At 45.1% G+C, this 121896-nt stretch overlaps 1 protein-coding gene across 2 annotated transcripts; it reads right to left on the minus strand.

The window, feature by feature from the left end:
* Positions 1-809: 809 nt before the first annotated feature.
* SFMBT2 (Scm like with four mbt domains 2) lies at positions 810-118798 on the minus strand. 2 transcript variants are annotated; one of them, XM_075143107.1, is made up of 21 exons: positions 118637-118798; positions 104815-104984; positions 97809-97903; positions 94249-94489; positions 65617-65705; positions 62223-62469; positions 56456-56553; positions 44759-44860; positions 44014-44161; positions 38218-38300; positions 34537-34663; positions 28090-28203; positions 26757-26799; positions 26023-26093; positions 24352-24491; positions 16733-16842; positions 8705-8880; positions 6233-6405; positions 4174-4422; positions 3891-4019; positions 810-1799 (listed from the first exon to the last, which is right to left on the minus strand). In XM_075143107.1, exons 2-21 carry the CDS (start codon positions 104918-104920, stop codon positions 1659-1661), a joined length of 2682 nt encoding a protein of 893 aa, XP_074999208.1. In that variant the 5' UTR covers positions 104921-104984; positions 118637-118798; the 3' UTR covers positions 810-1658. The 2 variants fall into 2 exon arrangements, with proteins under 2 accessions (XP_074999208.1, XP_074999216.1); XM_075143115.1 differs by lacking the exon at positions 118637-118798 and having other exon boundaries at positions 104815-105052.
* Between the last annotated feature and the right edge of the window lie 3098 nt (positions 118799-121896).

A 121896-nucleotide genomic window follows, 5' to 3' on the forward strand; every position in this document is an offset into this window, starting at 1 on the left:
CAGCAGGATTATCTGATCCAAGTTTGCTGTCACCATACGGTAAGTGCTTGAGGTGGGGGTTATCTGGCCATAAGCACTGCCTTCAGATTTAGGGCTAGAAATGGCATTTCTTTTTGAAGAGGTCTTCACTGAGTGGGCTTTGGCATCACAGCATTGTAACGGAGCTGTGTACAATTTCCACGGTGGGTTCCCTGAGGCCAGGGAACAGGAGTCTGTTTATGGTTTGAGAACAAAAGTCTGCTGAAGTCAGTGGTTTTCTACGAAATCAGGCTAAATCTCAGCACGAACCATCCAATTCACTTTTTGCAGGAGGGATTCACTTGCACCTTAAAGTCAGAGCAAAACTCAGACTTGGTCCCAGTTTGGTTCTTGGTTCTGGGAGAATTTTACACCAATGCGATGCTGCCAATCTCTGCTGAGTTACAGCAAATTCTGGCTCAACCTGTGGGACTAGTGGGGGGTCATATATCCCAGCAAAGTAAATGGGAAATACTTCTGCTATAAATACAGCTGAGGCAAACCCAAGGTGTCCAACCCATTTCTGCACCCTCCCTGGTGCTTACTCTGCTTGGCATGAAGCAAGCCCCTAGTTTCAGTGGCCAGGGTGGCACTGGGACAATCTGGGGGCTTTATATAGACTGCGTTGGACCAGATCCTCAGCTGGTCTAAAGCACCGTGGCGTACGCAGCCTGAAAACATTGATGCTTTTTATTCCCACCTAACAACCAGATTCATGAAGGTGCAAGCGAAACCAGCGTTCACTCAACAGTCTCACCATGAAATCTGAATAGCCTTTTTTTTTTTTCCCCCACCCCATGGGGCTCAAAGTCAGGCCTTTAAAGTGACTCGGATTTAAGAGGATGGGCTTGACTATGAAAGCTCTCATGCATGTTCCTTTACAAGAATGCAGTACTGTACATTCCCCACCACAGAGACATTCAGCCTATCGCGCACAGCCAGCGCAGCTCAGGACGCGTTACTGCGCACGAGGTCTTGCTGTACCCATCAGTTCGCTGCAGCTTTGTCTGATACCGTTCGGAGACCATGGGTCGAGTCCTCTTTCATAAATCGCTCAGGAATAACAAACAGCGTATGACTGGTATAACACTTTTTCCTTTTGTAAGACTGGAGAAGCGGAGAAAAAATGCCCATGGATCACTAAGATCAAATTTGCAGTAAATCCCAGCTAATGATGATGCTACAAATGATCACTTACATTTCAACGTGAAAGAAGTGTCTGAGAGTCGGCTAAAAGAAATGTTCATGTCCAGAAATCAGCCTAGACAAACCGTCATCGTCCAGAAATGTCCGATCCTTTTGCTTGGCAATGCGTCTGCCATCGGTACCTTTGTTTTAACGAATGACAAACCATCTGATCCGTGCTGGCCTTGCACCACTGCGTAACGGGTTAGCGAGGCTCAGGAGGAGAGACGCTAGCAGTCTTTTGGTGTGCTTTACAAGTACAGAAAAATTAGTTCCATTTGTTGCTAGGTTTTTGTTGTGGTTTTTTTTTTTTTTTCTTCCCTACAGATTAATTCCCAGTGCTTCCCATGTGTTCTTGGAAAAGAAAACGGATAGGGGGAAAAAAACCCTTGAAGAAGTTGAAATGTTAAAAAAGAGAGGGAACAAGGAGAACAGAAAGAAATGGAGAAGTGCAGTCAGTTGGCGTATTGTGCATAGAAAGCAACTTTTACTCGCTCGATCTGGTGACAGAGTTTGATGGCTGGACCAAGCTTCAGCTCCATGCATTCTTGCACCGTGGGCAGTGTCAGCAACAGAAGGGCCTGGCCATCGATGTCCTGGGGAAGAAAAAAACAGGGAAAATGGTTTTGTTTGTGGACTCTGGAGGGCATAACCAGGTCTAGAGAAGCAAGAAGGGAAGTGTGTCCTAAAAATTAAAGGTGGGTTTGTCCTCTGCCCTTTTCTCCCACTTCGACGCTGCCCACCTCCTTGCTCTGGGATAGCTGATGCTTTTTTCAGAAGTTGTCTAGTGTGTCTTTGTAGGCTCTCACCTTGCCCCCAGTTTGGGAAAAGCCTTCCAGCTGCTGAAATGTTGGATCACCTTCTACAGAAACTCTGCAGGGTCCACGGAGATGTGATTAGTCCCATTTTATGACTAAGGAACTGAGGCAAGGGGGAGGCTGCAGAGAGCACACCAGGAGACACAGGAGGGAGCTGAATGGAGAAACTGAAGCCGGTCCCACTGCCAAGTCAGACCCTTCCCCTATCTCTTTTGGCCCAGGATTTGCTCAGCACAGGTTTCTGTCTGCCTTGCTCCATGCCATGACCCCTGGTCCACCCAGGACCTGCCTTGTTGCACTTCAGCTGCTGAACAACCAAGACAGAGGGGCCTGGACCACCAGGAGCCCTTGCAATCTCTAATGTCCCAAAGTCACAGAATGGTGTAGACTGGAAGGGACCTCTGGAGATCACATCCATTCTCTGAGGAATATTTAAGCACCAAACCCCATGAACTAGCATCCCAGACAAAAATCATTTTATTAGGGATTTCTGTTGGCTTTATGATCCTGTTGCTAATTAAGAGCTCAGGTCCTCTTTACTCTTTAATGGACTGAGAAGCGGACGAGCAGGCTACAAAACTGCTTTTCACCCCTCAGGGAGGATCAGAGCCTAAGTGCAGAAAAAGCACTGCAACTCACAGGCAACGTAAACTCTCCAGGACCACTCTAGTTGGGTAGCATTAAACACAAGGAGGATCTGGACACCTTAAGCACTGCTTTGACCACGATTGTCCATGGCTCAAGTTCTTCCTCCACTGAAGCTTGATGGCATGGCCCATTGCATCAGAGCTTCCTTGCAAATCGCAAGGAAAAGCTCCAGTCATCTGCGTTTGATTAAAGTCCCCATAAAACTCTTTGCCAAAGAAGAGACGGGGTTGGCTTTCAAGACCTGGCGTTATTCCAGGCTGATTAACAAATGGTCGGAGCACACTGCAACGCAGCAACTACAGCATCTTGCTATGGAGTGTTTCAGCCTTGCTCTACACTTGCACTTCAACTTCTCCCAGTCAAAGCAGCCGTACTCGGGTACAGAGTTATTCACGGTGAAGAATCAGAGATAGTTCAATGTGCAGTTGGCCATACCACTGACTGGCCACTGGCTATGGCTTAATTAACCACCTTTAATTCTTTCTAACTGTGATTTCTTAGCACTGCCCTTTACTTTCAGCAGTGGCTGTTACTCATTAGCCAAGGAATGGCTGTTTCTATATAAATTTTACACGTTCACACTGACTTGAGATGAAGAGCATTGGCTTCTGCTCCTGCAAACCTACCTGCTTAATGGGGAGATGCTTGGCATCTCCTAAAATTAGGTCATCCAAGGGCCTGACTGCCAAATCTTCAGAGGGATGAAGATGGGAAGTAGGTGTCTACATACTTGCAGCATCTAGGTGTTGGTGCCAAAATTCAGGCAGCCAGTTTTGGGTTCGAGCAGCAGTTTTCTGCTTCCCAGGCCGACATTTTAAAACAGGGTGGAACCCACGTGGCCAGGAAAGACAGCTTGCTAGGTACTGAATAACCACTACCTGTTGGTACACTGAGGTGCCTGTGTGACACCAGAATGGTGGTGCAGACCTTGGCATGAACAAGAAAGGTCTAAACCTCCTGCTTTTCACAAGCACTCAGGTTGGGGTGTTTCTGGTCTTTCTGAGGATCTGGCAAGGCTCTGACTCAAGTTTCCAAAGGTTTCCATGCCTTGTCAAAATTTGTTGCTATAGCTTGGCTGAAGTCTTGGGATCTAAAGTCTGATCATAATCTCTTTGTCAAAGCCCAGGGTCCAGCTAGCAAGGTGGTATGTGCTGCTCTTTTTTTTTGTGATGTGAATAAGCACCACAGACACAAAGAGAAGAGTTACATGAAGACCTCTACCTGCTCCTGAAATATTTTGGCAAGGGGTGCACAGTCGGTCAGTTTAATAAACCTCACGACATCAGTCACGGTCCACTCCAACGGATTACTGTCCAGGATGAGCTTCTCTTCCTCTTCTTGCTTCATTTCCTACAAAAAACCAAAAGCTCTCATAAAGAAAACTAGCTTGTGTGGAGAACCAGGGCAGGGATGCCCTCCTCAGATGAGGGAGGCTTGGCACTGAAGGTTAACTTAGGAAGAATATTGCTATTAATTGGGAGTGAAAGCCTACGGGCATACTCACTTCCTTGACTTGCGTGCACTTCTCCGCCTCGCCGTAGGAGTGGGGCTGCGGTCTCCGGCTCCGTCGAGCTCTCTCCGTGGGAGGAGGTCTGTCCGACTCGGTACTGCTCCGCAAGGTGACCGCTCGCCGGGGCCTGGCGGAGGGGACCTCGGCGGAGGAGGTATCCGTCTGGTCATCGCGGAGCTCTGAGCTGGTTTCCTCACTTCCCGTCTCGTCCTCCATCGCGTCCGGCTCGTCTTCTTCGCTCTCCTGCACAAGGACCATCAGAGAAAGAGCATCCAGGCTCAGAGATTAATACAGCAGCAAATCGAAAGGCACTGGGTCAAACTGCATGCCCGTGCCCATGCCGGTCCAGGGTAACATTTATTTTAACCAAATTATTTCATTTTCATTACAGTGCTAAGTAGATTAGCCCTCAATTTAGATTTGTTACAAAATGTAGAAGACAAAAATACACGGTGGACAAATCCTTTTTCTGTTTCTTACAAAAGGTCAATGGCAATAACTCATCTGGCATGAAACGTTCCTCTGTTGGGCTTGCATCTCCAACCTTGTGGCACTGCAGATGTGCATGAGAAGGGGAAAGGGAAAATACTAAAAGGATAAAATGAAACTCAGGTTGCTTGAGATGAAATAAAATCAGAAATAGCTTTGAATTTAAACCTTCACCTTGCTTCGAATTGTCATGGGTGTCACTGCTATTGAAAGGAAGGAAATTTTGGTGCCTTTTAAAAATATCTAGATGTACAAGTGCATACTTGCACTTGATTTCTTAGCTGCCATTTCTGTAAAACCGAGGACAGACAATTTCACCCAGATTTCCCTGCTTTCAGCCGAACACCTAACTGCTGAAGGTGAAGCACAAATTTCCATTTAAAGGATATTATACCAGATTCTTGTTACTTCTGTCACACAGAGCTTGCAAGCACACACCAACTGATAGAAACTGTGTATTTTGAACTTTATACATACATAAGTGGCCCAAATGGCTTCGACAGCTTAGCTCTGATCAAAGTCTTAGCATGCATCCAAGCCATATGCTCAGGTCTTAAGTGAAAGAGCAATTTTAGATGAAGTTAGTTATATCGGCTGAAAGGTCAAAAAACTTGGCTAATGGTTGATTTAGGCTTAACATGAGTTTATTTCAGTTTAAATTCCTTTGAAGCGGGTATAATCTAAGCAAATGAAGCAGAACTACACCTAAATGAGGACCAAGTCATGAAGATGCAAGCAATCAACTGAAAGCTGCTTGAAATATCCCCCTCCAGCTGAAGTAGAGGGAATTTAAGTAAATCAGTTTTATTTCACATTGCACAAAGCAGCAATCACTGGCACTCAGCTGAGGAAGGGAAACCACACATGAACTTTGTCATTACCATCACAGGAAAACCAGCCAGGAACAGTCCACACAGAACTAAGTCTGTTCCAGGTTGTACTTGGACACAAATCATTGCTGAAGCTGGGATCCCGTCATATCACACAGCATACTGGAAAGATGGAGGCCTCAAATACCATATATTTGGGGCACACCCCATTTGCTTGTTTTCTAAAGCTTCTAGCACTTCTGTTATTTGATGTTGTGAACCAAAAATACTACAAATGGTTACTGAAAAAATAAAAGCCTTTGAAACCATAACGGCCTGAGAGTTATTATTATTTATTATAGTACTTAGAGATCTTAGACATGGATCACAGTCCTCCTTCACTCTGCTAGATGCTGCAAAAAGCATCTAACAGGCTTCAGCTGCCTACCTACAGTCTTATAAGGAAACTAAAGTAAACAAAGATATAATATTAAGACAGCATGTTAGTTAGTGAGCATTACGAAGGTGGAAGCAAAAACTCTATTTGCTAAGTCTAGAATGGACAAGGGTAAAAGTCCCCAAAGTATCCCAATAAAACTAGTCTGATCTTAGAAGAACAGAGTAGCAAGGATAGATTCAAAATGGAAGATGGAAGTGTTGGGGTTTGCTGAGAAGTCCCTCAAAAGGAAGATGCAGATGGGGGGATAAAAAAGCACGAGGGGGCTTTTGCTGATTTATCTCAGTGAAACACACACCTCTGCAGAGCCTGCAGCATTCAAATCGACAGCTGACGACCTCCTTTTCTTCTGCACAAATATGGATTTCCGCCTTTTTCTGCGTCTGGCTGGCTTGACATGTCCACTTTTCATGTTGTTATTTTCCCCAATTGGCGGCTTAATTATTTTTTTCCTTTTCCCGTAATAGTAAGCTGGAGGAATGAAGCAAAATACCCATTAAAAACTTTAACCACCGAGAGAAGGAAACTTTGGCTTATTTCTTGCTACTGATTCAGTACTGCACTCTAGGAGCACTTTGACAAGAAACTTTAAAATACCTTGATTTGGAAAAAATGTCCAATGTAAATATAAGATGTCATCTTGAACCAGTGCAGAGTGTTACAGCTCTTATGTATACACATTTATTGGTGATGAGTGAGGAGTTCAGAATTTAACCCTACGATAGGTACTTAGGCAAAGCTTCCACTACGCCGAGCAGTGACTTGGAAGGAGAGAGGCCAGCATGTTTCAGATTTATCATAGAATCATAGAACAGTTTGGGTTGGAAGGGACCTTTAAAGGTCATCTAGTCCAACCCTCCTGTCATGGGCAGGGACATCTTCAACTAGATCAGGTTGCTTAGAGCCCCGTCCAACCTGACCTTTAATGTTTCCAGGGATGGGGCATCTACCACCTCTCTGGGCAACCTGTGCCAGGGTTTCACCAGCCTCAGTGTAAAAAATTTCTTCCTTATAGCTAGTCTAAACCTACCCTCTTTTAGTTTAAAACCATTCCCCCTTCTCCTGTCGTAACAGGCCCTGCTAAAAAGTTTGTCCCCACCTTTCTTATAAGCCCCCTTTAAGTACTGAAAGGCCGCAATAAGGTCTCCCCGAAGCCTTCTCTTCTCCAGGCTGAACAACCCCAACTCTCTCAGCCTTTCCTCATAGGAGAGGTGTTCCATCCCCCTGATCATTTTCGTGGCCTCCTCTGGACCCGCTCCAACAGGTCCATGTCTCTCCTGTGCAGGGGACCCCAGAGCTGGACGCAGCACTGCAGGGGGGGTCTCACCAGAGCAGAGCAGAGGGGCAGAATCCCCTCCCTCGACCTGCCGGCCACGCTGCTGGTGATGCAGCCCAGGATACGGTTGGCCTTCTGGGCTGCGAGCGCACATTGCCAGCTCATGTCCAGCTTTTTGTCCACCAGTATCCCCAAGTCCTTCTCAGCAGGGCTGCTCTCCATCCCTTCATCCCCCAGCCTGTATCGATACATTTGATCTAATGCCTTTCTTGCAGGAGTTAATAGCCTTAGATACACTTCCAGTTGCTGATGTTTTCAGCAGAGAGTGGGGCGGGCCAGCTATCCTGAATTGTGTATGTTTGTTCAATGCACGAAGGAATGGGTTTTCATTACCTTTGAATATTTTTTGGCCCAAGCTGAAATTAAGGATGTGAGAGTCCTCTCACCTTACATTAGGGGCTTGGGTCAGGTGCCCTTTGACATGCTCTACAGCATCCTCTGGGGCTGGCAGATACTCTGCCCTTCACCAGGTAGGGTATCCCGGGACATCTAAAATGGCACTTGGCACCCATGTCAAAGTTTGTAACTGAACTGAGCTTTTCATCAAATCAATGGAGTTTTGAGGAACAATTCATCCAGCCACATACAACCATCAACTCTGAGATGAAACAATCTCAGCTGGAGCTCCCCTAACGGTAGTCCTCCAGCTCTCCATTTGTTACCAGTGGGAGCTAGGAGTCTAACTCAGGTGTAGACTTCTACAGAAACCCATATTCACTGATCTGAGTACCTCCCTGAGCCCATTTCTCCTTCTACTCCGGCACCAAACAGAAGCTAATTAGTTTAAATCAATCATATGGTTTCTTGCAACCTTTGTGGAAGAAGGACAACACTCACTTCCACTTTCCTGACCTGTTTAAGAGCCAATAATATCAGTAACACTGACAACAAAAAGTGTTGAACACATGCCTAACTTAGCCTTCCTGAATAGGTAGGAACATGTTTAAATATTAAACACCCTGAGCAGAGAGAGTCAATGCTACCAAACTCCTTCCAGCACCTTGATACTGGCCTGTGCTGGTGCGTATGCCAGAAACTCTTCACTGAGTAGGACAGCATTCATCTCATCTAATGAAGGTGTCTCAGATATAGTAGTTTAAATCTCAGCTGGCCACTGCAGGTTCCTTTTATGTGCTCCTTGCATTAACTTTCCATATGAAGAAAAGTCAAGACTTCCAAAGAGTAATGACTTTCAAACAGATATATTAGGATGGAGTGAGATGGACAGTTTCTGGAGATGCCTATTTCTCTGTATAGAATACTAAGGGAGCCTATGGTGGCCTGGTCAGGATTAAATAACTGCTCTTAGATGAGATGAATCCAACTCAGTATTATTAAATTACGCAACTCCTGTTCTTCATCATTGGCTCATGCACAGTCTCCCACTGCTCTCATTCCCAGCTAGCAACAAGAAGCATTTTGGCCAATACTCACTGTACTTGGTTTTAGTATGAATGGAGCAGTTCTCCGGGCAGACTTCGGCCACCAGAACAGGACTGAACAAGTTGGGGCAGCACTCCAACTTTGCACAGACTCTTCTGCAGAAATCCGCTACCTGATCCGATGTTCGCACAATCTTAACAGTCGCCCTGTATGTCTTCCCTCTGTATCTAGAAAAGAGTACAACAAGACCCCATGTCACCAATCAAGCGACGTCCTTCGATGCTACAGACCAGACTCTCCCCTGTTGGGGAGATATCTTCCCTAATGACTTTTGGAAGAGTGTCTCTCTTGGGAAGACAGGCAGAATAGGTCTACTTGTTTTAGTGGCTCCATTTCAGATGGACTAGAGGAAGGAAAGGCAGAGTGAAATGATCCTGGAAGCTGAGGTGTGGACATCATTTGGGGAGGAATGCACGTGCAGACTGGATATACCTGTAGATATGGCAAGAGACGGAAAAAAATCACAGTAGGCTTGGTGAGGATACTACACAGGACAGCACGCCCATACTATGAACCGATGCAAAGTTTTGGGGAGAGGGATGTAGTCTCTCCTCATATATTGATCTGTGATGAGAAGCTTAAATGTCTTGCAGAGTTTTCTGGTCACCACCCTGTATGTGGGCTGCATGGAGACTGTCTCTATAAGCCCCCAGTACACCTCTGGTCTTCTCCATTGCCACCTTTCTGGAGGCAGCTCTCACATCACGTTCCAGCTCACAAGAAGCCCACAGTCTCATTGTGCCAACTGTGGCTGTATGTGGGTGAAACTGGATTGTCTGCCATACAGAGACCAGATGACTGCACCGCTATGAGATGTGGGCAGTACAAGACCCGAGGAACTAATCAGAAGTCTCTTGAGTCATTTAACGGGGCTCCGGGAACAGGCCCTAAAAACCGTGATTCCTACAGGGAATGCTTAAAGCAGATGCAATGAAAGGTTTGTCTTAAATTTGTTATCCATGTGCTACTAAAACATTTATTTCAGCATTTTATATGAAATGTTTCTGAGCGATAAATAGCTAAGAAAGATACAGTTACATCCCTGCTGTAATACATTGTAGATGTGAACTCTGAAAAACCAATTATCCCCATAATTTATTAAACAGCAGCACCAAGCTATTGTGAACGGTGAGATAAGGTTTTTAAAACATCTCTTACGCCTCCTGAGGAATGCAACACAAGAGAGAATCACGCGAGCGCCTGGTGCTAAGGCATTATAAATGTGCTTAGAGGAGAGAAAAGTAACACACACAAAAGAAAAAGAGGGAGAGACAGTGAAAGAAAGATTACTGGATGGCAGGCAATGAAAGACAAAGATACAGTCACCAGGAGAAATGACACAAAGCATTTGTGAGTGCATTAAGACCCACAGTTCCCTAGCACGGAATCAGCTGCTGATAATCAGATATGGAAGAGGAAGAGGAGGAGAAGGTGAAACAAAGGAGATTTGGCCGGAGAGTTAAAATACGCAGCACGCGCCCAGACCCTATTCCCTCTCTGAAGGTTTTACTGAGTTGCACAAAGCAACTGAGAAACCACCTTTTGCTGCTCTCCCTCTCAAAAGCTCTTCCTGGAAACACTGGGATATAGGAAAGGGTTTGAAACTGTGGTACGTGACGTGTTATAGAGGGGTACCCAAATGACACTTGGGTCTGAGAACAGCCCAGTCCAACCACCCTCATGTCGCAGAAGACTTGATCCAAACTATCACCTCAACACAAAACTCTTCCAGAACCTAAATGAGCAAGGCACCATGCTTTGATACTCCATTCGGTGCGTGACCAAGGACCCCAAGTCACGGAGACAATCCTGGATTCATTCATCCTCCTGAATGAATGAATGAATGAATGACATAATTAGCCAACTCCTCATGCACCCCGACAGACCTGGACAGATGACGTAAAATGGAAAAAGTGTTCCTTCCAGACACAGAGCTCTGTTATCCCAGCTTCCCTATGGAAGAGCTGCACAGGCAGGCTGGCTAAAGGGGGTTTGGCAATACCTAATATCAAAAGCACAAATTCCACCGGCATTTGAATATATCTACTTACAAACGTTTTATATTTCTTTTCAATGTGTTTGAAAAGATTCCTGCCCTTATTACTTCTCCAGGAGCCATTAAGTTTAACGACGGCCTCGATCATTAGGTCAGTAAGTCTGACTCCTGTGACAGGCTGCAGAATTTGTGTTACCTTCACCTGAACCCCAACAACTTTGGTTGGACTAAAGCATCACTTCCAGAAAAGCACCAGCCTCCCCTCGAGGGTCTCCACACTGGAAGAATCCTGGCAGCAGGAGCACCTGTACCTACACCTCATGAGCCTATGCCCCATTTTATTTAAGTTACATTTATTTGTCCTTGTTCTGACTTTCACCGCTAGGATGAAAAGACTGCATCTGGTTTTGTTTCCCTGCAAAAGCACTGTAATCAAATTGCCTCTTGATCTTCTTTCTTATAAGCTAAGAAAGCTGCCTGATGGGTATTATTCAAGGATGGCTGAATTCTTCTAACTGTGTGCTTCCTATTGTGTTTGGCTGCCCAGAAAGGACCCATTGTACTAAAGTGCCCGGTGAAAGAAAAAAGATGAAACCAGGAAAATGAAAAACTGACTGATTTCACAGTCTGGTTTGAATGCAATACACATGGTAATTAACAGAACGGATGGCAAAATGGAGATCAACATGACTGCAGCAATCAGTCCTAATAACCCGAGGTGTTAGTACTGGCTGCAGTAATATTTTTTACATGATTTTGGCCTTGGCAGCACCTCTTTCAACTATAAACCAGATTCTACTAATATTTTCCATATTCCTCACACACTAAAGATTTTTAACACAAACACCACCAAATGTAATCTGAGCTGTTCTAGGACAGCCATGTGGAAAGAGCTCCTTTGGATATAATCAGAAAACCCTTTTCCATTAGCATCACTCAAAAAATTACCAACTACTGATATTCCTGTTGATGTTTTCATACTAGGACTCCCATCCTCCCAACCACTTTTAAGCAGTAAGTAACCTGCATGCACAGCATGGCAGCACTGGAGACTTAGAAAACAGCTGTGTCAAGCAAAACATTTTCAGTTTTCTTAGAAATCACTGTTCTTTTAAAAAAGATTTTTCAGCTAAAGCCAAAGAAATCTTCCTCTCTCCCTTTCTCTGCCCTCAGATCCCAAAAACTGGAGAAACCCTTAAGGCTGAAACTATTTCCATGAAAAATATACTCAGGATCTTTGCAGATCCACGAGCAACAATATTAAGCTCATAGCACTTTGCTGGCAATATCATTCTTCTGTTGAAGCTTCCTTTGGTGATAAAATAGATCAGAGGTTCATGAGAACAAAATGTCTTCTAGGAGCTCCAGCTGGGGACCATTGTTTGATGACGTGAAAAGCCTTGTGCTGAAGACACTTCAAACAGCAAGAGCATTAAGACTACCCTCATTTTCAAAAGTCTCATCATAAGGATACAGCCCACAGTTCTGACAACCCTTGAGACTATTTTGAACAACTCAGTGGCTAAAAGCCTCAATTTCCTTCTGGGGGACCAAAAACTCCTACCTATTCTTTTGCAAGAAATTTCCAATTTGTCTTACTAGCTTCAAGTCATGCCAAACATGAGAAATCTCCAGGAAACCCTAGCTACTCACAGCACACAACCAAAGCCTCTCTGCATTGGATCTACCAGAAGCAACTTACCAGTACAGCAGCAGAAATTCTCTAACATCCACTTCATCGTGTTTGAATCAGACTCTGCCTGTATGAGCCATTCCGACTGCCAATGACAGAAAACCCGAAAGTTTTCATCAAAACCCTGATACCCTTGAAGCTACTCAGTGTATCTTGAATACCAAGGATTTTGCAAATAATCCCAGTCTAGGTAAAATCAATAAAAATGTAGTATTTATTTTCCTCCAAAGCTGTTTAATCATCCAGTGATATTTTGTACTCTTGAAGACAGGATTCAGAAAAGGCCCTGGAATTGTTCTGGTTGTAAGGACATGTTTTCTTAATTCTCCTCCTGCTTATGGAAAGAAAGAGTTTAAGTCATTCCACTGGTGCTAGTGACTTCTATCTCCAGTATTTGGCACAGAAGGCCACCTGATCACACTAATTCACCCTTGCAGTGCCTCAAGAAGTATGTGGAAGATGAACCAGATCATACGAGCCGTAGCTTTGTACTGACCTTCGAGGAGCACCGTTAATAACTGGCTGCCAGTTGGACTTCGTATCTCTGATCGCAACCCTTTGGGTTCAGTTGTCCAGCCAACTTTCCACTCATCACAAGTCCAATCCACATCTCCACTGCTCGGCTATATGGTCGCTATGGAAGACTGTGTTGAATGCCTTGCTAAAATCAACGTAAATAACTTCCACTGCTTTTCCCTCAACCACCAAACCAGTTATCGTATCAGGCACAACTCATCCTTTGTAAATCCATGCTGGTGCTTGTCACCTATTGGTCCTGCATGTTCTTGGAAATGGCTTCCAGAAGGATTTGCCCAATAACCTTCCCACAAACGTTAGGCTGACAGCCTGTAGTTTCTTGGATTCTCCTTCTTGCCCTTCTTGAGGAGGGCTGTGACATTTGTCTTCTTCCAGACATCAGGAAACTTCCCTGACCATCATCAACTTTCAAACATGACAGAGAGTGGCGTTGCAATGACATTGGTCAGTTCTGGATTTGGGCAGATCTCAAAATTTCATTTAATGAAGGAGTCCAGGAAAACTCATCTTTCTTATTTTGTTTAACTGGGCTTCATACAAGACCCAGGAGATAACTTTCTGCACACACTGGTACTGTTTAAGTCCAAAGTCCTGCAAAAATGGGTAAGTCCAAACAGCCCCACTTAGAGCCTTTAGGAATGAAAGCCCTTAACCAAGCATAAAGTCCCTCAAGCATTTTATGTAAAATTGGGAAGCCAAATTAGATGTAGGCACTGAACTTAAAGCATCTATAAGAGTTGGATGCCCACAGCTTCGGCTGGCCCTCACGGGAATTCAGAAGATCGGGTCTGACATTTGTAACTCATCACCACCAATAAATCAGGTTTGACTATTTTCACAGAGAGCCAGCCACGCTGATGGGAAGCGACTGCCATCACGCATTGCAGACACATCTCTTCGGACAATCTAAATTGTTTATCTTCTTTGCAAGGCTGGTGTAATTGATTCTGCGCTGGTCACTCATGACAGCAGAGTAAACTAAACACAGGTTGCCCCCAGACTGAGATAATGCATTCCTGGCAGTGCATGATTTGGCATTTGGGCCAGTGGGAAAAACAGCCTTCTCCTCATCTTCCTCCTCCCTCCCCTTTGCTCTACCCTACTGCAGCCGTTGCCGCAAACAAACAACAACATTGTCAAGATCCAAGGAGTTGTCAGTTTACATCAGAAGGCAGGCGGTGACACGACATGTCACATTACAGCACAGACGCTCCAGCTGGCTGTAGAGCTGTCATCACCAGCAGCAAGGGAGCCGGTGTAGCTGGAAGTCGGTGTAGACAGGCGTTTGCTTGTTACGGGTCTCTGTTTAAGATTCTGGAGCACAACTGACTGTCATACCTGATGTAACGTGTCATGTGCCGTTCGCGCATCCCAGGGTATCTGATTTCATGACCATGTTTTCTTTTCTGCTTCTGCACAACCAAATGCAATTAAGACCTACATGGGCTTCTTGATGAACCAAACTCAGGAAGGAAAAAGGAAGGAAGTCCTAGGGTAGCCAGACAGTCTTAGGGCATGTCTACCCTCTGTCACCCACTCTTAGAAGTACTCAAACCACCTGCAGGCAAGCTGGTATGACCAGCCAGCTCTGTGACAGAGCTCCAGCCCCAGAAGCCAGATAGCTACAGCAACAAGGTGCTGTCCAGCCCCATGAGCTCTGTCTCCTCAGGAGCCAGAGGACAATGCCACACTGAGTGAGAATACATTTCTGTGCTTAGAAGTCACTCCAAAACATGCTATCCCAGCTCTGAGCCTGTAATGATCCATTCTGTGACTTGATAAAGTTGAAAGATGCTGCTTGACTCGCTGAAGAGCAGAGATTGCTGCCTCCTGGGGTAGCCATCATACAGGAACACGTACACAGCCTGTCACTGGCTGGCCAACATAAAATACAAAATCTCCTTGCTGGAAAGCATTGGTATACTTTTATCTGGCAGGTTATGTAGATATAAGGTATATCCCAGCAGGCTGCTGCCCTGCTAAATAGATGGGAAGAGAAAACAGGCACAGGAACGAATGGGTAGAAGCGTCATGGGGGAAAGTAACGAGACGGAGGTGCTCATTACAGTATGATTAGCACACCAGGTAACAGTGAGGGAGGATAATGGGTTGATGTGATACGGATAAGTGACAATCTCTAGCGGCTCATGTACTCGTAACTGAGTTGGTCTTCCTGGTATAAGCATACCTGGAGTCAGCAAGCTGCTGGGCATCAGTGGATTGGGCTGTAGACATAGATGACTATCAAGGAAAAGACATCCCTGCACTTGATGGTCAGTTAAATGTTTTCCAGGCTGTCTCCCATTAGAAATAAGGATTGCAGCAGCCTTAAGAACCAGATACTGCTGCTTTTGCACAAGGCGGATCCCCACACTCAAATGAGAAATCCCAATGAAGTCCTATTTTGGATACTGCTAATAAGAAAGCTGCCTGTAAGCTCAAGTCTTTGCAGGTCAGGCCATTAAGATGGGGCATTACAACTTGATTTCATAACTGCTAATTACCTGTAGGAGTGCATTATCTGATAATTGCTAGTATAAGGTGTGGGAGCCTGGAATCAACGAAAACCAGGTCACGGACGATGACTTGTTTTTAATGAAAATCTGCATGCGTAAGGATGACTTTTAGATTTCCACCCACAAAATTTCAATTGACAAACACAAACACATGACTTTCCACATAGGTGAAAGAAGCAAATTAAAAATAGGATTTCCTAGTAGCTTTTCATTTCTAATTGCAATCCTCCTTTAGAAAGGCAGTTTCCGAGTATGCAGAACAAAAGGTTCTCAATTCTCTCCCTCAACCTGAGCACACATGAGCTTTCTGCAATATCTGCTCGGCCAAAGATCAAATACAATAGAAATCAATAGTGCCATATTTGACAGCCAATCATTTCAAATAACCAAGAGAAAATTGCTTTTATTTGAAAAGGAGTAACAGAGCTCAGTACAAAGAGTGAGATTCACTGCATTTAACTTCAGTACTCAAAAAGTCAAGGTGACCAAGTAAGTCAATGGAGACAGTTGTCTTCAAAGAACTATTTGTTGACATCTGTCCTGAAATGGGAAGAATTGCTCTTTGGAGGGACTCTGGAGAGAGTTTAGGTGAGACTCACCTCTTTCAGAGAGACAATGGTTGTTGAAATACATCCTAAGTGTAGTGTCCATTACATAAAGAAGAAATAAATGGGTAAATTTCAAAGTTGGAAAGGGAAATTGAGTATTTCCTAGATACACAGTTTTCTTAAGTGTTGTTGAGAATTGAAGCATATATTCTAGAAAGGCCTCAAATCTTGATCTTAATCCCATCTCTGTTAGTATTTTGTCCTAATCACTCTTCTGCTTAAAACTGTGTCCCTGCTATTTTGTCTGCACTTTTTTTGTGCCATTCATTCTTGTCAGGTTTTTCTGCATTAGAATGACAGGCTCCATATTAAAAGCAGTAATACTCCTACATTTAGAAAGCCAGGAATTGAGTTAATTCAATAATAGCCAAGCTTATAGGAATAGCTTATCACAAAACTCAGGACTTCACTGAATAAACATGGCATTTTTAATCAAAATCTGGATGGCTGCTTAGAGAAAGACAATAGAAATGAACCGTTCAGGTGAATATTTCACTTCTTAAGTTGCTATAGAACGAGTCAAATAATTCAATGACGCAAAATGATAATTAGAAAAGCAAAACTCTTACAATAGAAAAAATCTTTTATTCTCTTCCTCCCCCCGCCCCCCCTCAAGTCAGTTCCATTTTTGAAGCCTCCCAAATAAAAGAGCACACACTGAAGACTTACTTTGCTTTAAGTGTTTCCTCTTGGAAATTCCATTGAGGGTCTTCCACTAGCTGCAGTTCTCGTAAAACACTCCCTGGCTTGTAAGCTGCATTGATCACCATGCTGAGAACCTAAGGAGAGACAAAACCAACAACACTGATGGGTTTAAGAGTAGTCCTTGACCACACTGAATGTGATCCCAGGTGCTGCATAGGCAGGAGCAGCTTACAGGTGCCAGCTTAGGTTCAAGGCTGCACAGGGTAAGTCCTAGATGCAATGAGAAGAGGTCCCAGATTGGATCAACGTGCCAAACATATTGTAGATGACACATCGATCTGATACGGTGACTGCATTAAATGCTGCTAGCTAACCCCAAAGATCTCCTGTTAATCAGTATTTTTCTTTGAGACAGACCCTCTCAACCAAAGCAGATTCCATTCCCTGCATTCATACTGGCTCAATTTAATAAAAAATGAAAATACTTCTGATGGCTCAACCAGGTACAAAGTCATGTGTACCGTTACACGCTGAACACTAAAGGGGAAATTCACATACTTGAGGTCAGCAATATGCTTAAGTGTCTGAGTGCTGCGTGCCTTGACTGTAGTAACAGAATATTAATGAAGTCTACACAAAAAGAGTTTGCAGGAGGTGTGCTTGAAACCCAGCATGTGTCCACTCTGTACAACAAAACACATGTGCCAATCCATTTAATCCAAAGTCTCTGAGAATAAAAATGATTCCTACTATTGGCTCAAGGAATCCAAGCTTTAATAGTCTACACTCGGCCTAAGGAGATAAATACAAGAAAAACAAATCTCTTAACAGCACCAGACCATGTGTTTGAACACTCTGCATTGTATGTACATGAATGACCCCATAGTGAGTCTGGATTGTTTTTGATATAATTTAGCTCTTTTCCTAATGCCTGTTCTCAATTCTTTGGGGGCCTGCAAATGATTTCAGTAACATGAGCTTTAAGCTTCCCCAGCACCCATGAATGTGGTTCATCAGAAATGAAAAACTAAGTCATATTGCAAAAAGCAATGTGTTTATGTTTTGGGGTTTTTTTCCTGTTTTTTTAATCCAGCAACCTGAGGATTTTCTAGTATTTTGAAAACCTCATAGGATGAATTATTTTCAGGCAAGGGCTTCACTTAATGCTGTATAGGACCATGTAAAATGGCAGTGGTTTGAGTTGCCTGGCTAGGTTATTTACTAGAAGTAAAATCTGATTTATCATTGGGCCCTTGGAAACATTACTCAAGCCACTCTTCAAAAAAGTGCCATTAGAGACACCTAAAGCAATGCCTAATAACTGCACTAAGGTCTTATGCAGCTCTGATCATCTGTACATCTCAAATAAGGAAGGGCAGGAGCACACTCCCTATCTCACACGAGGGGAAATTACAACACAGATTTACCCACAGCTCTCTAGCTGATTCCCATCTCATCACACAACCCGCTATACTAGTTACTAAGCCATATCGATTCCCCAGAGAACAAAAGAAAGCTGCTGAGTGAGTCCATCCAGTTGCTCATCCACACCTTTTCTTGCCTGCTACTCACCGTACAAACTTATGGGGCACTGGTCTCTGACACAGAGACACTGAGATACGATGCAGGGAAGCCAAAGGTGGGTTTTCAAAAAACATTAAGTGCCTGGGTAGCTGCCACGCTCATTCACAACTCATAGATGTGCTCCCCTTCTGAACAGCACATCCAGGGAGTTATTTAAAGCCTATGCAGCAGCTTGTTGGGAAAGCTCTCCTTCAGCACCCTTCTACACCCACCCTGCTCGCCGGTGGGAAAGCCGGGAGCAGAAAGCAAGCGTCTCTTGCTGACCAATTCCCACAAACAGTGCTGCCCCGCTCCTTTATAGGATGATGGTGTTTGCATGAGTTCTCAGAACAGTGAGGAAACGAGCAAGAAAAGACAACCCGACCCTGCAAATAACAGTGTGGCCCTGCCTGGGCATCATCCCAGACACCTAATCAACTCCAGCTCTGCAAAGACACCCACAATACCAGGACTTTTCTCAAAGCTGGCTTGTCATCAGCAGGACTCTGTAAACTTCTAAATTCAGTTTAAAAAAAGAGTGTTTTGTAAGAACAATCATTTCCCTTTAAGGGAATAAAAAAATGTTTTTTTAAAAAGCTTTGGCTTTTACTCTTCTTGTATCCCAAATAAGTCACTGAGTTTGGCATTATACCCTACAGCAGGAGTCCACCACCATGTTAAGAGTGTTATCTTCTAACATTATCGCTTCATATTACACACTATTAAACACTAAGGAGAAAAAAGAACACTTTGTTTCTTGTGGAAAAATTAACTGTGATTAAAGCAAACACAGTGAGGAAACCTAGACCAGTTTCCAACTTTCCAATTTCCAACTTTCTCTGGAGATGGAAAGTCACTTCACCCGTAACAGACTGGTCAAATTTTGATCTGATTCACTAAATTCCCTTTGGCTGGAGTGTGACCAGTCTAAGATTTTGGTAGTTTATTTTCAACCCTCTCCCTCAGGAATGGTTTCGGCGCAGCCAGCGGTGCCTTGGAGCAGAGGAGTGGAGTAGACACCACCAGCCTTTGCTGCTATGCATCTATGAGGTTTTATTTTGATACTGCTGAACTGTGGATTTTCAGAGTCAAGTAGGTTGGAGTCACATCAGTGAGTGTGAGCACACAGCACCATCACAAGACTCTACCCAACCTTATAAGCACCTGACATCTTAGCTATAAAGTTTTCCATGTCATAGATTTTCAGGCGCACAGGGGCCCTTTTCTGAGCATGTCTAAGAGGGCAGTTCAGCACCTTTCTTCCCATTCTAGTTTTCTGGTATTCACACATTTCCCATCCCTCCACCCCTCTTCATTAATGGTCCCAACCCTGGATGAAGCTTTCTCAGGAGGTATCAGTGACGAGGTACAGTTCAAAATACCATTACACCTCTTCTGCTGTTCAAGATCAACATCCTTGTGAGGAGAAACTAAATTTCTCTCCTCTATCTGAGATGTGAGCCCACATCTACCTAACAGGAGAGACCCTAACTCCCAGGCTAGCCTCAGGTAGGACAATAACAAGTTATTTTATTTTCCTTGGAATAATGATGTGTCTGTGGGACAGAGAGAGAAGGGAAAGAAGAGTTCTTTGGGATTCTTTCATTAGATGATCAAGCACCTAAAAGTGAGCTTTTGTCATAGTCAGGGTTGTAGCACATAAGTGTTGACATGCTTATGACAGTCCATGACATTTCAAAAATACAGATGGCCAGATCCTAAGTTGGAGGAACCATCACAGATGAGCTGAAGTCCACAGAGCAGTCTGGAAGAGGATGTTAGTGAACCCTTTTGCAGAAATGCATTTGTATCTTTCCAGACTACAGAAGGTTTCTGCCATTCCAACACCATATCTGATCACTAACGATAACGCTATCAGCCTGGTTCAATCATACACCTAAGGCTCAGTACAAGCTACTTAATTTTCTGAGCACGATGATTTAATTATGCAAATTTCTCCTAAGAAGTCATGCTGTGCTCCAAAAAATTCAAGTTGCAGAGCACAATAGCCTTCCTTCACAAATGCTGGCTGATTTCTCCTGCTTGCATCAGTTGGACAGTCACATTACCTTTAAGTCCATTTTCTTTTTAAATAGAGAAAGAGCAAAGTGTGTCTTAAAAAAAGTAAGAGCAGTAAGCAATGAGGCTAATTAATCTTTACAGCATATTTCCCTAAGATATGGTGGATTATAGATCATCTGAAGTCTTAAAAAGACATCTCATTTTGTTTTACAATGCTGCCGTGGTAAGTTGTTGGCATAGATGGAAGAACTGTTCTGAAATATTTTTTAGATATTCTGACCCGAGAACTAAATCTAAAGCTGACAATGTGTTTATTTTAATTTAACTTAAAGTTAGCGTTTATTACTTCTCTTAGCTACTATACAGTCACTATTTTTCAGCCCAGATGCAGTTGTTGGATGGCAATAGTTGATGTCTCCACCGTATTTGGCTCCAAGTTTCAACTTCTTTTCCAAACAAGTATCTCAGGAACGAGATAAGCTTTGGAGCTGATGTTAAACAACAGGCATTACCATCTCACTGGCCTCTTGGGGTGAAAGAAACCACAATAAACCACTGGTCTCAGCAGAGACTTGTGCTGGCATCAGGAATAATGAACAGCCAGGCTTTAAAAATAAGTTTGGCACTAGAGAGCACGAGAGTTACTTGTCACTCACCTGAGGCTTTGCATGGATGCAAGGATACACACACACAAACACACACAGAATTAAAATCAGTATGTTTGATCATACGACCAAATAAGTTGCAATTGCTCTCAAAATTTTGCTGGGAAAACTTGCTCAAGGGCTGCCATTCTGGAAGGCACCTTAGCAGTTTCCTCCCTGCAGAGCTCACAACCCCCCGAATCCAACACTAGGACAAAGCAATTGGGCAGAAATCAGGGGGATGCAGTAACAACGCAGAGCTCAGCTGAAATGCCTGTTCTGCTGGAAAAGAGCTGCTGCACAAAACCAAACCTATCCATGCTGCTTCTCTCCTGACACCTCAGGTGGGAACAGCCCAGACTAATCAAATGGAAGGAGATGTTCCTACTCCACACTATAAGGGTATCTCCCTACCTTGTTTAATCCAGAGCCAAGCATTACTGACCCACAGCTATCTCACTATTAGCGTGCAGGCTGGTAGCACCAGATTGTTTGGAGCTGGATCCTAGATGATGCTTCACTGCATCAGTGATGGAGGTAAGGAAGGACAAGACCTTGGGGGAAAAGAGGGCTGAGGAGCATCATGAACTACATGTTGTGGAAACTACATGTTGTGCTGCATTTTTTGTTACATCCCTCATGATTGAGTGTGGAGGAAGGTAGAGGATGGGGAGCTACTCTCTTGGCACCCAGCCAGGACCAAGGTGTCCCATCACCTGGTGATAGCGGGGAGAGGACATCTGCTCTCTTCTTGCTTTAGAGGTAATCCAGGCCAGAGAATGGGGCAGGAGTTGGTTGTTCAGCTGTTTTTAGTCTGGGGTTTCCATCAGTGCCAAACACAGCAGCATCTCCGTCACAGAGACTGCTGCCCACTGTGAACTGGCTGGCAACCGGCACAGAGTTTTTAACTAGAGCGTCTCTAAAGGCAGTGAGTTATGGCTGGAGACCAGGGTGATTTAAAAAGCTCTCATCAGACTGCTACTGACTCCGTTTTTCCTTCGTAGCTGTTGTTTTGAGTTGTCTTTCCCACCCTCCCCTGTGTGTTGCCAAAGTAAAACCCATGTATAATTTATCTATTCCAGACAAGTTATGCTGATGCATAATTTACAATGGCCTGCAATTTTCCTATATAGTGAGAGATAATTATAATGCATTTGCATTCTCGGGGCCACATCATCAGTGGGTGTAAAGCGAGACAAAGGCATCAAGCTCAGCACCGAGACTGGGTTCGGAGGGATGGGGACCCTTGTGAGCTCTTCAGCTGTGCAAAGCCTTGTGGCTGTGGTCTTGGGCTGGAGGAGCTATCTCCTGCACTGTTCTCACCACTCAGCTCTGCAGTCCTTTTGGGTGCTCTGGCAGCTGCTACAGATCTTCATCTTGATGCAGGGATGTCTTCCTTGCTACTTCTTGTCTCCTCCACATGTTGGGTACCCCTATCCTCCCCCCCGTCCATGGTACTCTGAGCTGCTGATAGCTGTCTCGTCTCGGCAGCAGCTGTTAGGAACCAGGTATATCTCCCCTACAGCAACATCCTGAATGTCTTCTTTTCACCCTTTCCAGAATTTGGACCTGATCCCCGTGGCTAGAATGAGCTTGAATTTATCCGCAAAATAACACTGACTAATGCTGGGCCATTGCCATTGTCCTGCTCCTTGGGAAGTCATTCATGTCTCCAAAAGCAAGATGCCCATGTCTCACTGTCATTGCTATTTGCTCCTTCAGAACGTAATTCTGTAAGGAGGCAGAGCAAGAGAAAATAGCCTTTCTGTAGGAAACTCAGGTTGCTTTCCACAATTGGTAACTGGTCCCATTTTTGAGGAATTTGGAGAAGCTGATGTTAGTCTATGCAGCTAGGACACTAGGGGAGGACCTTCACCCTGCTTATGTTTTCAAAATCCAAATTCCGTGAGGAAAGGAGGAAGAGATATTAGCATAAGTATTGACTGTGCATGTCTCATGTTTCCCCCATGTTGCTTTTTCATTGCCTGTTTTTCAAGTAGCAGCAGATTGCTAATGCTCCTCATCAGCAAGCCGCTGTGGACTTGGTTTCAAATTTGGCAGCTGTCAACCTTTGCTGAGCAACCACTCTATCCTGCTTTCTGCTGAGGGCTATTTTTGACTTGCTTCTTTGACACCCAAGTGTCCCACCTACACATGCAGCTGGTTTACTGGGCTGTCTTCACGGCCCAGCGTTCAACCATGTGAGACAACCAGCAGTGCTGTTGTGTATAAAGCAGTGAACGTAGGTGATGAGAAACCGACTGCGGACACAGGAGTCACTCTACAGTACAGCAGAGCACAGAGGTCCTCTTTGGGGACGGCTCTGGTCATTAATTCTCTTGCACACAGATGAAACTTGGTCCCAACCAATGGAACGTTTCAAAAGTGGTGGGTGATTTGGGAGGAATATCACCTTTCAGGTGTTTCTCTTAAGGGCTGGGATTCATCTCATTTCAGACAACAGCAAACATCCTGAGCTGGGCACTGAGGGTCTTGCAAATACATCAGACAAATGAAGACCTAGAAGTTCCCGTGCTTTTCCACCAAGGGCAGAGGGAGCTCAGATATGCCCCTGCATTCACATCAAGTGGGGTTCCTATAGGTACAAATCAGAAAGCTGAAAGATCTGGATTTCTTGAAGACCCGGGTCAAACTGAAATGGTGTCCAAGGCACCAATGGCACCCTACTTATCCAACAGTACCATCTTGCTGTCCTCTCCCACCTGCAGTCATCTTGCTTCTCATCTGTATATGGACTGTAATGTGTGGAAAATATGTATGCATTGTTTTCGGACAAGCTAGCTTTTCTCTGAGGTCAACAGCAAGAGCTCAACACTCTGGATTTGGCCCAAAGTGAGCCCTGATTCGGTCAGGACGATGTGAAGAGATGGTGGTGCCCTGCCAATCCTGCTGCATGGGATTAACCCATCCGCATTCAGCAAGAGCTGGGTACACTCAGCACATCGCACACACCCCTTCTTGGTCTTCTGTCCTGTTCACTTTGGATCCTGATGGTTTGGGTCCCATCGGACCATGGTCACACATACAAAGGCGTCACCCACACTGAATCTGCTGGCCCAACAGCATCGGGGATGCTGAGAAACAGGTTGATGGCAACAAGCACAGAGGTCCTCTTTGGGGACGGCTCTGGTCAGAACATTAATTCTCTTGCACACAGTTAGATGAAACTTGGTCCCAACCAATGGAACTCCCCATGTTTCAAAAATGTCACCTCACCCATCAAAACCCGCAATGCATATACCTACCCTCTCTTCCCAGCTTGCAGTTTTGACTTATGGAAACCACTACAGAACTCCAGGATAGTTTTAGGTGCCTTCTTTTTAAATTCTGGGCCTGGCAACCCATGACCCATGCTTTCCCCTGAAATCCCCCCAAAAGATAGCTGAGCCGTACCTCTTTGAGGACCAGCACACACTTGCCAGGCCCGACAGACTGAGGTAGCTCTGCTATTCTGCCTTTGTTTAAATATGGACCTGAGAAGCAGCGATGGTTGATGTAGAGCTGGGGGCAGCAGTATCTCCCATTGACGGTGCCTGCAAGGAGAAAGCAGTATTGATGTGCGTGTAGCACTTTTGTACAATAAATCAAGGGCCCTTCTTCTTCCTCCTGGATGTGGGAAGGAGGGGAGAAGAATAAATGAGGCACAAAGTCATCTCCCCTGGGATAGGAGGTAGAGAAGCCTCTGCTACTCAAATCCGTCCGACACAGGAAAAGCAACTGCTTTTAACAGCAACTGATTCGGCTGCACACCCTACCAAAAGGAGAATCGGGAGAGGATTTCAGTGACCCGAGGCTCTTTCATAACTCACATCGCAGATGGACGTGAGCGACTGAGTTGCATCTTGCCAGAAAGGGATCGTATTAGCTGCCTCTCACAGATTCGGAATTGGCTCAGGGAGAAAATTCTGGTGGAGGGCTCCACAAACCCCTGTTCATCCACTGTCCAACCCAGTAAGCACCGAGGTGCCATTCCCCTGACCCAATGTGGGTCTACACAGTAGTTTTCTTTGTCTGGGCTAATTACTCTGGGCTCCTTTATAGCCCATGGAGAGAAGTGGGTACTTCTAGATGCAGTTCATGTGCTATCCAAGTGGTTATCCACTTTTTGGTTATCATACCCAAAAAGAGCCTGTTTCTCCCCATTTGATTGTAACAGGGCCCTGGGATGGTGGCTCAGATGCCAACGCGTGCCCTGCAGTCTGCTGAAATAAAGTGAGTTAAATCTTGCCCCTCCTGCTGAGTCTATGCAATTAACTGGATGAACATTGCACTCTCAGAGCCTCCTGCCATTGCTAAAGGGGAAAAAAGGGGAGACCTTATCACTCTCTACAACTACCTGAAAAGAGGTTGTAGCGAAGCGGGGGTCGGTCTCTTCTCCCAAGTAACAAGCGATAGGACAAGAAGAAACGGCTTCAAGTTGCACCAGGGAAGGTTTAGATTGGATGTTAGGAAAAATGTCTTCACCAAAAGGGTTGTCAAGCATTGGCATAGGCTGCCCAGGGAAGTGGTGGAGTCACCATCCCTGGAAGTATTTAAAAGACGTGTAGATGTGGTGCTCAGGGACATGGTTTGGTGGTGGGCTTGGCCGTGCTAGGTTAACGGTTGGACTTGATGATCTTAAAGGTCTTTTCCAACCTAAACAATTCTATGATTCTATGAAAATTTGCCTTTAGCAGAAGTAGCAGCCATGCCACACAATCATGACGCTAACACAGGGACGCATTAAGTCCTGGTGTAAGGCATTTCATTGATGCCAATTAAAAAGTCGCATCCATCTCCACCAGGGCTTCATTAGCCTAGCCCTAACATCGTTAGCTGAAACGGGCAAGCTGCAGGGGAACTCCAGCAAGACACGATGTCCACACATGGAGGACCAGACTCTCACATGCTGTACATCAGAGACTCCTCGCACTAGTGGTGGGTCCACACCACCTCACACCCCCTGAGGATGAGGTTCCATCTCCCCACCCGTATGACACACTCACTCCCTTTTTGGGATCATCCCCCTCCATACAGGCAACGGGTCCTTGAGATAAGGATCCTGCTGGTGCCGAGCAGCCTTACCTGTTGTGTCTGGCTGAGGAACCGGGCAGAGGTCATGAGGTATTTTCTCAACAGGCACTGTGGATGGTAACCTGTTAAACAGCAATTCAGTGTATTTAATAGCGTCAGATGGGGCAAAGGGGCAGAACCAGCCTTCAGGCTGGACTGTGAGATACACCAGGACCTGCCCGGACCGAGGAATGGAGATACCTCAAATGCAATCCTGCTTCCACACAGTTTATCATAGCCCAGGGCCTGCATATTGCACCAGGACCTGCCCGGACCGAGGAATGGAGATACCTCAAATGCAATCCTGCTTCCACACAGTTTATCATAGCCCAGGGCCTGCATATTGCAGAAGAAGGAGCCAGATCCACCACTCCTCCAAAAATACACTCTGGTCAGTGACCTTTAGCCCTTCAGGCTGCAAATATTCACGCTTAGCTCCCTTAAAGTCTAGTTCTAGAAACTGCTAGACTAGATAGGGAAAAGCCCTCCTGGTACATGCCATCTTCCATAAGCGTCCCTTACTGGCCATCAGACACTGGCTGCACAGTCCCAGCTAGTAACATATTTCTACTGCAAAGACTTTCTTATATGTCCACAAACATTTTAGATTTAAAGGAACCCCCTTGCTGACTCTGCTGCAGTATCTGGACAGTAGTTAGCAAAGTCACTCAGCTGCTGTGTATTATCTCCCCTGGAAGACCTGATGCATCCCTATAAAAACATCACCTTAAATAAGAAAAACTTACTGCTTTTCTGGTTGCACAACTGCAATTCTTCTCTTCCTTCGCACTGCAAAAATGAAGCAAGGAAGAAAAAAATAGTTTTGTACCCTTCTGTCCTATAAAGTATACCCATAACGCATAAAAAGCTGTATAAATGCACTGACTATAAAATGACTTCCAACACAATGAAATGGTACTTAATTACTGTCGCCATCTTTTCTTGGTATTTTTTAAGTAAGTCACTACATCATTAAAACCTACTTTAAAGATGTAATAATACATTTAATCTTTCCTCTGGAATGCTAATATCGTGTTTTATGGGATCAGTATAAAAAATTAAAATAAAAACACAAATATTTTTCCATACAGAAACACATATGGATAAGATTACATTTTACAAGCATGATTACCTCCAGCATAATTTATCCCTAGCTATAAATTGCGATAAGGCTGCATAATGTTGCCATAGCAGTATTCTCCCAAATTAGGCCCCAGCTGCCTGATTTTTAACTTAAGCATATTTAACTCTTCAAAAGGGTTGACACATTTTAAAATTTGCCTTTCAGATGTTAATTATTATAAACAGCGAGGTTAATTTTTCATCTGGTGGCTTGAGATCGGGGTTGGATAGTTTCTGCGAGGAACAGGAGAACACCACCAAGCCACTGAGCACCCATGAACTGCCTTCAAATGCAAATGGAAGGGAAAGAAATTGGTCTTAATATGCACTGGAGGCAGAACAAAACACTACGGGCTTAATGGTACTGGGAGAGATTTAAATTAAACGCTAGGGAAATCTCTGAGCTGGTAAGGTCAATGAAATAACGGGGCAGATACCCTTGGGAGGGGCAGAAACTCCATCACAGGAGGCCAGCAAACATTTCTCAATTTAGGTGGATCAGATCCCGTTTTGAAGAGGGAGCACTTGGACGGCCTCTTTACATCCATTCTGCCCTATATTTTATGGGGTTTTTTTCCTGATTTGAGATCCCATGTCCCTAATTCCCTCAGCTGCCCGAGTGAACTTGGCTCAGCGCAACGAAACCTGGTTTCACTCCGACAACCCCATCGCAAACCCACAAACCACACTGTGCAATCCCAAACCACGTAACAACCTTTCCCAGTCCAAACAATCCCATTTTTAGAGGGACTGATCACACAGATAACTACAAACTGCATCATACCAGTGCTGCGGAGTCTGGCCACTAATTGGATTTATTACAGTACACTTACAGCCTGGTTACTAGTCTGCTAGTTAGGTTGGTAGTTTTAAGAATTGGATTATAGACATAGGACAAACTCCCTGATAAATCTGTTGATGTAATATCTATGCTGCTTGAGGTTTCCATGTACTTACAAACAGCTTTGTGTGGTGGAGTTAGGTTATAAGCATTCGCTTCACACCAGCCAACGGGGAAAATGTCCATAGACTCTACATCAACTATGTACTCTGGAGAGGGCATCTGTAAACCTATAAACACAAATTTATAATGTAATTTAGACATAGGAATACCGAGCTCAGAGCCATTTGAGCATTCATCATGAACCAAGGGAAGCAAATGATGGAACACGTAAAAATAAATCTGCTTCCCTGCATCAAAATCAGGCATCATTTCATCTTCAATTTTGCACAGGCAGCAATGATAAGGCTGTTGCATTTATAGTGCAATGTGATTCCAGAGAAAACCCCCGTTAAGAGAACTCTAAGGGTGTGCAGTGAAGCAGCCAAAAGCCAGTAAGGTTAAACATGCATGACTTTCCCCAACAAGATGCCCTGATTAACCCCTTGGGGGTTTTTTTGTAGAGTTGCACAAGCAAGTTAGCAGAAGGCCAGTGGGGTGCTTGCTTTTACTGGTAAGAGAGTGTATATGGGCTTTAATAGGATGGTAGCTAATTTGATGGGCCTTTACGCCCCAATGCCCCCCTGGCGCTTTTCTGTGTAGTTCTGCCCTTGAGTCACTGTTTTCAAGGGTGAGAGATGACCATTCTTCTAGAAGTGCCACGAATTCTCCTAGGGCTCCTCACTGCACATGAACCATGAGCTGATCACCCAACAGGGGAGAGGCAGTATAAAAACCCCAAGTGGGACAGATGCGCTAAGATCTCTGGCATAATACTGACTCCAAAACCCCACTGAAAATCTCTGCTTAAAGCAAATCTCTTCCAGTTTGGTTATTACGTCTCCTTTAGAAGACACTCTCCTGTCTTGCTTTATATGGGTGGCACTCAAAGCCCATTGCAGCAAACAGAAATATTCCCACTAGCTTTGAGTTCTTTTGAAAACAACTCTGGGTCCTGAGTCAAGACACCATTTAATTACTCCAACTCAAGTCCGCCTGCGCCGGCACAGCCTGGCCAGCAAGTTCACCCTCCTCTGCCATTTCCAACCTAGGACATAGAGCTCCAGCACCAGCATGAGATGATCTCCTAATAAAAGGGACCAAAGGATCAGCAGTTTCCCCTGCAGCATCCTCGCCTTTGCATCTGTTACAGCATCTTTGCCTCCTGCTTAAGGCAGCAGTGTTTGACTGTGCACAGCTAGATGACTACGGGGAACTTCCCACTAATGAATGTTCATCAAGGGCTTGCGGTGTAATTGAAACAGTAATTGAACTTTGTGATGGGAATGGCATCGAGGCTGAGACGCAGCACTTGTATCAATCTTGTCTCTAGCAATAAACTTGCTGCACTTTGAGAGCGTGTGGTTGTATGAAAACCCAAAGGCCGCAGGAAAATAGGTGCTGGTGCTCACGCTGCTGGAGGAAATAATTAAAAAAATGAAATCATGATGTCTGCATAGATTCATGGATGTCTTCATGGTATTCCTCGGAGCCCTGCATTGTGTTCACGCATGATACATTGAAGATACAATCTCTATTTCACCGGGATATGGCGAAGGGAAGAGGATGGGACGAAGGCACGTGATACAGGACACAACCTGCTCCCATGAGCAGCTGAGCTTCAATGCGAGGTCTCGGCAGCTGGCATTCCCTGCAAAACCATTTCCCTCCACGAGAAAATACCAAGAAGTCACTGCTCAGTTTGAACCTGATGAAAGCTGCACTCTCCAGTGGGCAAATCATTTTTGCCTAACGCCACAAATCCCGCCAAGAAACTGATGTGAGAACTGCTGAAATCCGTGGCAAGACATGCACGAAGCGAGCAAGCCATGGATCGAGCCCTAAACAGAGCAAGAGATCAACACAGTCCCCACTGAAATTTCACCAGATCTGGGAAAATCCATTATTTTCATTACTGTAACTGTTCTACGGTGTTATTCTGACCCAATAAACAGATCAAACGTCCTTTCCTGCTTGCAAACAACAACAGATGTGACAGGAAAATTTTGTTTTTAAAGTTTACAGCTGCAGCTGCCCTGATGAGCAAGGAAGCACCATGATGTCTGTTCTCCTGCAACGCCGCTATTCCTCTTGTAAGACATATTCACAGCTACTCTGTCCTCCCTGGCACCGCTTCTTCCCTCCGGCAATTGATGACCCTGCTTTCCACCTCCGACATCGCACTGCTTCCTTTGGCCTCACTCATACAAGTGGAAAACAGCTTGTTTGAGACTCATTAGTTTCATTTGCTGCATTTTATGCTGCCATCTTCCCAGACTAAGAAATGTCCATAAGATTTGAGAGATTAAATGGAAAAGAACAGGGAAATTGGAAATGGGGTGAAGAAACCTTGCATATCCTGCTACAAATCTTGGGCAGAATAGAGCGGCAACTGTGGAAAACTCTCAAAGGGAAAATTATGGAAAACCTCCCCGGAGAAGTGATTAACGAAAGGGTTTTCCTCAAATTCCTAGGCTGTGCAGAGAGTGTACATTATTATTTGTAAAAATTCACACTAGAAAGCTTCAGCTTTAAAATCTAAAATGAACCAGTAAAAATTAACAATGCAGATGATGAGTAATAAAGTAGCAGAAAGCGATGGGATGCGCACAGCCATCGGATCAGTCCTACGCTGCTTTTCCACCACGGGGGAACTATACTGCTGCTCATTAAATGCTCACCCTGAAGTTTACAGAGTTTTGCTACTGTACAAAGTGTGATTTATTAAGCTATGTTCCCTCACGTCTAACTCGACGCTGCTTAACTACTGCGTCCTGTTTTATGGCTGCAGTTTGGGCTGTCAAACAGGGAAACTGGGAGGGCAACAATGAAAGCTTCAGACGCGCCCATGATAAATGGTGGGACCCGAGGTCTTCAGCGATGGGCTCCCATGGTAGCTGGGGAGTCTTGCTGCTACCAGAATATAAATAATCACTTAGAAACAATAGTGTATTAATGGAGTCAAAAAAACATGCCACAGTTCAAGCCACATTTATTTTACAACTCCGCAAGCAGGGTTTTGGGGTTTTTTTTTATGCCTAGTTTTAGCGTAACGCTCTGCATACTGTAGTCATGTATTTCAAAAGCAGCAAAGACTTCTTTTTATTTTTGCAGTCTTTTGCATCTTTTCCTTTTACTACAGATCATTCTATTCCTGGTATTGAGATACAAAAACAAGCGTAAAGCATTTATATATCAGAACTCAAAAGACAAGGAGATGCACACAAGTTTTTTTTATGACACGTTGTAAAAAAACACCCTTTAAGAAATTGAAAGAGTAAAAGGCAGGGAGAAAGAGATGAGGGAGGGGAGCAAGGTGGGAGCATGTAGCCCTCTCCCTGCCTCTATCCAGGGTCTTGGAGGACTGGTTGATTTAAAGTCCCAAGAAACAGCACTTCCTATTCACTGTGACGGGCAAAGGTTTAGTGAACACCAAGCCCCTTTGAAAGTATTACAGCTTGGGGGGGAAAAAAAAAGGGAAGAAGGATTCCCAAACCCCATAAAATCTGCACATAAAAGTGAAGGCACCTGGCCATTTAAGAAGGGGAGTTGCCAAAATGGGTCAGATTCCTTGACCAGATGGGTGTAAATTCGACAGCAGCCTTAGTGAGAACTGAATTTCAAACAAGCGTTGATTCCAGCTCTTTAACAAAAATATTTGCCCCATGTCCAGACCAGGCTGCAGATGAGCTTTAGCTACCTCCAGTCAGATGGCAACCAGTTGTCTCAGATGAAAAAACCAAACCTCGCCATTGCCCGCAGCTCTACCGAAAGCGAAGACGCAAAGTCGTATCTGCTCTGCACACCGGAGATAACCACAGAGGAGACAAACTGCCTGGGGTGACAGCTGTATGTCAGGGATGGAGAAGGATGACCACCCAGCTCTCCTGCATCTCCCACCTCTGCTGCATTTGGGCACACGCCTGCAGCTCTGCTCTCCCCAGATCTTAGCTGGTCCAAACCACGAGGCTTAGCAGCAAAGACACCAGCAGCGTGAATGATCTGGCTTGCCAAGCTTTAGGTCAGGAGGAATCTCTCTTTAGGTAGCAATTGAGTTAGAAATCTCTGAGAACAGGATTTATCTCGGAGGCGTCAGGAAAGCCTTGTCTACCATGTAATGTTATTTTTGTAGAGCTAAACACCACAGAACATCCGCCTTTCTGATATTTTAGAGCAAGCTGCTAGCACAGATGAGGTACTTTGGGTTACCCAACAATGTTTTTACTAACTTTAAAGGCTTTGATTAGAGACCTTTCCCCTTGTACAAACTGCACTGCACATTTTCAGATGCTGAAATACTTCTTGGGTTATTATAATCAACGCAGCACGATGCTGAAGGTGATGTGCCAGGTGATGATGAAGCAATACCGTCAGTATCAATCTGGCTTCCACTGTCTTCCAGCCCCAAAACTGAGAGCCGAGCATCTTGCAGAGGAGGGAAGGTGACTTTTTGTGCAGATCAGGCTTGAGACTTCATCTCACATGGGATCTCTGCAAGAACCCCTTGTCGCGACCCCTGTTCCTCTGTCCTTTCCGGAAATCATGTACTTGACTATGGTTTGTTCTCCCATTAACCCTTTCCTAGCTGTTTCACCCTGGAAGGGCCAAAATAAACTTGCATTAATCTCTGAGAACGAGGGTTCACACTGCTTTTGCAAAAACAATCTTGACAGCAGCCTGGATTTAATGGACTCCAGAATTACTCATGAGCCATTCTGACCCCACAGGCCATCAGAGAAGACATGGGTGACTCCTTTCCTCCCTCCCACCTCCTGCTACAGAGCTCCCATGGAGCAAGCAGGTGTCACTGACTTTGGCAAAGGAAAGACTTGCTCTGTTTCCTTCCGATTCTGCTCTCCGCAGGACAACTCTGCGACCTGCAGCCCAGCACAACCTTCGTTTCTCCCCATCCTTTTTTCCTGTTAGGAGATTGGGATACCAACAACTACTCCCTGAGCTGCAGAATATGCCTGCGCCTTGCTTTCCTTCCAGCTCACGGAGACAACGTGCCATTGTATTTCCTGGGGTTGTACGTAGCAAGTGTTTAAGAGCTGCTGCTCTTTCATCAGCCCAATCTCTCAGAGATGCCTTGAAACATCTGGAGGCACCTATCAGAAACGCATGAGCAGAGCTGCACGGTATCTACTATCAGCATGTGATTGCAGGCAAAGGGGTGGAGGTATTTCAACATCACGTCTCCCTGAACCATCATGGTAGCGTAACCAAATGCATTTTATTTTGCAAATGAGAGGGTTCCAGCAAGATGTTGATTTTTGACTGTGTCAGGGCTGGCAGCACAAGGGACGGCACGTCTGCCTTATGCATTCATCAAGAGGCAGAAGCACAGATCTTACAGAGGTTGGCGATGAGCAGGACTATGGGCCACCAGAAGCTCCTTTGGTATTTTCATGGTTCTCCAGAAGAAAGCAAAGAAGCATATGACATTTGCAGTTGATGCTGACCCAATTTCAGAGGGAAACAGAAGCTCTTCTATTCATTATAGATGAAGCCAGTAGCTTCAAACAACAGTGTGCTACCTTGATGGGTAAAAATTAAACTATGTTGTAACAACGACGCATGCTACAACAACTTTATGGTTTATCACAGTGCCCATCAAAACATTTAAATGAGCATGGCTTTCTGCTCTCGGTGCCTTACAAATAATACTGTTTTTAAAGCAATAATAATAAGAATCCCTAAATGTTGTTCTAAATTACACTTACTTAAGAAGTCCTTGCCCAGACAAATTCAGAAAGTAAGTCCCAAGAGCAAAACCACATTAAAAATGAGCTCATCTGTACCTCATTTCAAGAAAGGTAGAAATGGAAGTTTTGATACGGTATTACGCTCTGCTAGTTTTTCAGCACTCTCCTAATACTGCTTGTACAATGGTGATGTTCTCCACCAGATGATGGCTTTTTAAAATCTGTATTATAGAGTTACTGCCTGCAAGAGCTCTCTTAGATCAACCAAAGAAATTATACAATCACAGAGCGGAGGGATGTGAGCATGCGATGGCCATAGTGAGGAGCAGCATATATCGCAGAAGTGTTATGGACCTAGGTGAAAAAAAAGGAGTGAAAGGAAGAGGCAGGAAGAAGGAATGAGGTTGCTGGGGGACAGGAGATCCCATGAGAACCTGTTGGAAATCACAGTGGAAGTCTCAGCTGCACAAGTGAGGCAAACATCCATTCCCAGGATGGAGGTCTATCACGATGGCAGTGAGGAGGTTTCGATCACCAATGGAGATCATGCTGATAGAATCCACATGGATGGGAGGGTGGAAGGTCTTGTGGCCCTCTCGTGGAGAGAGCAGGGGAAGATAATTCTTAATAACGTATTATTGGTCAATGTGTATAAAAAGGAAAGGCTGGAGAAAGCAGTATTGTGCAGAGGATGAAGGACAAAATTAAGAGAGCGTTTGAGTGAACCACACAAACCCAAGAAGCCTTTACAGCACATACCTTCAAGGTGAAGCCACATTAACCGTCCTTTAACTGAGGTGATAGAAGCGACACATATCTCTGCAGGGTTCCTGGGGTTCACTGCCTCCAGCTTCATGTTCTTAGTAAAGCCACGGCTGAAGGATGTCTGAAAGAGTCAAGGACCAACACTGAAGCATGGCACTGCAGCACTGCATGACTTTAATTAGGCTGCCCACTGGGAAGCATAAATTTAGCATGGTTTGCTTTTCACTGGAAGTGCAGGATACACTGAAGAACACAAAGGCATCCAGATTCAAAATGGAGCTGCCCTGGACACCCACATGAAAAAACAATGATGGCAACAAACCAGAAAGCAATGTATTTCATGATTTACTCCAATCCCTAACTCTCAGAGACTGGGAGGAGGTTACTCCACACTAGCTCCAAGTATATTTGAATGCTTGCTAGTGATGCATTTGCTGGCCACGGTTGGTGACCAGATACTACACAGAGGGTTCCCAGACCTGCTGCGCTTGAGCATCTCTCACCTTGCTAGGAGAAATCTTGTAAAGCAAATAACCCATCTTGCCTGAGACCTGAGAAACTTCTTCACACATTTAGTTGCCCAGGCTGACTGAGGCTGGAGAAATTTGCGTAACCTATTCAAGTATGTTTTTCTTCATGGAGTATTGTAAGCTCAATGTACAAGGTCCTTCTCTGTAGACTTCAGGTACATAAGGTCATTGGTTGCAGGTGGGTGTAGATGGAGCCAGTTGTGTTTTCTGCTACAGCAGTATCTCCGTACACTTAAATACAGCACCAAAGAAACAGATCTTTCACAGGTCATCTGAGGCCCCCACTGCCCTCCCACTCTTCTCCAGAGAAGGCAAAGCCAGGCCAGATATTACAGCAATGACGCCCAAAAGAGTGGTCACCACCCCAAATAGGAAACACAGGACCAAAAACGTGGGGTCATGAGCTTGCAAGAATGCAGCATCCCCCACCGTACTAAGAGTTTGGGAGCCTGAGAGAAGCTGCAGTTCAAATCATTTAGGTACCACCACTACACGCCTTGGCAAACTGCTTCAGCCTGAGGTTGGCCTGGCGATGTGATAGCAGCAGGCTGCGGACCAGTCCCTCCTGCTCCTGCCAGAGCCAGGACGGCTCAGCCCTAACGTAACAAACCACAGCTCCTGTTTGAGGCCGCTGCAGGTGATCCCAAGTGCAGAGGGATCTCAAGACCCTACAACCCTCTCCAAAACAAGCCTCCCCCCAAGCCGAGCCTCAAGCTACTCTTCACTTATTTTCATCCTTACCCTCTGTCCCTTCCAGCGTCCCCTCTCCCTTCACTTAAGGTCAGTCCTTCCCCAATATCCCCACCACCACTATCCCTGAAAACACACTAATGCGATACCTGCGGCCGTGCCACGGCTTCCTGCCCTTGCATTTTCCTCCCCTCTGTCCCACCCATTCTGCAACACATCAGCTCTGAGCGCCTGCATCTCTCTGTTTGCACACAGTAGCACGAAAAGGTTCCCCCTCTTGGCTGAGATTTTGGCTAATAATAATTAGGATGAGTAATAATTGTCACTGACTCAAAACTACACCAATCTCTCATCCAGCAACCCCAAGTGAGCAACTGGAAGCCAGACTCAAATTCAACCTTTCTGCTATTTGTACAGCACCTAGGAGCACGGGCATTTCACCCTGAACAATAACTGGGAGCTCTTTGTGAGACTAAAAACTTCTGGATTTGGTCTTTTTTTATCAAGAAGCCTTCCAAGAATGTGCTGCTAGTCTGAAACGCAGTTTGGACTGTTGCAAGCCTCGCTCAGCACTCAGATCAGCTTCACCCTGTAAAAGCTGCCAATGGCCAGGACTGCCGAAAAGCAGGGTGAGTTTATTTAAATGCCTTTTATGTTGCCTAACAAGAAAATGTCATTTATCATCACACCGGCTCCTTTCATTGCAATTCGGTGCTGGAGGCTAATTTATACAGAATCAATAGCAAAACAGTTAGCTGGGAGTTTATTTTACTAAGCATTTGGTCATGTCAATCCATTTCATAACTGCCTTTCCTTGTTAAATATCCCCCCAGGGAAACAGTTACAGCATATCCACTTCCAGCACCGTGTCTGGCTGCACGAGGTGGAAGATGTGCTTGCAATACGGCTTCTATCAAAGAGCCGCTCGCAGCCACGAAACAAATGGACCGACCTGGCAGGGAGGTTGCACAAGCGACAACAGCGAGATTACATCTCTCTGCAGAGAACTGTGTTATCGAGAATGAAAGAATAACAGACACATGTTCATCTGATGAATGTTTCCTTAAAAAAAAAGAAAAAAAAAAAGTGCTTAGACCTGATTTAATCTTCGGAGGATATTACGCAGAGACTATTCTCAAGGCTGTCAGTGCTGAGAGCGTAGATCCATTACTTGATAAAATGAAAAGAGATATAAAGAGAAGGGAGGGGTGCTTGCAGAAGAGAAGAAATGCTCACCAATTGTCCCACTCTATTGGTGCGATGCAGCATCGTCCAGCTTCCCTCAGCGCTTAATCTTCGCTTAAAGTCCCTTGAGGCAGCGGGTTTTGCATAGGATGGCACAATAAATGGGGCAAAGAAATCCTAACTCGCATTTGACTCCCAAGTCAAACTCTGTTGGTGATACAGGTCTTCTAATTCATCAACAAAAAGTGTGCAAATTCATCAATTCACCATCAAAGGTCTGTTCCAAGCCAGGCTGCCCTTGGGCCACCACAAACGAGGAAGGCCATGCAAAACCACGGCTGGTGTCTCGTGAGACTGTCTCCGTTCTGCTTTTCATAAACACCCTGTCCCCCAGTCTCGTGACTTCTGAGCACAGTGAAAGGCTATGTAACTCCCAGAGGAACCTGCCTGTCCACCATTCACAACACCGCTTTATTTTGCAAACCCTTCTGTGCTCATTTTAGGTACCGCCACATATTCAGTTATTGCTGGGATCTCAATTTCCATCAGTTGATGGGAGCATGAAGAAGAGCACCAGGTTATTGGAAAAGGCAGAAGGCTACATCTGCCTTTCACCAAGTGATGAATACCTGTCGGATCAAGCCAGACCAGACTGTCATTGCCAGAACACAGCTTGCGAAAGACTATTTCCAAAGCTCTGAATCTTGATGGCCTCCAGCGGAATGATGTGCTGCTCACTCTCACATCACTGTTGCTGTATCACGGAACCACGTGAACTGTCCCAAGGACCAGAGCATCCATGCACGTTACTCACTCTTCTCACACTTTGAGCTCAACAGCATCAACCTTAGCTTTTAAACGCATTTGGTTAGGTTAAATGTATCCCCCCCGGAACCAGAAAAAAAAACCCAAAATGTGAAAAGGGCCAGATGATATCACGCAATTTTTTTTACCTACTTTATTTTTTTTTTAATAGCACTTGAATTATTTGTAATGGTCAGTTGAGATCCTTCTTGTGCTGGGTGCTGTACAAAAGCAGAGAGGAGATGAAAAGCAGGAAATCTAAATGAGCCAAATAAAGTCAAGAGTAAGATAACATTTTGTCTCTTTTAGGGATGGAGACCTGAAACACTTCTCCAGCCTCCTTCCTAAGACAGACTCATGGTGGTCTGGGGGAACCTCCCAAAGCCTTGCTGCAGCTTTTCTGTGCAAGCTATTTTGTTTCACGTGGATCGACAGGAGCGATGCAAAGGCAAAAAAGAGAACTTACGTTTCTGAAGCACAGGTGAGGCGCTGCCTCCGCTCCACACTGCTTCTGGTAGTCTGCCCAGTCAAAGTCCTGGCCAGAGTAACCTACAAGATGACAAAACAGAAAGTGCCATCAGCCACCACTTCACACCAGAGAGCGAGAACGAAATGGGCGCCAAGCAGATGACCATTTGTGTTTCAGCATCCCATCCCACCTCAGGGAACTGTGCGGTATCAGCAGGCAAGTTCTCGGGATGCCTGTTTATACACCAGGAGAACCAATGCCAACATTTCTCCAGCACCCACTCACACACCTTCTGCACTTCGCTTTGAAAACTCAAGGTTTTCGTTAAAAAGTAATAAAACATTTATTTTCCTTATTTTCCCTTTTCTGTGAGCATCTCCCAGGCTTTAATAAACCCATAACTACCGAGAAGTGCTACTGTCCCTAATTTCCAGGTGGGGCTAGTCATGGACTTCTTTCTCTTTCCTTTAGCTATCTAAAAGATGGGGTTATGGAGCTGGACATCAAGGGTCCCTCAGCAGTGGACAGGGAGAGGACCAGCACAATCAGAAGCTGATCCATCCTCTCTTTTGAAGCACGAGATAAATTCTCTTCTCTCTTCATCGATATGGATGTACCCTACATGACTGACTTTCCAGCAGCTCAGCGTACATGAGCTGCATCCCATCACAGTAAGCATGTCATCCAAGGTTGTATAGAAATCTGGAGCAGAGCAGGAAAACGAACACAGATTTTCCAGCTCTCAGACTAAAATCTCAGCAACTAGATGATCCCTTCAGCCTCTGCTTCTAGGGAAAAAAGGGAAGCAACACTGATTTATATGAGCATCTCTCGAACAGTCCTACCACAGAGAGACAAAACAGACCTCTGCTCATCCATTCTTCTTACCTGGCTATTTAGGCAACAAACTCTTGGGACAGAGAGGCGTTTTTTTTAATTTGCTTTTTGAGGTTTCTTTTTCTGCCTCTTAGTCCGTATTTTTACAGTGCTTGAAACCAGTGAGTGCTAATCCTGTCCAGGGCCCTATGACGATACTGTCGATACTCTAATAACATTATGGCAGAACTACTCTCACTGGAAAGTTTCAGGAGTCACCTAAAAGCCAAATTCTCCCCTCAATCTCCCTGCCTGGCATCTCAGCCTGGCCTCATTTCACAGAACATCCCTTAATGCCTTTTTCATTGATAGTCAAAAAGGGACACTCAAGATTACATAGGAATGAATCATTTATGACAATGAAAATTGTGAAGTTTTTTGTAGGCAAGACAGGACTCGAATACTGAGTGGAGTCACCTATCAGTCACCCACATCCAAAAAGGAGGTAAAAGTTTTAAAAATAAAGTCCCAAACATCCTGCTAAGATGCAAGTATCTGGGATATGATGAACTTCTAATCCTAACGATTGCATACATGACAAGCAAATTAATGAGATAAAGCCTTGAGCAGAGAGGGCCCTATAAGATGCCTGTCTCTGTGGGGCATCAAAGTGCATAATAATTGGAAAGCTAGAAATAAACACGAACAGAGAAGTAAAAAAGGGCAATTACTTATAGAGAATGTTCATTTTTCATACAAAAAAAAAAAATCCTTGCACTGTTTTTTCTGCAACAGTATTTTCTTTCTGCTTCTTCTCCATCTCCTTTTTGCTCTCCACTTATTTGTTTGCCCGATACTTTTCAGCTTCATAAAATTACATGGAAAACAGGAGGAGAAGTGCACATCACGTCACTGATCGCATAAGTACTTTTTCAGTGGAGACGCCTATAGCTGTGCCTGTCACCCTGGGTTCCCTAAAGACTCAGTGGAGAAACAGGAAGATCTAGAGGTGATCTGTCTGTCCTCCTGCAGAGGGAGCAGAATTGCCCTGTGAAAGACCTTCTCGCTCTCCATTGACTCCAGAAGCAGCTAGGGTGATGGGCTCAGGTGGGGACAGCCACAGCAGAGTTGTCTACATTACATCACCTGGGGTCCACCCCAGCTGCCAGAGCACCTTGCCTTCACCTCCTCACACCATGCACATTCTCTCATCTTCGATTTAAACGCCTCATAGACAGGTTTTGAATCTTAATTGCGAGCTACACAGAATCTTGGCAGAGTGGACGGAAAAGGCATACGGACAAGGTTTCAGTGAGATATAAAAACTTGACTGTGCAGTCACCGCACAACCACCTGTTGGCTTGGCCACGCACCACTGAAATCGCTGGAAGACCTTTTGCTGTAGACTTCAGCAGGAACAAAATCTGGGAGGGCGGTTAGGGAGCTTGCCATAACTCACTTCAGCAGCGCAATGAGGATCACTCCAAGGGGAGCATACTCAGGAATTGGCTTCAAACAAGCCCGGACCTGTATATGGCCTTTCCGTGGTGCATCATGATATAAGCTAAATGTGTACCCCCATTAGCACATGGCATTCACATACTGTTATCCTTTAAGGCTCAGCCTAAGTAACAACGTTCAAAGCTTTGCTTGCATGATTCAACTGCTGCTCCTCAAACATGTAAAACCTCATTGTGTTTGCTATCTCAACTCTCAGCATGGAAGAGCTCAGCAGTCTAATCAGAAGCAAATATAACAATACAAATGTACTGGAGGTTTTGGAAGTGGCATTTCTTTATGCACGTCTTACAACTAGGAGCGCTACTGAAATGTTTTTCCCCCTCTTAATAGCTCATAAAAAGGAACAGTGGTTGTTACTCTAAAGGGAAGTGGTCTATAAATCCAGCTCTAATAAATATAAACAGTGCTTGTTCAATGTTTATACAGCAGCAGTAAATGGGTATTCATTTTTGGCACTGTACAGGAAAATACTGTGCTCTATTTCTCGTAGCAAATGTTTGCACCTCCTGTTCATGACTCATCTCCTGTATGTTTGGCTTGTCCTGGTTTCGGCTGGGATAGAGTTACTTTTCCTCCTAATAGCTGGTATAGTGCTGTGATTTGGATTTAGTATGAAAAGAATGTTGATAAGACACTGATGTTTTAGTTGTTGCTAAGTAGCGCTTACAGTAGTCAAGGACTTTTCAGTTTCCCATGCTCTGCCAGGTGCACAAGAAGCTGGGAGGGAGCATAGCCAGGACAGCTGACCCAGCTGGCCAATGGGGTATTCCATACCATATGACGTCATGCTCAGCATATAAAGCTGGAGGAAGAAGAAGGAAGGGGTGACGTTTGGAGTGATGGCGTTTGTCTTCCCAAGTCACCGTTAGGTGTGATGGAGCCCTGCTTTCCTGGAGATGGCTGAACACCTGCCTGCCGATGGGAAGCAGTGAATGGATTCCTTGGTTTGCTTTGCTTGCGCGCGCGGCTTTTGCTTTACCTGTTAAACTGTCTTTATCTCAACCCACGAGTTTTCTCACTTTTACCCTTCTGATTCTCTCCCCCATCCCACCGGGGGGGAGTGAGCGAGCGGCTGGGTGGGGCTGAGTTGCTGGCTGGGGTTAAACCATGACAGGCTTCAACAAAGGCCTGACAGGCAAAAAGGCAAGAGAATGGATATCAGACAAATAAAGGACTCTGAACCCAAATACCCCAACCTGGCACACTGTTCTGATGAAATAAAATCAGTTCATTTTAAAATCAGAAAACCTCCTTGTCAACAACAAATCAACCAAAAAACCCAAGCAAAGAAATACAATACAGCAAAGAAACTCTTTTGACAAAAAGAAAAAGGACTTCTTCCATTGCTATCTTTTGCTCCATGGGAACTTCTTGCCTTTCAACAGGGAGAGCCATTTGGGCAACACTAAATATTGTCAACATATTCTCTGTTAAGGGTGATGTTGGTTGGGAAGGCGTGAGTGCTGGGGAAGCAGAAGGCTGGTCAAATCTGGTGTGATAAGGGGCAATTCTAGATACCCCAGGGCAGGTAGAGCTGTCCAGTGATTTGGGTGGAAATGGTGGGATTTCCTCCTCCTTCTGCAGACCTGCTCATCAGCAGCCAGCTCACACCACAGCCTTCCTCACTTTTGCAGGGCTGCAGCCCTCTCGTATCAGTCCTGGTTATTTCTTTATCCAAAGCTGGTATTATTCTGCTCAGAGAAGACTGGCTCCCTCAGCGGGGGTTTGGATGCTTTTCGCTTTCCCTCTGCTGTCTTTTTTGGTGGTTTGCGTTGTTTTGTTGTTGTTTTTTTTTTTAAAAGAAATCGTTCCAATGTCTGATTATATTTTAGTGACTCAAATAGTGTGTCTGCCGATGGAAGAGGTTTTTGACACCAAAGATGCCAAGATGCAATTTGGGCATGCGGCCCTCATACGCAGTATAAGAAATAGGGCAATATATAGCATGCATATATCTGCCACTTGCTTTATGCCTTTTTTTAATAGCTTCCCTCCAGGATTTCTGATCTGACAGCAGAAAGCAAACTTTTTTTTCACCAGGGGAATGACGGGAGACTTCCTACACTTTCTCAGGAGCCCAGGTAGACCCCAATCACCAGCCATCCCACCAGATACCTACTTGCCCCTTAGACTTTACTGGCCAAGTTCAGAAATACCTGTACAACAGATGCTATGGACACTTCTAAAAATGTTGGCATCTAAAAGAGAGTTCGCATGCACTTGACCAACACCATCTCAGACAGGCTTTGGACCGCACGGATTGGAAATTACTAGGCCATGACCCTGTAAAGAGAAATGCCTGGCCTATGGTCTACTTCAGTTAATTAGCTGGCCTGGGGGAAGCTGCATGTGAATTTGGGGTGGAAAAACCAAAACATTCCATTTACTTTCATTTTTAGCGACTCTTATGCCAATATCAGTGAGCATACACATAGGCATTATCATTACACCTGGATTTAAGCAGGAGGGAGCTAAAGCATCCGGACAGCCCATTTATTTCACTAAAGGCAACAGAGCAATCATGGATGTACCGCACACAGCCGCAGGCACACGACTCCAGGACTTTGGTGGGAATTTCAAATTACATGGGCTGAAGAGACACTCTGGATATACATAAGAGGACTCTGAATCTGGTAGAGAATAATCCTTCGCTTCCCTGGGTTTAGCAGCAGCATACTTTTTCCAAAATTAAGATAAATCCGCATGCGCAAAACTTAGCGGGATTTTTTTTTTTTTTTTGAGGCATTTCTTTTTCTCCCAAGCAATACCAATTTTTGGCAAAGGCTCAACATCCCAGCCAGCTTCAAAAATCTAAAATTCCAGAGAGCCAACACATTTTGGAAGCGAAGAAATATTGTTAGGGCACCGCAGGTGGTTGTCTGAAATTGCAAGTAATTAACTGCACCGCTACAAGCTGGGAAAGGGCACTGTTGGAGACTGTTTCTCCTGGCTCTGACCTGAACACTACTCACAATTTGCCCTCGCCTGGGATTTTCTGAGACACTAAGGAAATGCCTTGGGCATTTCTTGGGCAAGCAGCTGTGAGTTTAGTTTAGACATTTAGATTTAGGAGCTTTGCTTGGCCTCAGCATTGTACCAAGGTGGATGCTATAGGGAGATGCCTGGTTTGCCTCTAGTATGATATGACTTTTAATGCTCCTTTTGCTCTCTACGCACACAAAGCATCGCTAAGATGCATTTTACAGGAATTCATTAGGCTTTGGTGCAGGCTGCTTCAGACTACAAAGCACACGGACATCAATCCGCCAGCGAGATGCATTTGCAGAGACGTTTGCGGGGTGGTATGAGCCAGAACCAGTGACTCAAGAGAACTACTCTGGCTCGAGATACTTAGGGTGATGCTCTGCGGCAAACAGCATCATGGTTTTAAAGGCAATAAGAAGAGGCAAATTTCCGTCAGAGGAAACCTGCAAATCACCGAGAAGGAATACAAACCCTTGGGAGGTGTGAGATTGACTCCGTTTTTAAGGCACCACTGTATTGGCAAGATCCCTAAGGAATCCGCATGGCAAAGCATTGAGATTTTGCTGGGTTCAGGTCTCAAGTCATCAATGGTCACTTGCAAATAATGATTGTTAAAAACCTAAGGGGTGAAAAAGAAGAAAACAAAATCAGAAGTTAAATTTGCTGTAACGTTAGGAAATCTGGAAAGCTGAAACAGCCAGGCCCTGGAATCAAATGACTCCTGAAAATAACCCACTGTCACCTAACACTTTTCATCAAAATGTTTCTACCAAAAAGATCAAAGCTTAAGTTTTAGAAATGGGTAAACCGAGGCAAGGGAAAGCGCTGGGGTTCAGCGTCACTCAGTGCCCACAGCTCAGCAGGGACTGGAGGAGATCCTAGAGACCCCACAGTCTTCCTCTCTCTTGCCTTTGAGAGTGTGGATTAAATATCCAGGTACCCTCTCCATCCAGCTGTTTTGTTTCAAAAGGTTTCCCAGATGTGCAGGGAAATATATATACATGGAGAGGAGACAGGGGTAAAAGAGGGATCCCCTTTTTCTGCATGGAAGTGGTGTGAGACAGAAACAATTCATTAATTAGGAACATCCATGGGTTTTAAACCTAATGTGTTCTCCAGCCAATTAAGTACCACCCTTGAGTTTTCTTAAACATGGTGGAAATCAGTAAAAGGTTCCTAAGCAGGCTCTTTTCAGCCCTACTTTCTGGGAGCTCACCTTGGTCACTGATGCAGGACAGATATGAAACGGCTCCCTCATATTCACCGCCTCCAGCTTCATCCCCACAGTGAAGAAGTGGTTTCGCAAATCAGCATGGTCCTGCAGGAAGAGATGGCGAAGAAGAACACGCAGTCTGTCAGTGCCGTCCATCAAGGAGGGGTCGATACATTTGAAAATGTATTTGAAATGTGTCCATGTGGTTTTTGTCACTTAGCTGATTATCAGATTGACCTCCAGCTCCAACCGGGTGCTCCTGGTCCTATGTCCTTTTCATGCCAACCCAGCCACAGAAAGAGAGGGGACAGCCTGTCTTCCAGAGGACAGATCTGTAGGACCAAGCCCACCATATCTCAAGCGCTATGTGCATCCATCTCATCGGTAGCATCTAAGTCAACAACCAGACCACGCTCACCAAAATGAGGACCTGTCTGAGAAATGGCTACTTGAAAATCTCCCCTGGATAGAGCCTCTTCACCTCTGATAGCCACTACCATCTGAGAGCAACCAGAGGTCCAGAGGTGTCAGGATTCAACCTGAGGTCCCGCAGGGTAATGCACAGCATGGGTGTAAACAGCTCAGGATGGCCCTGATTTACCCTGATGGATGCCCAGCTCCTGCAGGGCACCAAAATAAGGACCTGGGCTGGTTTCCAGGTACTGCAAGATGGAAAGGTCTTTTCTCCAGCCAGGAGACTACGGGTGGACTAAGGCCCAGACAATGAACTCAGACCCAAAATGTGGGCAACACGAGAACATGTTGGTGCGAAAACATGCAACCGTGTTCAAGTGCATGCCCACTGCAACACTTTCACCCGGGACCAAACCTGGCTGCACCCAGAGGGTTGCACCCAGCAGCTTGGGGGATGGCAGCAGGATGCAGTCCCGAAACTCAGAAACAACCCGGGTTCAACTCCCTGATTTGCCACCAGTTTAGTGTTTAACATCTATCAAATTACTCCATCTCTCATGACCCCTGTCTAATAGGTGTACAAACTGGCATTCTAATTCCAGAGTAATGATCAGATTTTGTGTTCATTCAATAAAAATGTCCTACAGTATTTCTAAACCATCTGCGCATTAGCCAATACAAGCATAAAAAGAGATGATGTTATATTTAACACACACATACAGACGTCTCCAAAATACATGCAGAAAGCTTGCTATCTAATAAGTGGTTAGCAATGTCATTCCCATCTACATTCATTGCTACACGTTGTATTCTTGTTCTAAAATGATTTTCTATTGATCCAAAGTTGTATGTCATTGTGCTTTCTTTTCCCAAGAACTGTCTTCACTTGTAGACTTAACAACTTCTATTTTGGGATCTTACATTCCTGCTGCCATTAGAGATAAGGATTTTTACAAGCTCCAACTACGGCTAAATGAATTGTTGTTTCCATCTTACCAATCTGCAATGTTATGGAGCCTTTTCCGTGAGAGCCAAAAAGCAGTCAAAAAACCAAAAATCATAATGCATTTAGTCTCACAGCAGGGGAAGTATATACTGATGGGGAAACTGAGGAAGATTTACCAATAACGGCCCAAAGCCCACTGAACTAATGGCTGAAGAAGGAGCAGACATTCAGGAGTTTGGGCGTACCGCAGTGTAGCACAACCACCAGCCATACCTGCGCTTGCTGGCAGTTGCTTCCTTATCACCAAAGCCCCAGAGAAACAGGAGACCCATTTCTAGAGCTCTACACAGAAGATGTTTCATTGAATAAAAGTCTGAACCAGGGAAGGGAATCTGGCTCCTTGTACATAGAGGTTGCATGGTACCAGGGATGCATCAAACAGACAGGTTATCAAAATTGCCTTTTTTACTACTGAAAAGTCTGGGAAAAGATGATGGCTGCAAAAATCAGACCTCGCCAGCACTGAACTTCAAATCTCCAAAGGCAAAAAGCATCTGGACTGGAGGGCTGCCTCCTCCTGCATGAGGATCCATACGCGGCGTCTCTTAATCCTTAGGGTGAGGTTGTAAAGAAAAGGCGACTCTGCAAAATGTACATCTGGAAGTAAGCTTACACTGCAGCATCTTCCCATCACAAGTTCCAGCATTCAATTCACGCTCGTATCCAGCTTCAATACCTAATAAGCCAAGATCCACCAAAGTACTTAATCATGTTTATCTTTAAACATGCAAGTAGTTTCATCAACTTTAAGTGATTTGTTGATTGAGACCAAAAATATATCGAGACCAAACCATATTGCTTCTCATTTTTTTATTTGAATCCGTTTCTTTGGCTCTTCTCCTTCTATTTGTTTTGGCCTTTTTCAAAGGGAAAAAATAATCAGGTAGGGGAAAAAAAAAGCTAATAACATTTAAAGCTATTTTACTTCAAAAGCATATCCCCTTTTCTCCACACGCTATGTGCCTTAGAATCAAATCTCCCTTCTCATTCAGCGTAGCATGTAAATATCTTCCCCATTAAATTAACGGCAAGAGTGAACTCACAAGGGGAGTCCATGGGATCTCAGGTCCGTCTCCCTTTTGAGGGTCAAAATCCTCTTTGAAGCAAGAACGTACATTTGTTTGGAGAATGGCTGCGGAAGCAAAAAGCTTGTCTGTGTTAAATGTCATTTTTGAGATGGAAAAGCTTTCATGGAGAAAAAGCCTTTGTATTGTATCTTTCTGGTAAATGGTCAGGGTCTGGATATTTGATCTCTCTCATATATTTGCTAAAGAGAGGCATCAAAATTTACCGAAGCAGCCGTAGATTTTTGCAGCCACAAAAGGAAAAAAAGATCCTGATGCCGTTCTCTACTTCCAGTGCTGGAGTTGCCTCAGCCAGCAGGGAATTACTTAGGATTTGGCATATGCTCCTCTTCAAAACTCCAATTAATTTACATAATTTCTAAGAATAGGTTTCACAGAAGTGAAGGCAAAGCTTTTAATTAGTATTAGACTCGAAGTGATACACTGGATAATGAACTGCTCTGTCCTCCCTTTATTCATGTTGACAGGAAAGACGCCTGTTTAATAAAAGCAGCTACAAGAAGAGGAACTGGAGGGGTGAGACTTTCCCCTGGTCCCCGCCAGGCTCTGCAGCAGAGCAAAAGAAACGCCTGAAATGATTATGGGTGGCAGAATCCGACCCTTTACCGCTATTCCGCGCTTCAAAGCCACCTACGACGATGTCACCAGCCATTATTTTCTATCAACTTCTCCAAGTGAGTTTCAATTTTCTTTGAAATACAGATGAATAGGCAGAATATTTTTGACCAGTTGGAGCATTTTATAGCCTCATGCATGGTGAGCCTTTACTCCTACTGGCAGGCAGTGCTTCCCAGGAGCAGCCCCACCGACCACACGGATTTACACCAGCAGATTGCCTGTCCCGGGGTTCATCAGCCCCGAATGGGTGATAGAAATACCCTCTGACTGCTGGAGAGCAGTCAAGTAAGCTGGATCGACAATCCACAAGGATGCAGAAGAGTCCCTTACAGCAAAGTGAAAAATCACACCACGGAAAGTACAATGAATTAAGGTGGTACAAGCACCACCGTCGCTCATGCAAAGGGTCACAATCTCGAACATGATGGATTACAGCCTGCGACGGCACTCACGGGTAATGAATGGAAAATTGCATAACCCGCCGCGGAATGAACGTCTGTCACTTACAGCCCAAACCCACCGGCAAAAGCCAAGGCTGTCACAGCTCTCGCTACAACCCCCAAGAAGCAATTAAAGTCAGCCCCACACTCATAGTTTGAGAGCAGTATGCATTTGCAAATTTGCCAGCGTGCACAGGCTGTGACCCTCCGGGCCACCTGAAAGACAGCCCCGCTTTGATATGCATCTGCATCACGATCTCCATCTTCGTACGGCATGTGTTTCTGCAACCCTTCTGCAAAAATACTGGTGGGCTTTGCAACAGCTCGCTGCAACCAGCATCACCTGCAGGGCTGAAAGCTGGAACGTCTGAAGGTCAAATAAGAAGTCAGCAACGGTGCTGGGAGGAGAACCAAGCTCCTAATTCCCAACCCTCTTCTTTAGGTACTGAGATGGCCGCATAATTTTCTCCTTCATAGCTAACGAGCCACTAGCAGTGCAGGTTTCAAGAATGTCAGGTGACTTGGGAGCCTAAACGTCATTCCAAAAGAGACCCACAAACAAATTTACAACAGCATTCAGACTCTTAAGGATGCAGATGGCTTTAGGGAAGTACCTGTGCGGGTGACGTGCTTAAGTCCTAATAATAAAGTCAGTAACCTTTGGCTTTAGGTCTTGAACTCAAAAAGCTATACTTCAAAATCACCATAGTCATCTGCCCTTTCTGGTGCCTAAAAACCTTGCTAAATCTGGCTTCTGAGTATTTCTACTCAACAAATGTCATTTAAGTGTAAATAAACTCAAATCTCTCCATGTCACAGCAGCGTTCTGGCCACCGAAGGCTGGAGCTTGGGTAATTTTACAGCGCACTGGGTAATGCAGACAGAGCAGGGGGACTTGGCTAAGCTGCTTTTGCCCGAGACATTCAGGGAAGCCGTACTATGGGCTGGTTGCTTTAGCTGTGTCCACCAACCCAAGGAAGGGCATCGCCTTCTGATTGCGAAATGCTCATTTTTAGCCCATTCTGCTCAAGATACAATGCTGGAGTCATCTCATTTTAAACCCAGCAGCTTACACAGCGTATAGGTAAGAGGAAAAGGCTCTAATTTGAACTCTAGTTTTCAAATACCCTAAAAGTCAGGGCTCTTTTGGTCCAGGATAGTCAGATTCATCCCAATTACAAGACCGCAACTTTGTGCAAAATTCAGAACTAAGTCCGAATGCTGAAAAGTTGCAAAGTTGAGAGGCTGATGAGAAACACTGAGCACTTAATAAATGATTAACCTGAGCCTCTTTTAATTGTCACCAACTGAAACAGTGTGAAACGCTATTGCCTTCAGTCACATCTCTCCTGGTTTACCCTACAAAAAGACACAGAAGAAGTGGGCCCCATCTGGTATGATTGGAAACATATTATTTGATTCAGTTTTTGTTTTCAAATAAATCGCTTCCCCCAGTGTTTTCTCTAATTCTCCAAGAAACTGGCTGCTTCTAATAGCCTAATTTTAATCACAAAGCTCGTGTGTGGTAACTAGTCACAAACACAGTAATAGCAGTGGTTAAACTGCCTCTACAGGAATCTGGCATTTGTTTTTTAATTGAGCAAAGAAAATAAAGACAGAAACCCTCCCAAATACAATCCTCTGCATTATTTGCGGATGAATCAGTCTTATTTGCGATTCATCAACTTCCTTTGCTAAACATGGAGCAATTTCCCCTAAAGATACACTCTCTGCAGGGAGACCAAAATCCCCCGGTAAGACACAACATGAGCAAATTGTCCCTCGGTTTGACAAGTGCAGTCACAGGAAGACCAAAATGTAGAGATGTGGGGTGGGATGAAGAGGAAAGGGTGGCGGGAAGGAGACTTTAGAGATACCGTGACCCTGAAGTAATGAGCACGAGAGCCAGCTACACACTGCACCTACTGAAGAGCCCCTTAAAAACTGCAGATGCTTCTGCCTAGGATCAAATTTAGCCCTACAGATTTTAAGCTCCTCTTGTTGAATAAAAAATAGTTACCATAGAAACAGCAACATTGCAGAATAGCCAGTCTAAATCCAAATACACCTTCTCCGTATGGCTCGGCCCGCCGCAGATGGCATTAGGGCAAAGATCCCCTCCCACGCAGCGCCTGCTTTGATTTGCCTGGGCGGTGGAAGCACGGGTGGCAGAGGTAAAAGAGACAGATATGCATCCACTTGGGGTTTTTTGTGTTTGTTTGTTGGGGTTTTTTTAACGTCTTACAGCATTCAGGACTGCCACATCACTCCACAAATGTTCGCTGACGAACCCTTGTTGCATGGGTCACATGCATGGGTCCCATTTCACAGGTGGGAAAGTCAAATGGAAAAGAAAACACACGTGGAAACACCAACTTGAGTGCTCAAAATAAAACCATCAGTGTCTCTTTTCACACCCGTAAATAACTATCTCAGCTGCAAAGAGGGACCGAGTCCTCATAGACGCTTGTTTGGACATAGTCTGCCTTCAGTAATGTCATGGCAGTAATCGCTATTGAGAAATCAACGGGAATTCGTTACAGGATCAGAACAAACTCAGTGTACGCTGTGGGCTGTAACCACTCTGCAAAACAGCTATGGAACAGAGCTGGCTTTTGCTTTCTTTTAGAAAAATCATCCTTTAGATGGATGACTTTTAGGTATCACCCACCCCCTACATGGGAGCAGACTCTGCCTGTAGGTGCACATCAGCCCCTCTCAGTGGAAAACGTTGCCATGCCCAAGAATGCAAGAGGCAAGAGCTCAGGTTGTCATGCACAAATTCCTCCACACCGAGCCTGGATGCAGTAAGTAAACTGGATCAGGCCCTTTTGCTAACCTCTTACCATCCTGAGAGATACCGGCTTGTCACAGAGAAAGAAAACCACACGTGCTGAACGTACAGCCAGAGGGATGAGGAAGGCTGAGGGACCCGGTTCCCACTCAGCCCGTCTGCTTTGCTTGAACCGTCTCCGGCATTTCTCTTCCAACCCTGATTTCACGCAGTGCTGACAGACGCTGGGGGCATCTCAGACGGGGCTTGGCTTCATTCACCTCCTTGGATTGTTCTTCTCACCCGCTTCCTTGCAAAGCCCACGGTCAGGAGGGAGCTGCTGTCAGAGGTTAGAACTTCTCCCTGGTCCACAGAGGTACCACCAGACCCCATCTCACCTGAGTGGCACCTTTGATATCGGAGATATCCTTGCTCCCAAGAGCCGTGAAGGCAGCGACGTTTGTAAGGACCTTAGTGGTATACTCCTAACGATGGTTATTAGGTCTTACAAAGATAGATGGCTTTAACGAGCTGAGACAGGAGTGGGTCAAAAGGCAGCCGAACAACGAAGGGATCGGGACGCCGCGCACGTCTCCCAGCCAGGCAAATAGCAGTCAGGGAGAAGGGCTGGCGAGTGCTACGGATGGGGAAGAACAGATGGAGTATAAATAATCTGGCAGCCTGCAAACAACATGGCGACTCGCGGGTTATTAAAGCACAGCGTGCGCAGCGAGGGCCAGCCAAGCCATCAGTGCATGAAGGGGCTGGGGATTGCTTATGTTGGGATTTGGCTTCCAAGTGAAACCAAAAGCATGTCTGTTTTAAGCTACTGCATCAGCATGTGCTCATCTATTAGGGGGGCTGAAGACAGAAAAACCCTGTTGAACTTCAAGTGTGTTCATCCAGCCAGGTCAGGATCATCTCTGAGCAGAAAGTAACCCTTGGGTTTCTCTGTCTTATGCTTAAATTTCTCCAGAACACCAAATAATGGAAGAAAAGACCCTAAAACATCCAAAGGGTTTATTAACTTTTGGGAGACGTTGTCCTCCTTTTTAAAAAAAAAAATCAAAGTCTTGAAGAAATAGTCCATCTTACTCTTATAATTCAAATTTACGGCTCATCTGATGGAAAAATTATATTGAGGGGGCGGGGAAGGAGTCCTGTTTAATATTTGTCTTCATACTTTTGAGTGTAGAACTAGAACCACCACTCCGTCCTAAATTTCAGGGGACAGCTCTTGCCTGGGTGATGGGTGGTCCCTCCATCACTGTCCTCAGGAGAGATTTGTCCCAACTGATTCCTTCCATGTCACCCGTCTTAGCATTAATTAATACTATTACTGCTTACAGGAAATATCCAAAAGCTCCAGTTCGAAATAGGGGCACACTGGGCTGGGCAAAGCGTAGAGCTTTTTTTGCCAGAGGGAGAACAATTTCAAGCTGGAAAAAAACAACGACAACTTTAGGAAAGGAGGACCAGAAGGGTGCAGACAAAAGGAATGGGACCAAAGGCTATAAATTAGGAATTGCCACCTGTCTTAGATAACACCTCTCCCCCGTAAGCTTCTATGCTCTTCAAGCAGTTTAACAGAGCTTGGGTTAGGGATGTGGCTGGCGATACCTCTATCCAAGCCAGTCATCAGGACCCACTTTATAGCAATCGGAGGGAATTGGGAATAGGATGCCCATATGCAACATCTATGGAAAGATGATGAGCACCCCAAACCCTGGGTAAGATTTAGTTGCCCAAAGAGAAGTGTCTAGGGTGAGCTGAAGACACCCAAGGATCCATGACATCTGCACGGGACCCACAGATACAGCACAGGAGACCAGGGAAAGAGTAGTGGGATGTCAGAGAAGATCCCCCAGGATGCTATTTGCCTCCCTCTAGGAAACTAAATCCCATGATCCGTGTCCAGCGTTCATCTTGCCCAAGCTACAGGGCTTTAACTCTAAAAAATGCATCGATTCATAAATATTAGGGCTAGAAGGTGCTGTGTTTGGAGTCTGGCTTTCTGAAGCAAGGCTCTCTCTTAGAGAGCACCAGCAACGCTATCCCTGAAGCAAACCACTGGTATTGTCACACTTGAAATCAGGCCCCAGTAACAGTTCGACCACCCTTATTCATACCCAAAGCCCTGGCCATTTTCTCAGGTGACCTCTGAATCCTAAGCCATGGTTTATGACCAGTACCTAGCCAAGCATGGGGGATCCCTACAGCATCTGAAATCAGAGCAGAAACAGCAAAGGACACATCTCCTTGGGTTGTGGCCTTTCGGAAGGATTTGTGCTCCTAAACCATTCAAATACCCTTGAAAATCCTGTCTGTATTTAGTTTTCTTTAAGGATCAACATGTTTTCTGAAAAGAACAGAACAACAAAATAGCGGGTGTGTTGCAAAAAGCTTTTGTGAAGAAAAAACTTATTCCAGGATGTGCAGTTTGCAAAACACTATGTTTAGTAGCTATATAATAGCAGCATTTTCTGGCAGTTGAACATCACGTTCCTTCTCAAAGGATCCTAAAAACATTTTACAAACACTTTCAACATATGGCCAAGTGTAAAATAGCACCATAAAAAAAGAAGATCGTGTTTGCAGTCTTCCCCCTGCTTTTTTGCAACCAGCTCATGTGATCTGGTGGCTGGTGCCCTCTCCTTGGATGCCAAGAGGGGATCAGGGCTGCGCTTTTGCAAAGGATTTTTGGACCTGCTGCCGAAGACCACCACACGCAAGTTCAGCTCTGCCACACTGCTGAGCGTTGATCATTCAGGCTCAAATCCATGGCTTGTGAGGTCCCAGGCAGAACCCAACCCTATTACACCAAAACCAAAGAGCATCGCCACCGACAGCAACAACGGGCTGATAGACCCGTAAGAGGAGCCACTTCTGGCACTACAAATGCGGATCTGCTTTCCCGGCACCACCATCGGGGACCAGTCTGATGGCACGTTAGTGACACTGCCCACAGTCGTGCAAGTGACACTGCCCGCAGTCGTGCACAGCGCAAAGGATACCAGTAATTTAAGTCGTAATCCAGCCAAATGTGCATGTGCTCGCCCTAGGGACCGCTCATGTCTGTAGAGCAAGCACACAGACTTACGTTCTCCTCAGTGATGGATTTCTGCAGGGAAACGTGGAAAATGTGGAATATAATTGCTCGGTGTGCAGTTTACCATGTCCGCCAAAGTAAACATTTCCAGCTTTCCAGAAGATCTTTAACAGTTGCCAGCTGTCAAACCCTGTGTTTTATATCTCATCTAACACATGACAGTTACAGTAGCACGGAGCCCCAGGCACCATGTAGAGACATTACTTCTGTCCTGGGTTTGCAAAAAATTTTTTAAAAAATTGAAAGAAAAATTTTAAAAGAGAAGACACCTTTGGATTCGACACTTTTTGCTGGGATCTGGGATTCTCCTTGAAGGTCCCACATATAAATACTGGCTTATCTTGTAAGATCAGACAAGTGTACTCTCATATAGTCTCCTAAAGCCTTTCCTTAACTCATGTTTAAGTCATTACTAGAGGAAGACAAACTCTTGGATTTTCCTCCTTAATTAAGAGGCACAAGATGGAGTTGATTCACCCTAAATGGGCAGAATAAAGTGATATCTACACACAAATAATTTATTCGGCCTCCTGCCTTCCCAGCACCAGAAACAGGGGCTTAGATGACACCAGACACCAAATTCAGTTCACCGTGTGCTCAGTTTTCACATTACAAATAAAGAAGCCTTATTGACCTAATCCTGCCTTTTTGTCACATTTGGCCCCGAAGTAACTCTCCTCTTGGGCCATTCAAGCATTCCAATATTTTGCATTGTCTTCTAAGAGGAACATCTTTGCAAGCTCCAACCGCATGGCACGGCAACTGGGATTTGCTGAATTTAAATTTATGACCCTCATGCAATAATTAAAATAAACGGGTATAAGTCTGGCATGCTGAGAAGATGCAGCAAAACAGCTGTTAGTTATAAACTTTAAAAAAAAAAAAAAAAAGGATGTTTTATGAGCCTCATCAGAAACATTCTTCACTCTTTCATATAGACAGGAATAAAATTTACACATTAGGCATTCCCTATTGTGATTTAATCTCTGCCCCACACAATGCATTTTTGATCTTGAAACTGCAAATGCAAACTTTAATAGAGTTGGCGGATTGAAACGTCGTATGAAATAAATGGCAGAGAATGAAGACTCTCCGCACACCACTCCCATAAAAACACGGGGCTTCTCAAACCCACGTTCGTGCTGAAGGCCAACGCACAAATCTTCCCATTTCTCCCAGCCTAGCACAGCTTTCACACTGCCAGCAAATGAGCCACTGCCTGGGCCATTAGCAAAACGTTCCCAAATTAATGTTGCTAACTCAAGTGCATCTCAGCTGGGCGAGGAGCCTGGATTCCTCATGGGAAGCTGCTGCCACGTCCCTGCAGAAAGGGTGAAGGTGGCCCCGGAGTTTCGTGGCATGTCAGCCAGGATGGGGCACAGTGGGTGCCTTCTTCCAATTGCATGGGTGTTTTGGGGTGTCCCAGTGCAATGTTGCTTATGGGCAGGGAAGGAACCCAGAGGGTCCCCAGGCTGGATGAGCCAGGAACAGTGGTGAGGAGGACACCACGGTCCACCAGGTCCCCAAGCAGGAGGTGACACTGGAGACAGCGCCGGAGACAGGGCAGACACCTCCCTGAGCATCCTCTCGCGCCCATGGCCACGCTGCCCATCGCACCGCAGCGAGGATGTAACTGTTAGAAACCAGACGGGCACAGCTAGAAATCGGGATTATCTGGAGCCGTCATGATTAATAGCAGTGCAGATTTGGACGGGAAATTAAAGCTGGTGCCTCAGGGCTGAAGCACAGCTCTAACTATTAAAAACCAGAGTGAGGGGAAGAAAAAAAAAAAAAAGATGTGGGAGTAAAATTATCTCCCACTTCCACTGCAGGTCCCTGAAGGAGATTTCTTTGCCTTGTGGCTTGTGATCAGATGAAAATTTTTGTGCAAGGCTCACAGAAATCTGTCCAGCTTATGTCAACTTTCATATTCGTAGCCTTGCATTCTCACGGTTGTTTACAATGCCTTTGCACAGGTCTAACAGAATAAGACACTTTTAAAATAACGTTGGAAAAATCAGTGCTGATCACGCCCAGTCCCTGTAAAACACTGACTGCAAGAAATCAGTTGTCAGAACGCAAAGTCCACGTAAGAGCAAAACCGCATTTTATAGAAACATCTCATTTGTGACCTCTCACGGTGATGTATTAGAGCAACGGTCTTTCCTGCACAAGTTTAACATAAGCCGCTAAACATCGCATGATATTTATTCATTGTGAGTTCTGTAAGTGAAGGAAAAATGTGCATCTTTTACCTTGAACACTTCCATTGGAAGAGGAAAATTTGCTGCATCATTAAGGGATTTTTCCAGAGCGCATTTCCACTCAGATATAGTCTTCAGAGAATAGATATCTAAAACGATGACAACAGAAAAAAACAACAAAACCAAGAGGTGACTGTTTGGGGATCAAACATTTTTGAAAGACTTAAGTTCCTATGTCATAAAAATGGATAGTACAAGTGAAATGAACAGTGTGTATATTCCAAGCTGTACAGAGTGGATAAATTCAACACAAAAGCAACTAGCAGGGGCACATTTGAAGAAGATTGTGTTTTATATCCTGGAGTAAAACCCATTTTCTGCTGAAGAAACAAGAATCGTACTATCTTGTTACTTGAAAATAACAAAACCTCTCCTTTGATTTTCAGTTCTCAAAATACCTGATGTTTTCCAGTTTGAGGAGCCTCAGATCTTCAGCCAGCATTAGTTACGTTTGAACAAAGGCAGAAATAACTTTACTAAGGCTTCTGTTCATTGGAAAGTCTTTTTTTTATTATTATTTTTTATTGCAGGGCTGGGGTTTTATTCCGGTGGCTGGGGGTAGGTATGGGAAGGAACATTTCAGCTAGATCTCTACCCAGACTGGTTTATCGGTACCACACTCAAACCAGACTATCGCACCAATTCAGACGTACACTTATGAATTTTCATCATTATACTTTTAGGCAACATCTTTGTGCAGATTCACATTGCTTTCATAGAGTTTCTTCAAACAGGTTTAATATTATTAAATCATTAGATTAACAAGCCCTTTATGGTTCAGTGCAGTGAAATGCCTATGAATCATCAACGGAAACAATGTAGGAAACAATACTATGATGAAGAACATTATATTGGATTTACTTCTGCCCTAGAAAACATATTGTTATCCTGCACATAACAAGTTATTGCAGCACATTCATATCAAGGTCTTAAAGAGACAAGATAGGTAGATAGATTGCAACAATTATTAAAATGGAAATGAACATTTACTCAATAATAAACTTGAACCTTGATAGGGAGTGAACAGTGTGAAGCTCTTCTTTTGTCAGTTTGGCTTCACAGACTTGCATCACAGTTCAATTTGGCCCAATTTGCATTTAAATTCTGTACATTTAATAACCATACATATTTACTAGCTAGCAAAGATTTACTGCTGTATCTTACAATTCTGAAGGAGGAAATAAAAAATATGTATAAAAAAAGGAATTGGCAAGCACTGTTTTCACCTAGCACTGACGGTACAAGAGAATTTTATGCTCTGATCTCAACAGATTTAAGACCTTATCAAAATAGGATTTGCAGAATCACTCACTGGAAGTGGATGTATTTATACTTCCACTATATCAAACCTCGCTACTTCAGAACAGACATCAAGGATATGCATATGAATTTAAACACACTTAAAGGGAAATGTTAACCTTTCAAGGGCTGTATTTTGAATTCCTCAACCCTCTGGTTATTAATGGGAATACACATTTCAAGCCTTTGTTTACCGCACGTGCAGCAGTCACAAGTGTTAAGTACATTCCTTATCTAATTGTTCATTATTTTATAGCCCTGTCGCTCCAGTTCTCCCTTACTCGCAGAAGCTCTGATCGGTTCAAAGCGCAGGGAGGGAAACAACTCACCTTGTTTCTTCCTTTTTGGCTTAAAGATGCCAAACAGGGAAATACTCAATAAAACATGATTTTGCCCAAAGCTGCAGCCAGCCTGTTGTTTCAACTTACAAAAAGTCTGAGTTTTGGAAAACCCTGCTGGATGCTCCCCTGCTCACCAGACAGAGCAAGCTGAAAACAGACCCTCGTTTTCTACCGTGATGGCAGTGAAGCATAGGAAAGAAGGAGAAAGTGGCATTTTGGGCGACTTTGCCCAAAATCAGTGAAAACAAGCAACAACTTCTTTGGGCAGTGTCAACAAACTTCGAGAGATAAAGACAATTCCAATCGTTTCAGTAACCAGCACGCAGTATCATATGCACATTTAATCAGTGGCAGCTAGCTTACGCTGGCAAGTATATGGGCACTAAATCGCACGGTTAAAAGAGCATAAAGCATTTTGTTTAAGTGATAGGGTTGCAGGTAATTGAACAAAGTGTACTGTGTCAATTTGTATTTAGGTTAACAAGGAGTCAGCAATTAAAATGACTGCCAATTTGTCTTTAAATAGAAAGTAACATAAAACGAGACGATCTCTTCAGTCGAGGCAAGACCATCAGTGGCTCTGTGTCAAGCAGCCTGCGCCGATTTGCACTAGCAAGGAGGTTTATTTTGGATTCAGATATACATCTGAGGGGGAAACACGCTACGACCCCTTTGCTTCAGTTAAAAGGGCTCGCGAGACATACAAGTTGCCATTTGGAGAAGACAGCCAGGATGCTATTTCCTAAGGACCCTCTTGCACATTCTTGTACATTAAGTGGGTGCTAGGATGTGGATGGCTTCAGAAAAGAGACCCAAAATACTGTAGACGTTTGGATTCATGGGATCTCCTTTATATGAGATGCTCTGCATCTTGAACAACTGACCTCAAACTGCTCTGCAAGGTGAAACCCAACTTGGCAGGTCCCAGAGGTGGATCAACACAGAAAAATCACAGCCCAGACACAAAGGGAAATAAAGCTGAAGGTGCATACGCAACATCCAAGTCAAGGGTCGGCAAAGCACTATCACAGCCTGCAGAACTGAACATCCTCATTTGATAGCAATTGAATACGCAGCCTGATTTGGGAGGAGCTGCATGTCCTCAGCATCTCTTCAGAGGAGATTCATAACAGCTTTGATATACAGTCTAAGGCTGTTCCTGTTATCCATCAAGGAGTCACCTCAACTGGCTTCAGATGTTCAAGTTAGACAACCAGGTCTGTGTGTGTTGCTTTCAACCACCCTGAGTGGAAAAAATAGGCTTATGAAAATGTCATTTCATTTGACCTATGTTAGACATGTCTTAGGCATCCCCTTTTCTCCACCGATCATAAAGAGAAAGCAATAGCTCATGCTGAACTGTCTTTTTGATGCCTAGACTACGGCAGTGCAGAGCCTGACAACCGGGTAGACCAGAAGGGGGGATCAAAGAGAGTTCCTTGGGGGCAGTGTTCAGGAGAGGACTTGTGAGAAAGTGGAAGAGTTCAGACCCAAAGGGTCTTTTCTCAGCAAGCTCCTATGAGACACAACTTTAGGAGATGTAAAGTAACGACCACCTATTTAAGTCAATGGCAGTCAGGAAGAAGATCTGGGGCACTGAATTCATTAATAACAATGTTCACTAAAAAGTGAATGACCAGAGACATGCCAAGGAGACAAAACAGGTATCGGATGAAGACAGATGAGAACAAGAGAAAGAAATTTTAAAAGCAGTTAAATCAAGGAGAGGGGAGAAGAAACATAAACAACTTCAGCCAATAAGGAATCCAATAACAAGTTTAGAAACAAAACAACTGAAAAAATGAAAAGGGAAAAAAAAGGCGCAGGGGGGAATCCATCGAGAAGGAAGCACAACTGGATAAAAGGAGGAAAGAATAAAAAGAGAACGGAATAAACAAAGAGGAAGCACAAATCTCGTTTGGGCCATTTCTGTATTGATTCACCAAACCTATACAGGCCAAGAGGGTTCAAAGACAGTCAATGAAAAAGTGTTTCTCTGTAACACAAATACTCTGTAAAATAACAGAGTGAGTAATAGTCATGCTCTCCAGCATTCACATCTAATTTAGAAGTGATGAGGAATATCGATTCCTACCTATCAGTGAAGAAAAACACACGCTTCCAAAAAGCATTCAAGACGTCAAGTTAGACCCAAGACTCAGACTTGTGAACACAACAACTGCACGTATCGAGGTAACGTCTCCGAATCAGGTGCGATGGACAGAAGCCACATCAGAAATACCTACCCAAAGGAGGGCTACCTTTCTGCTTTCATCTGACACTCGTGGAAAAACTTCACCCACAGCACAAGGAAAATGAGGCACAGACCTGGACAAGTCATCCCCCTACATAGGAAAAGGTGGAATGGGTCTGCTGGGCCAAACCCTATGCATTAACCAAGAAAGCACCTCATCTCTCAAACGGAACAGTGGTCCTCCGGCATCCAGCTTGGAGGTGTAAACAGCTAGCAAATATGGGCTATGCTCCACAGGACTTGGCAAACAGCTTTGTGGCCCCAAGTATTTATGAAAAATACACACTTTCTGCCCCAAAGCAGACCATGCATGCAACAGTCTAAGCTGTCATGTTTAACCAGATCCCTAACTCCAAGACAAGTCAAGTCAACCAACTTGACTCAACCAACTTGGCCAACTCAAGTCAGACCAACGCAGAGCCAAACATTCTGAGTAGAGAGAAACCCAATTGCCCAGAAACTTTCACAAAGTTTTGACTAATATTATTGGTGTGGTGGAGAAAATTCACCCTCCCAGTCATCCCCGCTGTAATGGAGTATAGCATGGATGGAAGCGCATCTCCAAAGCCAGCCCCAGAACCTGCCAGTGAATGCCTCTACAAGTGTTTCTCCAGGAGGCTTCAAGTAGCCCTGAGCCTCTGCTGTGTGCTGTGGTCCCCAGCCCATATCCTGCTTGCTAAACCTTAGTAATCCTTAGTTTTCCCCTACACTCAGCCTTGCGCTCCTTCTTGCTCTGCTGGTTTGATCCTGCTCCTTTGCTGGATTCTGATTCCAGCTAACCCCTAAACTCTACTCTTGCCCAGCCTCCTGGCCCAGCCTGCTTGTGCCTGACTCTTCTGTCCCTTGAACTTCTCCCGCCCCTGGATTGTGACTTCCAGTTTCTGACCTCAAACTGGCTTAACTGCAGTCCCTGTCTCCCTCCTTCCAAGCTGGTTTGAACACTAAACTCAACTCTAGAGAGCTTCTTCTCCAAGTCACAATCTCCTGATGTTGAATCTGGTCTGACATACTTGCAAAGACTTCATGTCCTTGGAGAAAATGCAGGACAAAATCTGTGGTCTTTTAAATCTGAAAGACCCATCTACCCTTACTCAAAGGAGTATTTTCTTAGCTTCTAGCAACAGACACCCCATAACTCCTCGATGGGCAGGTTGACATGGACAGGCCAACAAACCCAGCACCCTCAATATACTTTGTGACTGATTATATGCAAGGCAGGTCTCACTTGGCAGATGTACAGCAATGTTACAGCAGAATATGAAAGACCTGTGTTAGAGGGATCATGAGGGTCCCAAAACACTTTTTCCAGCCCCGGGAAATGTCATGGAGGTCTACTGCTACCCAAGAGAAATGTGCGTGGCCATGGAAAGACAATCGGGAAAGAGGCATTTGGTTGAGGGGAAAGCAAATGGAGCCTAGTATTCGCTGAGAGGTGTCACCTAGGACTTGATTTGGACAGCAGAAGACTGGCTCCCAGTAAGGCCTACAGTATGGCCAGGAAGACCTGGCCACTAAAGCGCCACTGAAAAAGGAACACCTGGCCACTGGGCACGCAGGCACATCCCTGGACCATCCCCATCAGCTCTGCCTTTTGGTGGAACAATGCACAAAGCTGCTTTTATTGGACACTGCTTCCTTCCAGGAGTGAGCTAAGCTAAACTGAATTTATTAAATAAATTTAATACAGTTTACCCTGACCCACTTTGAACCCAAATTAGATGGCTTTCACATGCCATCTGTGTTACAGCTAGAAACGACTGTAAAAGCAATGTGAATGCTAGGTAAGAAGAAATGGGCTGCATGAGTATCTCAAAACATCAGTAAACACCACAAAGGGAGATAGTATTTTTAGGAGGCTCTTTACCTGCAGGTGGGTCCATTCTGTATTTATTCTCTTGACACCAACCGACTGGTCGAAGTCTGCAATCCAAGTAAAACAACCACTGGTCATAGGATTCAGTCTCCTCCAATCCCACATAGCGAAGGCGTAATCTTCCTCCAACATTTTCAACCACACTAACTATCCAGTACTGAAAGGGATTCTGGGAATCCTGCAGCTCTATTAAGGAATCAACTGTAATGAGGTCTACAGGGTTTTTTCCTCGCAGAGGCTGTTTGAATAGAAGCAAAACTCCTTATTTTAAACTTTATTTGAAGACTTCTCAAGGAAACAGATGACAGCAGAAGATTATTTTTGTTTTTCACACCATCATCCAAGCGATCAGCAAACAGTCTGTTCTTCTTCTATTTTACCCAATGTCTTCCAAGTGCAAATTCAGAAGTAAAACAGAAAACAACAGTTGTGCTAATTTCTCAACTGACATCATCAACAACAACAAAAAAAGAATAATAAAAGGTGGAACAGCTCATAAGGCACATCCACTTAGGATGTTCCTGAATAACTCAAAGCCCAGTTACATGGGAGGATTTCAAACCAAATTCTCATTGATTGCAGCTGCTAAGAACCAATCACAGGACTGGACACTGGCATTCGCCTAAAAGGCAACTACTTTGGGCATGACCCTAAAATTGCCCTCTGTGCACTGATCTTTCCCACCGAAAGTTTTATCCCACTCCTACTGGCATGTAGAGCAAATTATTCCCCCCTGCCATGGATGCAAGAGTCTATGGTGGTTACTCCAAAGCCCAAAGCCAATGGCAGGCTCCCATCAGCTTAAGCGGCCTTGGGATCAAAGCCCAAGGCACGCAGGATTTGCTGGATCAAGCTACCATGCCCAAGAAACCCCAGTAAATGAGGTTATTTGCTCACATACAGTATTTTCTGTGATCCCAGTTTTGCAACCATTTACACATGTGCTTAACTTTACATCTGCAAAGCTGCCAACCGCAGGCATTAAAAAACCATGAGATGCTTTGCAGAACGATACCTTAGGGGCTCAGTGTTTTTGTTTTGTGATTGTGAGCATCTCTGTATTGTCAAGCTTTTCTCCCTAACGTAACGATTAGATTTCTTCTTTTTTTTTTTAAAATGCAAGTTCCAATTCTTATGAAATTTCTCGATTCCAGGGCTTTAAGAGCAGCACTAAGAAACACCCCAAGAGTTGGGAGTATTGGTCCCCAAAGGAGATGCTAAGCACAGGCAAATTATATCAAAAACAAGGACTTTTTTTTTCCTGTGCGTTTGTCCCACTTCTACTTAATTAAACAATATAAACCTTTCATAGTATTTTTAAAAATATTAATTCTGTAAATCTGAGTAAGTCCAGGATGGTTCTTTCTAGGGGTGGCTAGGAAAAAAAAGAGAGGAAGAAGTTCTCTTTCATATTGAATTTTGAAAATATTCAAAATTTTGAAATGCAACCCATTTTGACTACATCTCTCTTAAGCCAAAAATGCAGGCAACAGAATGAGAATTTGGTAAAAAATGTAATTAAAATTAACTATAACCTTATCACATGTACAGTTTTAACCAGCTCTACTATTAATAGATATTTCTCAGAGCAATATATTTGCCATGATAAGCCACTCCTCTATTGTATAAGCTACAAGCACCTGTATAATCTCTTCAAATATTATTTCATGGCAAAATGCAGTGTCAGAATTTAATAATACAATAGAAATTGGCTTTAATGTTTTTTTCCCTCTCATACAACTGCTTCATTGCAACAAAACATTCTTTAATACGAAACGATGGTGTAATGATTTAACTTATTATAATAAATCCCTGGCTGTACACAAGCGAATATTGCTTCTCTGATTTGTGTGCTAAATTTTAAGCCAATGGGTTGTCACTTACCCCTGACAACTGAATGGCTAAGATTCATAATTGGCTTGCATGAAATATTAACATTTACCATAATGCAAGAACTCTTTATATGCATAGCTAGCATGTTAAAAAAAAAAAAAAAAACAAAAACACCAGTATCACTGCATATTGATTTAACAGTGTAACAACAATCTGCAGCACTCACAAACAGCAAATCTGTCGACAGGGTGTTACATACATTGCACGACACGGACAGCACTAAGCACATATATTGCATAAAACACCAGGAACGGGTCAGAAACTGTTTCAAGCCAATGCACTGTTTTCTCTCTCTGCATTTCTGCCTGGGGCTGCCTCTTTTCTCTGCCTGCGGAAAGGGAAGGGAGAGGTTCGCGATGGCACTGGCATACACCAGAGGTGGGTGTTGGACACCACCGGTTTTTCGCATATGCCACCTGGAGTGGTCCAGGAACAGGGATGCAGCAGACCTGAGGATGTGCGTTATTTCGGGCGTGCAAGGGATGTTCGGCCAACAGACTTGGGGGGGGTGGGGAATCCCTGATGGTATGCTATTAATTCTCCCTGTCAGGCAGCTCGTACTGCACAGGCACGTGGAAAAAGGATGCAGCTGTGGGAGTGACCAGGGACAAAATGATCAAAAACGGTGCCTGGATGCACAGCTGCTTCCAAAAAGCCAACATGAGCGCCTACACAAAGGTAAACCGCCTGTATGCCTTTACTCCCAGCCTAAATACAGAGGGGCAGAGAATGATCTCCTGCAGGACGGGCTGTCTCCTCTCCAAACGCCCACGCAGCATCCACAGGAGAGCGGGACAGGTCTCAATGGAGAAGGTGCCCTGCTCCCACAGTTTCAAGGTGAATCTGCGGGATTTTTGTCCAAGATCTCAAGGCAAGCTGAGGCTGCCCCAGGTGCAAGTCACCCTGTGAGTATGCTGCACGGACTGGGCTCTTGGCCATACGGGTCTAAAAAACCAGACCCTTCTTCTCTCCTGACTACCAACGACTGAGGCCACCTCATCCAACTTCCCTGCTAAATCTGACTGCTATGTTTAGGTGGAGGGAATGTCCTTGGGGCAGCTACTTCCATATATACATAAATCTGACAGTGGTCCCCATCAACCTGCTAAACCCCCTCTCCAACCTGCGTCCTGACCTGAAAGCTCAGGTGATCAGTTTGGTGGATCTAATGGGACACTGAAGGGCTGCGTCCTCCTTCCCACGGACTCCCTCCACGCTCTCCTTCACCACCCAGCCTTTTTTGAGCACCCAACTTTCTAAGTGTCACCCTCCAGCCTAAAGGCCAACCAAACTACCCATCACTGGGGTCAGAAGCAGAGCCAGCAGAGTCAAGGCAACGTTGCCACCGACTTTCGGCCAGCGCTGGATCAGACCCCGCTGCCGGCACACAGACGCTGCAAGCACACAAGCCCTATACGTCGGGAGCGCAAACACTGCTGCAGCATGCACACCGCGACACCGTATCGGATAGAAACTGCAATCTAATACATACGCCTTCCAGTAAATTTGCAGGTGCAGTCCGGGCGCCGGTCAAATCGTGTATGAGAAATTCCGTCCAGTCCATGTATTTCTCTTTGATTGCTGGGGAGGGGGAAGAAGGAAAAGAAATGCTTAGCACAGCAAACTGCAATGGACTTGCCATATGTATTTTAGAAACATTTCCTCGGGGTTTACCAGCTCTGAAGTTTTGAATACAACTGCAATCCAAACCAGGAGAAAACCTGGTTTGTTGTCCAGTTCCTTGGGCAACCCGCACACACGGTTACATCCCAAAATAAGGGAGGGTGTTGCTCCACTGTAGCCATTGACAGTGATTTACAACAGCGTGGCTTATCACCTCCATCTCTCCCATACAAAACTGGCCACCGCTTGTGTAACCACTCGTTTCCTGCTTACCACGTAGGCTCGGATATGATTTACAGAGTTTCTTTGTATGTTCACTAATGACCTCAAAGAAAAAAAAGCTGTGCAAACTTTCAGTTCCTTGACAGGACAACAAAAACTCCAGGTGCTTTCCCTCACAAAGCAGAAAATCAACCCTGAGAACATCGTATGTCCGCTGCCGAGTCAATACACTTGCAAGAAGAAAGACTTAATAAATTTATCAGGAACGTCTACTTAATTTCAAAAAAATGTTTGAATAATTTCCGAGCTAAACACTGTAAGCCTGTGTTACTTTAGGGATCCGTATCCACATAGTTTCATAAGATTTCAACTGAAATGTATAAACGTTGCCTCTGGGATATGAATTCTGGTTCAATTCTTGTTGAAATCAGTAAAAGTTGGGCACCAAAAGGCCGTTCAGCAAATCTCAGCTTCAGAGATTCAGATGCCTCTTCAAGCCCATTGTGCATTTGCAGTCAGAAACCCAGAAACCAGACTTTAATTCCACCTGCCTGTAAATGGGAATTAAATTACATCAGAAACATTTTTCTCTCCCCAAAAAAAAAATCTTACTTATATGTTAGACAACCACAGTAATATAGTTATGTTGCTAACACAGCAACACCTATAGAAGAGAAAAATTACAAGCGTTTGAAAATTAAAACATTTCCTCCGAACAAACAACTGGATACATGGTTTAAAGACCATTACCCCACAGGGGAGGCCAGGAAGGGCTGTAATTAACCAGCATAGGTCCAAAACAATTAACTAATAGCAGCCCTTGTGCTTTGCTCAAAGGAATCGGGAGTCCTTTGCTCTACACTTGAGCAAAATACGTTACTCAGCCAAGAGCAATCCAAGCTGAAGCACTTTGCGCTTTCACACCAATCAGGGTGGGATTTCTAAATGATTTAAAAGCTCGGTGACTGTGACTTCTCAGCCCTTCCCAGAGATAGGTGTCAGGTACCGCAATGCCTTGACAATGCAGAACGTGAGCTGTGGGACCTCTGAGAAGGTGGTTAGAGCAGGAGGACTTCAGACTGCAAATGCAAACAGCAACATGAGTGCAAATATCGCCACCGTTACTTCCAGACCTTCTCAAAACGCATCCTCGAGCCATCTGCTGCCAAACACTGAATTAAAGAAATGCAAAGAGGGAGCACTGGGTTTGCGCAAGGACAGTTATATGACATTGCCACAAAACACGCTCGTGGTTGGGCTTGCTTCCCGCGTGGGTGCCTGGCACACTTGGACTCTGGCCCATACTCAGTTTGTAACCTAAATACTTTATGCAATCCATACAGTTGGCCACAGACAAAGACAGAAGCCATGCCCAGCAGACCATACATCAGACCTCATTTCTGAGTTGTGCTCCTTCCCCAAAAGCCAGTTCTCCCAATGTCACTTGAACACACACTCAGTGTACAGACCTAAATTACTTTGAAAGTGCATTTACATGTATTTAAAATTAGCGAACTTTAAAGTGCTGGACTTGAGCCTCTATAAAATAAAACCTAAGCTAGCCTGGAACTGCTCGAAGTCTTTTGCAGCACTGATTTTCCAGGAGATTTATGACCTTTATATTATTTAAGACGAAGGAATAGCCTGAGAAGAAATGGTTTATACATTGCACTTCCTCTCTCAACATTCCTGTTGCGTATACCTCATCAGTTCCTGTCCATCTACATTAGGATAAAGAAAACAAGCTTAATTTTGGCATCAGCGAGAAGATAGTAATTGCCGTAATGAATGAGACTGGAGTCCCTCTAGTTCAGACTTCTCGCTGCGAACAGCACTGGGTGCATCAGAGGAAGGTGCAAGTTGAACTTCATTTTGGCTCATACCCACAAAGTTGTCAGCCAAATTTTGGATGCCAGAGCTTCATTACTAAGGAATGACAAATGTGATAAAAGGAACATGGTTCGAACTTTGAAAGCTGGCAGGAGGGCGGGAGGGGGAACAGGATTTTCAAAGTTGACAGCAGATTTCAGGGGCCTCCATTTCCAGATGCCCGATTTGAGATGTCTTAACGGTGCTCGATTCACAGATCTTGCTGTCTGTCAGTCTGTCCCCCTTCTAACGTCTCTCAAAAAAAATCTCTTGTCCTTTTTAAAAGACTTGCGCCTCACAACTTTTTGACACCTAAATAAGATGGGGTCCCTCTCCACATTCAAATCAAGATTACAGGCTTCCGAAGTCCAAAAGTGCCAAGGTGACCTTTGTTTTCAGACTTAAACAGACTCAGCTGAAAAAACAAGCTACTCCCAGCTTCTGAGTGGTTTCAGAGCCATCCTCCCCAAACGAATGTGTATCTGGTGGTTTGCTTTATCTTATTCTTCTTTTGCGTTGTAGATAAAGGGACTCTGAAAACCTCTGAGAGAGAACAGATTGCACTGCAAGTTTTAGGAACAGGGAGTTGCACTTTCTTCTGTGCCTACTGAGCGCAATCAGCCTTCTCAGTACTACAGTTCAAGTCATTACAATGCAAATATTAATTTTTAGTAGTAATGATGTGAATCTGAATCATCACGATATTTGCAAAAGCCTTCGAGGACCAAGCAAAATGTTAAACAAGAATATTCAAACAAAGGAAAATCCTCTGGGTAAATGAGAATAGCTGGCAGTGTAATGCATGGGTGCCCAACCTGAGCATCCATCTCAAGAAATGCTGGTGCTTCTCTGGTGTATCAGACTCAGCACCTGTGAATTGAAGCACCGATTTTCAGCCACTAATTCACATTTTCGCTTGTTAGCTACAGGAAAAGATCCAACTGAACTTCTCCTACTGCAGACAGGCTGGAAGAAGTCTGCTTTTAGAGCCCATCTGCAGCTGGCTGGCCAAACGGTGGGATGGGAAGGTGGACAGGACAAAGGATCCTGTTCGACAGGGACCTAGGCTCCACTAGTATTGCTACTTTCAAAACAATTTTCCTTCCTTAAATAACTTCAGCAAGTCAGGAGTGGTCCATGGGGCTCAGACATCTATGTTTTCTCTGTCTTTCAATGGATCCATCTTCCCAAAAGACCTCTGTGAACTTCTCCCACCTAGAACCTGTCAAGCTGAATGCACCTCTGGGATCTCAGCTAAAGTCTGTGGTGCCATGGGAGGCAGGGGAAACACACAAGAAATAAAGCAAAAGAAACTTCCTCACCAAATCCTTTCAGAGAGAACCATTTCCTGCAGGGAGGTAGGTCCTCCTACAAAAGCCAAAAGCCACAGAGGACAAAATGTGTCCTTCAAACCTTCAAACGGCAATACTCTGACGAGCTCCCTCCATCACACCACAAAGTGTGATGAGCACAAGCAGTAATTTACAAGCGCACGATTAATGTCACCTTAATTCATGCCACTCTAGCTCTTACTGAGCTGCATAGACTCAAAAAGGTGGGTGTTGATCTCTTCTCCCAAGTAACAAGCGATAGGACGAGAGGAAACTGCCTCAAGTTGCACCAAGGGAGGTTTACACTGGACATTAGGAGAAATTTCTTTCCTGAAAGAGTGGTCAGGCCTTGGAACAGGCTGCCCAGGGAAGTGGTGGAGTCACCATCCCTGGAAGTATTTAAAAGAGGTGTAGATGAGGTGCTTAGGGACATGGTTTAGTGGGCATGGTGGTGTTGGGTTGACGGTTGGACTCAATGATCTTAGAGGTCTTTTCCAACCTTAATGATTCTATGAAAAGCTGATAAGAAATCTTCATAGTAAGAAAGTCCCTGGTACTTCTGCCTGGATGGCGTAGGAGGAAACATCCCTCGTTCTTTGCAATTCAGGGAGCTGAGAAAACTGGGAGGAAGACCTTTATCAATGCATAAAATCCTCTCCAAGCAGGGGTAAGTACTGAAAGCTACCTGTCCCTTTGCACACCCACCCTTCCCTCACCAGGTACAGCTCACCTGTGAAGATGGCACCTTGGAAAGGGACTGTCACCCACACCACAACAGGGCTCCAAATAGGCCCAATGACAAGAAAGCATTTGAGATATTCTAACATTGAGCCTACGTTGGAAATTATATCCTAAGCAGTTACGGCCTTCTTGACCAAAAAAACAGTAACATAATCACACTGACTGGTCCTCTAGAGGCTTTGATGCTCTACGAGGACATAGCTTGGCCAAGAGTCCCACTAATGCTATGAGTAACAGACCCACCTTAGTGCCAGTCCCGTGGTCCTGCACAGGGTCACTGTGCAGAGAATTGATCAATATGAGATTGTCCGAGACCCTGGGGACCAACTGCCATCAAATCTATCATACTGAGGGGATATGATTCAGGAGAAGCACAGCCATGGTAGCAGAAAAAAAGACTCAGTTTAGTGATCCCACCGATGCAAAAGCCACGGTGTGAGCTGAACTGAACGATTAAACACCAGATAATGCAGAGGAGAGATGGGCATTAGCAACGCTCTCACCATGGAAAAAGCATCGGTCAGAGCTTGCACCATATTAGACACAGTGCAGCCCAAACACAAGGCGTGCATCGCACAAAGAGATGCTCCTGAAATGCCCATGCTCTTGTAACTACTTTTCTTTCCAGGTTTAGCGACACCACAGCCCCGTTCGGAGCTGCAGCTTGTGTACGCAGATGTGCCTGTTTCCTTTGGATCGGGTTCAGTTCATCTTGGAGCCGGCGTGGGTGACTGTTTTCACACCTCTGCAGCTCCAAGGGCAGGGGCTTTAAAGCATCCTCCTGCCGTACAAATGCCACAGAACCACCTGCCTTAGAGCAACAACCACCCCATGCAACGCTACAGCCTTGGGGAAGAGTGGCTGGAAAGCTGCCCAGAGGAAAAGGACCTGGGGGTGCTGGTCGACAGACGGCTGAACATGAGCCGGCAGTGTGCCCAGGTGGCCAAGAAGGCCAACGGCATCCTGGCCTGTATCAGAACTAGTGTGGCCAGCAGGAGCAGGGAGGTGATCGTGCCCCTGTACTCGGCACTGGTGAGGCCGCACCTCGAATCCTGTGTTCAGTTCTGGGCCCCTCACCACAAGAAGGACATGGAGGTGCTGGAGCGTGTCCAGAGAAGGGCAACGAAGCTGGGGAAGGGCCTGGAGCACAAGTCTGATGGGAAGTGGCTGAGGGAACTGGGGGTGTTCAGCCTGGAGAAGAGGAGGCTGAGGGGAGACCTCATCACGCTCTACAACTACCTGAAAGGAGGTTGTAGCGAGGTGGGGGTCGGTCTCTTCTGCCAAGTAACAAGCGATAGGACAAGAGGAAATGGCCTCAAGTTGCGCCAAGGGAGGTTTAGATTGGACATTAGCAGAAATTTCTTTACTGAAAGAGTGGTCAGGCCTTGGAACAGGCTGCCCAGGGGAGTGGTTGAGTCACCATCCCTGGAGGTATTTAAAAGAGGTGTAGATGAGGCGCTTAGGGACGTGGTTTAGTGGGCATGGTGGTGTTGAGTTGACGGCTGGACTCGATGATCTTAGAGGTCTTTTCCAACCTTAATGATTCTATGATTCTATGAAAGCAGCCCGAAACAGAGGCCAGATCTGCACGTTGCTGGGCCAAGGCGTATCCATAGCAGAGCCAATAGCTCTGCTCCAGATTGCATTCATGCAGGACTAAATGCAAAGAGAGGAAAATCCATCTGGATCTAGATCACCACAAAAAGACCTGCGAAAGATCCCACGTTTCTCTCCCCAATTCCTGAGTAGCAGTTGCAGTGCTGCACCAACTCCCAGACTCAGCACCGGGCTGGGCCGGTTGAGGCTGAGCCACGGCTTTGCCTCTTCCTTGTAGACCTCGGTGAAATATATCCCTCAAATAATTCTTCCCACTTCTTTCTCGACTCGATTCACCCTGCCCCCAACCTCTCTGACTCCCCATTCCTCTCTCCCCTTTCGACTCCCTGCCTTTTTCTCACTTTTACTCATTCGTCTCATTTTCCCAAGCAAACGACTCCGGGTTGTGGCTGGACCTGACTGGGTGCTGGGCACCGCCGCAGCAGCTGAGGACCAGGGGCTGCCGCAACCCCTGGTCGATGTGCAAAGTACCACTGGCACCGGGTTTTCCCTGCTTTTCACCAGGAGCTGCTCAAAAACAGCCCTTTCCCTTTGCACCGTGCGTGCTGACCGTGAAAGCCATGCAAACAGCAGTCGGAAAAGGCCAGGGCGCTGCAACCCCCGCATCACCGCATCCCCCGTAATCCCGCTAACCACGTGCTGGAGAGCTGGGACAGCGGCTTCATTCCCGGTGCACAACCGGCTGCCCCTGCGATCCTGTAAATCTCTGCGCCCTGCCTCAGCCACAGCGTATAATGGGTTCAGATTTATCTGTCTCTCTAGAGAAATGAGGGATTAAAAGAACATTTACAGTCCATGAAAGCACTGAGTCATAAGCGCTCCGTTCAACGAATATGAGATACTATTATCACATTACCAACTCTTGGGATCTTATCTAGTCTCCTAGTAGTTGTTGCTGTTTTTCTTAAAGCCACTTCTCCCAAGTTCTCTCTCCTGTGTTTATATGAAAATCCTCATTTTCTACTTTTTTTTTTTTGGTTTTGCAAGAACAGTGCACTGCAAAGCGCAGGAAAAATCTGAAAGACGGAGAAGACAATGGAAAGAACATTAGGGGGTTTTTTGCCTTTTTGTGATTCTTTTTTTTTTTTTAACCCCCAAACCACTCCCCCAGCTGACAAGAGCAAGACTCAGGAATTTCAACTGCTGCATTCAGTAAAAGAAATTAATAGTGGCACAAATACCTTATGGGGTTACAGCACCTAAATAAGCTACTCCTTGGAAACACCTTTACGTACCCCATGGATACCCCTCCCCTTCCCAGCCACAAGCGAAGGCATAAGAAGCACAGCCGACACCGTGCTTCCAGGGACCATCGAGAAAGTAGTGTGCCATTACTTCAAAATAATGCATGATAATACAAAATAATACCTAATGCATGATTGAATACCTATGCCCATTTATCTACCTACCGTTTGAGCACATTGAGTACAAATTTGCAGGCACAAGGACAACCTAACACTAGCCCATCCGAGAGGACCTGAGCTGCTGCCGCCAGTAATGGGGCCCAAGACAAACAATAATAACAAATTATGCTCATTTTTGTCTATACTTTAAAATAAAAAATCATTAGAAAAAGATGTTTTTTCATGTTCTGTTTTTTTGTCGTTTGTTTTTTTTTTTTTTTTTTAATAACCCAGGATCACCAGCAACCTGTCGACACCTCTACTGGAGAATCCCCACTGGACCCCATCAACCTCTAAACAACAGAGTTTCAATTTTCTCCTATGTGAAGTGAAGAACAGCATCTTAAACAGCTTTATAAAATGGTTTAAAATCTTTGGGATAAATCTGCTAAGTGTCAACACTCTCATTGTGGCAACTATTCTTATTATTAAAAATTTAACTCCTTCCTAGGACTGGAATGAACAAAAATGGTTAACAAAAAGGAATTACAGCTGGACAGGACCTGGGCAATTCTTGTCACTCCATTATGAAATAAATTAAAATATCAGGACCTCATAAAAAAATAAATTTCCTAAACAAGTAATTCAGAATGTTCAAAACTTTATATACAGATATTATATATATATATTTTTAAGATATGCAGTTTTTTAAAAGGTAAATAACATTGCAAAAATACAGAAACCTTATAATATTAATATTTTCTTTTATTTTTAAAGTTGTCACACATCTGATGCAATATTTATATGTAATAAAAGCCTTAACATATAAATATTATAACTATGTTATAAAGGTCTAAATGATAGAGTCAAAATGAGATGTCTTTATATCAAAATAACATAGAACGCTAAAACAATTTGTTTAGACTTCACCCATCAAAACAATTTGTCAAAACTGACATGTTCTCACAAAATATTTCCATTTTGATAAAACAGCATTTTGACAGAAAACGGTTGAATCCAAACATTTTCATTTGGCTTGCTGAACTATATACGTCCTTGTGAACCAGATGGATGTGAAAACAGGATGGGGGTGTGAGTGCTGTCCCTGCTCCTGTGCCCCCAGGCAAAGGGCTCAGGCTGTGTCTACGCTGCTTTTGAACCCTCCCCAAGTCCTTCAGGGCAGGGAACATCCTCTGCCGCTTACCCTACAAAGTCAGATCCCCCATTAGGCATTTCCAAAATAAAATAAATAAAAAATAAATTTTAAAAAAGCTACTTAGTGATTTAATGGCATTTTCTATAAAAATGACTGTTCATTTTGGATTCTTTTGTGGGTTCCCTGGAAAAAGCCAAGTGGGGCTGGAGACATCTTCAAAGAACTTTCTTACTTAAAACTTCAAACAATCTTCTGTTCTCACACCAGCAGAGTTCTGCGGTTTGAATCGGATCACAAAATAATGAAAATGCAGTCCGAAAAAGAAAAAAACATGTGCATCAAAAGCTGTTTTTCTAATGATGCAGCCATAAATATCAAGAGATATCAACTTCAGAGCTCAGGCATCACCTTCTATACACCTGCCTTAAATATGGAAATCCTTCAAAGAAAATATACATCAGGGATTTTCATGGAAACCAGAAGTTATAAGCAACTGTCCATCAAAGAATACATATGCTCAAAATACATTCCTGGAGTCAGCAGTACAGTGTGGTCCCATTCATGTGAATTTACAACAGGCTAAGAAAGATGTTAGAAGGAAGTGTGATATCTACAGGAGAATGAGTAGCTCTTGTACACTGTTAGAAGACGCTGCTTTAAGCTACCGATTTATCTACTAGCTCTTATAACTGTTAATTATCCCACTTTTTTTTATAAATAAAACTGACAATGTGTGAACTTCAAATTAATGTTAATTGTTTAGCCCACATGGTCTACTTCATATAATAAGAATATTCTGCATGATTTTTTAACTGTCTTCAAAATTCTGGATGCGCTCTGGTTCTTCACGCTACCTCAACACCCTGATCCCATTCCTAAGAGAAGACTACCCATGCTGTGCTTTTTATGGTCATGACGCAAGAAAGGGCCAATGCAAAGACTTTAATCCTTGCATTTCTGCATGCAAGAGCACCCCTTGATTACAAAAAGTAAAAAGAAGTAAAAATCAGGAAAGGCACGAACACATGCTTTAGGTTTGTACCTGAAGAATTCCCTTACAGTTTTTTCTATGCAATCACCCTGAATTTCAGTATAATGTGACTGTTATCCTCCCTGCTGCCATCCAAGGTGTCCAGAAATGATCCACTTACATTCTCTCGGTCAAAAAAAACAAGTTCACGTGCAAAAAATTGTCTCACTGTCTACAGGAGACTTTATTTCCTAACATCCTTTGAGTCCTTCACGGACATACACACTATTCCCCTCAGGTTTCTCTAGTCCTTAATTAACTGTTATCTTTTTAACAATAAAAAAGCAGCGGGTGGTTTGGGAGTTGCTTTTCATTTCTTGAAGCTTGCTGCGGCCTGTCCTACGTCTCCAACCCAGCTGTGGGAACTACAGGTGGAAGAAGGAAAGGACACGGATGTGGGATGCTGTGGGAGAAAAGCGTGTGTGTGCGTGCAGCCAGGTTGAGTAGATGCCATTACAACAAAGTTATTTTTTTGAATGATGCCAAGAACCTGCAGCAATCCTCTCCCTTAACTCACTGCAGCTCAAGAAGCCTAGCAAGAACTTTGCCAACCAAGAAATAACTGGCAGGAGGATCACCACCAGCAACTGCTGAGGCACCTCCATGCAGTAGGTTCAGCTGTCTTCACCCCAAAGACAACATTATGGAACACTCTCCTCGAGAGCCCGCTGCTATGGCTTTCTGCTTACAAGTTAAACTGCCCAAGATCAGAAGAGAAATTTGCCTAATACATCCCAGCAGCATGGTGACCCATGTGCCATTAACCCGTATCAGCCTGCCTTGATTGACTGAGTACAACGGCCTCAGGTACCCATCCTGCATGCAAGCTGCAGTGAACGATCTGCTCATAAGTAGCGTGATTAATTACTTCCCTTCAGTTAAAGTCAATACTCTACTTGCACTGGATTATTTAAAAATAAAAAAAGGGATAAAAAGGAGAGGTGTGTTGATAACGGGAAGCAGCTCTGCTCTATCTTGGTGGCATTATCTATCAATTGCAATCAGATTATGTAGATAAAGAACAGCAGCAAATTTATCAGCTCTATTTGCACTTGTCGTGTCCCTTTGCTGTAAGACTTCATGCAAGCACAGCCAGGGACCACCGAGATGCGGTACTGCTCTCCCTTGGGAGTACGGGAACTGGGGAGGAGGAAGAGCAAGACACAGGTGGGAGACGGCAAGGGACGAGGGAAAGTCATCTCTTCCCACCCTCGGCCGTGCAGGGTGGCAACCAATTCATTCACCTGGTCCCTCAACATAACTGCAAGTCCCCTGCGGCCATCCAGCCTCAACAGGTATTCAAGGACGAAGGACGAAGTGCCGGGTCCTGCACTTCGGCCACAACAACCCCAGGCAACGCTACAGGCTTGGGGAAGAGTGGCTCGAAAGCTGCCCAGAGGAAAAGGACCTGGGGGTGCTGGTCGACAGCCGGCTGAACATGAGCCGGCAGTGTGCCCAGGTGGCCAAGAAGGCCAACGGCATCCTGGCCTGTATCAGAACTAGTGTGGCCAGCAGGACTAGGGAGGTGATCGTGCCCCTGTACTCGGCACTGGTGAGCCCACACCTCGAATCCTGTGTTCAGTTTTGGGCCCCTCACTACAAGAAGGACATGGAGGTGCTGGAGCGTGTCCAGAGGAGGGCAACGAAGCTGGTGAAGGGCCTGGAGCACAAGTTTGATGGGGAGCGGCTGAGGGAACTGGGACTGTTTAGTCTGGAGAAGAGGAGGCTGGGGGAGACCTCATCGTGCTCTACAGCTACCTGAAAGGAGGTTGTAGCAAGGTGGGGGTTGGTCTCTTCTGCCAAGTAACAAGCGATACGACAAGAGGAAATGGCCTCAAGGGAGGTTTAGATTGGACATTAGGAGAAATTTCTTTCCTGAAAGAGTGGTCAGGCCTTGGAACAGGCTGCCCAGGGAAGTGGTTGAGTCCCCATCCCTGGCGGTATTTAAAAGACGTGTAGATGAGGCGCTTAGGGACATGGTGTAGTGGGCATGGTAGTGTTGGGTTGACGGTTGGACACGATGATCTTAGAGGTCTTTTCCAACCTGAATGATTCTATGATTCAACTTTGCAGAGCATTTACCATGCGTAACCCTTTTTAAAAAGTTTTTTTACATTCATTTCACCTGGAACACAATTCTGAAAGCTTGCCATCCAGACCAGGTACCAAACAACAGAAACACCCCCATTACACCGCCAGGAACTGGGAAGAACAGCTGCCTGGCAACTTACTCGGGAAGGCAAAAGATCCTCCAGACACAAACATTTTTACTTGGGTCAGTTGTCTGTTGTCTTGTATAAATGCATAAATGAAGGCTGATTATTCTAATTTTGCTATAGCATCCAATGGGGTAAAAAAGGGCTGATTTTAGTCTCCGTTACCTATGCAATAAATTAGGAGGAAACCTGATGCATAACTACAAAGGTCACAATGTTTCACTCCAAGCAAGCAGTTTCTATTTCTCTAAAATTTTTCACCTTCACTCTTACCTAAACAGAGATTGTACACTCTTCACGCGTAGCGATAACATTGCTCCCTGCCCAATTCAATTCTAGGTACAAGGTAACTAAATTTCATTGTTATCAACAACAGTATTCGAAATTAAGCAGGAATGGATGAGTTAAATGGTCTCAGACGTGTACACACACAGAGTTCCTGGAAGGTATTTCTGAAAGCCAGGCAATGCCCAGCGTTTGAAAGCTCTGAACAAACCATATAACCATAGGGGTTCCTCCATCATTAGTATCAATGTCCATTAGGGTGACGGCTCACTGTGAAAATGAGCATCCAAGCTCCACGGCTCTCGCCACTTAACCCCAAGCCTCCACATACATTCCTTGATTATTTTTTCCTCCGCTTGCGTTAAGCGCCATGCTTAATGTGCAGAAGAGATGCATCACGTGCGATGAGAGCTCAAACTCCCAATCTTCAGACGCAGGAGTCTTAACGAACACCTTGTCAAATCAGCAGTTTAGGAGCGTTCAGGGAGGGGGGAGAACCTGGTATTTTGATTCTAATTTCTAAATCCATTTTTATCCCATAGAGATGAAAAAAAAAGTAATAAAATTGTAAGAGCTCTGTTTTCCAGGCAAAATCAGCACCTTAACCAAAGGGCCCAGAAGCAGCCCAGGTCACAGCCCTCGGAGTGTGACTGCAGGAGATGGGCTATGCATGTGCCTATATGAGACGCAGGTACGTACACCAGATTCCCTGCACAAAACTGCACTCACCAGGTAGTTGCACAGCTCTTTGTTCCAAGCCATAGCCCCTCTGCGTGAAAACCAAGGCAGCATTTAGTCATCTTTGCAGGCACAGAGATTTGCTGTTGCAGGTAGACAGAGATGCACAGACACGTTGTAAAATCCTGATCTAAAAGTTTCGAAAGCCATGCGTGCTGCTTGCCCATCATCACCCTCGTAAAGTCTACATATAGCACTTCACAGGCTGGATCGATGGGCTGAGGCCAACTCTATGAGGTTCAACAAGGCCAAGTGCCGGGTCCTGCACTTGGGCCACAACAACCCCAGGCAACGCTACAGGCTTGGGGAAGAGTGGCTGGAAAGCTGCCCAGAGGAAAAGGACCTGGGGGTGCTGGTCGACAGCCGGCTGAACATGAGCCGGCAGTGTGCTCAGGTGGCCAAGAAGGCCAACGGCATCCTGGCCTGTATCAGAAATAGTGTGGCCAGCAGGAGCAGGGAGGTGATCGTGCCCCTGTACTCGGCACTGGTGAGCCCACACCTCGAATCCTGTGTTCAGTTCTGGGCCCCTCACGACAAGAAGGACATGGAGGTGCTGGAGCGTGTCCAGAGGAGGGCAACGAAGCTGGTGAAGGGCCTGGAGCACAAGTCTGATGAGGAGCGGCTGAGGGAACTGGGGGTGTTTAGTCTGGAGAAGAGGAGGCTGAGGGGAGACCTCATCGCACTCTACAACTAGGAGGTTGTAGCAAGGTGGGGGTTGGTCCCTTCTCCCAAGTAACAAACGATAGGACAAGAGGAAATGGCCTCAAGTTGCGCCAAGGGAGGTTTAGATTGGACATTAGGAGAAATTTCTTTCCTGAAAGAGTGGTCAGGCCTTGGAACAGGCTGCCCAGGGAAGTGGTGGAGTCCCCATCCCTGGAAGTATTTAAAAGACGTGTAGATGAGGCCCTTAGGGACAATGGTGTACTGCGCATGGTGGTGTTGAGTTGACGGTTGGACTCGATGATCTTAGAGGTCTTTTCCAACCTTAATGATTCTATGATTCATATGCTCCCTATGTGCTAGTTCCAGAAGAAATGCAGGAAGAGGAAAAAGGTATGTCTGTAAAGCAAAACGCAGTAATTCCTGGATAAATCCCCATCCAAATTAGCATTCATAACCATAGCCAGAACTATTGCAATATAGCCATCAGCTTGGTTCATACCCTGAAGTAGTATCTCTGACCACCGTTGGGCACACACTGGACGATGCCAATAGCCGTTATGAATTAGTATGGGGGTCTTTCACATAGTACTGCATTGCACCAGATCTCTCTGATGCTAGAAAGTGGAGCTAGGGGAGGAAAGGAGGTCTGGAGGTTACCTGATCCTGATCCAAATGCCAAACGCTCTCCCCTTGGCTCGCCTTTGCAAATGGACACGAGAGGTACTTTTATGCCCTATCTCTTTGGGATCTCATAGGCCAGCCCCAAATGGATTCTATGGCATAACAACATCTAAAAGTTATGGGCCATTCTGTAAGGGGACGTCATTGCAGTATAAATATTGTGCCCAAGGCTCTGACCTCACGCCTCCAAACTCCATCCAATTATCTCACATACTAAGTGCCTTTTCTCACTTCTAAATCCCGCGCTCGCTTTCTGAAGGCTATTCTTTGGAGACAGCGCTGTAAAATGCAACAAATTTGCAGCAGCACAATGTTCTTACATAAAGCATAAACCAGTTCACTGCACAATTACCTTTTTTTCCTGGCAATGCCAACAGTCTACAGCAAATACCCAGTATGAACAAAAGCACTAAAACATAGAAGACATATAGAGGAACCTAGTGTCCAAGAAATCCATTCTGGGTTTTTTTTTTTTTTTCATTTTCCATCTTCTACAGAAAGATGAGAATTAGTGGGGATGATGCTTGCAGTTTATTCTATGTATTGTATTGTTTAATACACTGCAGAAGAATAATTAAGACAACTCTTTCTTAGCTCTGGTGAGAAACATCAATTAAAAATAAACAAAAAGGATGTGAGTTTTGGTTAATGGTTAAAGATTTTTTTTTTTAATTACCATATTCACCAGATATGCATGAGACCCAGCGAAACGCCAAAAGCACATTTTTTACTTTTTCTGCCTTTAAACAGACACTACAAGTCTAGATTCACCTCACCCTACGCAACCTATCTAAAATTTAAGTATATAGTCTCACATTATCTGAGATTATTAGGTGTTATGGCTACAGGCAGGTGAAACGTCCCTGGCTGGATGGCCACAGACCAGCAGTATCAAACCGTGTCTTCTTTTGAAGACATGAACACTGATTTGAAAGAAAAAGTAAGCCATTACTAGTTTCTGCCTGGACCCCCAACCCAAGGGCAAAGATGCATCTCAAGAGACGAGAGGCAGAGGGTTACCTTGTGGGAAAACCCTGGCAGGACTCAGGCAGGAGGCTGGTGCCACAGTGCTCGAGTTGGTGAGGAACAGTGCTGCGAGGTACAAGCAGCAAAGTAGGATGCACTAGGTCTAATTTAAGGATTTGCCCATGGTTCTCCCCGAATCTCACTGCTCGTGCCCAGAGCATGGGACAATACTGGAAATCTAACCATCCCCATGACCCAAGAGTGAGCCAGCACGCTCCCAAATTATCACAGAAATAGTCAACAAGCCTCATTCACCAGGACTTCACCTTCTGACACCCCACGAAGCAGAAACATATGTTCTAAAAAAAAAAAACAAACTCATTTCGCACTTTCCAACGCGTTCTGTAATTAATGAGAATTGTATTGCCAGCTTCTAATGATCGAATCCCATTTAATCATTTTGGAGCCTCTCGGCTGCGTGACTTCAGCGCCACAAATCAGAACCAAGGGGAGCCTTCTGAGCATTCATCATGCATCCTTCCCGAAATTAATGGTACACTCTAAGCACAGCCAGGCCCCATGAGGTGCTTAACATCCTACACACAAGATGTAAATTCATAATCATCATCGCAACACCATCAAAGAAATACTCCATCAAGGCTCATTTTGCGCTTGCTAAACATGTGTTTTCCTCACTTGAAACTAGAAAAGGGCTTGAACTATAAATCCCAGGATCAAAAACATCCCCCAAACTTTGAAGAGTTTAGATCTGAATCAGAGATCAACGTGCAACATTATGCAAGGCATCATCTGAAACAAGAATAACGATGTGTTGCAGGATTTGAAATGCCAGCAGCTTTTCCACAGTGCTCTGAACCTCCTTTGAATTCTAAAACTTTAGCTTCTCCATCACTCTGGGACACATTGACTGGAGATGACGATGCTCTGATGCACCCAAATGCCTTCCCTGCTAAATCGAGGGCTCCCAAATCTTAGTGTAGAGCCATGGTTCATTCAGCTGATTTGTGAGCTCTTAATCCCATCTTCCGCACACAATGATTCCTCCGAGGTTTTTTTGGCTTCCTTGTTTCTAAATAAATTTTGCAGATGTTCTACAGGAAAGAGGGTTTCCAAATGGAGCCACCTCTTGATGTCCAGGCTGACAAGTTCAAGGACAACAGCAGAATGGCTCAAAGCAAAGCAAGACCCTATGGAAAAGGTAGCTTCAGTAGTCAAATGCCCAGGGTGTGGGTGCCTCACATGGCCAGGGACTCCTCAGTGACCTTCCCAGGGTTACTTAGCATGGGAGAATTACAGGATTTCCTTCTTGCCTGTTTAGGCATGGCACAGCCTTTTCAACTTGTACAATACATAGCAGGATGATTTCCTGAGTTTGGCGAAGTTTTTCCTGGATACATTTTCTAGATCAACTCCAGCACTTTAGGAAGTGGCTGCATTTTTATACCACGACCTGAAAATGCTGACTTTCCCCTCGTTTCTTCATCCTTTCCCAACAGTGACAGTGTGGGAAAAACACATTTTTGCTACAAACGCAGAAGGTAGATGCTCTGCCTCACAACACAAAATAAACCATCGATCAGGAAGGGTTTCAGCACATCCTTAAGATTATTTGCTTGTGGTTTTTTTTTCTTTTGTGACCAAAATCAAATAGGAATGAAAGCACGCACACAGAGACATAGAAACAAACCTTTTGGGAATTCAGAGCAAAAGCTTTCCAAGGTCATGCAAAAGGGTCAGAACTGACCCAGAACTTGGAATCTGGGTTAGAGGAATTGATTTTTAAATGTCATCAGGAAAATGCTTTGTAGGACATCACTTAAATCTCTGCACTGGATAACAGCTACCTCCACGGGCTCCAGGAGCATATGGTCTGCTTCAGGAAGCAAGTCCCTTCGATGGTGACTGGGAGCCCACATTATCATGCGTAATGAGGGAAAAATCAAGTGCAAGCTGGCTTGGGATCATGCTGGCACTTGCATCTGCCACTAGCAGCCTCCCAAGCTCCCTATATGCATGCTCCTCACGAGCAAAATCTGAGGTGCCTCTAGGTGCATCTGAAGGAACGTTCTGCTGAAAACATGAGACTAGACACGTTGGCTTGTCCTTGGCTTAAAAGAGCACAGAAAATCCTCTCATGTCTGCTCAGCTCTAATAGACATCATTTAATCTTCAACCTGATCAAAAAAGGTCCACTGAAGAAACACATTCGCCAACCTCAGCATGCTCTGGATCAAGTCCCTTGTGCTATTGGCCCTTCCCAGCTCCCACAGCAATGCACAAAAAGTCACCTCCTCCTCTGATATAAAGACCCAAAACAGTGCCTACCTTAGAATATGAATGATAGGAGTTTGTTTTAAGTCTCCACAGATACCTCCAATGGCGACTACTTAAGTCTGTCGATGTTTTACTTATTATGTCACCACGTTAACTACCTAGGCCTAGTTTTACAGTTGAGATGGCATTTCCATTCCAAAAGTCCTCTGGGGGAAATTACGGGAGACTGAGGAAGGGAAATTTTATGCAATTACCAAGAAAGGCTACTTACAATCTTCTCAATTATTATTTTTAAAGAACATTTTATAAAAAATGCACTTAGCTGGACATTAGTTAAGTAAACCATGAGCGGTTTGCATCCACTGCTATACTTTCAGGGTCAATCTTCCCATTTTTCTATGGTTTCTGGGCTTTCTAGCTCCACAGCATCACAGCATATGCCCCAGAAGATGTGTGAGTGTGGAAGAACAACTCAAAACAGGCACTGCTGGATATTCAAGGTGTGGAGATCTCCACAGTCATGACTGAGGCACACAGCTCAGGAGTCTTTGCTTGAATAAGGACATTGCTCCTCAGTGACAACCCACCAAGTCACAGATATCAACTGTTATACTTTTTGTTCTGTATTCACATGGTTTGCACCAAATAGTTAGATGATGTCTCAACACAGAGCCCCAGAGTCATTACTTCTAAAACTTACTGTCTTCTCAACCAAATTTATATTAGGAGTCTCATCAGGTCTTTAACGGTAAAATAATTTATATCCTTCCACCCCTTGGCACTTAAACGCCTTGAGAGGAGGATTTTGCTGGTTTGTGCAATGGATGGAAGGGGTTTTTGCAACAATCGTCACAGGGAGATTTTACCTGAAATGGTCTCAAAGGCGCTTTCCAAAAATCTACCCCATTTCACCTGCTGCTAAAGAACAAGGAAATTTCAGGAAATCTCTACTCACAGAAAAGCCTGATGTCTGCTCACAACCTTCTCCTGCAATATTTCCTTGGAAATACAGCTTCTCATTCACAGTCCCTGCCTCGTGCTGCAATTACTCCTTTCCTCCCGTATCTTTGTTCCTCCAGCACAACTTGTACTAAATGTCAGCTCCAAAACCAATGGTTTAGTCACAGCAGTGGCTGCAGTGTTATCCTGCGGACTGTGACCAGAATTGTGAGCAGCAGAAGGCAAAGCCGTGGGGTCTCAACTGCTCATCCTAAGCCCTTCGAGCACCCTGAATGGAGCTTGAGTCCCATCAAAACGTGCTTTCCTTGCAGGAGGTCGGGAGCCGCAGCAGAAATTGGTTCTGCCAACATTTTGGGTCGGATCGGGCAATTATCACAGCTCAGCACTACTGCAAGGAGTTTTGCTCCATCAGTCTTTGCAAAAGATGAACTCTTTTGCTGTGCAAAGGGCTTGGGTTTTGATCTGCATAGACATAATCTCACATATTGCCTAACGCTAAAAAAAAAAAAAAAAACAGGTCAACATGGGTTTGGACGATCAAAGCTTCCTCAGTTTCTTTTTTGTCTTTCCCTCTTTTTTGTCACTGGCCATAGTGTGGCACAAACCTCATGGGGACGTACTCCATCCAGCCCAGAGGGATAAATTTCAGTTCCCAAAGCTGCCTCGTACAGAAATAAATGGTTCCCAATCAGTGGATGTGGAAAAAAGAAAAAGAAAAAAAATAAGAACATATACTCCTTTGTATGGAAAAAGAAGCTGAGAAATGCCCCTCTCCATGCGCCTGTGTCCGACCCCACCACCCCATGAAAAGGTGCATCAGTGTCCACGTTGGAGCAGATCCTCAGCTCATTTAGCAGCCCTACCCACAGATGCCTTCCCAAAGTTAGCTCTACCCCTCCGATCACCCTTGCTTTTACTTCCCCACTGTGTCTCACTTGCTCCCCTCTTGCATGGTCCAGCTACGGAAGAATCAATTGGCTACAGTCCTGCTGTTCCCGAGGAAAAATCAGGTCTCTGAGGATTTTTTTTTAAAGTATTGCAAAGACATGGAGCACAGAGCTAATATATACCCTGGTCTCCTCCTGGCCATTTGTTGTGACAGTAAACCATAAAGCAATGATACTAGTGCACCCGAGCCCCAGCTTTGCCAGTAGCCTGAGCTGAGGAGCATTTCAACCTCCCCTCATAAATTTGTGCAGCAAACCAGTGCAGAATATGCAAGCCCCGCTGCCCACGGGGGCCAGACTCCAGAGCACTGTTGGCTAGTTCTGGTCCTTCAAGCAGTAGCAAAGTGGGTGCTGAAGGCTTCCAAAATTCAAAAGATGCCTGCTTGCTTACATTCAGAAATGACCATCATGGTCAGGTGACCTCCCTTTTTCAGGGGGTTGGGGTCCCGTAAAACCTCAGCTGGGGTCCCATAACACCTACAGCTGTGATGGTAGAGGCTGGCTGGGCTCCTCAAGCTGTAGGATAAGGAGAAAGTCAGACTGTGCTCTCTGCCTTGAAAACCCAGACACGCACCATAGGGGCAGAATGAAACGAATCATTCTTTGATATTCAAGCATCTTCCAAACAGGAGAACAGGTATCAGGAGAAAACAAACAGATCCGAGTACAGTGCTGTGTACAGAAATGAACTAATATCAAGCTTGACTGAAAAAGTTGATTAAATTAGTTTAATTTAAAAGCCCAAACAAACCCTGAAGGAGGTTCTTTGTTTATTGCTTTTTACCGACAGCACGCGTTACTGAAGAAGCACCATGTGGGCATGAAATATTTATTCATTAAATCTTTCATAAAGCTTCACACTATTGGTTTCACTCAGGATATATTTATAACTTGTCAAAGTCCACAAAAATCACTGCTTTTCTTTCCCTCCACCTCCGTCCCCCTCCAGACTGTTTATAAAAGGATTAGGCTTTCAGTTTTCATTGCAATAAGCCCGATCCTCAGCTCCGCTGTTGCTTGTATACAAGGTGCTGCTTCTTTCATCCTAACAGGACAGTTGTAGTTAAAATAGTTCAGCCTTCCCTGTACCACCCAAACGAGACCGTTACAGTGCTGCAAACCGCACTGTGTTCCTGCCATGGGAACGGCAACATCATTCGTTTACGGAGGAAGGGACCATGCAGCGGTAGCAGTACACGGAAATAAAAGTCAGGACAGACAGTCCACCCAAGCAAGAGAAAAGCAGTCAGAAAAGTGCATTCATTTCAGTATCGGTATGTCTGAGTCATTTGTTATCAAACCTTCGGTGAAAGGTTTCTTCATCGGTGAAACCCCTTCTTGAACCCTTCCTTGGCTGTCAGCCAACCTACATATGAAACCCATGCTCCAAGTTGGGTTAATAACAGACTAGCGTAAACCGTGCTCTATTATCCTCAGTGTTAGCCGTAAAATTATGTAGTATTGTTTTACTATAGTTTTACTGACTACATTGCTCAGTCCAGTAGAGGATTGGGGATAGCTTATATTTATAAATGAAAGTACTTTCCACCCATAAGTGTGCAAAAATCCAGAATTTGCATTAGAACTGTGCGGGGACAACTGCATCAGTGAAACTGTCACCTCTCTAAGAAATTGCACTGATACCTAATCTGCGTGCAGGCCAAATTTAATTTCTCCAAATAATCCTAAGCAATAAAAAAAGCACCCCAAAACAGATGCTGAGCAGGCCCTTGAGGTGCACTGCAGGGTCCCACGCGGTTTTGGTGGCTGCAGTCGCTGCGTGCATCCCTGCCTCGCTGGACCACGGGCTGTCTGGTCAGGTCTGCTCCTGTTTCCCTTACTCCATTTGTTTGTGAGAATAAATAAATATAAACACAGCATAAACAGATGTCATTGTCCCTGGAAACTAGGCTTGCTGGGTATGCTTCTGCTGAAACGGCTTCTTACTGGAAAATTAGGTTTTGATTAAAGTGTGTTCTTTCCTTGCTTTTAATAAACACAGCCTACCTCATGTGCAAGCTTTGGGCTTTTTTTTTTACTGGAAACCTAAACCATCTTGCATGGCTTTGGTTTTTCAAGTGCCTGATCCTCAGCAAGGGCTGGGTTCCCCAGTTACAAGAGCAGCTCATGGGACATCAAGGAGAAGACATCTCAGGATGACTCCACAAGGAAAGTCTAACCCAGGCAAAAGGGCAAGGAGGGACCAGCACCCACGTATGAATCCCACAAGGCACTGGGGCAACTCAAGACAACGTTTTGGGTATTTAATCCCAGAAACAACTGTCCTGACATTTTTGAGGGGAAAAACGACAACTTTTTTCCAAAGGAAAATATTGATGAGAACAAAGCAAGAGGCTTCACAATTATGGTTTTTGTGAAGGGGGAAAAACACCTTTTCTAAGTCAGTTCCACCAAAAACTCAGTAGAGAAGCACAAAGGGTGACCCCAGCTAACGAGGCTTCACCCCAGGGGAAATCTTGCCCTTAGCAGAGAGCCCAACAGCACCCCATGGCCATGTACCTAAACCCCGGGGTCACTGCAGAGCCAAGGCAGGGAGCCTCATGGGAGGGATGTTCCCTAAGGACCACCTCCACCGCACTCCCAAAAAATTTGAAGCAAAAGGACCTATGCTTAACCAAACATTGATTTTTTCCCCTCGATAGTGTCCATCACTCACGGCGGTCCCAGCTAAGCACACACCTCGCATTTCCCACTCACACAGCGTTTCTTTGTTTCACAACAGAAACACCAAGATAAATCATTTACTGCCGAGTCCATCTTACAAACCTGCCAGCGTCTCATTCCTGCAAGGTTCTCTGCAACTGCGCCTCTAGACCTGAAAAATTATATTAAAAGGAAAATCAAAGCAGAAAAGATTGACCTCAAGCCCAGCAGACCGGGAGACACTCAAAAACTCTGCATTGGATAAAGTCTACAACTCAAACTTTTTGCAAAGCCTGTCCCATCTGCACAGTAGCTCAACAATTACTTACATTCCCAAAAGACAAATGGGGACCTGTTACACTCAGTTTACCCCAAAAGGGCCTCACTTGGCAATATTAAGTCTTTTGAAAGTAACTAAAGCCAGCAGCACATACAAAAGATCTGCAGTTTCACACAATAGTGAAAAGACCATTTTCGTTATCAAGACAACGCTATCTTGATGCCACACGAGCAATGGGCTAACTTGAATTTTCACATCTCAGACTGAGCGATCCGAGTCATGTCAAGGAAGGGGAGGAAAAATTGCTGTGGGTGCTGTAACGAAAATATGTTCTTCTCGGGAGCGAGTCTGCAAGGGGCTACATAAGGCTGGCGGGGAGATGCCGAGCCACGATATGCTCCAGCAATTTCCAGCTGCTGCAAGCTCCCAAGAGACATCAGAGTCAACTGAGATGGCTCCTACTAGGGCAAATTTCAACCCAGACACCCCCGGGTCTTCAGCCAAAGCTGGCATTATTTTTACCTCCCCTCCTCTCATCCCCTCTGCCATCATTAGGAGAGCAAAGAAAAAAAATGCTATTTTTTATATGCTCGTTACGTATAATCTCCTAATGTTCTATGCCAATGCATAAAGCTGCCTACTATGCTAATAGAATATTTAATTGACATTTATTTGCTGACTAGTTATTTATGCTAACGTCACCCCTGCATAATTAATAGTCTGCTAAAGTCGACTTGAAAAGCACACATAAAACACTGTACTAGGAGTCATTTGCAGTATTTAAAATAAAGAAATCCTGCAATCTATTTACATTAGGTTAGTCTAAACTTTGTTTTGATGGAATAAGAGGATAAGGATTGGGCAAAGAAGATACAAAATTAAAAAAAAAAAAAATCTATCTACTTCAAAAATATCCACGGTCTTTGACAGCACAATCTGCCAAAGAAGATTCCCCGAGTTTCATTTTACTTGGCTCGAGGGCCCAGTTTTTAGCTGATGTAAAACAGCATCAGCTCAGTGAATGCCTACTGATTTTCTCCAGCCTCAAGCTCTTAGGAAGTAATATTTCAGGTGAGCCTTCAGTGAAAGAGCTAAACCGGGGCCAGATCTGCTCTCAATTACACCAGTAGAAAAGCAAACTCATCTCAGATATGTCAGTGGAGGCGAGCCAGCTCCTCACAAAGATAAAAGGAGAAGTCCACCCTGCCCATCTGATCCCTCTACCTATTATCATGGACCTGCAGGCATAGTTTACGTTTTATTTCCTCTGGGATGAGATTACCAGGGGAAAGTTGGCTTCGGTTAAAAGAAAAAAAAAACAACCATCCGTGATCGCATTTTCTAAGAGAGAAGCTCTGGAGGCCTTCATCTATTTTCAGAACCATTCTCTCTATGACACTCCCTGAAGAACCTGTGGACAAGCTTTGCGGATACAAGTGACCTCCAAGAACGATGCTGAAAGGCAAGTGTACGGGCCACATCTCCACCACCACCCCCAGCTGTGCCCCTCAAAAAAGCCTCCTGTGCACCTAGGGAGTCTTAAATGACACCAAATCCACACCCCGAGCAGAAAGTGACTGCTCAAGGCTTGTTCTTCTCTTTGCTCCTGTCTCACCATCTCCCCTTACTGCTCCTGTTCCCATCCCCTGCGCCCCATTTTCTCTCAATCCCACTACTTTCTGCTATAGTCCAGCCCCAGCGTCTGTTCTAACCACTACATCCATCGATGATTTCACCTGAGCACTAACAAAATGGAAAAACTGGCTCAAATTTAACTTATTTCTTCCACCTATCTATTTATCTATCTGACGTCTTGCAACACAGCCAACCACCTTTTGACTATGCACAATCCGATGAGTCCTCATGCCGTAAGTTTTGACATGGCCAACCAGATCCTTACACCGGTGATCTCAAACAGCGGGATTTGGCTCTGTGATAGATTCAGGTAATGGTAAAAAAAAAAAAAAAAATAAAAAAAAAATTGTCATTTGAAGACAACCCAGTTTGCTGTGGCTCAAATCTTATCTCCTTTTTCATCCATACCCTGTCCAGAGTCACATCCAGCACTTTCAGTGAAATTCCCCTCCTTTGGCCTAGATCTAGGATTTCACTCTGACCTGAGTGAAACACAAAAACCTATTTCAAATAGTGACCAAATGATGATGTTTGCCTTCACAGAAAGTCTGGGCAGACAAAATGCTTTATGTCCACCACTCTTAATGGCATATTTCACTGGATGAAACTCAGCACCATTCAGGAGGGACTCACTTTACCCAGGATCAGGCTTTTCAGCTTGATTCCTCCTTATATTGATGTAACAGAGAAGTAAAGGCTGCTTTCCTACATATAATCGCAGTACGATCGATCATCTTGATCACCAAATCCAGGGATAGATGGTGTTCAGAGGTTTTCCCATCTGTAGCAGTTCATTGTAAAATCAAAATATAGACCTGGTTCTCCCCCCGCTGTATTTCTTTACATCTCCAGTCTCCTTCGTCTTCTGGTTTACACGGCAAGCGGACTCAAGCTCACTGCGCGGATCTGCACACAGAAACGCCCTGTTTGAATTTCCATCTGTCAATAACGTTAAAGCAGAACCACCGCGGCAATTACAAGTGTACACAATAATCTTGTCGTCCAGTGTCTTTAGCGCATCCCAGAATGCATTAAGATAGTGCCAGGAGAGATTCGGCTCTGTTGGCTCAGCTGTAAATCTGCAATCTGTACAAAAACACCCAAGTGTCAATCAAAAGACGCTCCTGCTCTCTGCGTGGTTCACAATGCATAATTTAGCTACTACGCTTGTCAGGTTCTCCACGCTGCTCTTCTACCCGATGGCAAATGTGTTCATGAACCCAACTGTCATCAACAAAGGAAAACAGCACATGGAAATAACAGGCTAAAGGAGGCAAGAGACCTCTTTTCCTTTCACAGTTAAAGGAATTGCTACTAAGGGAAAGTTTAGTTAGACTTTAATTTTTAATGCTCAATGGGTAAAACATCCCAAGGGATGGAGGATGTTGAAAAACAGCTCTGTGCTGAGGAGGAGGACGGTGCTGGGGGAAGACATAGGAGAGGATAAAGGCTGTCCCTGTTTCCATGCAGGCTAATATAAAGGGGAACCTTTAAATAACTGATGGAAAGCCTATGTCACATCCCACCCTTATAGTGCAGAAAACAAATCCTACGATACCACCACAGCCCTGCCACTGTCAATGAACTTTGAAGCAGGTTGTCCTTCCTCATCTGAATTACAATTGCTGAGGGGCCTTGTCAGAGAGGATGAAAATTTCACACTCAGCTACATCAGGCAGTAGCTACCCACTGCTCAACACCACAGTTAATATGCAATAAAAAAGAAATCTCTGTCCCAGGACGTGACTTTAGAGCTGATCAGTGCCAAAGCTACAGACCATAAGGACAGCTTCACACTTGCCTCAGCTCGTTCATGAATAAACATCCAATTCATTCAAATGAGTTCTATATTAACTAATTTAAATAATTTTCATTTTGCTTTGAATGGTAAACAGATCTATTCTGCCAGGATAGTTGAGTTTGCAATTCAAATTACACACCGATTTGTAATGAGAAAAATATAATTAATGGCAAAGCTTGAAGTAACTACAATTTTACTCCTTTGATTTCCTGCAGGGAAGGAGGGGGCGGAGGGTGAAGCTCGCAGGCACACATGCACCCACACCGTCCTTTCATAAGCAAATACATTTTATTGCAAACTCAAGTATTTGGCTTGAGCAGTCCTATTCTAATGCACTGCACCATAATGTCATGGGAGGACGTAACATGACTTGACATTATACTCGCAGGCCCCATGATGCAATACTAACGTCACCCAATAAATAATCGTGTAACGGTCTGTAAATTAAATGACTTCCTTCTATTGGGATCATAAACAATAATTATTTGGCAGCTGCCCCTTAAAAGCTCTGTGTGTGCTGAACATTAAATCAAGCTCTATTGATTTGCTAAACTGAACCGGCCCGTTTTTTCGCATCTCTCTCCCACCTAATGAAATTCTTCATCCTATCACTCTGTCCCATTCTTGTCTGGCATCGCATTTATAAGACGAGCGCCGATCAGTCCGATCTGATTCATAAGCAGAAACAGAGCATTGTCCCAGTGCTGGGATTTTGCCCGTTAAACAAGTCCTTCTTGGCAGATCTGCTTTTTAACCAAAGCCTTCAGCTCCTGATTAAAATCAAACCCTAGTGACAGATAACTGACCCTGGCCATGTTGTTTGCATGGTCTTGCCAACAGGTATCTTCATTGTAATCAAGATGTGCAGCATCAGGCCCTTAGAAAATGGCTCCGTGCAATTTGAAGCTGGCTTTCGTTTCTTCCAAAGGTTTGACAACAAAATAGCATGCAATGCTAAAAAGGTAAAAAACCTCCACGGAAGTCATAGGGAACATCACTTTCTCTATAACCAATGAGAAGTCTGATCCTGCAGGCTTCACCAGATAAAACTCCCAGCACTTCAATGAAGTTTGGCTCGTTAAGATACATTCACTGATCAGCCAAGCAACTCAGCACAGGACAAACTCCAGACATCCATCTACAGTAAGTCTAGCACTCACAAGCTACCTTGAAAAGCTGGTCAGAGCTCAGTTCTCCCTACAGCAGATGAGGGGCACTCTTGCAAATCCAGCCTCTTCCTTGTGGTGTCCCAACGGGAGCTACGATCTTTGAAAGCCACCTTTGACCACAGGCTGAACCCTATGGGCAAACACCCAGAGGACCTCTGCGATTTATGAGCCCACTTAAGACCTCTCTCTTTTCCAAGTGAGAAAAGTCCTGAAGGTTCAAAATCCTCCTGGGCATTTTAGATGCCTCATTCCAAAATATGACTCAAGCTCTTAAATGCTTAAATCTCTTTGGAAATTACAACCTACGCATTTAATTTATTCTTTCTGAAAATTATACTAAGATGTATTCAATAGAGTTTATTCACTGAGAATGGGAGTGGAAAAAAACCAAACCAAAACAGGGCAGTTGCCCAAATTTAAGACCCTGGCATACCGTTCATCACCCAGCCAGAGGAGAAAGGAGGTATGACGCACTGCACATTTGCAGTCATTCAAGCGAAACAATTCACAAGAAGCAGCCACAACCCAAAGAGCAGATTCCAACATTTCCATGAAAAGCAGTTGCCTCCGGTTATAAAACAATCATTATTTTCTATTAAGACAGTCAATAAGATCTCTTACCCCTTGACCCTGGCATTTTGAGATTTAGTTTACAGCACTGTACACCATTCTGGTAACATTGATTATAATCCACGTAATAAAAGGTAGTTTAAGAGACCAATAAAATAAAATACCTAACCCCTCTCACATCAGCTTGATTTACTAGTGCTAAGCCAACAGATTTTTCAACCATATTTGTCTTCAAGAATTCTTTTTTTTTTAGGCAATCAATCCTCTGTTTATTCAAAAGACACAGACCAGAACAAAAAGATAAGTTTAGCTCAGAGTTCGGCATACACAAGGCAAGAATGTCAGCTCTGATTCAAAGACCGTGTCTACAGCTCACTTCAGCGGGAGGTCAGGCAACACCTACACCAGGAAAACCACGCAAGGCACACAAATGGCATATATACTTTTTTCTATGGTCACACGCAACAGAAAGTAAAATAACAACTTCAGCAGCAGAATCCTTAAATGAGACTTTTCTTAAACGTATGCACAAGCTGGAGGCTAAATATTCATCTCTTCTTCCCTCGATCCGGAATAAATGGGATATATGGCAGGAATACGTATAACAGTGACAAGTATGCCTCTGCTTGGAGCTACACAGCGGTCAGGATACACGGCTGTTCCATTGCTGTACACAGCCAAAAAAATACCATTTCTTCTTACACAGTGGGGATCAAATTGTATTATTAACAAACTGTTCCACATGGGCCATTCAGTAATCTAGAGCTCTTGCATTCAGCTTGTGTTCACCTAAGAGCTGATAATCAGGACATGTCCTAACCTATGATGATGAAATTTTGCTACCTTTAGTCGTGTGTAGCTACCATCGGCATTAAAAGCTGCAAGAATCAGGCAATGGAAGGTTTTAAACTTTCAGGGCAAAACACTTGAGCGCACAGCCAACTTCTGCTTTGGTTACACCCAAACCGATCTTGCGTATTTTAGTTTATTCTCACTCTGAATTTCATCCTTCCTTCCTACAAGAACAGGACAATTTTCTCCCCTACCTGAAAATCACAGCTTTACAATTTAGCAGTAAGTTTCCTTTTTAGAACGGTTTCATACAGAAGCGCCTTCGGTTGTTACCAAACAGGGCAAAAACGCCTTTGCTAGAGGCCAACTGGCAAACTGAACCACCCGCTGACCTGTGGAGACCTGAGCCTGACTGCATCACCCAACACCAGTTGAGGATCTGGAGTACCCATTCCAGATCAACTGAAGTCTGGAGATTAACCACCAGCCCAATACCAGAGCATGACCCTAACAAAACACACAGAACTCACCATCTGGAGGCATCAGGACCTTGTTATTCTGTGTACACCAGCCAACGGGGTGAAGATCTGCTGTCATCACGTCACACCAGAAATCCGCCCTGCGGTCATCTCCATAGCCACAGTAACGAAGCAGTAAGAGCTGTCCACATGTTGTAATGATCGTAGCCACCCAATATGTGTCCGGATTGCTCTTGTTGGCCACTTCTAATTTCATTCCTGGTTGGAAACTGCTTTGAAGGCTGATTTCAACCTTACAAAATGAGAAAGGCATGGTGTTACCTTTTCTTCTTTGCCGGAAGACCCCCTCCCCAGCTAAGCAAGATAATGCTGCCCTTAAAGAGCAGCTCTGGGATAGGACACGAGTTGATTGTGCTCCTTAATCCAACCACCTCCTTCACAATCTGGCTGGGCAGGACCATTCCTACTTCACTGGCATATACCCCATCATGCAAGGTCCCACATGCTCCAAAGAGCCCCTCCAGCAGTGGTAACCCCAGGTGCACTACATCTAAGAGAGGACTGGTACCCATCTTCACATCATAAATCTCACTAATGCCTGGGAGAAAGGAGGTATAACTCAAATGAGGTTGTATTTCCCACTGCACAGCTCCGTCAGGCAAATCACGCACGGTAGAAAGGCAGGTACTAAGCACTTCTAGGAGCTAAGCCCAACTATAATAATTAATAATATAATAACAACACTGAAGCACCTCCTGAGGCTTGCCAAGCATCAAGCGCTGAATGCTGTACCAGGCAGACCAAGGAAAGCATTTCCACTAAACCCATCCTCAGCAGCTCAAGCCTCAACTGATTTGCTCTCCCAGCACCCTAGTAAATAAGGTATGACCCATTGCTGGAAGAAGCAAATGGTTTGGGTCACTGTCCTGCCAACTGATGGAGATGTCGCTTCATTTATCTCAGCAGTTACAGGTCACACGTAACTTGCCTCAGGACACTGGAGATGCCAGTGCATCTCTTCTAGGACACTGCAGGGACTGCTGTTAAACACTAGGGCCTGCTGCGGGCACATCGTAACGTATCTTCCAAGGGCCAGTGGGATGCCTCTAGCTGCTGTTGATAGAGAACAGGTGAATGCTGGTTCACTGGTTCAGGTGCCAGCTTTGCCTTCAGAAAACCATCCAAAACATAGCCTGTTACTCCCTATGAGATGCTTAAGGACAGGTTCTTAGAGGTTTCTTAGTACCTTATCTCCTACTGAATCCAGAGAGATTATCAAGTCTGGTTTAAGCTTGTCTCTGATTAACTTCTCATTTAAATAACAGGTTAAAATGCCTCTTTTACTCACAAAGGTAAATATAATACAGTCTGCTTGGCCACCTGAAGACTTCTCAGGCTTGGGGATGCCAAGGTGCAGAGAAAACACTGAGCTCCTCTGGGATGTCAGTGGTACCCCCCCACTCATCCCACTCCAGCTTATGACATGAGCGGTGCCCAGCCAAAGCCATTTATTATCTGCAGGTTACAACACTCCACGTGCCTTTAATTGTGCGGGCATTTCCATCAGCACCTATGCCTGGAGTCACAGAATAGCTGAGGTTGGAAGGAAGCTTTGGAGATCATCTAAGATTGAAGAAGGTCTGTGACATTTACTACTTTACTTAGTCATAAGACAGGATCTTAGCTCTTCCGACGCTAAGGGTCCTCATTAATAATGCAGGATACACGTTCAGTTGTACTTTTTCTCCTTGTGTTCACCATATAGATGATGGTGTGCTCATCATAAAATGAAGTGGTATTCTGGAGGCAAGGGACTCGGGGCTGGAAATCACAAAAAGAGGGGAATCTAATAGACTGATAGTATAATCTTCTCTGACAGCCTTCAGGTTCCTGGCCAACCCAGTTTTTTGGAGGATCAGGTTCCAGCTTGTGAAGCAGTCGCTAAGGACCGCTCCCAGCACTAACTTGCCTCATCGACAGTCCCAGGATCGAGGTGCTGTGAGACTCCGCAATCAGCAGGAGGATGAGGTGTGCATCTCCACACACCTAAAGACATTCTTAAGGGCTTCATGAAGCACAAAACTTTCACCTGGATCTGGTATTTGGGTCAGGGCCCAGAGCAGAACAAAATGCTCTCTCCAGACAGCTGCTGGACCAAGGATAAATTCTACAATAAAACTTTGGCATTGCCCTGTAATTCTCCCGTATAGAGAATTACGGTCCTTCGTCCTGCAATACTCTACTGTTGTTAAAATTGAAGCAAAATAGGGGGGTGGAGGATTGTATTCTTTTTTTCAGATGCAGATGGAAAATGCAGATGGAAGATGCAGATGGTTTCATCACTGCATATCACTTACCCCTTCAAAACAAGCCAAGAAACCACCTGGAGAAAAAAATGGTTTAATGGCGTGAATACAGTCATCCAAACAGAGACTTCTCTTAAAGTAGCAACAGGTTCTTCAGGAAGCTTTCTCACTGCAGTACAACTACCTTGTTCCCAAAGGACATCTCTGCCACCAAACAAACTCGGTGTAAAGCAGCCCAGAGCATCACAACCTAAACTCTTCTCTTCACGCTGAAGATATTCACATCCTCCAGAGCACGCAGACCAGCGTGGGGGAAGAGGAGCTGACCAATGAGCAACTGTATCAGAACGGGCTACAGTTCTGATGGGTCAGGTAGGAGGATGAGCAGCACCATCCTCAGGGAACTTGTAGCTGAGGACAGAGGACCACCATGACTTCTCATGGCTTGACTCAGATGAAGGCATCACAACACCTTCCCACTAGGTCCCAACATCTCTGACAGCACAGTCTTGTGGTTGAATGACAAAGATGTTCTGGAAAAAATCTACCGATGTGGCCACATCTGCACACCCTTGACTGTGATGAAGAAGAACTACCTCAGCTTAATTTCTGTCCCCTGTCCTCATGTGACATCACACAGGTGGAGCTGAATAGAAGAGATTAAACAACTGGTGGTGGATGGAGAAGCTGGTCCCGGACAACAATATCCTTAACTGTGATGGGCTCTGCTTGGAGACAGAGTCCTTTTTTCAAAGCATGCTCTGATCTTCTTCATCAGTCAAGATATCAGAGACTTCAAACGCTACTTGCACTAACATGGACCAGAGCCACAGACCATGGCTGTCTATATGAGACCATGTAACTGCCATGGCTGTCTATATGAGCCATGTTCACCCAGAAAAAGCATCACCCACCCAAGTACTTGGTTCTCATACTTCTGAGACAGCATCTCCAGGCAGGAGGCTAGAGAGATGGCTTCCTATGGGCCATGCTGGGCTCTAGTGCTGAGTGACCCTGCTAGACAGTAAACCATGCATTAAGAAGACAGCTTTGGAGAAATAAGGCACTCTCGTGAGATGAATCTCTATGGGTTGGGATGGACAGCACTGAATAAATAAGGAGAAGGAAAAACACACCAAGGTCACCTAACACCAGCTGGGGGGCCATTCCTACGCAGGCTCCCGCATGCACAGAGGGACGATTTCTCCCCAAAATGGTCAGACCACAGTTCAGTTATCCAGGGACCCCTGAAAACCAGAAAAGGGAACGCACACACCACCAGCAAAGCTCAGACGAAGCACATACGTGTTTGAAGGAGGTGTGGGGAGCAGCGCTGGCTCCTGTTTCCTCCAGGAACTCGTCCCAGTTGAAGTCTGCGTCCTCAATGCTGGAGCCCTCATCTGTTCAAAATCAAAAAAAAAAAAAAAAAAAAACAAAAAAAACACAACAGAAAGAAAAGCAGCCTAAAACACAGCCAAAGAAGGCAAAAGTTGTGTCAAAGAGTTCAGGGTGAGAATAGCAACCAGTATAAATATCAACACAAGGGGAAACAGAAAGCTTGTTTTAAAGATCTGTGCTTATCTAGTTTGACCGACTCTTACTAATCTTTCAGCAGACTTTGGGACTTTAGCAGCCAACACTTTGAAACCAGAAATGACTCTGCTTTCACGGCAGCGGGGGAACAAACCCGACATACTGCAACAGGCAGTTGTGCTCTTTTATTTTGTATTTGATGACCCCCTTGCTGCAAGGGAGGTGGCTGCCTGTCCGCTATCACAAGGGTGCAATGGCCTTGCTCGTGCCCCAGAATTGGGGTCACCCAGCACTGTTAATTACAGCAATGCCCTGGTGACAATATTAGAAGTTGCTTCTGTTGGCTGAGCAGTGTGTAGAGCAAATACGCCAACCCTTGGGGTTGGGGAGCCCCAGGTTCAGTCCTGCCACCCTTTCTGCCCTTCCTCAGCATCCCTCCAGCCAGAAATCTCACCCGAGGCCCCCATGCCTCCCAAGACTACAGCTGTTCTCCTCCAAATCCCCCAGCACCCCTCACCAGACGGCTATCGCCTTCTTGCTCCCTGCACTCGTCCTTGCCCCATGTCAGATTTGGGGCGCTGCATCATGCCTCCCCCATCTGCACCATTGCCCCGCACGATCCCTCCCCACGGTGAGGGACTTGACATTACTACTCTTTTTTTTTTTTTTTTTAATAACCGCGCTGAATAGAGCCGAGCTGAGGCCTCAAACGATCGCTGAAACACACACAGCAATAATTAAAAATAAATCTTCTTTCACTTACAGAAAATCAGCCAAATCTGATTGTTTTCATTTTGTTCCCAAGCAATCTCGCAAACCCGGTTTCATCCCCAGAGCAAAAATATTTACAGTCTAGCAATGAGCTCTTTGCAATAAGCATTTATCAGGCAAACTCTGCGAGACCCTTACCTGCCCAAACATTCATCAGCGTGGTCATGATGTAAGTAAAGTGACTCATGACAAACTGAATTAAGAAACCTCCCCAGACAGTTTTATGAAGAAAACGGCAGAGTTAATTTATTGCAATTATTGCAACAGGTCTCCAGTTTTCAGGACCAGAAAATTATGTTGTGCAATGGGAATCTCTCATTATTAAAAGGGGAAGACATAGGTTTTATTTGCTGCCTATGGAGCCAGACATACATAGGCGAGGAGAAAAAAGCAGATCAGAAGAGGGTTTTTGAGACAGAGCTGGTGGAAGGTAAAGATCTGTCTGGGAGTTCAAAGAGGAGCGCAGAGCTGTCATCGCTGTTAACACTTTGCACACTGCTGCATCAAGACTAAGGTCTGACTCCTTACCTCAAACTCAATTAACCTGTTTAAATATGTAGACGTAAATCAACATTTAAGATGTAAATCAACATCTAAGATGTAAATCAACATCTAAGATGTAAATCAACATCTAAGATGTAAATCAACATTTACTCCCATGATAACGCGGCTACCAGATGACTTTTCAACTCAGCAAGACAAGAAATAACCCAACTCCATGATTACAACCTGAAAATAGAGAAATTCAATGTAGAATAAGGGATGGGCCTTGTTTCGTTTCTTGCAATCACTGCAAAAACCTCCAGGCATAGAAGCTGACTCTATGACCGTTTGAGATATTTGACCCAAATGAGGGGTTTGCTCATTCTTGACCGAAAGATAAGCCACAGCTTAACCACAAGGTAGGAGCTTGGTGCAAAAATTGCTAATAGTTTCCTTCATCTATATCATGCAGGCAGGCAACTTAAATGATGAGGGATTTTTTTCAGCCTTAATGTCTGCAACCCTGTGGAGTTAAGGTTTTAGAGAAGAGCCAGGTCCAGAGATTCCAGAGCCTCTAAAATAAAGTATGTTAGTCCACGAGTAGGTGGGCAGATATGGTTATCCATCCCAGGCTTAAAATTACTCCGATGCTTAAGCAACTTTCTACCCTGAGCACAACCAATCCCCATCCCCCAGCAACATCTGACGTGAAAAGCAAAAGGCAAAAAGCTAAAAGGGCCTCCCCTCTGCCTGGTTGCTCCCCACTTCTGCATCCAACTGCGCTTGTGGTGTTGGGATGAGCTGCTCAACAACCCCAAGGACATCTTCACCTCAGGACATCTGACATGAACAGGACATTTCCAGGTCAACCTTGGGCTCTCTTCTCTTCTGCTGACATACTTCTACTTCAGAGCATGAGGCATGTCCCTCAGCCCACAACGCTTTCTGTATATTCTCAGTTTTTATTACTCCTTTTTGCTCTAACCTGCTGAGTGAGGCCAGACAAGTATCTCCTTTTCTCCAGCCTTCCTCGGTAGTCACTCCACAGAGCAGTGGAAGCAGGGATTTTGAGGCAGTTCAGTATAAAACCTCCAGCCCTTGCAGGGAGCAATGTCTCCAGGGTGACAAAATCTTCTCCAGAATTTGCCAACAGCACGTTAATTACGTTAGCATTACAGATGCTAGTGATGGATGCAACAAGTCCTCCTCTACTTCCTAATCTCATTCCCCGTGACCTACCCTGCCACGTGCCAATCACTGGCCCCACTGTTCCCACAGCCCCACTAGCAGGTTCATGCACATGCAGTCCAGCAAAACTCACAACAGCACCTGTTTAAAAAAATATCACCCAGATCACTCCTTTTAGACCCAAACAGAGAGGCTTTAAGACCCCAGGGGGAGGCAGCGTGAGAGCTGCAGCCTTCCCTCCCTGTCAATTCATTTCTCTCTGACACATCACGAGTCTGACTCCTCTATCTGTGTTTTATCTGCAGACTTTATCAGGAAATTACTTTTACAAGCTCTGTAAAAGAGCACTCATTTATCACGGTATCAGTGGTTTATTTTGCTTTGTTTTATCACAAAGGATTTTGAAGGGACTGTAAGTTTCCAAAATGTTTTTTGATGGACTTTGTTCCCTTCTAGAAATCTGGCAGGGGGGCATCCAGAGCAGAAACAGCATGCCCAGGGATGAGACCTGCCCAAGGGACCCAACCCCATCCGTGCAGGTAACGAGGCTGCACACAAGTCTACTCATCCATCAGAAAAGCCCTGCTGCTGAGGAGAAGAGGACACCTCTTGCCCATCTCTCTCAATTGCCTGGAGATCCCCTGATTCAAATGCAGATGGAGAAATACAAAGTCTCTCTTAACATACAACAAGGAAGACCGTGCCCACTTGAGAAGAGGTTATCACAAAGCCGATCTGTTCGTCGCTCCTCAAGTAACCTGCTTCAAGAACAAAGTCCCTGCTCTGCTGGAGAGCTGCAAAACCCCAGGTGCCAGCATTGCACAGAGCGAGGCGACAAATTTGGCATTAGGCCTATTTACATATCAGCTCCCTTTCCAATTATTGGTACTTAGGCCCAGTGCTCTTTCTTAATGGAAGAGTCAAGGTGGGCCAGTCTACAATAGGGTGATGTATAAAGAAGCCCAGGATGGCAAACAAAATCGACAAGTCATTATCTGTGAGCCTCCCAATGGCTTTAAAGTGCTCGTGCATTGACACTATAAAAATGCAACTGTTCCAGTTGTTAACAGCCTCCCGGGAGGTTCGGCTATGGGAAATAAAGGGGATAAGAGACCCAAAACCTGTGGCTCCAGCAACACAGGTTCTTCCCAGGTTTCACTGAAGGACAAAGTATTTGTGGCAAATTGCTTAGCCATCTTATTTATAGCACATAGATACATTCACGACTTTTTGAGTGAATAGGGAACTGAAATGCTTTAGCAGTTAACACACCAAGCAAGGTGCCGGGGGGACTTGATCAACCACAAACCTCCGGCATGGCCTTGGGAGAGTCACCAAGATCCATATCCCCAAAGAAATTTAGGCACCACAGGTCAGTTCTTCTCATTCCAAAAACAATGCCTATGGTTGGCCAACTGAATCTCATTCTAGAGGCTCCTACCTCTCTCCTATAGATATAGATGGATCCAGTGGTGACTAGATCAGGCTGCAGGTGTCCACTCTGGAAATGTCTGAATTAGAGGACATGAATCCCACCTCAAGAGAGGGGTCTGCATCACATGAGCAACAAGGATTGAGATGTTCCCGTCTGCTCCAGCCAGGGTTAGCTTTCTTCATCCTCAGTGGGGAGAACAGGCAGCTCCAGAGGGCAACTCAACCCAAAGGCAACCCAGCACCTGTGTTTAAATGGGATGACTTGCTTTCTGGAGCTGTATCTTTCTCTTCATTGGTGATACAGGCAGCATCAGATGACAAGGTTTTGTAAGGTGTTTTAAGACACCTCAGCTCCAGATTCAGATGTTCAGAGGACCCTCAGTAGTCATCTCTATGAGTCACACTATAGAAGGGAGGCTCTTTCTCTTTCATGTCTATGGGAGAACCCAGGACAATATTTATGTTCTTACCTAAGGTAACAGAAGTGTCCTGCTTCCTTTAGGTGGGATGAATCCAGGTTTCTCATCACAGCCCCTCCATACCTACGCATCCTCCCCTTCATAGAGACAGTGCACTTTTTCTGTATGCTTTGCCTCCTCCCGGATGTCTAGAGACATCCATTAGATGAGGGCAACCATGTGTGACACTTCCCTCCAGGAAAGTTCTTATCATGCAACTATTTCTGATTCCGGGGTTTCCTTGAGACAAACATGGTTTCTAAGCAGTTAGTACTCCACATCTTTCTTCCATAAGCATGTCCCATTTCCCTTTGATGCCAACTGAAACAACCAGAACCACTGCTTATACCATGGAAAAAAACCAAAACTTTGGCTGGTCAAACAACCCCACAGCACAGGAAAGTTTCCACCTCTCCGCGTCCCACCTAACATGCAGAGCTTAAGAGCCCAGTTGAACCTAGAAGGATCATGGCAAGACCAACCGGACTTCCCCACATCTCAAACAGTTTTCAGTGTAACACAGCCAGTTTGCATTTTTATAGAACATCCCTCTCATTTTTCCCTACCCCTGCTGACCTCTTGAAAGCCCACCTGCATTTCCATCTCAATTGCACAAGCATAACGCAGTTGCTTGCTAAGAACTGCCCAGGTGGGCATGGGCAACCTGCAGGCCAAATGTGCCACCCTTGTTTATTTTCACGGCAAAAGTTGTAGAAGATAGTTGCATTGCACAAGGGGCAGTGCAAAACAGCCCATCCTCACCCTAAGAAGCTTACAAAATCACCTCAAGGACCACAGCTCATAGTTTAACCAGCATGGTCTTACATTGCTGTGAGTCTTCCCCCCCAACTCATTAGTGAACATGGCAAAGATTCAAAGGCTGGTCACAGCTTTCCAATGGGTGGTGTCCAGGGAAACAGGACAATCACAGAGTCACTACAAGAAGGGAAGAAACTAAAGGCTGGGTGGTCAAATTTCTGAGGTGCTGAGTGAGAAACAGTGAAAAGCAGACCAAAGACACAGCTTTGCCAAGGACTTCAGCACAGCACTGACCAATAAAGCATGAACAGCACCACCGGAGAGAAAAGATGCAAAAGACACCGAAGGCAAAGTATGCAGAGTTTCTAAGTAGTCACCCCAACACTGCTACAGTTGCATTCCAGTACCGTTGAATCAGTGATTCACCACTGGTGAGGGCACCTATTTCCATGGAAGTAGACTTTAGGCAATCCTTTAGGAGGCCCACCTGCAAGCACAGACTTTCATCTGCCATTTACATCTCAGGATCCCTTTGTCAAGAATAGCTCTTGCAGAAACGCAAGCGCGTCCTGGAAAAGCATTCAAGCATACGAGCACCAACACAAGTACCACAATGCAAAAACGAACCCTTTTGTACAGATTGACTGACTGATAGCTCAGTGTTGTTCTCCACAAGTTCACCAGTTGAGCTCTCCCACACAAACACAGAGCAAGGATCATAGAATCATAGAATCATTAAGGTTGATGAAGTTACAAGTTATAGCTGAGCCAAATTAACAATTCAGTGCCACTGGGAGAGGTCCCATTCCCACCAGCATGTGCTCTGGCCCTCCCTCTTCCTCTAGCCAATTCAACTCACAAAGCTGGCAGAAAACTATTCACTTTTTTTTTCTGGATTACCTTTCTGCTGGGTTGGCAAGTTGATTGACTCAGCCCAGGCAGCAGAGGTGGTGCAAGAGAAGAGATGGTATAAAGAGAGGTCTCCCATTTTGGCATCAGAAAGAAAGTAGATTGGGTCTAGCCATAATGTGCAACTTCACCATGAGATACAGTCTCCTCCTGTTAAGGCTAGATATGGGAAGTCAAAGCACCTAATTCCAGCAGAAATCATCAGAAGTTAGTGCTTATTTTTCTGTATCCACGATGACGATGCCCAAACTTAGCACAGTGAATCCTCACCTTTAGGTGCCCATCACAGAGCATTACAGAGCATCCAAGGACAACATGCGCTCCATTGGCTGGCCTAATGTTTGTGAAGGCCTCTCACCTGAGGCACTCAAAAAAATTTTGAAGGAAATGAGGGTGAAGGTCAAAACAAAGGAGAAATGCTGTAATTTCTGAATGTTCATTTCCTCTCTTTAACCACAAAACTTCAACAAAATAAAAAAGGATGGGGAAACTGGAAGAACACAGTATGATGTTGTGGGAAAGGTTTTCCATTGCTTTTTGTTTAAATTTTGAATAGCTGCTACATACTGTAGAAGAGATCCAGAAGAAGAAAAGCTCAAATTTCCCAACCCATCAACCATGGGACACAGTCCAATCCATAAGACTCAAAAAAGGCCTTCAAGCTGTACAACCATTCCCAATGCTCCCCTGGCAACATGGCTGACCCCACCTCTACTGGTGATCAGTTAGGGGGCTGTAACAGTGAAGACAACCCGTGGGGGTGAAGGAGAGCTCACCTGAATCAAACTGCTCCCTGTTGCCATTGGCCGGGCTCTGACCCTTCTCTGGGGAGAGATGCTGGGTCTCCTGCATGGTGGCGATGAAAGACGCCCTTGTCTCCATGGTTCAGAGGAAGAGGTCTTGCCTTCCTAATTCATCCTGCAGCAGGGAGCGCCTAGAGGACAAGCTAAAAGAAAAAAAAAAAAAATAGTGATTTGCTCTACCTACACCAACCCATTCCCTCAGCCTTTCCTAATGGTCTTCAAGTTATCCCATGTTGGTTGTAACTCTTCGATCCTGCTCTCTCCTCCAAGGTGAAGCTAGAGTTGGATGAGGAACCACAACGAAGGACCTCAGTGGCAATAATATCATTAACAGCAATAACAACAGAGAAGATAATGAGGTAATAAACAGCATCCACAGGCTTCACATCTCAAAGTTCAGTCCAGCTTCCTGCACCACAACAGAGAGGGAAGGACCAGCCCATAAGGTGGCACAACCCATGCCACAAAAAAAAAAAAAGCCAGGAAAAGCCAACTCAACCATCCCCCCGCAAGTCCAGCCTTTGACGTCCCACTTTTTGATGGCTAACACTGTGTGAGATATATCTGACTCCATAAATATTCCAACTTCCAAAGGGGGAGATTTGTGATATCGAAACACTGGAGGGAAAATACTTGGGAGAGATTGGAATAACTCTAGAAAATAAAGTTCAGCATGCAAAATGCAGATACCCTAATGAAATAACGCTGGCTGCAACTGCTGTTTGAATGAAGACTGACATAAGGTCAGGCACCAGTTAGTACCATGCAGGGTAGCAAATATTAACTCAGGTGTAGATTGGGTTACATTGGCAGAGGAGATTCTTCTAGAAGGAATGACCATAGTAAATACAAAGCAGAATAAAAACACGCAGAGATGAAAAATGATATGAGAAAGGGAATACAGACTGACTAGATCTTGAGTCAGACACCAGACTAAATGAGAACTATATTTCTAGCTACAGTGAGCCACCAGACAAGCAATACCCAGAGATGCACCTTTAGGAGTAGATTAAAAAGAACTCCAAAGTGAGCATTTCAGCAAAACTCTCTGAGATGGTAATGAATTACGAGGTATCGAAGGAGGACTGAAAAAGAGAAACCAAGAGCTCGGGTTATGGGCACAGAGGGAACCAGCTATTCACACCAGATATGCTAAAGCAAAGACAGATAGTAGGGAAAGTCTGTGTCCAGAATATATGATGTGGAGGACTGGTCCTGCTTATTAGTGGATGCCTCCAAGACCTGAATGACAGAGAGAACTGTGCTGGCAGCACCGACACCAAATGCTCTGCAAGAAGCGTGACTAAAAGTAGGAAAAAAGTTTACTGCCAGAGGCCAGGCAAAGCAGGAGGTAATAAGATTGTAAAAATATTATAGGATTTTATAGGATTTTTTCAACTTTTACTACTCAGGAGGCATATTCAGGAAGACCAGATATGGTGGTTATAAAATTAAAAGAGGGAGAGTGTTCTGTCGTAGATTTTTCATTCCCAGTTTTTAAGGCTGTTCCAATGAAAATTGCAAGGAAGAAATGGACATGTGTGAGCAGTTACAGGAGGAACTGAAAAAGATGAGGAGCATGTCAAGTGCAAGTGTGATATCCATGATAAAATCTATGATAAAACCATACCTATGATAAAACCATGGCTGTTTCACAAAGCACCACTGGTAAAAGCAAATTACCAAGACAGATGATACAACCCCCAACTGAAGGTTGTTTGGGCAAAGTTAGACCCCCATCAGCAATTTGTGCTCCCCACCCCAAAGGAACGTGCTAATGAAAGGAAACAAATATTTTTAAAAAAGGAGACTGTAAACCAATTCAGAGCAATATGCTTGTTGGTCTCTTTACAAAGTGCTTAGTATACTTTGAGCACTCCATAAATAATAATGATCACTTTCCCACTGCGATGGCCACTACAGCACTTCATCTTTATTCTTTGTTGACATGAGACTTGCTAATGAATTAAGTGTGTTATATACTATGAGTATTTTGAGTGCAGCTAACCTCAGAACATATATATCACTCATCCCCAGTGTATATTAAGTTTCAATTAACTATGAATCTAGAAGCAATCAGTCTACTGAAAGTCAAAAAACACTCCTCCTTTGGTAGAGAATACTTCTGTAAATATCATTAATAATAAATTGGTTAAGTATCAGGATTTTACATCAAGCTTGTTAAATGTGAGAGGAGGGGAGGTGTCAGCAGAAGCTAAAACTTGGGTAGATTCAGCTGTTTTCATTTTTGCCTAGGACCAGACAATGATGGAAGGTAATCTTGGTCTATTAAAAAAAAATTCAAAGAACGGAGAGAAACAGAGAGATCAATTTAAACACAACAAATCAATCATCTTAAACAGAACTCAGGGGTAACAATATAAATACCAAGAAGAAAGATAAGCTACTTGGTAGCATAGTTAAATCTTGTGACACTCCTATGATGCTGATAAGACAAAGTTATGAGCTGATAAAAAGCTGAAGGTGTCCAATCAGACGAAGACAGTATTTGTTGCTTCTTATGCAGTCAAGCCCCAAATCTGCCACCAGACCCATGAAAACGCCTGTTCCCCTGGGTCAGGGAATTTCCCATCAGAAACGGAAAATGGATGGGAAAACCAGCAGGAACCTGTCCGAGGTGTCTGCACCATGGCTGGGATCCATCCTCGGTGGCCACGTCTGGGGCTGGGCTTGAGCCCACTTCGATTAAAAGGGGGCAATGCAGAATCTCTTAGCCAGATTCAGCAATGTCGTCAACATTTTTGTTTGTTTAACTCTATTTTAATGTGTTTTTTGCTTAAGCTATGGAAAACTTACTGTTTTTGAAATGTCATGTCAAGAGCATCCATATGCCAAGAAAAGCTATAGCCTCTGACAGATCCAGTTTTCTTATTTTGGGAATAACTAGTTTACCATTTATGGTAGGAGAGCGTCTTTTCCCAATATGATGTGACAAGAAGACCAAACTCTTATGCAAACATAAGCTTCAAGATAGCTCTGAGCCTTGGTGTTGATGTAACTAACTAGCAGAGAACGCTGACATAGGGTATTAATTTTTCACTTCTTATTAATTGCTGCTAATTAACACTTCAAACAGAGTCCCCAGCCATACTGTTAACAGCAGCATGCTGACTGGCCTGCAATCATCAACATTAAACAAGAAGCACACACCGCTGCACTCTGATTTATCTGTCAGTCTGAAGACACCTGTGTCCACTGGAAACCAAATTAAGGACCACAAGCCACATCACCAGCCTGTAAACCAGGGGATGGGAAACAACAGCAAAAGAGGCTCAAGGTGACACTACTCTAGGCAGGAACACAAAGAAAAATATTATGAAGTGCATTTGAAAGAGCAGGGAGGGGGGGAAATTCCCTGGTTTCAGATCCCTTGTTCATTGTTTCTGCACAGTGGTGGTTCAAACCGATCCGATTCTTCTACCACGCAGCTCCCATTCCCCTGGTATTTAATTCAGATCCAGACTCTTAATTCACAGGCAGAAAAAGCCAGCCAATGTGAAAAAAAAAAAAAAATCTCTTTTATTTTCTTCTTCCCACGGCTGTCGGTCTCAGCTGCACCATTATCTCAAACACGCTGCCTTGTCATCTCTATCAATATTGGCTCTTTGTAGAAGTGCCGGCGTTGGCTTCCTCGCACCATTTTACATTTCTCATCTCCTGCGTACTCCACCCTGTTTTTCCTTCCTTTGGAGTAAGCTCCTGTAGGGAGAGGTCCCACACACACAAATTCAGCACCCTGCGGCTCTCCCTTAGAGTTAGTCCCGAAAAACTTAGGTTCTCCCTCCAACACATGCTTGGTTAATTGGGATTGATGTAAAAAAGTCAGGCTACTAGGAACAGAGGATGCAGAAAAGATCTTACATCCTTGAAACCTCCTGCCTGGATAGTGCATCAGTGGTGCCAACATACCACTGAGTCCTGAATGGTGGAGAAGTGTAAATCCCACTGCTTTCCCAAAGATCTGGCCCCTGCCTCCAATATTCAGTAACATTCATTGACTTGAGATGGTCCCACCTCTCAGTAAGGAGCCACCTGATGAGTACAGCAGCGCTGCAGAAAGGGCTGCCAGCATGACTCCATGTCCTTGGTGGACGTGGAGGTGGGTCCATGGGCAGCTCCAGGGCTCACTGCATTTCCAGAGCTTGATCCTAGGTATGTTGGGATATAAGGAATCCGCATTTCTTTTTCCAGCCAAGTTGGAGGGAAGCTGAACATGGGGTGGCCCCAGAAGACTTTCCCGGTGAATACATCTGCTGATTTCACCCAGTCCCCTCAAAGCCAGGCGCTACCATGTGCAATTTCATGTAGCCTTTACCATCTTCAAGCCTTTTGCAGGACCATGAGTGAAAAAGCCACTGCAAAGAGCTCCAGGAAACCATTTCCAAAAAACGAGACCAGATCCACCTGCCTGAACAATTAGGAAACAGCCACAATGGGTGCTGAGGCTCTCAGGAAGCAGGACAAGATTGTGCTGAGACTTGCCCTGCCTCAACCCAACCCCGGAGCTGAGACGGTCACTCCAGTTGTCTCCTCTTCCATCCCACTTCCAGAACACATCATTTTTTTATGTTGTCGCTAATGTCCCCCACCTGGCCAAATGGCTTTATATCAGGTAAAATGAGAGCACCTAGGCCCGAGCAGATGGAGCAAAAGCCTAGGTAGGACACAGGTGATACTGGACCAGGTCCTGACTCCATTGTTGACTTCACCTCCGGGTTTTCCAGCACAGCAAATTCCCATGAAACAGCACTACAAGAAACGATGCCCACCAATCCTACCCACCTGAGGGGGGATTTGCCTCACCTAGTCAATCATTTGCAGCTAACCAAGAGAAAGCATCTCTAAAGGACGATTTGCGTGGTCCAAGTCCGACACCCAAAATTCGGATGAGAGGAACAACCCTCAGGGGATGCCTGTGCTTGCACAGCACCTGCTAAGATTTTAGCCATCCAAATTTGCCAGCAAATTGAAGAAGTGAGATGCTCAGATGCCATATGCTACATATGTGGAGCAGGGTGAAGGGGGACTCAACCCTGTGGGATTAGATCTAGGATTCATGCAAGTTGGCTGCCACAAGACTGGTCCTGAATCATGCTCTCCCTACTCAGGTGACCCACCAAGGCATCTTCTCACCCACGGGACACAATACAAGACCAGGCATCACCCAAGAGTCAGGGCAAAAAACACAAAGTTGATATCCTGCCCACCCTCAAGCACTCTTCTCCACGGCACCTCCTTTCCCCTTTGGGGCTCTGACCCAACACTGCGCTCCTGCAGCCCTTCTGGTTGCCTCCATTGCCTGCTAGCCTGGAGATACCTGTGTCCCAGTGGATTCCAGCCCCAGTAAACACTGAGATCAGTCTTCCCAGTAGCCACACTGCAAATCACAACACACGCAACCTCTGATTTTTACAGCTCAAGTCAAGTCAACAGTCTTCCCTTCTGGGTCTGAAAGTCTGGATCTCCATTCCCTGCTTTAAGCAATGCAGGTGACCTTTTCCAATGCTGAGACCACCTCCAAGAGCACGCAGGCAATGTAAGGCAATAAACGCCGTCTCCAGCTCCCCAAAAAGCTAGTTCATGGCCAATGCTGCAAATCATCCCATTGCATTTAACATGAGAATGCAGAGGACTAACTAACGCTGTGGCTGAGAAGCCAGACTGCCTCTCTAGGCAGAGGTTCCTAAATAAAACCATACTTCAGGCAGGATTGCTAGTGGCAGCCTGCCACAATATTTACACCCCCTGAGCATCTGCACAATGCAAATGGAGGCTCATTTGGAAGGGCTATTGAACACATCAAGGAACAGCTTTCACCTCCTAGAGAAAGAGCCTGTCTCTCTTCTCAGACAAAGTACCAGTTGGAAACCTTTTAAGGATCACTTCTTCCAAATTCCTGTCCTTTTTTTTTTTTTTTTTTAATTATTTATTTGAGAGCTTCCCTCGCCAAATGTTTTCACTTATATCCAGTGACAATTTCTCTATCATATTGAACACCCCACAGGATTTTATTAAGGGCAAATTACTGCTTTGAACAGCACTGTGTTGGTTCAGATGTACTCTAGGGTGGAAGAAACAAATCCCATTTAATCTGGAGAATGAGAAATGTTCACAATATTCAAATATATAAAAAGCAGCTGAATGGGGAAAGAGCATAATCTGTTTTCTGTGTTCTTGGTGGATCAAAGAGGAAGGCTTGGGTTTAAACTGCAGGAGGGGACATTTGATTGGGCATGAGAAGAAATCGCTAATAACGGATCTGGTGAAGAAGAGGGATAGACTGGGAAGGGCACAGAGCCTTGCTTTTTGGAGAGGTTAGGATGCTGATCTGTCCAGAAACAGATCTTGGTACAGTTAATCCCACCCTGGGGTAAGAGGTGGTCTGTACAAGCCATGGAAGTCCCTTCCAGCCCTCCTGCTCCAGCCACTCAATAGGGCTGATCTTTCTGCTCTTCAAGTCAAGCATCAGTATCATTTGTGCAGCAGCACAGAAAATAAATGACTAAGCCTGGAGAGAAAACATGCAAAAATGGGAAACTAGAGGAACCATCAGAGCAGGGACGGTCTGGATTGTCCATCCTGAAGGGGAAGAAGGACAGGAACCAAACTTCTCTGAAGCCACATGGTGGAAAAGGGATCACGCGAGGTGGTGACAGCCCTCCGTAACTCAGCAGGTCCTTGCTCTCCTCCTTGCACTGGTGCCGAATGCCTCATACTCTTTATGCCAACAGAGACAAACCTGTTTCACAAAGCAATTTCCTCATCCTCCCTACCTGGCACACCCCGGAGTCCAGGATACACACAGCGATAAATAGGAGTAAGATAAGATAACAGAAAGTAAAATAAACCTAATTAGAGAAACTAGCTTGTTTACAGCAAAAAGCTCTGCAGTATTAGGCAAAAAAAAAAAAAAAAAAAGAGAGACCAATGACAGGCACACAGACTTAGGTACGCATCCCACTCTTAGCTGCCCTACGTGTAAATACAACCTAAGGACCTAGAGCTGGACTTAGAGCTAAAACCTGCCACAAACTTCACTAGGGACTAGATCAAACTTCTAAAATTAAAAGCACTTCCCTTCTCCCGAGTGAGCTGGATGTTTTATACCCAAGGGCTGTAAGGCATTGCTGCCATTGATACCTCTGCCATCGCCCCTGCTAACCCTGCACGTCCCTGCCTTCAGCATCCCACGCAGCACACGTGCATGGCACGTCCTCGGCGCCCACATCACCTGGCTGGGGGAGCCTCCCGGATTCGGATGCCGACAGCAGGATCTGGCCCCAAACAGCCAGGCAAGGTGAGCGGGTGCCTCTCCCCTGCCCTGCGTTTGCCTGACCGACGCTCATTCCAAGTCGCTGTAAAATCCCCTCCTGCTATTTTACATCCTCTTTCCACAGATATAAATGTCAGCCTGAGGTGCCAGGCCAGGGCGTGGGAGGTCGCCATGTACCAATCCCTCTGTTTCCAGCTGTTCTGTCACCTACTAGGTGGCTGTCACCTTCTCCACGATTCAACAGGCAGTTTCCATGATGTAGCCCTGCTGTGGTAAAGCGGTTCTACCCATACTAAGGACCCAACGTACACCAACTACTTGGGGAATATGGCATATTTAAGATTAGGCATCTTTTAAAGCTCTCAGCTGAATCAGGGCCATGAAGAAGACCGAATCAATATCCCCAACGCCCTCTGCAACAGGCAAAAGAACTGCAGGGAAGAAGCACCACAGCAACATCAACCACCGGCAACGCCCCGTCTTCTCCCACCTCCATGTTTGAAACGGAGCTGAAACGAGGAAGCCTTTTACGTGGGTAACTTGAACACGCACAGCTGCTTATCATCCCGAAACATCTCATCTGATGCTTATCATCTCAAAACACCAGCCACATGGATCAAAAAAAAACAAAAAAATATCAGTCAGACCCTCTGAACAGGACCGATCAGCCAAGCGATAGAAGCCATCAGTGGGAAACACAAAACACTGTTTTCATGGACTTAATTTAGGGCCCAATTCAGAAGTCCCTCATCAGCCAAAACTCCCATTGCCCGGGGCAATCAGTTCTGCCTTCTATGTTGCGGTGCTTTGCAGCAGTCAGAGCCGTTTTCCGAAAAAATTACAAGATGCAAACCAGAATCCAGGAAACATCTGCCATCTGATTCCAACGCTTTTTAGGAAAAATGACATTTTAGGTTTTGGCACTGTTTGGTTCATTTAAACAGCACAGCTGATCAGCATTTGGGCTTAGTCCTACACGCGCTTACATCCCTCTCAGAGCTTTACGTCCAGAAGCAGCTTCACCGACTGCCAGGATTTGCCACAAAAAAAAAAAGATCCATCCCTTGCAGCCATCTCCCGCCACTCCTGGGTACCACAGCAGGAAGAGGAGGACCCTTCCCTTCGCCGAGGGCATGTGAGGGCAGCCAGGAGACCCCTGCCAAGGTTTGTCCAGAACTAAATTCCACAAGACGTTTTAACTCAGAGTCCTGCAAATCACATTTACGGGGCTAATTCCACCCCATTTCTCAAAGAAAAAACAAATTGGATTCCCCTTTCATTCCACAAGTGGCTTCTAAGAGATGCCACGGTGAACATGCGAGCTGCTCCAGGACATCCAAGTTGAATGCCCCACCATCACCCATACAACGGTGCATGGTGGAGTCTGGTCTTGCACCTGCACTTTGCTCAAAACACCTTCTGAGAAACAGTTAAATACTATTTTTTCTTGTCCTTTCTTTAAAGGGATATTTTTAATGCATCCAGGAAAGCTATTGCTTTCCACCCAAAAGTCCCGGCGAGGGATTTATGGCTCCTTAGACTTTAAGATCGTCTTGGTGTGATCTCCTACACTGCAGGGGCAAGGAGAGTGTCACCTCCTGGATTTTAGTGGAGGGAATTCATCTTCCTTGTCAAGCAAATAAACGTGAAACTTTCCAATAACTTATATTCAAACTGGGTCTCAGGACCCATTTACCCAAGAAAACAAAGTTCCCCTGCAAAAGCCACCCAGTGATGTTAAGAGTATTAATCATGAAAGCAAGAATCATGAGTGAGAGTAAAAATAGCAAGGATTCTGCACATACCTTTTTTTAAGCCTCACACCTACTCAGAAATGATCTCTCGGTCAGCTGTCAAGAACTGCTTGGGTTTTTTTTTTTCCCCCCTTTCTTTTTATTACTATTTAATTTTAGAGCAAATGCTTCTGATTCATAAAAATGGACTAACTGTGAACACATTTTCCAAACCAGCCCTCTCAAGAATAAGGTTTAGATCTTGCAAAAGGCCAATCTCAAAATAAACTTTTTCAGGAGTTTTTTAAATGTCAGTGACAGAGTCTTTGCTCATATTTCTGCATTCCCCTGTTTTGCAACCCAAACATTTTTAATCACTGGAGGAGTCATACCTGAGACACAGAAAATAAAGTAAAGAGAAATCTGCTGGCAGAAAACCCATAGATTGGATTTGACTGGTTTCATCGGAGATGACTGTCGTGCAAACATCGACAGTTCAAATGATGAGATTTAATATTGACAAGGTACCATCGGCTACTCTAATCCTGAAAAAACCTGCTCCCGGGGACCAGCACATTACAATGATAGAACAAACTCAGTATTTGCAAATACCATCGCTATTAACAACAGCGGCAGCATTTCATTTTCCGCACTGAGGGCCCTGTTGCACCAGCTGATGTACTCTGTATGTGTCAATATTCACAGTAATAAAATACCTCTGACACCTCCGTCGCCTTCAGGTCATCTAAAACCTGTGGTCACCACATTAATTTTCTCTGTGCACCTTCAGAAACACGCCTGTGGCTCCTCTGCTTCAAGTTTTGGCTACTTGTCCCAGGTTTTGGAGCTTTCCACAACTCTTTTCTCACTTGGACACAGTCAGGGACCAGCCACCTCCTTCAACCACCACCACCACCCTCGAAGACCCCCTCAGCCGCTCTCCATACCTCCCTTTACCCCACACCAACGTGAGTTTAGCCAGCAAAAAGTCCTTAAAGAAACAAGACGGCACCTTCTCTACCATGTCCTGTCCTTCAGCAAGGTAATGTCACATCCCCTCGCTGATGCTCTCGTATCAGGCCAGCATCCCCGTGGCTGTGAAAGGCCAGAAACAGTGGCTCAAAATACATATATGTATTTCACGGGCCACGCTCGGCACAGCACAAGCCAAGGGAAGAGGAAAAGCATCCCCAGTCTAAAGAACTGACAGTTGTGGTGTTTATTCTACTTCTAGTAACACTACCATAAAGTTTTAATAAATGCTTCATTAAAACATCAACTGTCTGTCCAGCCAGTCAATTATCACTCATAATCACAGCTATATAACTATATACTACTTTCTACAGATGTTCTTACATCTGTGCGAAACACTCTCCACCTCTGCAACGTCCTTGTAGCATCTGTTGAATATTTGTACATGTTTTCTCAATATATAAATGGAATTATACTGCCTTGCTTATAATGCACCTACTGTCCCACCACCCCGTGCGCCCTCTTAAATCATTAAAAAGGTATTTCCGTGTTGTTTACAATGTGCTAGTCTCTCGATAGCTCTTCGCTGTATCTATTCAAATGGCTTTTAGATTTTCACTTAGTAACAGATTACACCAAGCCTCCATCTTATCACAGGAGTTATTAGGACTTAATCCTTTATAAGCACTGAAGTTATTAGGCTTGTGAGAATATTTTCTTCCCTTCCATAAATAATCTGTTGGAGAGAAAAAAAAAAAAGGAGGGAGAAAAAAAGCCACTTGCATCCTTGCTCACCCAACCCCAGAGAGAAAACCTGCCTCGCCTGCTCCTCCTTTGCCCCCAGCAAAGGAAATCAAATTTGTTTGTACCTAAAGGCTTCTTGGGAGGAAAAGCAAATTGCACTAAATCCTGGCAAGCACCCCCCTGCCACTGCAGGGGAAAAAAGTCCTCGGGGGAGGTTTGCCTGGTGCAACCAGAGCTAACCCTAATGCAACCTGGCTGGTGTGCAGGAGGGGTGCACGAGGCGGCTGCAGGGGCTTTGAGCAGCAACAGGACCCCCTCTCTTTGAGGGAAATAGGGGCGAAGAGGGGGGGCAGGGGAGCAAAGCGATCCCATAAATACAGCCCCTTTGGCTGATGTGGGTGTCCCCTGGCTGGCAAAGAGCCACGGGCAGGGAGTGGGGGGGGGTCACCCCATCTCGGGTGGGGTGTCGGTTGCAGAGCCTAAAAACAAGCAACGCTGACACAAAGCAAGGTGTTCCCATCAGAAAGCGCAGTTTGCAAGGAAAGAGCCATTTTAGGCTGCTTTTCCCATTTTTAAGCAGAACCCTCCAAGGCAAAGAAAAAAAAAGTGAAACGAGGGAAGAGGGGCGAGACCCCAGGTACAGAGGGATCTGCAGAGACCTTTGCAACCCCCCTCCATCCCCATGGCCACGGCACGCAACCAGGAGAAGCTGCTGCTCTGCTCAGACACCAGGTCACTCTGCTACAACATTTTCTTCCCCAGGAGCACCAGGGGCACAAACTGATTTTAAAAGCTGTCCTGTCCCAGAGGCAGCAAACTTGGAGATAGAGAGATGCACGGGGTGGGGGGATTGCTTCCATTTTGCAATGGCTCCATCCCTTCCCACCCCACAGAAAATCCCACAGGCTGACACCACTCCACTGCAGCTCTTGGATTTTGCCACCCAAGTCCCATCATTGTTTGACAGCCACGTTCCAAGCAGCTTATAATTAATTAATATTAAGTTTTCTGCTATTTTAATAAGAGATGACAATCCTCCCCTCCCCGGTCTTCTCCCCCGGCCCCCTCCTCACCACCATAACCTGCAACGGGAGTTTGCTGGCTCCCTGAGCAGCAAAGCTTGGTCCTGGCAGGGGCTGGAGAAAGGAGGGGTTGGGGAGGGGGGAAATGGGATGGGAAAGTAGAGCGGAGCCCTTTTGGAAGGGGAAACCTCAACCTGCGTGACAAGGTCTGCAAACAACATCACCAACCGCTCCTGCTACATAAAAACACGGTGGGTTTCTGGAGAGCATCTCTGAGAAGCGCAGGGAAGCGGGCAGGCAGCTCAGCTCTCTTCCCCCCTCCCCGCCCCAGGATCCTCCCTGGCTCCTCCATCCCCACCCGGGCACTGACAGCCTGTGATGCTGGAGCTTCCCATCGCCTCCCACAGCTACAAAACACAGATGCTCCAAAGTTACCATCTTGCAACCCACGGTGAAACAATCCCAGAACAGCAGCAACAAAGTGCTCCCTGCACGGGAACAAGGAAGTTTCTCCTGCCTCTGAGGCAACCTCGCTCCTCCGCTCCCCCTGGAAAATACATTTGCAAAAGGGCACAAACAACTCCCTGCAAACTCCTAGCAAACTCGCTTTTTGCTTGCTTTGCAAAAGCTGCGATTCGCCTCCGTCGTCGTAGGCTTTTTAGGATCTCTCTGCAAAAGAGACGCTCGTTGCGGCACGCGCTGGTAAAGTGACTTGTTTGGCAGCCCAAATTTCCGTGCGTAGCAATTTCAGAGCGTTTTTGCTAAACAACAGAAAGAAAAAAAAAAAAAAAACCCAACCCACATCCCCGGTTGACTGCGCCGAGGCGAGCAGGGAAGGCTTGACAGCTCCAACAGGACATCTCATCCCACGACACGTCTACTGTTAATGCAAAATAAATCATCGCTGTGTCTCTCGGCGTTTTTTTTTTTTTTTTTTCCCCTCATGGCATGTCTGCACTTTTGGCATTCAAAGGCAAATCGGCCGGGCTCCGAAGTCCGCATGCCCCTTCCCTTGATTTCTTCCCAGCACACACAACTGCCCTACACTTTTCCCACCACCGAGTCCTGCGGGGTGGGGTGGGGGGGACACCCCGAGGACGGATCCCAACCCCTTCCCTTCGCATTTAATTCACCAGCGCACCTCTCCGAGCAACAAAAGAGAGTTGAACCAAACGTATGGCACCTCGGCTTTCCTCTTTTTCTCCTCTTAAAATGTTTATTTTCAGTTTTTAAAGACACCTTAACCCGCCATGTTGAACTGACAAGCTTTATAAATATTCATTTACCGCAGTTCGGGAGCGCTACGGGAAAATATGTATAGATCAGGGCTGCACATTTTGGCACAGCTGATCGCTTTCTTTTCTTTTCTTTTCTTCCCCCCCACCCCCCGCCTTTTGCAGCAGCTTTTCTTTCCCCTCTCCCCTGCAGATTCAGAAGAAACCCACCCGCACACCCAAAATAACTCTTTCCGAGACGTGCATCAGCCTAGTAAATTTGAAAGGAGATCGCAGAAGCGCGTATCGGGAAAGCACCAAAACGCTAGCTATTACTCTAAAAAAAAAAAAAAAGGGGGGGGGGGAAGAGAGAAATGAAAGCATCTAAAATGCGATACACTGAGGCAAAAAAAAAAGAACCCTGCACGCCTGCGATTAATTGCACAGGCACTGCAAACCCTGCCCGTGACAACTCCGGCGTGCCCTGCCTAGGGAAGGCAGCGTGGGGGAGCGGCACCCAAGAACCCGAGCGCAGGTACCGGCTCCCGCCGTGGGATCTGCCCGATCGCAAACACTTCGCAACAACTCCTCCGCGGGCTTCCCCTCTGGAAGGGGGGAAGAAAAAAAAAAAAAAAATCCACACCCAGCTTCCCCCGCTTAAAAAAAAAAAAAAAAATTAAAAAGATTTTTCATATATCTTGGAAAGAGAAAAGCGACTCTCTCCACCCAAGCGGTGCAAAACCCAATAAATAAAATAAAGGGAAATACCAGCCGGGAGGGTTTGGGGGGGGGGAGCTGCCGGACGCGGTACCTTACCTGGGTAAGTTTGGCTTTTTTGGGGTGTTTTTCTTTTTTTTTTTTTTTCCGCGCCTCAGCGGCGAGACCCCCGCGGTGCGCGGCGCTGCGCGGCGCGGAGCCGACCCGTCCCTCCGCCCGCACTCGCGGCAGACTCATTCCAATATGGCATCCGCGCAGTGCGCATGCCTGCCGCTCTTTTTAGGGCTTTTTTTTTTTTTTTTTTTTTTTTATTTAGCAGCCAACTCCTTCGGTGACCTTTTTCAGCAGTTTCACAAAAGAAAAAAAAAAATAATAAAAAAAATCACATACACATCCCAACCACCATCGCCCCGGCTCCCCCGCGCTGCGCGGCCGCGGTGCCTCCGCGCCCCGAGCCGTCCCTCCGCCGGGAAAATGAACTAAATAACCGAGGGGAGGGTGGAAATTCACTCGTGAAATTGATGCCGCGGTTCCGCCGCGCTCCGCGGTGCGGGGCACAGCGATACCACGGTCTCGCCTTCCGCGCGTTAAATGCTATAAAATACCATAAAGCATTTTACACTGCCAGCAAAGTGGGAGCTCTGCCTCCGATCTTCCCCTCCCCACCGCTCTCCGCAACCTTTTATTTCGGTTTCTCCCCTTATTTCGTGTCGCGAAAAAACTTCCAGGGAGGGAGATGAGGAAAGAAGGGAAAGCAAAAATGCATCGCGTCCCCTCCAGCCCGCCCGTCCCCTCCGCTTCGCCGGGCTCCTGCATTACCTGTTTATTCCCTGTTGCAGAAAATAAATTGGGGGGGGGGGGAAGCAGGCGAAGGCACAAGACAAGATGCAAAATCAACTGGTGCGCACCCCTCCGCCCCTCCCGGCGCGCAGGCACAGGCGCAACTTTCTGTCATTTGCTCGTTAGGTTATTTTATGGTTATTTATTTATTTAGGGGTTGCAGGGGATTCACGGCAGAATTGCAGTGAACCTCGGTGTGTGCGGCTGTGCTTGTGTGGGGGTGTTTGCACGTACAGTCACACTGCGGGATTTTTCTGATTTTTTTTTTCTTTTTTTTTTTTTTTCCCTTTTGAGAAAATCAGCGCCGATGCAGGACTGGAAAGTCTGGTCAGACACCATCGCCCATACCCCCCGACTGTTCCTGCTCCCCGGGGTACCAGAAAAATCCCCAGGGGCGAGATGGGGATAAAAGCCCTCTCTGCAGCCGGGGTTATTCGGGATGCTCCGACCGGTGGTGCCCGGCCGATCCCGGAGCTTTCCCTACCCGGCTGTGCTCAGCAGTGGGGCTGTGGGTGTATTTTGCAGGGATTTTCCTTCCTCTCTTGCAGCCCTGCCCAGGGTCTCCATAATGCTTCTTGCTGGGGATTTTTGGAGCCCCAACTCCCTTCTCCTTGCAGGCAGCCGGGGCCGCATCCCTGATAGGGCTGAGGGTGCAGGCGGGTGCGTTTGGAGCATCCTCCGGGATGAGGGCTGGCGCAGAGCACACATACTCAACAGGTCTGGAGCAGAGCGGAGGGAAGGGGCATCCTTGCTGCGGGGCAGCAGCAACAAGTCCTGGGCTTTGTCCTTTCCAGTGCAAAATTCACCGCAAACGCTGGTGTGTCTGCCCCCACGCCCGGGCTGTCCAGTTTGCATCTCATCCCACAGGCTCAGATGCAATCGCTGTCTCCACTTGCTTTTCTCTGGTCATTTCTGAGCCGAAGTTTGAAGTTTCCAGGTGATCTTGTGAGCATCCCTTCTTGGAGGAGCAGGGGAGTGTTGCAGGGAGGGGTGGTCTCACACCTCGGGACACAGCAGAGCGGTGGCACTGATTTCCCACGTGTGGCCCCAGGTCTCCTCTGTCCCATTGCAATCACCAGCACTCTTTGGATCAGTTCTTGCTGGGGATTCACCGCTGAACCTCCCCATCTCCTTTCTCTTTCACTCTCCTGACACCCTTTCTTTTCCACCAGCCTCTCATGGACACATTAGCACACCGCAGGATTTTTGTGCAAGAAGACAAGTGAGGAGTGCAACAGATGTGAAGAAAGGTGTGTTTTTTTTCTGGGATACGTTCGTGGAGAAGATACCGACGACTGGAGAAAAGAGCAAATATCGCAGACAGTGCATTTCTTCACCACAATCCACCTTCTTGCCATTCACAGTTCATCTCTGAAAGGTCACGGAGATGGGTTCAGCCCCTCCTGTTCCAGTAGAGTTCCTGTAAAACACACAAATCAAGCAGTTCATATTTTTCAGGCTTTTGGTTGGATGGGATTTCAAAACACCAAGGGAACACTGTCAGAACTTCAAAATAAGACCAAAAAACCCAACAGATGCCAGGAAAGTGTTGAAGTCCCGTTTCTCCAGATGATCGTGGAAGTGGTTGACATTTGCAGCATGGTGACATTTCAGATTCTCGACACACTTTTGAGAGGAAGATGCTCTGCAAACACGATGTCTGTGTTCTCGCCCCTGTTAACCTACTCTAAGTTAGGTTACACTGAGATTCCCCTTGCTGCAGCATATTTCGGTCTAAAGCTGGGTGACACTGCCCTCACCCAGCTTAGGGACACGGCCACAGCGGCTCTCACAGCATTTCAGATGTTTCTCCATCTCCTTTCCATTAACACCAGATGCCTTTGTGCTTTATTTCCATTCACACTTAAGTGCTCTTTGCAGGAGCTTTGGTTCCACTGACCTCTCTGGAGCTGCTTCTTCCCTCTTGGCCTCGGTTTTCTTTGTCCTGCCCTCTTTTATTTTTATTTAGAGACTATTTCTGAAGCACTGACAGTGCATTTGGCCCTTTACATAGAGATGTAGAAGAAAGCATTACCTTTGTCCAAAGAGTTTGTGATCTAAATTAGCTCCGTGGAAGGTGTCCAAAGAGGTGGATGAAAAAAAAATTAAAAATAATCAAGGCTGAGGAAGAAAATCCCTTCGGAATTTTTTCTAAGCGGCTGCTACACGAAGACTTTCAGATATGAATGAAAAGGTGTAGATTTATATCAGGTCTGATCTGAAGACGACTGTAACGGCTCCTGTTGGCAGCAAAGACTTTGGATCTTGCTCATAGCTGAGAATACAAATTGGTTTAGTGGACATGAACTGCAGAAATACCTGAGAGATTTCGTTTTAATAGTACCTTTTAGAGCATGTCTGGGAAAAAAAAAAAGCGCTTTGAGAAATACTGAATTGTCCCAAGACATAAAATGGATTTAATCCCTGGTGAAAAAACCACACTGAGGTTAGCTCCAGTTTTAGTCTCAGTGACACCGTGTTCTCAGGGATGTATCTTCAACTGATTAAAAGCAACTTGG

This window comes from Calonectris borealis, chromosome 1 (assembly GCF_964195595.1).
Source record: "Calonectris borealis chromosome 1, bCalBor7.hap1.2, whole genome shotgun sequence".
In the NCBI taxonomy this organism is placed as follows: Eukaryota; Metazoa; Chordata; class Aves; order Procellariiformes; family Procellariidae; genus Calonectris; species Calonectris borealis.

Coding starts and splice junctions, on each gene's coding strand:
- SFMBT2 (XM_075143107.1), bottom strand. CDS start 104,920: ATGGAGACAAGGGCGTCTTTCATCGCCACCATGCAGGAGACCCAGCAT. Junction 6,406..8,704: donor TCATACTAAAACCAAGTACA/GTGAGTATTGGC, acceptor TCATTCCTCCAG/CTTACTATTACGGGAAAAGG. Junction 4,020..4,173: donor AGTGCACGCAAGTCAAGGAA/GTGAGTATGCCC, acceptor GGTTTTTTGTAG/GAAATGAAGCAAGAAGAGGA.